Raw genomic sequence first — 144179 nt, forward strand, 5'->3', positions numbered from 1 at the left:
GTTCCTGAATCACGGATGTTTTGTATGTATTTGTGTACGTTATGTATACCGTTGTCTGAGTATCCACAACACAAGCTTTCTTGAGCTTATCATGGGACTCAGTCAATCTATGTAAGAATTTAATGTCCTACTTATAATATTTATATTTATTTTCACCTCACTAGCTTGGAAAGGACTTTTTTATTCTTTAAAAACAGATAGCAAAATTGCATTTTATCCACAAGAGTGCAAAGAATATTTGAAATCCGAACGTGTCATTAGTTAATTTTTTAAATATAATTTCTTGTAAAGGCATGTCCCAGACAGGACAATTTTCTCCCTGTGCTTAAATTGTCTTAACAAATCATGTGATGCGAACGTAAAAATAATTTCATATCGAATTATATCCGACTAAAAATATTGAATTCAAACAATTTTATAACATGATTTTACCATAAAACACTTGAAATTGTACAAGAAATTGTATTTTTGACTCTTCCATTGTACTTATTCAGAACGCACCTTAAGTAACATTGCAATCTCAAAACGCGTGAAACGGAACGCACCCAAATAAAATTTTCTTCTTGATTCTTAATTTGAAACTTTTGTGGTGTCGGTCGGTGCATCGTGGAAATTGTAATAAACGCAAATTGACTTATTTCTGTGCAATTATGTTCCAGTTGTTTTTATTGCGTGTTTCCTCGCTTTAGTGAGGTGAAAAGTTATGTGTTACACACGGGATGCAAAGTTATTTTACCTCGTGTGTATATTGCAACACTCTCTACGCTCAGGATTCTATTTTTGAACTACTCGCTTCGCTCAGGATTCTATTTTCGAACCACTCGCTTCGCTCGTGGTTCAACCATAGCATCCATTCGCTAGCTCGTAGTTCAACCCTAGAATCCATTCGCTAGTTCGTGTTGCAATTCCACACTCGGTTAAAATACAACTTTGCTCCCTTGTATAACAAATAACTATTATTTCATGGGCTATTAAAGATCCGACCATCAAAATATTGAAATAAAAGCCATCTTGCAGAACCTGTAATAAATCAAACGATTTGGACCACTTCCCCCACTGGTTTTATTTCTACATCTTAGAAGTGATATACCTGGGTTTGGTGGAGATATGACAGCCAAGAATTTGTAACTATGGAATACTAGAGCATCTAGAGATGCTTTGCGAGTTCGCAGTTAAATCCATACTAATATTATAAATGGGAATGTGTGTGTATCTGTTTGTTTGTCCGTCTTTCACGGCAAAACGGAGGACGAATCAGCGTGATTTTTTTAGGAGGAGATATTTGAAGGGATGGAGAGTGACATAGGCTACTTTTTGTCTCTTTCTAACGCGAGCGAAGCCGCGGGCAAAAGCTAGTAGTAGCAGGTAGTATAATGAGTAAGTTTTTAATTGAATTCGTTACTTTTCGATATATTTTCACACTTTTCCACCCAACAATGACATTAGAATTGAATACGCCTCAGGCTTAACCGTCTGCATTCAAATACCGGAAGTGAAAGATCGTTGCTGCACTACATCCGGTCGGATGACGTGCTAAAGGCAGTTCCGGGGACCTAGCCAACGTCACAATAGGGATCTTGATTCTTGCCTATCATTAAAATAAAATATTTAATACCATGCACGAAATAACACATCAGATTATTATACGAAAAACATTGACAGTAGTTATTTTTAAACCAAATTTCTGTTTAATAAGTCGGATAGAAAATATATAAATTACCTAAATGAGTTGACTGTGACGTCACTCAACATGATATCATACTAATTCCATGTAGCAAATCATTTGAATTCGTTTTGACAGTTGTTAAAAAGAAGCTGATTTGAATAGAAGGAAAGAAGCCTATCTTATAAGCTTTGTAAGCGTATAGCTAAAATGTTTTTTAGCTCTCCCTATCGCTCTTCTGTAGTGGCGCGACAGGGCCAGACTGCATTTCGGTCGCCGGTCGCCACGTAACGTCAACGATTGTCACTTCGGCTAGGCAGGCAGGAATATTAAAACGCCTCGTTCCACCCTCGTTCACAGACGGCCATCCAAATCTTCGCACAAAAAAACGGCAGCAAACTTGAAAGTGTAGGGTCACCGGCCAATTGTCTTCATAAAACGTGTTCCTTCCTAAATATTAACATCGATGGAATCATATGACTAGCATCGACACTTAATAAGTTTTTTGCTAAAATTTAATTTTTGGCACAAGCTTTTATCGCCGACTGTACCTTTCTTTCAACAGTCACTACTGCTCTCCGAGACGTTTCTAAAAACCCTAAAAACCCTTACTCGATGGGGATACGACGTCTCATGACAGAGTACTTATGACCACCTTTCTGCTTCATCATCAGATCAGCCTCCATGATACCATAATGTTGCATTGTCACGTGATTTACATAATTATGTGTCCAAATTTTCAGCTCAATCAGAAACCGGGAAGTGGGCAAAGTTGAATAAAAGCTTGTAAAACTGATTGAAAATATAGGAGCGAAGGTGTAAGACCCATAGAAAATTTGAATTTCGTGCCATTTTTAGTGCTAAGATTTGGTTGAGCGTCTATTAGCATGACATAACGCGCGTGCGTGCGCACCCACAGCTGATTTCTATTTTGATCCCTCGCAGTTTTCAGTCTACACTATAGTTAGAGTTACCGAGCGGTGTCTGCGATGTGATGAATATTAGATAATTGTGATTGTTTTTCATAGTGTGAACTAAACAATTTCAAATTGTGTATGAGTTACGGGTTTTAGCAGTGATATGATAGATCTAAGAGATTCAAAAGTATGATTGAAAAGTGTGTGCAGGATCCTAAACAATCACTTTGTAGGTGTTTTAGAACAAAATAATTATCTTTAGTTCATGATTAGTGTCTCTTCGCTAATTATTTGTTGTAGTCTTGTCTAAATACAAATTTTGAAGAGTATTTAAATGCACAAATAGTTGTAGGTACAAATGTATCAATATACTTATTCACCGCAAAAATATTTTGAACGAGGGTGTGTTGCTGGCAGTGAATGTGTAAAAAGAGCAAATCAAAAATAAATATTACCTACTTTGCATAATAATCTGCGAAAATATATTTAAAAAACGACTGATGAGAACGTAAATATCGCAACGCCAGATAAACCATGGCGGCAGAAGAAGAATTAACAGACCTATGGCAGTCTCACGCCCGACTAGACGTAGTACTAGAACTAGTGTTCTTATGGCTGGGCGGCGTGGATTTGGCGTGTTGTGGCGTCGTCTGCAGCGCTTGGCGTCAAGCGATCCGGCGTGCAGATGTCTGGAGACGCCTGCTGGTGGAAGCGTCCAGTGTGGATACAGTGCATGCGCTCGCTAATATTTATGGTCAGTAATATTAGGTCATCATTATAACTCGGCATAAATAAGCGTAGTATTAGAACTAGAATTCCTTTGGCTGGGTGTGCGGACGTGTGGAGACGCCTATTGGTGGAAGCGTCCAGTTCAGTGTGGATATGTACAGTGTATGCTCTCGCAAGTGTTTATGGTGGGCGGGTAGATTTGGCGCTGTGACCAGCGCTTGGCGTCAAGCGATCCGGCGTTCGGACGTGTGGAGACGCCTATTGGTGGAAGCGTCCAGTGTATATGACTGTAGCGATATTCGCTGTCCATAATAAAAATATGTAACTCTCATCATTAAATTACTTACACTTACACTGTGTTTACACTTAATCCCTTGCACGAGTATTTAGTTTTAGAACTAGTTGCTACGGATGTGAGGCGGGAAAATCCGTTGACTTGATTTGACGTTATCTACGTTTAAATGATAATGATATCGGCTCAGAAATTAATGCCGGGTAAAGTTGATGTGTCTATTTATTCTTATTTCTTACTTTAATAAACTACTATTACAGGTGGTGCATGTCCGTGGCGTCAGTTGTACGTGGCATCTATAGCGCCTGGCGACGTGTGGCGTGTCTGACGCCAGAGCGGCCGGCGAGATTAGCTGCCGCTGCGCTAAATCGCGCTGGAGACTTACTTGCTCTTGCTGCTGAAGACTGCTCTTTCACTGTGAGTTGCTACTTAATTTGTGAATTACATCTTGCTTTCGTATTAGGCCTGATTTAGACGGCGTGCGAACTCGCATGCGATTTTAGATACATTACGGGCTGTTGAGGGTACATATAATTTTGCACAGCCTTCAAATACCGCAACGTAATAAAACTCGTATGCGGGTTCTCGTACCGTCTAAATGGACCTTTACGGATTACGGACAATAAAATCACATATCGAATGCCCATTTAATCTAAACAATCTGTCATTTTGATGTGTACATGTGTTCGAATTTTAGGCTCTTATCTCTAATTGATGTTTCATGTTTCAATGTTTCATATCTTAATGCGCCCACAATGTCAAATTCTACAAAAATTATTTCGTCATATATGTAAGTACTAGCTTTTTCCCGCGGCTTCGCTCGCGTTAGAAAGAGACAAAAAGTAGCCTATGTCACTCTCCATCCCTTCAACTATCTCCACTTCAAAAATCGCGTCAATTCGTCGCTCCGTTTTGCCGTGAAAGACGGACAAACAAACAGACACACACACCACACTTTCCCATTTATAATATTAGTATGGATAGGACAACACACGTATACCAATTTATAATATTAGTATGGATAGGACAACACGACTATACGACAATTTCTACTTTCAGATTGAAATTAACGTTCGAATGTCCTATTATCCACAGGTATGGGTGCTTGAGAACGGGCTCTGGACGCGTGTAGGCGCTGGTTCAGTGGCACTAGGTTGGACTGGAGTGGCCCGAGCGGAATGGGCGCCTGACGCGCCACTGCTGTTACTTGCTGGATCCGCTCCGCTTTCCGCCCAAAGAGGAGAGCTTGCAGTGCTACGCCCTCGTGACGGTAAGTTACATAGCGGCAGGATGATCAAATCATCATTGGTCCTCCTAGCATCTTTGCAGATGATAATTACAGAGGCAATTATGTCTTGAGGCTGAGGCGTAGGGGAGGCCAGCAGCTTTGCCAAGTCGTTCTATGTTTGAAAAATAAGTGTTTCATTTTCATTCATTTCAACTCTTTGAGATGATAACGAGCAATTTGTCTTACCTTAGGGTGGTCCAGCAGCTCTGCGAAGTCGTTTTAATACATTCTAATTTACCTAACATTATCCATGTTTGTAGTTGTAGTATCATAAGATGACGGGACGGGAGGACTTAAAAACTAGGAACTAACTTGTTCCGTCTATTTGCAATCCTTTAGGATGCTGTTTGGGCTGTTCGTTCCTGTTGAGTCGTCGGCAACCCGAACCCTCCTTTTTAGTAAGATTGTACGACTCCGTCAGTATGCTGCAAACATTTGGAGGCACAGCAGAAAAGGAGTGTAATCAGCATTCTAATGGCGTTGTTGCATTGAATGCATGTTTCACTCCTTGAGTTGCAGTCGTCCATAGAGATTACGGTGACCGCAGGCGGACTACTTATCCATTTTTGTAGTTGTAGTATCATAAGTATGTAGCTCCTAAGAGTGTATCAAGTGTTTCTCTGCAGAAGGCTCACTAGAGTCCTGGGTGGTGGCAGCTCGAGCCAGCGGCGGCGGTGGCTGCTGGGCGGGAGAGGGTTTCCTGTCCTTGGAACTGTCACGACTGTCAGCGCCGGAGCATGCGCCGGTCTTCGGCACTGATATCTGGCTTAACGCTGCTACTCAGGTACAAATTATTTAGATTTAGAGTAAAGACTCATAGAACTTTCCCAGTTTCCTAAATCCGGGTATGCAAAGCGGACCTGTAGCAGGGGCGGCTCCACGTTTCTTTCATACATTCGGGCAGCCGCAGTTCGGAGCCCATAAAATTTGACAGAAGGTCGTCAATAATTCTGCGCAACAGAAATCAATGTCGCATGCGTTCCGTTGGCAGTGAGCCTTCTTTGCTTGTACATGTGTAAAGAATATTCTTGCAAGACTCTCACGCTGAACTAATCAGCAAGAACAGTAGGTATTTTGAACGACAGTTGGTCCAAATATTACGCAGAGGGTTACTCTCTGACGCTAAAGTTGTGCTACAAAAGAAATTCCTTCAATTCCCTTCGTGTATGACTACCGTGTTAGTATTTACTTATATGAAGCTTCCACAACGGATGTCAATAAAGTATGTAAATGTGCAGGAAACTGAAGACGAGTTTGCAGGTACAGCGGCGCGCGTGCTTCGAATATACAATGAAAAGCGGGCGGTCATCACGTGAGTTGAGAGTGAGTTCTAGCTTCCGACTAACTCGTTTTCAAATGTGGAATGGAATTGTCGTAGTAATCTCTTAATACATGACAGTCCCAAGGATCTAATATCCCGTCTTATAACTGTCTTAAGCAAAATTTAACTGAACCAGACTCAAATCCTTTATGGTTTATTACAAATCCACGCTCAAAGTGATTTCCACGTTCCTCGACGATTTACGAGCTGAATTTGCCTGCCAATTATTGCTGCAAGTTTTGAGACACAACTATGGGTAAGAGTGAGTGGCAAAGATCTGCACCTCTTTCTTGCACATACCTTTGTTTCAAAACTTGTAGCAATAACTTGCAGGTGTAAATATTTAGCTTAACGCTTACCCAGGTAGGTAATTATTTAGAAATAATCTCTTAATATCTTGACAGGCAAGCCGTATGCGCAGACGCACCGCTAGACGCCCGGTCGGCACAGGAGTGGGCGGAAGCGGAAGCGACTGTCTGCGCTGAGGACATGCATGCAGATAACCCTACATCTACAGACGTTGCGCATGCACCGGAAATTGTGAAACTAGAGGAAATGGGACCAGGTGAAGATTACTACAGGGTTATATATGATGTAAGCGGATTTATTTAAAACCTTATAATACGTGTCATGTCATGATGTCACTCACCATAGTCATCATTTTAGCCTTTGTTCGCCAATTGATCATAGGAATCATACGCGTTCTTACTGTATGCCACTTATCAAGGTCTTAGGCCAGCCTCATCCAGAAGTGAACCGCGATGTTTCGGGTATATAAATATTCATTCTTGAAGTCCAAAATAAGTCTCATTTACCTCTAAAGATAACTTTGTTGACTTCTTCAAAAAATGATATCTTGTTAGCCGTGGCAAATGCCGGGATAACGCAAGGAGGATGATGATCTTGTTATCCACATTTAAAATGCATTTAAGAATAAATTGAGCGTTTCTTTCCTCAGCGTGGACGCTCGTCAAACACGCCAAACGCGTGGATACACGTAGTGGTTTTGGCGTGTGGCGGCGTCCTTGGCGTGTGGCCGTTGTCGCGCGAGCGCCCGCCGCCGCTCCGCGTGCCTGACGACGCACTACGGACACGCATGCGCGCACGAGCTGAGAGACGACAACGGGTAAACAGACAACATGCATTTACAATTGATTTGGGCGATGACGTAACAGCGTGGCTCCGTTGCGTCGTTTGCCCCGGTGTAGGATTCGGCAGGTTGCCCCGGAACCGCCGAAAAACCACACCTTTCGGCCAGAAGTCTGCGCTCGCGATGGTGTCCTGCAGCGGCCGCGGCACGCGCACAACGAACGAGCTGAAGTGCACGTTTGCACCCTCAGCGTGTAGCCAGTCTTCCGGCGAACGAAATCGAATTAACCGGCTCTGCAGTGCCACACACAGTCTTATGAAGTGATCCCTCGTGTTAAAGTAATCTACTAATTACATAACTACATTAACTAACATGCGCACGTCCGAAACGCCAACACATTTATACACGTAGTGGTTCTAATTGGCATATAATTAACCGGGCAACTAAAATATTAAACGGGAAGTTAAGTCTTGCATACAATAATATAATTTGGCTGTGTTTTAATATTGTGGCGACAAAAAAAATATATGAGCCTCAAATATTAAGCATCATTATTATTGAAAAAACGGCAGCAAATTTCAAGCGACAAAAATATTGCCGAGGAACATTAAACAATACTTTGGCGACTAAAATAATAATTGGCACCTAGTATTGTAAAGCGTAAGATTTTTAATATTTGTAGTCATATAGATGTTAGCACCTAAATAATTATACTTAGCTCATCGTTTAAAGTAGTATTTAAATTGCGGAGGCAACTAAAAAAATTACTGGGAAGTAGGTTTTTTTTTAAAAAACATATAAAATCGTTTCTTTATGGAAACGATGGTCCCATCGGAAAATCAGCGCTGGAAGTCACCAGCAACACGCTGAGATGAGGCCATTTCGTGGCACTTCATTCCTTTCCGTCTTGTTGTTATTATGTGTATTTTGTCTTGCCTGTGTTCACGAATAAATGTTTATTCTATTCTATTCTACTTATTCTATTCAAACATCGTATTTGCGACCCGTAAACCACGAGTAGTATTTAAATATCTCTATAAGGGAACGCGTACCAAATCATTTTATAATAAATACACAGCAAAAAGGAGTGTATAAGCTTCTAATAGGTCGGTAACACGCATATGATACCCCTTGAGTAGCAGGCGTCCATAGGTTACGGTGACCACTTTCCATCAATCGTATGCTTGTTTACCACCGACATGGCATTTAAAAAAAAGTACCGTGTTAATCGTATAGTATAATATTAGAGGTATAGGAGCAGAATTATTTTCTGCTAGCAGAAAAGTGGGTTAGTGTTAGGTTATTTTTTTAGTAGAATATAAGTCCTACCAAATTTGCTATGGCATAATTCTTAGGTACTTTGTATCAACAAAACAACGATAGCAAAAAGGAAATGAAATACAGTCCCAGAGGCACCGTTAGGTACGACGACGAGCGAAGCGAGGAGGAGTGTTAGGTATCTTGCATCCCCAACACACAAGACTCGCTATCAAAACAGAAATAGGAAGAAGATGGACAACTTTTTACTGCCTAAATATTATGCAAACAAAAATCTACGGACGTACTCTTAATTTAGAAGATTATTTTGCTCATTAACATTATGCCAGCATAAGATTGGATATTATAAAATCTGCGGAACGATTTATGCCAAGGCATATTCTGAGTAAGGTTTTCCTGCCAAAAAAATGAATCTTTCAGAGTGACGTTAAGACTACGTAAGACCGGCCTTAGATTCGATAGAGTAAACGTCATGAAAAGTTAAATTCATTGTATAGAGACGAAGTTGCCAGCACTCCCAAACACCTAATTTCATACCCATAAGTACAATATTTTGTCGACCATTATATTTTATAAGAATCCTTTTTTTATTAAAATGACAGCTCAGGTGATGAGTGCCGATGTATAAATTTTAATTGTACTTTTTATGTTAATTTGCTATATAAATATTTTAAAAGAACTGTATATTTTATATTAATAGATAGCCGTTTTCCTATTAAACTGTCTCTCTTAAATTGTTTCCAATATAATAATTCAGTTGCCAAATAAATAGTTGGTACTCGCGTCTGAATAAACCGTAGCCGTAATGACATTAAAATGCTACCTCATATTGAAATAATTTGAGGCCCCATTTTAGTCGCCAAACTATTATATTTGATACCCATTTCTATGGTTATTTAGTCGCCCGGTTAAATACGTGCCGTTCTAATTTGGTGTGTGGTGGCGTGCTTGAACGACGTGCCGTTACCGCGCGAACCCGACTCCGCGTGCCCGACGACGATAGTACTCTTTATTATACTGTGCCGACGACGCACTACGGACACACATGCGCGCACGAGCTGAGAGACGACAACGGGTAAACAATAGAATGCATTTATCTACAAATATGTATGCCTGCATTTACCTAGAGCAAATTACGGTATAATCCTTCAAATGTTTAACCCCTGGAACGCCGTTGTCAAAAATTTGCTACTGAATAACTTTCAATCTGTTAATTACAGTTTAAATTGCCTGAGACGGATATGGAACAAGGCGCTTGAGGGGTTAATAAACATTGTCCTCAGTCTGACACGCCAAACGTACGGATACGCGATACGCTTAGTATTTAGTTGTGGCGTGTGGCCGTTAGTATTTTATTCACATTATCCATCCGGATGCAGGAGGAATGCCACAGGCAAAAATCGAAAATGGCGCCTTTAATGTAGAAAATATCAGTCCTACATCCGATATCAGATCGGATAATGTGAAAATGCACTTTAGGTACCGCGCGAACGGTATCATATGCAGGCACAGGCACGCGCAGAGAGACGACAGCTGGTAAAAATTAATTTCAATTGAGCAAACGCGTATGATCCCTAAAGTTTTTAAGACATACACACGTTTGACAAAAGCGCTGGTGGCCTAGCGAGAATAAGCGCTGGTGGCCTAGCAGTAAGAGCGTGCGACTTACGATCCGGAGGTCGCGGGTTCGAACTCCGGCTCGGAGGTTTTCGAAACTTATGTGCGAAATGTCATTTGATCGTGAGGAAACCAGACTAATTCCAATAAGGCATAGTTACCCTTCGGGTTGGAAGGTCAGATGGCAGTCGCTTTGGTAAAACTAGTGCCTACGCCAAATATTGGGATTAGTTGTCAAAGCGGACCCAGGCTCCCACGAGCCGTGGCAAATTCACACGTTTGACATGCCAAACCCATGATTTTTTTTTGTAAATTTTGTCAAAAAAACATCCTGTTAATGATATTTCAGGAAGCCGAAGCAGCAGCAGCAGGTGAGGTGGAAGAAGAGCCGCCAGAACCGTCAATAGCTGAACTTCGTGCCCGCTGCGATCCTCCCACAGCAAGACTTCGGCTATCTGGCAACGTTCTCGGCCTTACGGCGTTGCAGAAGTAGTATCATGTGTACAACAAATGTTATGCATGCGTCAGTTTTGGCCACGCATACAGGCACACAGGTATCAGGCGGAAGAACTAGCACGTGAAACTCTAAGTTGACAAATCGGGCGATACATATTTTTTGTTGGACTCCCCAGCAGCTGCAAATTAGGCGATATGATGACCAATGAAAGTCTTGTCATAACATTGTCCAAAACACAAAAATGTCCTACAGCCCGCTTGTGGGCCTTAGGGCCCGTTGCATCAACCACATTTGACAGACACATCATCGTCAACCAGACGTCTATGGAACAGACGGTTTGGTGCAATCCACTAATAGAGCTATCCTTTTGGCCCTTGATCACTAAAATCTGCCGTATTCCGATAGACGATGCGGACCCAGGCCGTCCCTATCCATAGTAATGCGATAAGCCAGATTTTTATCATTTATCGCGCATCTATTAAACCTGAACACCACACGATAGTGCTCACTTCGATTAATTGATAGACCTATCTCAATTTGTCTCATTCTGTTCCAGCGGACGCGCGGTGTGGGCGAGCGTGTCAGGAGGAGCAATTTGCGCGTCGTTGCCAGCTCTTCGAGTGCTACGAATAGTGTTAGCCAAGCCGGGTGGTGGGTCACCACATTACCTGACACCGCATGTCGCTGGGAGTATTTTGGCAGGTACATTAATTCATTTCAGAATAACAATGAATGCAATATGAAATAAAACTATGGAAACGGATTAAATAGCGTATAATGAATTGCCTGCCTAATAGAAATCTATATTATTTATGGTCAGGTTAACGAACGTTAATATTTCTTGTATGTGGGTAGCTTTTGCGCATAGTTATTTTTCCAGTCACCCGTTGACCACGAATGCTGTAAAGTGTTCGAAACGTCGGGATGAGTTGTAAATTCATTATACGCGATTTAATCCGAAATAAAATGAGTTTAAAATTCATTATTTCATGAGTAACTATCGCGGTAACCGAAGACAATATAATGAATGCAATACTTAATTGAGCTGAAGGTCTGAATCTTGCACAAAGACATATGGTACCTAGGCTGAAGTCCCAATCGAGTTGGCTGTTAGCTTCTTTATAGATTGTGTCGATTACGAAAGCACATGCGTTGGTTCTTGGTGGTTGTTAATGTTGTCATCAATTAAAACCAGATTTAAAGTGTACGAGATTTCACATGCGTGTTTCATTAAAAAGCGGCACTTCGGTCGACTGAGAGTTGGATGACTTGGACGTTGCTTGGATGTAACATGTAACTTCAGTATTCATCAAAGTAAATCAAGTAAATCGCGAGTTCGAGATTATCGTAAATGGTACGACCAGGCAGTTCACTTTATATATATATATATATATATATATACATATTTTTTTTAAATGGGCTTACCCTCTGCAACAGACTAACCAAAGGCAAAGACGTGGCGTAAGATGGGGTAAGCTCGCCCAGAACACGACTTAGTACTCGTAATTTAAGAAGAAACTCGACTCGAGATTTTCTACCAATTTTTCGCAGTCCGTGCGGTGGCAGCTCACCAACAGCTTACATTTGGGGCCCGGCGGGAAGCGCAGCTAAGCTGAGCAGCGACGCGCCAGCATTAGCGATGCTGCTGCGCTGCCGTGCGCGGCCTGAGGCGTTGCTGTTGACTGAAGATGCATTGCAAGTAAGATACATTTATTTATTTATACGTCACAATATGGATAGTAAATTATCTACTAAGTAAGTAGGTACTACATAATGATCATTTTAACATCCAAAGTCAAACCGACGCACAGTAGTCAAGTTTCGCTCTCCACTGTAGTGAAATGACTTCGATCACGTACCTATAGCAAAGAGGGTGAAACGCCGGAATGGGTTAAGTGGGTAGGCCCTGTTTCCCCCCTCTCGCGAGGGGCTATCATGAGTAACTGCATTTTCACTCCGTCTAAAAAAAGTCTCATCTTCTTGAGAAGTCTAATCATCACTCGCAAAGTATCGACGACATCTTCAAGCAACCTTACACGTTTATCTTTGTCCACCAGGTATGGCAGTGCATGGCGCCGCGAGCGCCTAGGCCTGATGATGTCAACGACGACGCAAGTGATCACAGTGATAACTATAACAGTACCAGCAACAGTGAAAGCGACTGAGGATCTATCGACCGTGAATGCTCCTACAGACTTATTTGCTCGTTTGCTGAATAACTTTCTGCGGTACTTCGAGATGGGTAATAAAATGGAAAATATTAATAATGCCGGTTTGCGCGGGCATTTAGACGCCAAGAACGGCAAAGACTTCTAGAGGCAACGATTAAATACGCCAAAACGCTAGCTACTTAAGTTGCTGAAATTAAATGATACATTTTTGTATGTATACTGTACATTATGATTTTATGATTATGTATGACAAATAGAAAGTTGATTATTGTTTTGCATTTTTATTGTTGAATAATTAAAATAAATTATATTGAAGTAAGTAAAAATTGGTGTGTTTAATTTACGGCAGATCGAGAAAATAAGTAAATAGGTAACATTATTATGATTCAAGTTAAAGTATCAAGAGATTAATAATTAGGTATAGTATTAACTCCAAAAACTTCAGCATTGCTGTAAAAAATATTATTTAATGTAAAATTGATTTGTTCGCGTAGTAGATAGTAGGCGGAAGGCGCGGGTTCTATTCCCGGCTCAGCTATTGATGGACACGATCGCTTTTTTTTTCGTGTGTGATAAATATTTCAGTTTAAGGTAATAAAGGTTATATTTTTCAATCCCTATAAGGACCACTTTCGCCAACGAAAATGAGAGTTAACCCGAGGGTTAACCCACCATTTTATATGGAATTTGACAGTTGACAGCCCACTAACCCTAAGTTAAGTGGTTGGTATAAGTAGGCCTAAATGGAACGAGCGAAACCATCTAAATCTAGCCGCTCAAGTAGGCCACGCCCTCAGTCCGTCGCGCCGTTCACCGCACGCACACGCATTCCAACCGCACACCGTGTGCACCGCACACAACCCGCACAGCACACGGAACCGTGTGCAAACCGCTCAGCACACGCAACCGCGCCGCACACAAACCGCATCATGCCTACCCGCCGAGCTTTGTACTTGCTGCGTCCGCTGATCACACAGGTTGGTAAAAAAAGTTGGTTCTGTCTTCATCAAAGATTAAACAATCTTGATGAAGATTGTTTAATCCCGCATATACATATCCGGGAACCAGAAAACAATATACTCATCTATATAAAGTACCTAGCCGTAAACACCCCAAACGAAAATCAGAATTTGTCATCCAGTCAAACTCCAATTTTGACATTTCCATTGCTTCCTGGCTAGACCAATATTTTGTTGCTCTTGCTCCTGTTCCCAGACCATACCGAGCTGTTATCAGGAAAGGCCAATTATGGAGTACCTAATATATTTTTAACCCCCGACTCAAAAATGACGGGATGTTATAACTTATAAGTTTGACATGTCTGTATGTCTGTCTGTGGCATCATAGCTCCCGAACGGATGAACAGATTAGGTTTAGTTTTTTTTTTGTTTGAAAGTCGAGTTAATCGGGAGTGTTCTTAACCATGTTTCATGAAAATCGGTCCACTATGTCGGGTTTTTTTTTCAAAATTTTAATTTTGTTGTTAGGTTATTCTTTTAGGGTTCCGTAGTCAACTAGGAACCCTTATAGTTTCACCATGTCTGTCTGTCCGTCCGTCCGTCCGTCCGTCCGTCCGTCCGTCCGTCCGTCCGTCCGCGGATAATCTCAGTAACCGTAAGCACTAGAATGCTGAAATTTGGTACCAATATGTATATCAATCACGCCAACAAAGTGCAAAAATAAAAAATGGAAAAAAATGTTTTATTAGGGTACCCCCCCTACATGTAAAGTGGGAGCTGATATTTTTTTTCATTCCAACCCCAACGTGTGATATATTGTTGGATAGGTATTTAAAAATTAATAAGGGTTTACTAAGATCGTTTTTTGATAATATTAATATTTTCGGAAATAATCGCCCCTAAAGGAAAAAAAAGTGCGTCCCCCCTAACTTTTGAACCATATATTTAAAAAATATGAAAAATATCACAAAAGTAGAACTTTATAAAGACTTTATAGGAAAATTGTTTTGAACTTGATAGGTTCAGTAGTTTTTGAGAAAAATACGGAAAACTACGGAACCCTACACTGAGCGTGGCCCGACACGCTCTTGGCCGGTTTTTTGATATCTACTAAAACATGTTATGCCTACTATTAGACACCTCTGCTCTATAATCATATTAATTATCTGAGCAAATTAAAAGAGCATTTTGAGAACCTAATATTTAAACTTGCAACACGTATAATGCTATAACATCAGGGTGGCTAGCCGAATGGCACAATCGCTCACGAAACGCTCACGAAACGAAGCGCTAGTAGATATCTATCTCTATCGCGCTTGCGTATTGGCGCGACAGAGCCACAGCGGCGTATCGCTTTCGTTTGGCGTCGGAGAAATGCCATTCGGCTACGGGGCCTGTGGCTATAACCAACGTTCCTAAGACAAGTATGCAACTTGTTAACTTTTTAAATTGCACTAATAACTCTGTAGGGGGAAGCGGGGTAGTTAGGCACAAGGGGCAGTTTTGAACACCCACACTAACTCCTTACCTACAAGCTTAAATACACCTGCGGCAACACTCAAACGTGCCTTTGTATGTGTGAGTGACGTACCGGCGGCCGCGCCGCTCGCCAGTCAGCCGTTGCCGCTCAGCGCGTCGAAACGTGTTTTCGCGGTCCCTAAGTAAAAATTTTACGTGTTTCTGATCGAGTGGTGCCGCAAATTTAAAGAGTTTAATGGATGAGCATTATTAAAAGCAGTAAGTATATCTATTCAGTTATCAAGTTGGCTTATTATTTAGAACTAAAACTTCATAGTATATTTTTAATAAATATTTTATTTTAATTTGTCGAATGGGGTACTTTGGTTGGGGCAGTTTTGAACGTATCAAAGTGCCCCTTTAGTGTACCTTTCCTAATAACCTTACTGGTAGGTACGTAGGTATCAAGAGCACCACACTTAATTAACCATTAATAAACTTTTTGTAATGTTTAAAAGGCTTATCATTGGTCAGCTAAGTGTGTTGTTCTGAAACGCATGCTGTTAGGGGCAGTTTGATATGTATCAAAGTGCCCTAAATTGATGTATCAAAGTGTCCCATACTAGATATCAAAGTGCCCTGCAGGTGGGGCAGAATTACACAAATACCATTTTTTGTTTAAATCAATATATCTCTGACTCTGGGTATAAATTTAACAAGAAAACGTAAATTTTGTATACCTTAATAAATATGCTGTAAACTAGGTACAAAAAAAATGTATTTGAAAATCATTTTGGGCTCTAAAATCAATTTTGAAAAAAGATGTACGTATCTGCCCCGCTTCCCCCTACAATAGGCCAGACGACTAAAAAAAAAGTAATTAGTCTGTCAGTTGTCAAAGAATTTTGACACGTATTTTTTTCTTTTTTTCTCGTAAACAAAAAATGACGACGGTACAGTGCGTTGAAGTTTCGCGTGACGTCACGCCTAGGTACAATTTTTACTTAGAAGTGATGTCACAAGCCTCCACTCCGGAACTTTGATACTCTATATCTTTGTATTTTTTCATTAATAAGAAAAAGCGAAAAATGTGAGTTCAGTATTTTTGGACGATCTAAGTGACGGACTAAACAGAATGCCATTTTATTATGTAGTCGTCATCCCTATTTTTTTAATAAACAAAAACCTGTGACATTCCCAGTCCCGGGCTTGCTCCTGCAAACCCCCCGGCGGCGCGCCGCCGTGCCCGCCGTGCGAGTCGGCGCCGCCGCCGCCGTGCCGCGCGCCGCCGTCGCCGCCCTCCCCGGCCGCCGCGTCGTCTGCTGCCCGCCGCCGCAGGGGAAACGCCCGCCCTGCGCGGAGAAGGAGCCTAATTGTTCGCTCACTTGCGAACATCAATTACCACAGGTACTAAAAGCTTCGATGGAATTCTTAAAAATTATGGGTCTAGAGTTCTAGATCTAGACCGAGTCCCGCGTGCCGTCAGGGTGCCTGGTCGGCTAGTTGACTACCTGCAGGGAAAACGCTCGCCGTGCGTGGAACCACTGTTATTAATTGATAAGTTCAGAAAAGACGTATCTAGAAGATGTTTGCGGTTAGGTAGATTGTGTATGTATGTAGGGTAGTCATAAAACTGTATTATAATTATGTATAACGTATTTATTTATATGATATAACGTCTATATTGCTGTAGTTTGTAGTTTAGGTATAGGTTTAGCTTAGGAACGTCTACCATCTCCAATTCTCCTTTAACTGCTCTAAAGTTAACTGGAAGAAATCCCTTAATGGGATAAGTTCGCCTTTGTACAAATGATGTGTGTGTTCTTTTTTTCTTTACTGTGTGTGTTCTTATCTTTGTACAATAAAGTGTATTACTACTACTACTACTACTAAAGACAACGCATTTTACTGGACTTGCATTCTGTAACTTATTTTCAGCGCCATTCAATGGTCAGTCAATTAGAAAGATTCAATATTATTTTACATTAAAGAAGGCCTATATGAAACTATTTTCGTTTACAGAAACCGCAAACATATTCAACGGGGCCAAGAAAGCTATGCGGCGCGCAACGTGACGTGGTAGCCGAACGCATCCGCTGCTACGAGGAGCACCATCGAAGCGTATACGAGAGCGCCGTCAAGGAGCGAATGGCGCGCCCGAGAACGCCGCCGCCACCACTAAAATGTCCGCAACCGCCGGAGAAAAGAATAGAGCTAGCCACCGACGGACGAATGTACGCTGTCGCTACTGATGGGCCTGTACCTCGATGTACTCCAAATACAGGAAGTCTTCTCCTCACTGTCCAACCAACCGTCCGCCGCACCCCCCGCCACAACCAGTAACTTTAGAGCCTTTAGGAGATTGTCGCCCAAAAGAACGCTCAGTCGTTGACCCCTGTGCGCATACACCTCGCACGCTCCTCTCCATCGACCGAGGCGATCCGAAACCTCAAACAGAACAGTGTCAAGCTACATCAACACCGCCTAAACCATGCCATGAGAACCCTAAGAATCAAACTGAAAGTACTAAAGGCTCCAAATGCCAAACTGAGAGTAGCTACAAAGGGATCACTTCGCGCATCATGGATACTATTAGATGTGGTCGAGCGACTCCAGCCCAAACGAGCCCAAGTAAGCCGAAACCAGAATGGTGTAGCAAACCACCAGCTTTAGCAGCAGCGCCGAAGCGTTGCCGTCAGCCTACACTCGCTGAACGGATGCGGCGAGGTTCCCCTTCCCGTAACAAACGGCAATTCCATACTTCAGCTACTAATTTGGCTGATAAATGCAATAAGGATAAAGAGGCGCCTAACGCGTCAGGGCGCGAAGCAGTGCTAGCCGCTTCTAAGAAGCTCGCAGCGGCGTTGAGTGAGCGTGATTCTCTTAAAGAAGCTGGGCTCGGTCGCGCCGTTAGGGCTCCATCGTGCGCGCCGCCGGCGCCGCCGCCGCCGCCGCGCCCTACCGGCGGCGCTATGGAGTTCAGCGTCCCCGCCGACGCCGACACAGTCTGCGTCCGCGTGTCTATGGGCAAACGTCCCGTCCCGCAAGGCCCACCAGTAACACGTCCCACTCCTCAAACTCCACCAAAAGCTTGTCCATCCCCTCCTTGCTCGGGCATCCCCTGCCCCCCGCAATCGTCAAGCGACTCCTGGCTGTCTATCAAGAAGCTCCAGCAGAAGATTTCAAACTGCGGCCGCGATACCCCAGCTTCCCCTAAGCCGTCTGCCCCGGCGCGGCCGCCGCCGCCGTGTTCCCCTCAAGGCCGCGCTAAGATGATGGACGTGTTGCCTCATACTATTTTCATGAAATAAATGTGTTAGCGTGTGCGTGTTGGAATAAATTCTAGTGTCTATGTGTCATTAAATTGTTGTTTCACTGTTTCCTGCTCACTATTCACAAAAAAGAGGCCTTATTCCTAAAGACGAGCGTTTTTTGCAAAATAGAACCTTTTTCATTCAAAATTATAAAGAAACTATAAATGATTATTAAAAAAATGATAATGTTCCTAAAAGTACATATCTTAAGCTAGAAAGTCAATTGGTACTACTTTAAAATATGTCTTTTTATACTTCCGAAAAATCTGTTTTTTCGGAAGACGTTTTCAAATTTCGTAGTGGGATAGCTCGTTTAGAATCGTGATTGTGCTGTTAAAAATGTTATTTGGGGTAATAAATGATCACAATCCTATTTGTTATATCCTGTACGAGTTAGCTAATACTTTGACATTTTAAGATTTACTTGAAATGGTGGATAAATAACCTTCCGTATCCTCCCCATTTTTTCGATAAAAAGAGGTTTACATTATGTATTTTTCCTGCGATTCCTGCATTTTTTGTAACTCTTAAATAATATTATCCTAAACTAGAACTTCTTATTGACCTATAAGAAAAAAATCATACATATAAGACATACCTTTCTGTCGATAGATATGTTTTTAAAACACCTAAAATTCGAATAAAAGACACTGTGCTAACGCGAGCCCGCTCAGTCTGCGCCGAGCGCTCGAAGACAACGGACCTGCGTTTGATCGTCCGGCGCATGACCTAGCTTTCGTAAGCAGCTCGATAGTTCCGAGAAGTGCCGTAAACTGCGACTAAACAAATCTTGATCCTTTTTACACCTTATGCAATTTTAGCATTCGACATGCTTTTCATATGATTTTGGATTTTAAGTTATACGTGAAGTTTGTTGAGAGTTTGAATTATTATTATATTTTGGGACCAGGATGAGGTTCTGGTTCTCATGATGATGGAGTCAGGCAGGAGATGTTCAACAGAACTGCTATTCTACTTATCATAACTCCACCATGTTTGGGCTCATTAGATTTGGGCTGATGAGCACCATCGATCTAGATGAGGTCCAAGGTCTCATGATGGAGTCAGGAGGTGGTCAACAGAACTGCTATTCTCCTCATCATAACCCCATCATGTTTGGGCTCGTTAGATTTGGGCTGACGAGCACCATCAAACTAGATGAGGTCCAGGGTCTCATGATGGAGTCAGGAGGTGGCCAACAGAACTGCTATTCTCCTCATCATAACCCCATCATGTTCGGGCTCATTAGATTTGGGCTGACGAGCACCACCGAACTAGATGAGGTCCAAGGTCTTATGACGGGGTCAGGAGGTGGCCAACAGAACTGCTATTCTCCTCATCATAACCCCATCATGTTCGGGCTCATTAGATTTGGGTGGACGAGCACCATCGAACTAGATGAGGTCCAAAGTCTCATGATGGAGTCAGGAGGTGGTCAACAGAACTGCTATTCTCCTCATCATAACCCCATCATGTTTGGGCTCATTAGATTTGGGCTGACGAGCACCATCGAACTAGATGATGTCCAGGGTCTCATGATGGAGTCAGGAGGTGGCCAACAGAACTGCTATTCTCCTCATCATAACCCCATCATGTTCGGGCTCATTAGATTTGGGCTGACGAGCACCATCGAACTAGATGAGGTCCAAGGTCTCATGATGGAGTCAGGAGGTGGTCAACAGAACTGCTATTCTCCTCATCATAACCCCATCATGTTTGGGCTCATTATAAATATGTGGAAGGTCGTTAATAATAATAAATGTTTTATTAGGGTACCCCTACATGTAAAGAGGGGGCAGATATTTTTTTTCATTTCAACCCCAACGTGTGATATATTGTTGGATAGGTATTTAAAAATGAATTAGGTTTTACTAAGATCGATTTTTGATAATTTTCATATTTTCGGAAATAATCGCTATAACTTTTGAACCATATGTTTAAAAATATGAAAAAATCACAAAAGTAGAACTTTACAAAGACTTTCTTTGAAAATTTGTTTTGAACTTTATAGGTTAGTTTTTGAGAAAAATACGGAAAACTACGGAACCCTACACTGAGCGTGGCCCGACACGCTTTTGGCCGGTTTTTATTTTATTTTAATACTTTTCTGTGCTATTCATACATAGCCACCCTAGGGGATTCAGTATTGACAGCTTCTTTTTTTTCTTTCTGCATATATTTGTTTCCGCTTTTAAGTTTATTGTAAATAAGACTGCTTGCACTTACATTGAGATTATAATTACATAATGCTATTAAATTAAATCTAATGAAGCGTTGTTTTATTTCCTAAATCTCAAAACCCTTTAAATCGAATATGTATAGTAATGAGCAAAAATTTTACCGCAGACTTTCCAAACCGACGATGCTTGATCAGCTACTTTTAGAACGAACATGTACACCGTGTCCAATAAGTCCGAATACTCACATTTTACCTCAGTTCTAAAGATATAGGGATCACAGGCCATCAAATTCTTATTTAAACTAAAGAGTATATTCCTTTTAATAAAATACAAGCACAAAGTTCATGAAATTTCCGAAGTGTCTAAGAAAAACAAAGAGGTAAAGTGCCAACAAAATACTTGCTCGGCACGCAGGTGACGAGTTATTTTTTATAAGCAGAATCTGTATGTGATAAAACAGACGCCACGTGTCTAAAATAAACTATTAGTCCGTTGCTTCTGGAAAGTTATGTATGAAAATGTTGGCATAATTAATGGAAGATTTTTTTTGATTGGGATATGTACATTACAGGCCGAAGTTATTTTTCATCAACCCTCCCCATCCCTCCCCCCTCTGCGTCACCCCTCTTCCCCCCCTTAAATAGCCGAAAATGCGGTTTTTCGCGATTTCTGACAAAACCGTTGTAGATACAGAAAAAGCGTGTAGGAAAAAAGTAATCCTTGATAAATTTACTACAAATCGTTCATTGACACTTTGGTTCTAGCACTTATAGGTTTCGCGTGATCCATCACGAAAGTTGGTCCTTTACTGCAATTTTATTTAGTGAATGTTAAGTTTTCTCCCAAATTGCTTACGAAATCTGTTTGATATTACTAAAATATTATAAACTGAAAATGAATTTCAGGGGGAAAAATCACTACCATGGGTGGGACTTGAACTCACGGCGACTGGATTGATACTCCAGGGCTCTACCAACAGCTACCAAAAGCTCATCCCCAGTCATAGATACACTATATAGATCAATGGTACTCCTAGCGACTACTACCGTGAAAATATTACGTCTTAAATAGTTACTGGAATTCCAAGACATATTGGAAATTCCACCCATGGTAGTGATTTTTCCCCCTTAATTTTATTTTAGTCATGAGTTACAATATTTTAGTTATATCAAACAAATTTCGACGATTTCGTATGCATTTTGGGCGAAAACTTAACATTCACTAAAGAAGATTGCAGCAAAGGACCAACTTTCGTGACGGATCACGCGTAAACTATAAGTGCTAGAACCAAAGTGTTAATGAATGATTTGTAGTAAATTTATTAAGGATTACTTCGTTCCTACGTGCTTTTTCTGTATCTTCAACAGTTTTGTCAGAAATCGAGAAAAACCGCATTTTCGGCACTTTAAGGGAGGGTAGAGGGGTGACGCAGAGGAGGGAGGAGTGGGGAGGGTTGATGAAAAATAACTTCGGTCTATAACGTACATATTTCAATTTAAAAAAACCTTCCATTAATTATGCCGTAATTTTAGCTAATTTCCCCCTGCTATATTATGGGTACCGAAGATAGATAACGTTCCGGGCAACTAGAAAAATGTGCCTAGGTTCCAGAGCTCACCATCGGCCCAGGTGTGGGATGCAGTATGTAAGCGAGGTAAACTACCTTCAGTACTTACAGATAAAAGCGTTAAAATCAACGTTTTTTTCTTTAAAACCAAGGTTTTGGAGAAAAAAATGCCTTAAAGTTAAAAAGGATGCTTGGGAATGAGTATCATGTGTCCCAACAAGACGCACCTCCAGAAAACTCAATAATTATGCTTAAAAAACATAACTAAATAAATGTCACTGCTCTGAACTTAAATGCATGCTTTTCTTACAAAAATACCAAAGTCACTATGAGTGTGCCGTTCAGATTTGAGGAGTTCGGTTCTGACCATCATCAGCAGTTCCACTGCACCAAATGTCACTGTTCCGGACGTAAGTGCATGCTGTTCTTATAAAAATACCAAAGTCACTATAAGCGTGCCGTTCAGATTTGAAGAGTTTGGTTCTGAGTGTTCTGACCATCATCAGCAGTTCCACTGCACCAAATATCACTGTTCTGGACTGGACGTAAGTGCATGATGTTCTTATAAGAATACCAAAGTCACTATAAGTGTTCCGTTCAGATTTGAGAAGATCGGTTCTGATCTGACCATCATCAGCAGTTCCACTGCACCAAATGTCACTGTTCTGGACGAAAGTGCATGCTGTTCTTATAAAAATACCAAAGTCACTATAAGCGTGCCGCTCAGATTTGAGAAGTTCCGTTCTGGCCATCATCAGCAGTTCCACTGCACCAAATGTCACTGTTCCGTACCTAAATGCATGCTGTTCCTTTAAAAACACAAAAATCACCATACGTAATTACGTATGCCTTTCAGATTCGAGGAGTTCCCTCGATTACTCCAGGATCCCATCATCAGAACTGGGTTCTGAGAAAAATGTTACCAATCTGTATTCATATACATTCAATAATTTTTTTTAATCGGTCCAGTAACAACGGAGATATCGAGGAACAAACATAAAAAATGAAAAAAATAAATAAACATACAGACGAATTGAGAACCTCGCCTCAAATCTCTCAGATTTGAGGCGACGGTTAAAAAGTGACACATCATGAGCAGTTCCAATGCACCAAATGTCACTGTTCTGGACGTAAGTGCATGCTGTTCTTATAAAAATATGAAAGTCACTATAACTGTGATAATTTCCGAAAATATTAATATTATCAAAAAACGATCTTAGTAAACCCTTATTCATTTTTAAATACCTATCCAAAAATATATCACACGTTGGGGTTGGAATGAAAAAAAAATCAGCCCCCACTTTACACTAATAGAACATTTTTTTCTATTTTTCATTTTTGCACTTTGTTGACGTGATTGATACACATATTGTTACTAAATTTCAGCTTTCTAGTGCTTACGGTTACTGAGATTATCCGCGGACGGACGGACGGACGGACGGACGGACGGACGGACGGATGGACAGACAGACATGGCGAAACTATAAGAGTTCCTAGTTGACTACGGAACCCTAAAAAACAGAAATCACTATTAAACTATTCTCTAATTTCAAGTTCCTAACTAAAATTTTCCTAATAAAAAAAAAACAAATTGATCCCGCTACAAACTTTCACCCCCTTTTTCCCTCTACTAGGGGTGTAAATTTTCATAATCGATTCTTATCTCTTCGAAATTTTGTTGATGCAATCTATACAAATTTCGACTTTCTAGCTTTCGTAGTTTCGGCTCAGCGGTGTTGGTCGTTGAATCAATCAATTAGGAAACCTGAATTTATATATGTACATGTAGACTAATACTATACTTTTACTACATTCATATACCTTATTTACTACTACCATACCATGAATATGAAATTAAATAAAGAGTCCCCATATAAAATTGAAAATTATGTTATTAGCAATTTAATTCAAAACTATCAAGATTATTCGTGTCTGCGTTGAAACGCGCGTTGAGTTGCCGGTGCTCGCGTACCGAGCGCCAACGCCATCTATCGATGGCCGTTTCGTGAAATCGATGAGCGCTCTAAGGAGTAAGGGGTCTTAAGGGATCCTGCTCACGAATTTCGAAATAGGATCGTGTTCTTAGTCCCAAGCATCTATATGTATTTACTTATATTTTACTGACATCATATGATGTCGCTGACGTTTTTTAGAGTTCTGTACCAAAAAGATACAAACGGAACCTTTATGGTGTGACTCTGTCCGCCTGGCTCTCTGTCAGTCACATTAGACTAACGCGTCTTTCTGACAGCAGACTTCAAAATCCACCAACCATATAATTGAAGGCATGTTTACAAAAACAACATAACTAACATTTTTTGCGGATTTGAATTTTTGGTATCATAGCATTCGTCTAAGCAGGATCTATACGTAGAGCAAAAGATAGTCTCCAAAAATGACCCCAATTGTCCACACTCAGTCCCCAAAAATATACCCATTTTGCAAAAACTACATATCTACATTGTTTTTTACAAAAAGAACATAACTGTATATCGTTCACGTAAAAAACTTAATTTTCAATAAAATATATACAAACTCTTTTTAGTTTACGTTACGTTTTAGGTTACCTTGGGTTACTATTGATATAAGAAATAGGAAGAAAATGCCCAAGAACATCAATTTAAAACGTGCTTATGAGTCTTCACTTCCCCTTAATCTTCACAAAGTAGGCGACTTGAGAAAATTGATGCAGTTTTTGGTCAAACCATCGAGCCATCAATTCTACCAATCAATTTTGTATAATACGTGTCAAGAATCGTCGTCTCTGGAGGTAGATAACGATGACAACAGCAGCGGATGTGAAGATTAAAGTAGATCCACTAGTTTAGTAAGATAAATGATAGAATACAAAACATAATTTCTATAGAAATTTGTTTTATTTTCTAACAAAAAGAACATAACTAACAAAATTTTACAAAAACAGCATAACTGACGAACTTATTTTTCATATTTTTTCCAAAAATAATTGTCTTTGAGATGTGTAATCGTGTGTTTCGGAACTAATGGCCACTTACTTAAATAACGTATACAACGTTTATGTCCAATAGCTAATATATAAGAAGACATTTAGTTTTTTTCGTTTCCTGTAAATTCATGTCTAGTGTAGTTATGTCGTTTTTGTAAACATGCCTTCAATTCGACATTTATTTTCGACTTCATATTGGAAAACCATATTCTACATCTTAGAAATGGGTGTTAGGACGTTACATAAAAGAAATGTTGTATATTCTAAAGTATTTCATTTATTTATAAATAGTCAATTAATCATATAGTTTTTATTAACAATAAAATAAAATGAGTAACGAGTGAGGCGGGCGTGGCTCATACCACGGAGTCTTTGCGGTTCCTGCAACAAATTAGCTTGTTACTATACTAATAAAGTTGATTTTTAAGTTACACGTCTCTACAGTTAACATCAAATAAGCAGTAGTAACCAAATAAAGGATGTTCTTTAGATTATTCCCAAAAATTAGATTATTCCCAGGTTAAGGGAAAAAATATATGTCAATACATATATTAAAGCTATTGCTATGTCTTGTATGGGAACCCTGCATTTTATGATTAAGCACTGAGACTTGGCACAGTTGTTCATTGGGTGGCCCTGAGTAGATAAAGATCGGGAGGCATCGAGAGCCCCCCTTAATTTAGGAGGGAGGAGGGGGGGAAGGCTGGCACCTCCGCGCTTCCTTTGAAACCATATTTCTCTAAAACTATACAAAATAGGGCATGCGATATATCATTTTCGGATAAATGAAGGACGAGGAATTCATTTTTGGAACAAAAAAAATGTATTTTAGAACAAAAATACAAAACAAAATGGGAAAATCTGAAAACGAGATTTTTTTTTATACATATTATTGCACATTTTATGAAAACTGTAATGGTTTTTTCTAAATAAAAAATATTATTTAATAGCTACATTTATCTAGTTTTAGAAAATGTATAATTTGTTTTAGAAATATATTATAGGACGAGTGATAAAAAATAATTTACATCGCCCGATAGGGTGATTTGAATGCTCATTTCAATAAGTTTTGTCAATGATTTCAGGTATAATCACTATTTTTAACACACGAAAGCCGTAATCATTGTATTTTATGGCTATTTTAGTGATTAATGTACTTAAAATAAAAAAAATACAAAATTAAAAAAAAAAATGTGATAACTTTTTTATAACATTATCCTATTTTGTTCTTTCTATACAATATATATCTAAAAGCAATAAATATGAATAAAAAGCCACATTTATGTAGTTTATAAAAATATATAGTTTGTTACATAAATATATTACGAAACGCGAGATAAAAAATAATGAAAGTGACGTGGCAGGGCGATCTTGATGTACGGTACGGGTCAGCTTGTATGATTCGATAAGGTGAGGTAAAGGTATTCAAAGCTCTCAAAAAGTGTAGTTATTTAGAGTAATTCAAATTAAACAACATAAGTACTCCTATATAGTCTGAATTTAACTATTTATATTACATGAAATGATCGATTGATATGATAGGTCAGATATACATCTGATCCTAATACATCTTGTGAAATAGTAGTTATCTATATGATTTGCATAATTTATGGATAATTCTTACTTGACATATTTATTATTCCAGATCTGCGTCCTGTACTTTGGTTAACGAGTGCCGAAAATAGTTATTAACCAAAAAAGACCGCCAAATTAACAGCATTTCACCAACAAAAGCTGCCTTGCACCATTTTTGTAAGGGTTATAGGTATATCAAGGTGTCCATTTATGGGGTCAACTAAACCCAATTCAAAATTTGCCATTATTTGCTACTTGTGGCTGGACGAAAGTCTGTAACAATTGTGATTTGGGAGCCTACTTGCCCACAACGTTGCCTGTTGCTGCAGAAACATGCCTCGAAATTGTCGGATGCAGGTGTAATAAAAAACAGTGCCGCGTAAGGTGCAAAAAAAGACTTTTTAAATTAAATGTTCGGAGCTGATGTGCTTATGCAGTGGATGTTGTGATATATTATACATAATTAAATTCAGACTATTCATGTTGTTTTATTTGAATAACTCAAAATAGCTACACTTTTTGAGAGCCTTGAGTACTAGCCCCGATACACAGTATAAAACCAGTAATAACTCTTCTTACAAACTTCACGCCGCGCGGTGTGTCCCCCTCCCTCCCCTCGCATGCGGCGAAAACATGCGAAACTGGTGATTATTGGGCTGGACAGTCGGGGCCGCGTTTGCGCGCTGTGTTGACGTGTTGAGTTCGGGAGAAAATGACGTCAGCACCGAAGACATATTTTCGTTACTGTAGTGTTTATGGGTGTATGGAAAGTTCTCAAAATGCGGAAATGTCATTCTTTAGAATTCCTAGACACCCAGAAAAGTAAGTGGTTGTTATATATTTGCAGTGTTAGGTACATTATTGCTTACGTAAATGGCGTAAAAGTGAGATTTAAAGCTAGAATGACACATTAAAATCAATAAGGATTTATCTGTAACGACATTTAGGTAGATGCTGCGATCTATCTAGCTCGAAAGTTTGGTACCTACTTAAATATTGTGCAAACATCTATTCAAACATTTTATGTAAATATGATTTCGTCAGTATTTAAGAAACAAATACGTACTTGAATCTTTATTAGATAAAAAGGTAGAAAGAGCGTTGGTACTAGCATAGCGCCATACACAGTTACTAATACGAGTAGGACAGTAGGTACCTACGTTTCTAGTTCAAACGAATCTTTTTTTTATTGTGATGGATTGGGTGTATTCTAGAGAAAACATATAAAATGAACACTTAAATTAACGCTTTTGCAATTATTGTTACACAATCTACTATTGCGCGTATGAGAGTAATATATTTATAATGATTTTTTGTGTCTTCAATACTGACTAATGTGGTGTCATGACGTGGTATTGTTATACTAAAACCTACTTACAGTTAATAGTACCTATTAGATTTACAACAACTTACATTGTACGAAGTCGATTATAGTAACGTTGTACAACCCTGCGTGACCTTGCGCAGTAGTAACGACCGCGCCGCCGCTGCCGGAGATTAACTACTGATATATCCTTATACTGTGCCCGATACATATGTTTTCGTCTAGTCAGACCATTTTTTGAGGTTCTCCTTTGTACAAAGCAATGTCTTAGTTCAAAAATCATTAATGTTTAATGCTAATACGAATCTAGTTTATTTTTTATGGCACTGGCACTATTGCGCAATAACTAACTATCATTGATACTGAAAGGAAGAATATGAAGATTTTTATTTTATCTTTTATGGATGGGTAAAACCGATTTAAGGGGGCCCAAAGGAAGAAACTAAATTCTGCTAGTAAACTAAAAAATCTTCAAGCCTATGCATGCAGAACTGCTTTAGGAGAGGAGAACGTGATTAAGAAATTTTTTTTGCAATATAAGTCACATGCAATTTTATTTTACAATCAAAATAAACTATATTATAGGACTTTTACAATTTTCTGTACTGGGTCGTGATATACCTACATGTGTAAACGTTATTAGAATAAGTATATTTCTGTATTACTAGACGAACTCCACTGCATAGCGGGTAGTACCTTTACCTCACCTCATCGAATAATGCAAGCTGACCCGTACATTTAAATTTTCATTTTCATTATTTTTTATCTCGCGTTTCGTAATATATTTATATAACAAACTATATATTTTTATAAACTGTATAAATGTGGCTTTTTATTGATATTTATTGCTTTTAGATATATATTGTGTAGAAAGAACAAAATAGGATAATGTAAAAAAAAATTATCACATTTTTAATATTTTTTTTATAATTTTTGTATTTTTTTTATTTTAAGTGCATTAATCACTAAAATAGCCATAAACTACAATTATTACGGCTTTCGTGTGTTAAAAATAGTGATTATACCTGAAATCATTGACAAAACTTATTGAAATGAGCATTCAAATCACCCTATCGGGCGATGTAAATTATTTTTTATCACTCGTCCTATAATATATTTCTATAACAAATTATACATTTTCTAAAACTAGATAAATGTAGCTATTAAATAATATTTTTTATTTAGAAAAAACCATTACAGTTTTCATAAAATGTGCAATAATATGTTTAAAAAAAATCTCTTTTTCAGTTTTTCCCATTTTATTTTGTATTTTTGTTCTAAAATACATTTTTTTTGTTCCAAAAATGAATTCCTCGTCCTTCATTTATCCGAAAATGATATATCGCATGCCCTATTTTGTATAGTTTTAGAGAAATATGGTTTCAAAGGAAGCGCGGCGGCGCCAGCCTTCCCCCCCTCTTCCCTCCTAAATTAAGGGGGGCTCTCGATGCCTCCCGATCTTTATCTACTCAGGGCCACCCAAGGAACAACCTGTGCCAAGTCTCAGTGCTTAATCATAAAATGCAGGGTGTTGTGCAATAGCGTCCCCAGTATAAGTCAATACGCTTGTCCGAATAACTGACAGGTGCTTTTGCTGGCAGTCCTAATAGATGACATCTAAGTATGATTCAGGAAAAACAGTAAAAAACAAGTGTTTTGGGTTAAAATTTACTACAAAATTAAATAATTTAATTAAAAAAAACGTATTCTGTTGATAACATTTACTTTTTACGTGCTACATTTATGTAATAAAATAGAATAAGTCGGCTCCGCATTTTGAGCAAAATAAATTATGTAATGAACTAAAATAGGGATTCCCCCAAAATAAAAATTGTATTTCACAGGTTCTGCAATACTTTGCCGGCTCCACTTCTTCGTCGTTTAAATCCACCTCTGTATCTGGAAGCATCACGAAGAACAGATCCAGGAAAATGTTTTGTGAAAAATGACATGTCAAGCACTACCCAAAGAAATTATACAGATTTCACTACATTTAACGAGAAAACATATCAATAAAACCGTAAAAGATATACAAAAAACTGTCTATGTGCATGTAATTTGTTTTTTTCAGTAATGTGACTTACAGAAAAATATGCTGATAATATGAAACTGTAAACGATTCGTTTTGGCTACTTTAATCGTGATATCCTGAAAAAACGGCTCGACAAACATTGGGACTTGGAAAATAACGTAACAGTCCCAATAAATGCCAGCCGTGTCGAGTTTTAGACTTGCGACGGTTTTCAGTCCTAATAAATGACACGCTTGTTTATCACAGTAACAATGAACGAAATCGACATTTAATTACTTAAATATCTTCCCGCACATTCTAGCACCAACACAATTATAGAATATGTTCACAACTTACCGTGAAAGTATTTTAAATAAGTCAGCAAATACGAGCAAAGCTTAACCAAATCGCTAACAAAATTGAGAGATTGATTGCTCATGACAATGTCATCACATATATTATTCATTAATTGAAAAAAGTTTCTATATTTTATAATATGGCGTATGAAATGTGAAGGCTACAAACATTTCTCATCTAATAAATCTAATTGCGATGAATGTAACGGTAGTCTTATCTTATTAATCGCTATTTAAACCATGGGTGACGAGTACTAGTACCGCGTCGAGCACTAGTACATCCACCTTATATTTTGAATGAATGACCAAGTCAATACTTGGTCATTCATTTCGGTTTCAGCAAAAAAACTGCCAAAATACTGTTTTTGCGCCCAGAGTTCTGAATGATGCGCGGTTACTGTCTTATATTATTATTTAGTTAGTATTGGTAGTACTTAGGTAGTATTGTTTCGTATTATACATACATACATATAATCACGCCTGTATCCCATAAAGGGGTAGGCAGAGCACATGAACTATTAATTTTCAGTGCCACTCTTGGCAAAAAGGGGTTGAAATAAATCCAAATTATGACATTGCAGTGACAGGTTGAGAGTCTCACGCCTACGTCACAATTGAACCCATATCCCACAGTCGACTTCTACGACACCCAAGGGAAGAAAGGGGGTGGTGAAATTCTTAACCCGTCACCACACGGGGTGGGGTGTTTAGTATTATATTATTGTTATTTGTAGGTTCGCGAGGCCAGGGCTCGGATACCGGCTAAATTTTCAAACCGTTATCATGTACTTGCGGACAAACCTTTAAATTTCGTTTTCGCTCAAAAAACCGCTATTTTTAAACCGGTTTTTAGGAGAACTCTTTCATAAAGGTTTCGTTCGATTAACCGGTTTTCCGCAGCATGATAGGTAATACTGTTCTAACCAAACAAAAAACTCGCTGCGTGAACCGCTCGACGAATAAACCGGTTTATTTCGGTTAAAATAAAGTTCTCATAACGTTCGCGTTCTTTAAAAAGTTCGAAGTAAAATCGAAATAAACCGGTTTTAACCGGTAAAAAATAAACCGGTTCCGAGCCTTGCGCGAGGCACATGACATAAATAATACATTGAAAGGGTTAAAGGTTAAAAGCCTCACCAGATGTAGTGGTTGTCGTGGTGCGGCGCGCGCATGACGCCGACGCCGCCGCCGAGCCGGCGATAGTTCATGGCGCCGCACAGCCGCCACTGGTTCGACTCCGGGTCGAACACCTGCAACAAAATAGTTTTGGCGATTATGGTTACATTTTGGTGCCGTGACCAGGATTTTATAATTTTTACACGATCTATTTTTGGAACTTTGAGAAACAAAAAGTAATAACAAACAAAGACAAGTTACGTAAATGTGTATGCCAAGTTTAATATAGTTAACACTTGATATTTAATAATATGAGCCGGCATTTAGATGGCGATTCAATTCAACGTTGGCGTTTTCAAAAGATTGACGCCATAGTATGTTGTAAATTGACACAGAGCCTCGCTCCTTGGCTTTTCTTTCCAGTCACAATGTATACCTACATTATTGCTATACCGAGCTAACTTGGCAGTATTTTGATAACACAGGCTGATTTTGGTAGCTTAGTATGTGCCAGTGACATGCCGAGTCATGCAAACCGCCGCCTACTTGGCATCGATCCCACCAGTGTGTGTAGTAGTAGTAGTAGTGGTCCAAAGTGGTGGTGGTAAGTCCAACGGTTATTGATCCGAAGCATGGAACGCTCTGGGTGGCTAGCCGAATGGCACAATCGCTCACGAAACGCTCACGAAACGAAGCGCTAGTAGATATCTATCTCTATCGCGCTTGCGTATTGGCGCGACAGAGCCAGCGGCGTATCGCTTTCGTTTGGCGTCGGAGAAATGCCATTCGGCTACGGGGCCTGATGTGGCTCGCGAAGCCAAACTTGGTTTTGAAAGTGCGATCACAGGTTGCGCAATGAAGCTGGCCGGCGGGGTTGTAGGCAGTAGCGGCTTGCCCTAAAGTGCGCTTGTGCGGTGCACTCCCAAAAATAATCACAATTAAACTATAGTAATACATCAATTATCGTACCTCAAATTAATGTATTATACTATATAAAAACTATCGCAAAAAAGTCCAATCAAACAATTACTTATATTTCTTAAAAGTTCATTATACAGTCTATATTAATCCGCCAATTCCCTTCCTATACAATTTCATACGCACCGCGCTCAACGGAGCGCTTTGAATTGCGCTCCTATGGAGAAATATTCAGTACATTCTCTAATACGAAATTCAGTAAGAGCGAAAGAGAAGTTTAGTCATAGCTCCGCGCGTGAGACAGAAGATTATGTATGAAATATTAGGTAAATCTGGAGCGCCGCTCCTAGGGACGTTTGACCACAGAGCTATATCAAGATAGAAAGAAAAAGTATCATATTTAGTACCGCGAACGGCAGTCTGCTCGACGATTGGTGTCAAAATTAGTTTTCCATTGCGGTTTTAATTTGACGAGCTCGATTTGGCGTGCGTTCAAAACAAACGACCTATAAACATGAAATAAATGCTAGAATAATGTGTATGTAATGATTGTAATGAAAATAAATTGATTTGTTCTTATTAGAGTACGAGCGATGTAAAAATAAGCCATGAATTCAAACTGTCGAGTCAATTCACATTTGTGGTATCAAGTATTTATCTATTTATTCAACAGATTAAAAAGTATGCAACACAAATTAAATTACAAATACATTCATGCAAAAATCTTAAACTAACTTATATTATAAATATTCTAAACTACATTAATAATTAACTAGGTAATCCAATCATAATAAGAACACCAATAAATGCGAAATGTTACACGATCGGTCTCCCTGTCAACCGCCACGCTTTTTCCTTCTATCTCGATATAGGTCTGTGGGTTTGTCCTTGATTACCGTCTCGGTTGCATCGCGCAGGCGCGAAATGCGTCGCGGTCATCCGCGAGCCGCGTATTTCGCGCGCTATTTTGTTAATTGTTAGTAAACAATAGATAAACAAGTTTTATTTTAAGGCACGCGCGGGAATACAATTTTGCCTTATTTTGAAACCGTTTAAATTGTTTTTATTGCAAGTGTGTGAGAATGGATGGGTACAATGTGACATTTATAAAAGAGTGTGAAAAAACTTTTGCAACGCGATTAGAATTAAAAGCTAAAGGACCACCGCGGCCCGACCTTAAACTTACGCAAATATGTTTTCTCAAAAACCAAAATTTTACACGTGTTTTTAAAACGGAACAGTATGAAAAAACACCGTGGTTATGTGGATGAGAAAAAAGTGACAAACTGTTTTGCTTTCCATGTCTTTTATTTGGAGCGGGCGCGGACGGCGGAGGTGGTGAGTCTGCATGGACCGATACCGGCGTCAGTGACTTAATTATCACATCTTTCGATGAAAATAAAAAAAAAACATTCACAATCCCGCATTCATTTACTGAATGAACTGCAGTTTTCGTCTATTCATTTTTATGTTTTACTGTTATTAACCCTGAAGCTGGGCAGCTACATATATAAACTAAATAAAGAATATTTTTCACTGAAATTTAAACTTATAGTTCAGGCATTTGTTGGAAAATTGAAGGAAAGAAAAAGAATGCATCTCTGAGCCAATTTAATATGATTTAAATTTAATCACATTGAATAAGTACAAACAGGAACACTAGACTTTATGCCGTTGTAATAGGAATTACAAATACACAGTTAATAGTGTTGATTATGTTATGTAGGCTACATACATGTAGGACCTTGGGCCTTACGATGATTATTTGGGTGAACACCCACAAATTACAGCCGCGAGCCGCCTCTGGTTGTAGGTATAGCTATACGAGGGCTTCGGTCGCGTCTTACGGAGATGGCGTTTAGCATCCAGTTATCGGTCGTCGCCGAGCGATGAAGCTCATAGCTTACTTGCTTTTAGTGCGACCAGTGGCTTAGTCTGGGTGTACAAACCTCGATGGACTTCAGGTAGGCGGTGCCGTCGAAGCCGCCGACGGCGTAGAGCTGGCCGTTGACGACGGCGAGCCCCACGCCGCTGCGCCGCGACGTCATGGCCACCACGGGCGACCACGCGTCCGAGGCCGGGTCGTATCTGTCAGCACATAGCGAATAAACCCAACATTACAAAAACCCTCAACATTAAATAAATCATATCTTCAACTTTAATGTTTAAGATAAATATAGAAGAGAAAAGATCACCTGGACAGAGGCGAAATTGGTACCTAAAAATTTTTGAAGATGAAATAAATTAAACTAAGAATTACTTACTCTTTAAATTGAAAAGGCCAGATGGTGGACGATTTTGTGATTAGTTTGTCAAGAGAGCCTTAAGTTTTTTATGAAGATAACATACCTTTCAGCAGAAGACAGTTCAGTGCAGTCGTCTCTGCCCCGACGGCGTAGATCTGTCCGTCGAACACGGCGCAGCCGAGGTGCTTGCGTCGCGTCGACATGGGCGCTACGGGCGTCCATTTGTTTGCTCTGAACACAAATAAACAGTGTTAATAAAAGCCCTTTTCTTCGGCTATGTGTTCATTAACATTGTTATAAAATAAAATACATAAATAGCAAAGTATTTTCTAGGACAAGACTGAGAAGTCTGATTACAATTGGTGCCATGACCAGGATTACGTCTAAGTAAAATTTGTAGTGACAAACGTTGCAGTGGCTACAAAAATGGCGAAAACAGAACGAAAAACGCAAATTTACTTTTTCCTCGGACGCTTAAGCATTATGCATTAGAGCCAAAACAAGATAAAGTTGGTAAAGATTTTGACAGCACAAACTGCAAATGTTATTTTGAACGGGAAAACTTCTATGAGATTATCATTTTTAATTAAAATTTATCGAATTAAAATTGTTTCACTTAGCTTGATCTGACTCTAGTCGTATATTAAGCACGAAAGCGTTAAACATAAAAAATACAAGTGGGATTATTACCTGGGATCGTACCGCTCCACAGTGTTGAGCGGGCTCTGTCCGTCCGAGCCACCCACAGCGTATAGAGCGCCGCCTAGAACGGCCACGGCAACGCCGAGCCGTCGCGTCGTCATTGCTGCTACCTGCGCCACAGATAACATCTTACCATAACGAACTATGTTGACGAAATAAAAATCAGTATGACTTCTACATTGTGGGCTTTCACCGCGAGCTATGATTTAATAAAGATTTTATTGAATTGCAACTGAGTAAATGTTCGGGTGGCATCCGTTCCTCAGTAAAGCTACAGAGCGGCTGCTGACGTTCACAAGTATTTAAAGTCATCACCGTTAACCACCCGGAATGCAATGACTGACAGATACAACGCCACCACTTACTTTGGTCCACCGGTTCTCCTTAGGTTCATATCTCTCGACGTAGTTGAGGCACTGGACGCCATTTTGTCCTCCTACGGCGTACAATGCCCCGTCTAGCTCTGCCACGCCGACATAAGCACCACAAGAATAGGTAGAACGGAAGCACCTATTTTATTATACGGACGCCGAATAGGTAGGATCCTATATACTGTATATACATCACAGTTACACTCACTTTGGTCCACCGGTTCTCCTTGGGTTCGTATCTCTCGACGTGGTTGAGGCACTGGACGCCATCTTGTCCTCCTACGGCATACAGTGCGCCGTCTAGCACCGCCACACCCACGGATGTTCGGCAAGAGGATGTCGGGGCTACAGCACCACACCACTGCGAATATTTATTAATAATTAAGTTATTTTTGCTGCAGACCAAAAAAGAGATGTTGAAACAGTATAGACGCAATTCGTAGCCATTAGGGAAGAAAGGGAATCATTTACCCTGCAGTGAGACACAAAATAGGCTATTCAAAAAATAATAAAAATCCAACTACCATTCAGGCCATAGGTAATGCAATTGGTGCCATGACCAGGATTTACCCTCCTGAAGCATTATACAGTAAGAAGAAGTGTTTAACAGTAAGTTTTAAGGGGAATGTTTTTACCTGAATGATCTTCAGATCATAATTATTTATTTTTTGAGCTAGCTTTGCTCGTCCATTTTATGAATATTGAAACAGAGTTCAATTGGTGCCCTTACCCGGATTTTTCTTAAAGTATTTCAAATCTTACCTGATTGGTCTGAGGATCATATCTCTCAATACTGTTGAGGTAGCTCTGTCCGTCATGCCCGCCGACTGCGTATAAGAGATCATGTAACACGGCCACGCCGACGCCGCATCGCCGCTTGGACATGGGCGCCACCATTTCCATTCGGCGGTCTGTGGGTCGAAGCGTTCGACCGACGCTATGGCGTCGCCCGAACACCAGCCGCCGACGGCAAATAGGACTTCACCTGAAAAAAAATAGGACTATTTATCTGTATAAAGCTTCGTGTATATATTATTGAAGTGGTCAAACATTACCCTTTAAATGACGCTGACTTATTTAAAGTCACACACAGGTCGAACGCGATTAATTAACATTATTTTTACCTTTTTTCCCAACGTTTCGGTCAGGTTGCACTGGCCGTGGTCGCGGCCTGTGTGTGACTTTAAATATGTGTACAAATGTGTGCGCGAGAACTTAAAGTGTTATATGACGCTGACTTTTTTGGAAATAAGGTCGAGCTACAAGAATTGCGCTTTTAAGGAGATTGCAGAGACTCACTCAACAGCAGTTCGTATTCACCGCTGCATCAAGTTTTTATCTCACTCTCGTCATAAAAATCGTATTGTCATATTAGATTTTCGTGTCACAATTGGTGCAGTGACCAGGATTTGCCCTCCTGAACCATCCTGCATCTTGAGACTTTTGGCTCGCGATAGGGTACAGATACACCAGTCGTCTCGTCTCGTCTCGACTTCGCTTGGTGGGTTTCCTGGGGCACATCCTAGGCCCCTGCATAAACGGGCGCTCCTGGAGTTAACACAACAGGTAGGTAGGTATCAATTCGTGCCGTGACCAGGATTTACTCTCCTGAATCTTTAGACTTGGCTCGCAATAGTCTCCCGCTACTGACCTCGTCTAGTGGGTTTCCTGGGGCGGGTCATGTTAGTTAAAAGTAACAATTGATGCCGTGACCAGGATTTACCCTCCATGAACCATCCTGCATCTTTAGACTTTTGTCTCCCGCTACTGACCTCGCCTGGTGGGTTTCCTGGGGCGAGTCCTGGGCCCCTGCATGAGCGGGCGCTCCTGCGGCAGCAGCAGGTAGTTCTTGGCCTCGTCCAGCAGGTCGCGGCAGGCGTCGTCGGAGCGGATCAGCAGCTCGGACGACACCGTGCCCACGAGGAACTTGGGACTCAGGAGTGGCAGCCGGACGTGTTGGAGGACCTGTAAGAATTTAACAAACGGGTTAAAACAGTTAAGGAAAGGGGGAAGTGTTGACTTATGGAATTAGCTACCCGATTGTCTCGTTATCTATCGATTCTACCGTGTGTGAGAAAGACTAAAACATAATTTAACTAATTCAGGACCGTAAGTTTTTATGAATAAATGGACGGGTTTCGCCTCCAATTAAAGTAGGCTCTTTACAAATGTTAGTTTATGAAATTAGTAAACTGGTCCCACCGCGAGGCTATTTTTAAAAACGAACAAATGATAATCACTTCCGTGTAAAGAAAAGAGACACGGCGATGTTTATGTTACTCGCCCAAATCAATACACTTAATAACTTAGTTGGTCTAGTATAGTACCCAAGTATTGTGATTATCTCGACTCGGAACTGATGTGCCAGTTTCCGATTCCTTCAACCACATAACAACCCGATCAGAGCGTATGGTCAACTCACCAAAAATTTTGAACTGCAGCAGCAATTGATCTCCATACACACACTTCACAGTTCTTCTTCAAATCTTTTTTTTTAAATTATTATTTACTATAAATGGGCTTACTCTTGGCCACAGACTAGCCAAAGACAAAGACGTGGAATGAGCTCGCCCAGAAGATGCCTGTTCAGTCTAGATTTTAAGGTTGCCGGGTTATATGAGCTCGGATTAAATAATTTTAAATTAACTGAAGTTACTTACCTGTGCTAGATGCTGTCTCCTCTCAGCGACGTTATACTTCACCCAGGACATGACAGCCTGGAAGGTCTGCTCCTCGGAGCGAACGTTCAGCTCATCTGACGACACGATGTCTATGAGCTGGGCTGCTGGTAGCAACAGGAATTCTTCGCTTTCCATAACCTGAACACAAACAGATTAGCATTGCAGTGGTAAGATTGTTAGAGAGAAATTTAACACTATTGCATAATTTTAAGGTAGCATTTGTTGAATGTGGTGGGGCACAATTTATTGCGAAAGGGATTTGCCCTAGGAAACACTTTGCGAGTTAATTGGGACATTACAGACCTGCTGGCTGATGACTAACCTGAAAGTTTTGCTGAATTAACAAATCAGCTATACAAAGGAGTTCACGGCAAAAATAGGTGTCAGCTGCCCTGATGCCAAGGTAGTTATCGTCCAGCTCCTAAGAACCTTACAGCTGGAACAGCTCTTGACTAACCTCTGAATTTCTTCTGCGTGAACTTATCACCTTATCAGCTATACGAAGTAGTTCATGACAGAAACAGGTATCTGCAAAAGTCCTCATGCCAAGCAGTTACAGTCCAGCTCCTGAGGACCTACAGCTGGCACAGACTTGACTAACCTCTGGAAAGTTCTGCTGCGTGAACTTATCAGCTATACGCAGCAGTTCGCGACAGGAATGGGTGTCGGCGAAGGCCCTGATGCCGAGGCAGTTGGAGCAGTCTAGTTGCCTCTTGAGGAACTCGCAGCAGACGTCCTGGATCTCTTGCAGCTGGAGGAGGCAGGCGGCTGGCAGCAACGCCTGCAATGGACAATGTTTATTTGATAATGAACAATCTTGTGTTGACAATTTTGTAAAAAAAGAATCACGAAAACGTTAGTGTTGTTGTGTCTTTTCGTTCCGCACAGACACGGAATTATAGTTTCGATTGTTCTCTGTTTCTTTATAATTAAGTCTACGTGGGCCAATAAAGTGAGAGACAAGGGCAAAACTTTAGTTTCGAAATTCTATAGTATCAAGTACGTGCGTTGAGAATGTTGTGATGTTATGGTTTTTGTTATGATTATGAATATTTGAGTTGTATTGCAAACCTCGTTTTCTCGCATATCGTACATAATCACTTTTCTTGCTTTTTAGAATCAATCGAGATTATAGATTGATTTAAGTTCAAATAAAAAAATCATGTTCTCGAGGGAAGAAATTTACCTCTTAAAATAACAATAAAATACCCGATTTAGCTTATCCATGGCTCTGGGGTCAATCAAGCAATAGGAATGCGAACTATAAGGTCTATAAGTGATCACGTCCATTAATTATTTTCCATTAACTTTTGTCATTGTCACTTGGGTAAACGGACATCCAAAGCGCACAAATGTGGCAAAATGTGACACTGGCAAACACAGCTAAAATTCACAACAAACAAAAACATTTTGCCTGCAATACGACTTTGTAAACGAAACCGGGTCACTGAATGCAACCTTACATTAAGTAGATACGTAATCGCGAAAATTATAATTAAGGTCATTTACATAATTTTTAAATTCCATTATTGTTTAAAGAAAGCAACTTTGTAAGTGCAGTAGGTATTTAAATAATCTTCGCCGTCTTTACAAAATTCACATCATAAATAAACTAAAACGTCTTTATAAAATGAATGCTTTAGTAGGGTAAGAGTAACTTAGTTTTTTGGGACAAAAGCAACAATATAACGATTATCTACAATAGGCTACTAGACTCGTATCGAATTTAGCACATCAAGTTATTGTTTTCTGTAGTATTTGACTTAAGAAATCAATATTTATAGCGTGCGGGCATTAAAAGTGCGTGATGACTGCGTATTTTTAATTAAAGATGTGTGTATGTTTTTTTTTAATTATGGACTCCGAAAACGGTGTTGGCCAATGGAGTGACGTCACATAATTCAGATCAACTATGGAAATTAGAGGTAGTAATCTGATCTCCATAGAAGCGACCTCTATTGTATTAAAATTCATAGTCGTTGACGGGTGTGACAATGTGAAATATTTTTTCTAAATATACTGACGTCATGTCATAGATATTCTGTAGATTAATATGGCTGATGTTGTTTTTGCCTGATCAAGTAAAAGTAAACATTATTTTTTTTTTGCGGGTTTTTAAGTCGTAATAAAATATGGTACTATTTTTTTTCGTTTAATTAGACAGTAATTAATAATATAAGACATACTTTGAAAAAGAGTCAAGTAGCCTATTGTTTGTTTTACGCCAGAGTTTGACTTACCCCATCTAACCTTATCTGTCTTATTGAAGATCTACTTACCTTACAGGAATTGTACTGCGAGTGACTCAGTTGTACTGCGCACATGTTGATAACGTCAATTATTGTACCTAATGTCGCACAAAAGGATGACACAAAGACTGTTAGTTTTATTTTAGCCAATCCAAAATTTCAGTTTGACTAATAGCCCTGGTCCAGTCCATGGCCTTTCATCAACAACGAGGACGGTCAGATTGTCACCTTCGCTTGCGACTCGACAAGTTTACCATTATAGTGGCCTAAACCTAGACGTTACACTCATCAACTATGATTGTATGTATGTATGAGCTTTATTGTACGTAAAGGAAAGAAAAGAGACACAGTTACAGAGTGAGTAATATACAATGTAGGCAGATTGCCTGCTCGTTGACGAGGAGTTCCCTTCCACGGCGTCACTACCGTGAACGTGAACCGTTGAACGACACCTACCTGAACGTTGCTCTCTTCCACCACAATATGGGCAGTAGCAGAACTCGACCAGTTGCTCCATGGCCTGTTCGTCCACGTCTCGGATGGTCACCTCCGTCGCTCGCGACTCGGCGAGTACCACCTCCGTTGCGTCACTACCGTACCACATAATTGGACATTGCTTTCTTCCACCACAATATGGGCAGTATAACAGAACTCGACCAGCTGTTCCATGGCCTGTTCGTCCACGTCTCGGATGGTCACCTCCGTCGCTCACGACTCGGCGAGTACCACCTCCGTTGCGTCACTACCGTACCACATAATTGGACATTGCTTTCTTCCACCACAATATGGGCAGTATAACAGAACTCGACCAGCTGTTCCATGGCCTGTTCGTCCACGTCTCGGATGGTCACCTCCGTCGCTCGCGACTCGGCGAGTACCACCTCCGTTGCGTCACTACCGTACCACATAATTGGACATTGCTTTCTTCCACCACAATATGGGCAGTATAACAGAACTCGACCAGCTGTTCCACGGCCTGTTTGTCCACGTCACGTCACCTCAGTTGCGTCACTACCGTACCACATACCTGGACGTTGCTCTCTTCCACCACAATATGGGCAGTATAGCAGAACTCGACCAGCTGTTCCACGGCCTGTTTGTCCACGTCACGTCACCTCAGTTGCGTCATTACCGTACCACATACCTGGACGTTGCTCTCTTCCACCACAATATGGGCAGTATAGCAGAACTCGACCAGCTGTTCCATGGCCTGTTCGTCCACGTCTCGGATGGTCACCTCCGTCGCTCGCGACTCGGCGAGTTCGCCGGTGAACATCGCGCGGAAGTACGGGCTGCATGCTGATAGGATCACTCTGGAAAATAAGACTATGATTTTAATCTTGAAGATTTTGTTTAACAAAAGTCAATGTAGCAAAATAACGATGTAGAATCAATGTTTTAGATTTTTTAACAACAGGTCTAAAGGTGATAGATGTCCGATCTCAGATTTAACAAACGGGCAATTGCTGTGTCTTCTAACCTCTGAGTGAACTTCTGACTGACGAGCCTATAATATAAGAGCCATCACTACAAACACAAGTACTATGTTACGACTATTCTGACATCCGAGACTGCCTCCTGCTAAAGACGTGTTCTCTGACGTGTGAGCGAACAGTCAGCTTTCGATTATCAACGTTAAGCACGACTTCGCACAATTCTCGATGCCGCCGAGGAGCAGACAGCTCGCCAACCACACATCCTGCAAAACTCGCGTCCTTTCACCTGTGAGCGAACAGCTTCCACAATTTCCGATGCCGCTGGAAAGCTGACAGCTCGCCAAGCACAGACACGGATGCTACGGCTATTCTGTAGTAAGAAACTTGGCGATCCTGTCCAAATTTGAGTCCTCTGACACGGCCATCCTGCAACAGTCGCATCCTCTAACCTGTGAGCGAACTGTCAGCTTTCGATTAGCGACGAGCACGACTTCTCACAATTCCCGATGCCGCCAGAGAGCAGACAGCTCGCCAAGCACAGACACGGATGCTACGGCTATTCTGTAGTAAGAAACTTGGCGATCCTGACCAAATTTGAGTCCTCCGACACGGTCATCCTGCAAAAGTCGCGTCCTCTGACCTGTGAGCGAACAGCTTCCGATTCGCGACGTTGAGCACGACGTCGCACAGCTCGCGATGCCGCCGGAGAGCTGACAGCTCGCCGAGCACGGCGCGCGGGTGCTTCTCCGAGGTGTGCGACAGCCGAGCGCCGCCGCCCGGCGACCCGCCCTCGCCCATCCTGGATAAACCACATGTATTACTTTTTCGGTAAAGTTGACATTCGAGCCGCGAACTTGACAAATGATCCAGTAACTTTATACATCTGCAGTATGCGTCAAATCCGGTAGTTCTGATTTTTTGCAGACCTGTTTATGATGTTGGCCTAATGAATAATCCAAGTTTGTGACCTCGAGCGCCGACCGCAACTTTGTCAAAAATCGAAAAAATCGTTAATTTTTCAAATCGTATGGCCTTCTTCAAAACCTCGTGAACACACGGTGAACTGTTTTCAGTTGGCAAGTCCATCGTTCACACTCCTCATCATCTTTTTGAAAAAATTGCGAAGTTCGAAAAAATTACAAACTTTGAAAAGCTTAATCTCAAACTGTTGGGTCTACAGAGACAATTTTAGTATCATATTGTAGCAAATTTAGTCTACTTTAAAAACGTCCTGAGGAATGTTTTTCAAAAATTAGTCCTTTAGGGTTATAATCGGCAAAATTGGAAAAATGGACGATTTTTTCGCGGATTTTTCGATTTTTGACAAAGTTGCGTTCGGCGCTCGAGGTCACAAACTTGGATTATTCATTAGGCCAACATCATAAACAAGTCTGCAAAAAATCAGAACTACGGATTTGACGCATACGGGCCTATACTTTCAGACGACAAAGTTACTGTATTAAAAGTTCAATTTACTATTTGCCAACAATCTATTTAGGCACTGGTCCCACAAAAAGCCTGAATGATTAGCTATGAGCAATCGGCGATAGAAACTAACAAAAGATAGTCACTCCCGTGAAAATAAAAGTGAGAGCGGGCGATGTACATAGTTCATCGCTTACTTGATCCAGGTAGAACCAGTGCCTTACCTAATAGCCACTAGGGGGTACGCGTCACTCACATCGATTGTTTAACTTGGAATAATTGTGTGGAATGTTTATTTTTGTACTGTTTGTATATTTATTCGCCGTTTGTAGGTTTAAAGTTTCATGACGCATTGGATTTATTTTTAGGTAGGTAAGGTCATTACAGATATACATATACAGATATACAGAATTTATTGGTAAATAAGTACATTTACAAGTCATAAATTTCATTAAAACAATAAAGATTATTATTAACAACAATAAGTTAGGTATTAAGTAAGGATTATGGATCAATGATCATTTTTCATAGACAATATAAATTCGCTTTGAGTAATTATGTTAACTAGAGAGGGCACCTCAACTTGATTTTGTGTAACAACACTTAGAGCCGATCGGCACAAACGCGCTTAGTCTGTGCCGAACGGCTGTGGTAGATTGACGTATCGCAATGAAAAATATTTCGTCTAAATAATGCCGTCATGTGTAGTGAGGTACTGTACAAACTGATCAGGAAAATCTAACAAAAGCCAAGGAGTGACTTTTCATACGTAGGTTTACTGCATTTTTGTTTAAACAGGCTTACTTTTTAAAAAATGTATCAATATAAACTCATGCCGAAGCGCCATGTTGCGGCGGCCATGTTTCGTTGAAACCAAAGAGTAAAAAATGCAACAAAAGCAGACGTGACAATATCGCAAGTTAGTTCAAGTTTCCTATCATACATCATACATTAAATTATATATATTTATCGACGCAAAATAGGTTATTTAATTATTATTGTCAGAATTGCACAGTTTTCCGACATGTCAACACAACAAAAACAACACTCATGTTTTAATACCTACCATCCTACCTACCATTTAATATCCAGTTGCGGCTACGTGTACACATGTCCGCTACGCTCAGTCCGTATGCAGCTTTATATGTGGGCATTTAAAAAAATTGGGACTCATAGAGTTGTTAAAAAAAAGTTAAATCGCTGTCAGTTTTGCAACGATAATTTTAAGCATGGAATTTCAATAAAAACATCGTTTTTGTTTTAATTATGTAAATTATACTAAGCTGAATTTAGATTATAAATTCAGAACGTGAAAAAAAGTTTAGTTTTAAATACAGATTTCAAGCTTGATTGTCGTTACAAAACTAACAGCGATTTATGTTTTTTGTTAACAACTCACGCTAATTGAGAGTCATAAATTAAAAAAATGCCCATGTAAACCCATGTCACTTCTATACTACGACTTCTAATCTATGCACTCTATGCAGGGCTCATCATCGCGACCGAAAGGTCGTAAGCGCCGAGTAAAATCGTAGCGCTTGCGATGTTACGGAAGCAGGCCATTGGTTCACACCCCGCCCCCTTGCCCCGCCTTCAGCTTACAGGCTGTGACACGTTCGTTGTTTGCTATAGCTCCTCTATACGAAGTAATAATTACTCAATGTAAATTCGTCAATTGAATAAAAAGCCTTTTCGATAAGCAACGATTTAAGTGATGATGTGTAATGTGTAATTTACAAATAGATGATACATGCAAACCACATTTCATTAAATATAATATTCTAACATTGCCTTGTCTGTATATCTTTGAATCAGCCGTCTATGTCAAAAATAATATTAGCCAATTCTCTGTTTCCAATAGCGCTCGGCGATGTAATCAAGTTTACACACGTTCAATAAAAACGGCTCTTTTTGCGAAAAGTATTTTTGGTATGGCACCTAAGATTTACAATAAATTACCAAACAACATACTAGAATTAGGTGACATCATGGTAGAAAAAAAAAAAAAAGTCTATTTAAATTTTTGGCAAGGAAAGCCTACTATTCTATTAAAGAATTTCTCTCCGATTCTGAATTGTAGAATATCATATTTGCTGCATGCTCTATCGCCACAAAAAATATTTGTATGCCTACAGGCAAAGCATAGCGACACTGACACAACTCCATGTAAGATCTATATGTACCTATGTTTACAAATAAAATATTTATGATTTATGATTAAGTTTTTGTTAAAAATTGTTTCACTTTTTGATTCCTTTATGTTAGTCGGTATTAAGTTATAAAGTGTTGGTCCCATGACTTTGAGTGACTTTCGTGACTTAGCAAGCCGGCACTTTGGAGCGAACAATATAGGCGACCTGCGGGCTGGCCGACTGTGGTTACATGCACTGGATTTGTACAAATGTATATTTGTTCTGCAATACATACACGCGGTTAGTATATACATACATGGCAGAGTTAATATATTAAAACATGTTTATATATAAATAAATAAACAAATATCGCGGTGTTATCAACACTACTGCTTTGTTAAGTTTTAAGTTTGTGTCATTTTCTTATTAATTTAATTAATTATATCCCACTTCACTGTATAAGGGGTTTTTTGGGTGCTTTTTGTGGGCCTAACTACCTATTATTTGCCGTAGTACAAATTTCCACAACAAAAATTACGATAAAGCATGAGACGTAAACATAATGAGATTGTTTATAGTCTAATCACCATTGTGATGACTATGAAAGACTATTAAGCACTCAGTGATAAGTTGCTGCAATCCTAACTCTCAAGGTTAAGAAGTAATATGAGGAGAGAAGAGACCCGCCGCTGAATATTTTCTATGTTAAAAAATTGCCTTTTCAAAAACCTTTTGCGCTCAAATAAAGCGTTTCTGATTTCTATGCATAGGTAAACTTAGCGAAAAGCATGTCAAATTGATTTTGTTCGTGGCAATATTTGTGTGATTACTAAATGATTTACGCGTAAGATTACTGCCAATATTATTGTAGGTACAGATGAGTTCAGAAACGTCTTTACAAACCAACATGCCAAATACATGTATACACGACATTGCTGTCATTGTCTTATAGACGTTTTATATATATTTTTGAAATATTGGCTTGTAAAGATGTTTGTGAACTCGACCGGACATACATTCCATTTACGCTTCAATTAAAAACGTGTATTTACTACAATATTTGGAATAGAATTATAAAGTAATTAACCTTAGAAATGTTCATACTTTTTTATAACCAGTATACAACATTTACAATTTTATGAAAAAGCAATAAGGCTTATTAAATACTAGTGAATTATACGCAAAACCTTGAACAGGCCCTGTCCAACGTGCCAACGTCCAACGTACCATCTACGCTCCCTAGGGAACGAAACACATCTATTATTATTATTAAGAGCCCATATTGTCCCACTGCTGAGCAAAGGCCTCCCTCAAATTCCTCCACGTATCCCTATCCCCGGAAGTCTCCCACTAAACCTCTGTCAAACGAAACTATGCCTGTCTAATTTAGAAAAGTGATAGAGACATATTAAAAATAAGATGAATATTGTACACTGTTGACAATTTAAAAGTGCTTATTGTAAGCCTATTTGAATAAAGAATATTTTGATTGATTGATTGATTGATTGATTAAACCTTTCGGTCGAGCGCGATCGTCACCTTGGCTATACCGTCATCGCATCGACTTATATAAAGTCGTGTCGAAAAGTTTCGCAATCGCAATTATGATTCAAGAAGTGAGTACATACTACGATTTTTCACAATTGGTTACGTCATATGTGTTACTAATGTTACGGGTTGGTACCATTGTCAAGATTGCACTATGATTGTTCTCATTTTGATCAAAACCCAAATAGATTATATTCAAGAAAAAGCCCTAGCAAAAATATTTTTTTTATTTATTATTAACATGAATTTTCACAAAGGTGTTACTGATTCCATCGAGTATTCCAAGCAAAAACGTTTAAAATAGTGATTATTTATTGAAGCAATATTTGGCATTCCATGCCTTTGATGATCAGTCTGGCAGAGCGGGTAGTGATCCTGCCTGCTAATGCTGAGCTACAGTCCTGGGTTTGACCGGTTTGAATCCTGTGTTAAGGGCATTTATTTGTGTGATGAGCACAGCTTCTTTTCTATGTATATAGTCACTGTAAAGGTATGGCTAAACCTAAGTTTGTCCGGGGAATCCTAGGATTTACCGATGCCAATGGTAAAAGCCCAACGAGAGAAATATTTGTTGTTTACTTCGGGCTATTACCAACATTGATTTGGTAAAACCTAGATCTTACCTAGGTAGTAGATAAATGTTGTATCAGGCAAAAGTTTTGGGGGAGTTCTATGAAATTCCTTGATATTTGTTAAGTCCATAGGAGTGTTATCATCATATGTAAGACAGCTTTTGCAAAAATCAAACTCAATTAGAGAGAATTCTATGAAATATTCTATCAATAAATTGTCCTTTTACATTTCTGGCTTACAAACATGATTAGCTATTTGACCATTTGAATTGATTGATAAAAGTAAATTGTATGACATTAATTACAATTACCATTTCTGTCAATAGTCCTTTTGAAACTAATTCAATAATGCACAGAAAAATGATCACATGCTACAAAAAAACAAAACAGTTCAACAAATGGAGTAAGGGAAGCCCTTGAAATCCGATTGTCATCATTTTAAGTCAAAACAGTACTCAACATTGTATGACTGATAATTTAATAATAAACATTGAGGTCTGTAGAATTTAATGTTCCAACTTAGATACAAATTGTTGAATATAGCCTTGGAGAAGATATCCGAGAAAATGTTATCATCATACTGTAAGACTTTGATGTTTGCCTAAAATCTACATTGGAGGGCATTCTAATGAAATATTCTACCATTGTCCCATACAAACATGAATTTTCTGCTTACCTTTATAATTACCTTTTTTTATAGTGATCTAACATTAAACTTGTTACAAAATCTAATGATAAGGGTCTAATGTAAAATCACTATATAAATGATTTTACATTAGACTTGTTACTAAATTAAGTGATTTACTATGTTAGACGGATTTTAAATATAACTTCATTTGTTAACCTGCAGACTAATTATTGTATTGATTTCTTTTGATGAGATGAGCCATTAAGAGTACCTGCTTAGCATAGTTTGTTGTTGTTTACTAGTCTTAATATGAGTAAGTGCAGAGAAATGAACTATTCATATACACCATGTTTTTTTTTGTTTTCCATTAAATTTGATACATTGTTAGGTTCATTATCTAGAACCACTCTGTATATCACTTTTAGGTAAATTTACAATAAAAATTTTGAAAGGGGAATTTTCATATGATAATAAATGATTTTTATTGAGTTTGAAAGTTAGAGTGTCAATGCACCCTAATTACTTGTTACTGGGATTCATAAAACACTTGATAATCTCAAGAGTTAAGATGCTAGTTTCTTAGATAAATTAATTGTATTTGATGTAATGAATCTTCCCTTAAAACTAATGGAAAATGAAACATTTGTACAAAAAATATAAACTCTTTGAATAAAGTATTGTTCTCAGCCTAATCCTCATATTTCAACTCTTTCTAACACTTTTGTAAAAACAGGTCATGTTTTATTCACAAAAACATTAGTTCGAAGTAGGTGACCTATTTAACACCTACACCAAAATTCACTGAATACTTTAGTTAGAATAACATGGAATGTGTAGAAACTATGACAAGCTGATTTTCTGAATACAATTACATGTTGTAAAGACAAGTAAACCAGTTCAGGGCAATATTACTAATCCTGAACTGATAACAGAAAGATTTCAACACATACATGACATCAGTATGTTATTGTTAGAATTCGATTATTATGTACGATTTACCGTCGCATGCACGAGACATACATAAGAAATATGTACAGTAAGCATAATGGATATGTCATTTGTTTTATTTCAACAATCAAGGTTCACTCACCTCTTGTGCCCTCGCGAGTTTCCCAGCTGCAAGCGCAGCGGGGGCGAAGCCCAACCCCACACGGAGTCAATCTGGAACACACAAAACCCGATCCAGAACACCTATTTACAAACCAAACCAGTTGTGCTGTACTATTATGCAAATGTCAGGCGCCCTCGCCCTCGCTATTACCTTTGAGGATTGCCTTCACTGGACACGAAACACCACTCCAGGGAGCGCGAACGACCGCGGAGCGCCCCGAGGATGGAAACTCTTATACAGTTAACGGCACATCGATTTTATAATCACAGATGTTTTTATGTTTACTATGATAAAAAATGATGGCATCGTAATTTTGTCCACTAGTCAATTTTTAATGCACGTTCTGAAGATAGTCTACGCCGTTTAGATTCCACTCATATGTATGAACGTAAAACTGTAAAGTTTCTTCGATAAATACTGTTTTGAAAACAAAATCGTATTTTTCAGCAATTAGCTTAATATTATTATGAAAACGCTTTCTTGCTTTTCTGATTTAAGTCCATTTTAAGTTTACAACATTTTGCTGTAGAATAATATTTGATATTTGAACATTGATTTTTAGTTTTTTTTTAGCCCATGTTTGCCAGCATGAAATATTTCGAATTTTTGCAATAGCACCACAATAGCACGAGTTTAAATTCGATTCACTTCAAAATTGCTATTGATGAGCATTAGTTATTGTATAAAGTTATTCCTGCATACTTGTCAATGAAATACGTTTTATTTAGATTGTGTTTTTGTCGTTATTGTTTTAACAAAATGAACAAAGGCAATAAATCAGTTCAGTTCAGTTCAGTTTTTAAAATTAAATGGCTTCAGTCCATTGGGACTATTTCGCCAGTGTCAAGGTGATATGAGCTAATAAATATTAGTAATTTTTGTACGGTAAGTACGACATTGTACGGTGACTTAGCACTTGTAAATTGATAGCTAGATTTTACAAGAGCACGTGGACTACCGGCCGTTTACGACAAAAAAGAGGCTAAACGCGTTTCGAGAACAATTCTTCATCAGCTTCTCACTACACCATTAGTTTACTGCATAATACGCTATCAATATTACACTTTAAACAACATTAATGAGTAAAAGAAAAATAAATTATTCACGACACGAAACCGCTATGATGGCGTCCCAACCGGAAGTCAAGGCAATAAATCTTGGCAATAACAGCTACCAAATGTCAGCCGCCAACAGCGACAGCTGGCTTGTCAAGAGTGACAAGAGTGTCAATGTCAACATTGGCAGAATTCAGCTTCGTGTCGTCAATAAAACATTTTTGTGTGTTTTTAGTTTATTTCTCTGTAAATCGACATAATGTCGTTAAGTCTCCTCTTAGAGAAATACGACGTGTCTAGTGACGAAGGTTTAAAGAAAGCGCTCCATGAAATTGAACAGGAAGAAGTAAGTTACTTCTTAAAATTATTTGGTATCAGTGGTATAATTATTTAGTGTTTTAGTGAATATTCCATCTAAAGTACATTAATGTTTACGTTTATTTCTAGTATTTGGTTATTAATGTTTACGTTTTCCTACATACATTCAACAAAAATTTGTACTACTGTTAGTTCTGTACTAGTAAGCCAAACTTGTTAGAAACCCTATTGGAACTCAATCAATTCTCTCATTTAAAACTACCTTACCTTATTACTCACTGAGTACAATAAGTACTAACTATTTAAATACTATTACAAAGTTCATAGACATAATGTTTTTTTTCCTCTATTTTCTAGACAGAAGTAGATGAAGCCCTAGCCAATGTCCTCACAAAGGCATGTTCTCTGGAAGGGCGGCTGCGGACGGCGAGCCAAGCATACGCCAAGCTCGGCGAGGTGAAGGCCGACACACAGATAGCCGCAGACATGGTAGACAAGACAGCAATGTTGGCTAGAGATGTCAGTGCTAAAGTGAGGCAGCTGGATTTGGCAAGGGTATGAAGAATAAGTTTATGTTGTTCATTTGCATTTGATTATTATACCTTGTTTATTTATTTTAGTCATACGGTTATAATTTTTTTAGCTAGGTGAAATATACTTTAACCCTTGAATTGGTAGAAATTGGGTAGATTGTGCTTTCAAACCACCCTGGCACTCACTAGAAGTCATAGAATATGTACAATATTTTAGACAAACCAAATTAAGGGTTTAACATATTTTAAAACATTTAGAGACCAAACTGACACAACAGTGCAATAGTTATAAAATTAAATAAAAATCATTCACTGCTTCCACACTCTGTTATTGTAAATGTGCAAGAACTGATAGGACATACTCATCCACCCTTAATTATTTATTTTTTATATGTATAGATTTATAAATACTTACTTCAATTGTTCTAGTCTCGAGTAGCAGAGTGCCAGCGCCGTGTGAACGACCTCATAGACTTGCAAGTATGCAGTGCCGGAGTAGAGGCAGCCATCAAAGCACATGACTATGAAACAGGTGAGCTATTTATTACATGGTACTATTCTCATTTTGTGGAGAAAACATAAAAAACTTTCAATCATGTTTACATTAATATGTAATAAACAAAAGTTTTAAAATAAAAGTCCTTAAACTTAGTTAGTTTATAATTTATATTTTGTTCAAAAAAGTATTATAATTTATATTTTGTATCTAGTTAGTGTTTTATATTTTTACGTTTTCACCTATCTTTCGCTCTGTCCAAGTAGTAGGTACCCATTACTTATTATTTTTGAGATTCTTTACCAGTCTTCTGAATAGTCAGTATCCCATCCATTTAAAGTTTTAGAGAATTTTCTTTTCACTACCATTTTTTTTTTGTTTATAAGGACATTCATACAAACTGACTGAGTCCCACGGTAAGCTCAACAAGGCTTGTGTTTCAGATACTCGGACAACAATATATCGTCACTACTTTGAAAAAATCTCATATCTCATGCTTCTCCTCAAAGTTAAACCGCAGTAAGTCTATATGCATTCCATGCATACTTACTACAATTTTCTGAAGATACAAGTTTTTTTCAAAGTAGTGACGATATGTATAATATACAAATACTTATATACATACATAGAAAACATCCATGACTCAGGAACAAATATCTGTGCTCATCACACAAATAAATGCCCTTACTGGGATTCAAACCCGGGACCGCGGCATAGCAGGCAGGGTCACTACGCGCTAGGCCAGACATTTTATTTTTTGGGACATAATATGTCCCATTTCGTCTACAAAAATCTTATTTTATCAGATTTTTCATAAAACAGGCGCAGCGCACGTGGCCCGATTTTTAAGCATGGACCCTGGATCAGTGGCGGCAGCGAGAGCGCGGGGCGAACACGATCCTCGCGACGCCATGACAGCCGCACAAGCCACGCTGCGCGACCAACTCCTGCGCAAGTATGTAAACTTTAGCTAAACTACCGTAACACAGCTCTGCTAACGATTTTACATGGCGAAGGAAATATACTTTTCACCACACCAACTGGTATAGGCTTACTTTGCTATTCGAAAATAGATAGCAAAATTGCGTTTTATTCACAAGAGTGCAAAGTAATATCATACAAATTTTTACTTGATATCTTGAGCTGGGTGGTCGAATTCTATAAATGAATATTTTGAATCAAAAATATTGAATAAATTTAGAGATTTGATTAAGTTTGATGTTTTATAGTCAGTATTTTGTTCGTGTTGGTGTGGTGAAAAATTTTGTGTTTCACTTGGTGGCAAAGTTTGTTTAACCTTCGTGCCTTGAAACCTTCGCAACGCGCATTACATTTCTCGAACCACTCGCTACGCTCGCGGTTTTATATTGGAATCTTTCGCTCGCTCGGGTATCAATATTGGCACGTGCGGTTAAACAACAACTTTGCCCCCTTGTAAAACAAATAACTATTAATCGCGCCAGCTATCAACGGATGGAATGTAAACAGGACGTCGTTCATTTGCCAAGTACTCTTTTGACAGCCGAATCTTCACCTGTCTATTTGAGGAGACCATGTCAGGAGGGATGATATGCTTGATTATTAATTTGATTTCACCTGTTATATTAAACTCAGCTGTAGGTAGTATAAGCACACCTCGGACACTGGCTATCAAATATATGAAAGAGACGCGTACCTAGCACACATTCTAAGCTCGTGTAGTTAAACGCGTACAATGCTAATGCGAGAGAGATATGACAGATCGACTGTTCGTTTTTGACAGGCGGTAACTGTGAGGTAACCGACAGGGGGTGGGCGGCACTTTCAGCGGGGAGCGGGAGTAGCCATACTGTACGATAGTACTCTTTATTACACTGTGGTATAGGTACACTAGTTCGATTCCAAGACACTTTCAGATCTTTCAACTACCGCTTGCCCAAATATCATTTAACCTCTTGAGTCCTGGAAGTATTTATTTCGAGTTTGGAACTTTTTGTTACTATAAAAGTTCAAAAGGACCATGGGCAAATTTGTATGGGCACTGTCCCCACCCACCAACAGAAATGAAACATGTCTCATTTAATAGATCTTGGCAAACTGATGATTTTTTAGTATGACGAGAATCGCCCTATGTATGGGGTTTTCTTGGAAAACCGTGTTTTGTTTTTACATATTTTTTGCTCATCTCATTGAAAGTTACAAAGAGAAGGTTGAAAAAATATTATGTTACTAACAATAATACCTACTTCACAAATATATATTTAGGACAGAAATCTTGTTAAATGAGTTATTACATCCGTCTATAGGCTGCGGTGACTGTTTACCATCTCGCAGCCCCGCATGCTTGTTTATCAATCAACTAGTATAATAAAAAAACAAAAACTTTCAATGAAATGAGCAAAAAATATGTAAAAACAAAACACGGTTTTCCAAGTAAACCCCATACATATGGCGATCCTCGTCATAGTAAAAAATCATCAGGTTGCTAAGATCTATTAAATGAGACATGTGTCATTTCTGTTGGTGGGTGGGGACATTTCTGCCCATGGTCCTTTTCGGAACAAGTAGAAAAAATTTACGAAGATTGAAGAGGTTAAGACTTTATTGACTTGAGTTCGCCTTTGTACTGTCTATCCTGTGTCATATTTGTGTTTTGTGTTTTGTACAATAAAGAGTTTATACATACCAGTGGCGGAGCGTCGATACAACTCGATTCCCAACGGGTTCCCTAAAATTCTCTAGTACCTGTAGAAGTCCAAACCTGTAGAAGTCCAAACAGATTCCAAAAACCCCTCCGGCTTTACCAACGAAAATTTTCACGCGCCGCCACTGATACATACATACATACATACTTGACTAACATTGGTCTCAGGTTTGAAGAAGCGGCTCGCAAGGATGATGAAGCCGCTGTGGAGCGTCTTTTCAAGCTGTTCCCCCAGATTGGACGGGCTGACGAGGGCGTTGACCTGCTCGGCAAATATCTCGCTAATAAGGTACTTACATGCATATGACAAGCAAATATTCATGAAATAAAAATGTTAATATATACATATATATATATATTTTTTTTCAGTACAGATGGTGTTTTTTTTACAGGTCAATTCACAAGAGCTGGCACGAATGGAACGAATGTTTGAATGAAAATATGCATGTGTGTGACAGATTAACCAATAAAATGGTGGCTCTTGACAGTTACGACTGTATACCAATACAGGTGTCACTCACACAATCAAAGTTTCGTTCGTTCCATTCGTGCCAGCTCTTGTGAATTGACCTGTACGCACTAGTGCGAGAAGTGGTTCATTATATGCCAGGTCGAAACTTCGGAGGCTCATCTGTACTGAAAAACGTCGTACGATACACGTGCGAAAAGTCTTCCTTTTTTACGCACTTGTATCGTAATGTACTATTATTTTACATTATGCTGCTAAGCCGCGGTACTGGGTTCGAATCCCGGTAAGGGCATTTATTTGTGTGATGAGCACAGATATTTGTTCCTGAGTCATGGATGTTTTCTATGTATATAAGTATGTATTTATCTATTTAAGTATGTATATCGTCGCTTAGCACCCATAGTACAAGCTTTGCTTAGTTTGGGGCTAAGTTGATCTGTGTAAGGTGTCCCCAATATTTATTTATTTATTTATTATAAAATCCTAACATACCTGAACTTCAATTGCAAGGAACTAAAATTCAGCATAAATTTTAACACTAAGGGCCAGTTGCATCAACCACATTTGACAGACACATCATCGTTACGCAGCAGATGTCTATGGAACTTCCTATATAATAAAATTTAACGAATGATTTAACGGTGACAGACGGTTTGATGCAAGCGGCCCTAAATCTGGCATAAGTAATTAGGTACACTGTGTACACACACAGTCGTTTTAGCGTAGAGGGTTAATCAGTGTTATTAAATAAATAAATATTGGGGGACACCTTACACAGATCAACTTAGCCCCAAACTAAGCAACGCTTGTACTATGGGTGCTAAGCGACGATATACATACTTAAATAGATAAATACATACTTATATGCATAGAAAACATCCATGACTCAGGAACAAATATCAGTGCTCATCACACAAATAAATGCCCTTACCGGGATTCGAACCCAGGACCGCGGCTTAGCAGGCAGGGTCACTACCGACTGAGCCAGACCGGTCGTCATCGTATTGTTATCTTACAGTCGGAGTCCGCGATCCGTCGCGCCTGCACCGTATCGGATCCGACATCCGAAGCGGCAGTCTTCGCGGACGCATTTACACGGTTACTGGAAGCAGGAGGCAGAAGCGTTGAACGAGCAAGATTACTTGCCGCTTCAAGGGCACCTGGTCGACTGCCGAGAGCATTGGCGCTTATACAACCAGTGGTATGTATCCGTATCAGTATCTGGTCCGTGATAGCTCCGTAGTTCTACTGCATTCGCGAACCTTCACGCGATTATTGAAAGCAGGAGGCAGAAGCCTTGAACGAGTAAGATTACTAGCAGCTTCAAGGGCACCGGGTCGACTGCCGAGAGCATTGGCGCTTATACAGCCAGTGGTACGTATCCGTATCGAATCCGTGTAGGATCCGACATCAGTTCCACGGTGTCACCGGACGCATTCACACGGTTACTGGAAGCAGGAGGTAGAAGCGTTGAACGAGCAATATTACTAGCCGCTTCAAGGGCACCTGATCGACTGCCGAGAGCATTGGCGCTTATACAACCAGTGGTATGTATCCGTATCAGTATCTGGTCCGTGATGGATCCGTAGTTCCACAGCATTCGCGAACCTTCACGCGATTATTGAAAGCAGCAGGCAGAAGCCTTGAACGAGTAAGATTACTAGCAGCTTCAAGGGCACCGGGTCGACTGCCGAGAGCGTTAGCGCTTATACAACTAGTGGTACGTATCCGTATCGAATCCGTATCAGATCCGGTGTCAGTTCAGCAGTATTCTTGAAGCAAGCAAAAGACGCGACGTAAGAGACAGGTTACTTCTGCTCGATTGCTGCGGGCTCTGGTGCTTATAGGTACAACCTGTGGTACGTATCAGTGCCTGATTCGCGTTGGATCCGACATTCGTTGTTCCGCAGTGTTCGCGGACGCTTTTACCCGTCTTCTTGAAGCACGAGAAACGTTTACACATCTGCTTGACTAAAGCAGGAGGGAGGAGCGTAAAACGAGTAAGATCACTTACTTACATCTTCCATGACACTTGGTTGGTTGCTGAGAACCCTTGCCCTTAATCAGCTTGTTGCGCGTACCTAATGCGAGCAGTGGAAGAAATTGGGTGAATCAAATTTTTCTTGCCTGTTATTGCCATGGTTACGGTCCCCTGAATCAGGCTGGTTTTATGCAAAATTATGCAACTTAAACTATTCAAACATGCATTTTTCTGGTGTTAACAAGCCCTTAATTTGCCACCTTCAAACAGTGACTACATGCATGCTTGCATAATTTCAGTAGCATAATTTTGCATAAAACCAGCGTGACTCAGGGGACCGTAACCATGCCAATAACAGGCAAGAAAAAGTTGATTCACCCAATTACTGGCACCTCAAGAGGTTCTAATACTTAGATATACAACCAGTACTGGACTTGACGTCAGATACGCACCAGCTAAATAAAATGCGAGGAAAGAACCTATATTCCTTGCCGGCGGCTATATTTCCGAGCTCAATAACCCGGCAACCTTCAAATCTAGGGTGAACACTTGAACAGGCATCTTTTCATTCCATTTATAATAATAAAAACAGTTGTCATTTTCTTTTCTTATTGGGTAAATATTTTCTTCCAGATTTGCGCAGGCGGTCGCCGCGTCTACCACGAATTAGTAGCAGCGCGACTGACTAACGCCCGACGCTCTGCGCTCCACGCCGAGCCAGTTTTAGCGGAGTTAGCACTTGCTCACTCTACCATACATCTGTACTTCACATTCGTGAGACGAAGGGCTGAGGTAAGCCTGCAAATCATCCAAAACACGTACCAAAAACTATACAACAAACTTTTTTAGTAAAACACATCAAATCAAAATCTTCACTTCGCGTTTGTCAGTAGAAGGTCCGAGGTAAGCCAGTATCCGTATCAGTACGTATCAGTACCGGATCCGGCCACAGACCGTATTCCACGAGCTAGTAGCGGCATCATACAAAATACAAAACAAGTCAGTAATAATAGCAATCAGTATCCGTATTCGATACGGTTACACTTACACCATAAATTAAATATAACAAGATCATACCATCCGCATATCATAGACCGCGCTTACACTCCACCACACTCATAGATGGCGCCACAAAAAAATGTCTTGTAGCTTTCGATTATACTTGTAGATGGCGTTAAGTGTCACTTTTGACATAGATTTACGGCTCGGAATTGACACTTAATGCCAATCTACAAATAATCGGTGGCAACAAGGAATTTTTTGTGGCGCCATCTATGTGTGGTGGAGTGTAAGCGCGTTCGTAGGCGGTCGCATCTTAATGTATGGGATGATATCATCTTGTTATATTTAATTTATGCTTACACTCAAAATTTGAGAACAAATATAAAAGTCATAATTCACTTAAAAGTTATGAGTTAAATTTGTATTAGTTTAAATCAACACCTCTCACATTTTATCATTAAAACTGAAACGTGAAAATATCAAGTGATGTTACACATATGATCCAGGCGGATGCATCAACAGTGGACGAGGAAACGAAGAAGTCGTGCATAGCGGCCACAGAGAAGATCATCGCAGACTGTGACCTCACCAGGACCGCGCAGGACTTGCTGGGACATTACCTCGCCTTGGAAAGGTGGGTACACTTACCAGATTACCTGCAGGGGACCCTACTCATAGTGTTGTGTTCCTGGCGGTGAGTAAGGCTGCCAGAGCTCAACGAAGGTGCGGTGTGCTGACCACGGGAGGACTTACGGAACTAATTTGTTCCGTCTATTGTCCTCTAAGTCGTCGGCAACCCGAACCCTCCTTGGAACTTGTACTCTCCTTTTTGCTGTGTACTTATACTTAACACAGCAAAAGGTAGTGTACAAGTTTCTAATGGGGTGGCAATGCGCATATGACACTCTTTGAGTTGCAGGCGTCCATAGGTTACGGTGACCGCTTTCCATCAGGCGGACCGTATGCTTGTTTGCCACCGATGTAGCATTAAAAAAAGGGGGATTAAAAGAGTCAATATGAGGAGTATTATGTTTAACGAGTCTACGCTGGTGGACGTTACTTAATATTACTTTCGCTACCAAGAACCCGACTGTCGGGCACACCGCTCGTAGAAGCGTAGCCGATTACATGGGGAAACCCGTATGTAGCGAAAATGTCGTAGCGCCGCGTAGAGCCCGGTTTCGAAAGTGTTAATAGTACCTGAGCGACCGAGCTTCGCTCGGAGTTCGAAAACTAGAAAATTCGCGTTTTGCGGAACCTAAGATTAAGCTAGATCGATTTTTCACCCCCGAAAACCCCCACATAACAAATTTCAGCGAAATCGTTAGATCGGTTTTCGAGATCGGCGGTGTCGGGTGTATACAAAATAGATAAATAAACCTGAATGACTCGTTTAAAGGTATAAGATAATTAACATAAAATACAAAACAATATTACCATGGATACCTAGGTATTCATAAATTCCATAATACATGTTTTGTACAAAAATAATGCTTCTAATTTGCGTTGTAGGTAAGACTCAAAATATTTATTTTTTATTGAAATATGCTTACAATAATATTCACTTTTAAGCACTAGGCGCTTTTAGCGTTTTGTCAATTTAGTGAACTTAACATATTTTTTAACTTTACCATTATTTTTTTACGATCAATATAGTTTTAGAATAAGGTAATCATTTTATTTAGCTATAGCGTGACATCACACAAAAACACATGTTTAAAAAAAATCCCAAAATGTTGTATTGTTTTTGTTTGTAGATTCTTCTTAGAGGAGAGTGTGAGCAAAGCGCTCAAAATGGCGGCACCACAAGTCGGGGCAACCAGTTCGAGTCTCGTTGACGACGTTTTCTTCATCGCCAGAAAAGTTATCCGGTAAGTACATAACAGTTTATGGAGGCATTACGTTCGCCTGTTGTACTTTTATTCATAAATTCACACCTGTATTTCCAAAAGGGATAGGCACATGAAAATGATCCAGTTTTAGTGCCACCATTACCAATTAACGAGTAGAAATAAACTGAATTTATAATATTATAAGGTTCACTATTGTCTTGCAGAAACTTTTTTCGCATATATATTTTGATTTGTTTATTTGATTTGTTTGACAGAAGTCACGTTTGGCAGAAACACCTTACGCAGAATATGATTTGGCATAAATACTTTCAGTCTTTCACAGATTCTTATAATACAGAATCGTATGTTGGCTTCACAGACCAACCCCTATAGACATCCATTACAAGACGACTCGCGGTCACCAGCCTTACTTGTATTTGCCATGATATAAGCGCGGGCGCTCGCCGTGCACGATCAGTAGCGACCAAGTAACCGACCCGAAAGCAGCGCGTGTTTTTCGCAATAAAAAAATTGAAAAAGGGTATTTTGATGCCTTAAAGATGTCCATCTTTATTGTGAAATGGTGTGGAAAGGTAACAACAAGCTCAAATTTAAAAACAGACGGCATTACATTCCACAAATAAGTCATATTTATAATTTATTCAGAGCCGGCATAGGTCAACTTACACTGGCTACTTAGGCGACAGTAGAGGGACAGTCATACTTCTATCCCTTTTCATCTGGCGCGACTGCCCGCCGTCCTTGAAACGACCAATCGCAGCGCGCTAAACACATTCCCCTCCCGCTCCTCGCGCCCCAAGCACTGGTGATTTGTACCGCGCACAAAATTTACAATATTCGTACTCTATAGGAGGTTGGCTTATTGTTGATGAGCATAATAGTCTTCTGGTTAGATAGTACATTCGCAGATAATATTTATACACAATATTTAGGCGGCCGGCATAAAGCTGTCCTTCTTCCCAATTTGTTTTTAACCCCCGACGGCGACGCAAAAACGACGGGGTGTTATAAGTTTGACGTGTTAGTCTGTGTGTGCGTCTGTCTGTCTGTCTGTCTGTCTGTCTGTGTGTGTGTCTGTCTGTGTCATCGTAGCTCCCGAACGAATGAACCGATTTCGATTTCGTTTTTATAATATATTAATAATATAGTATTAATAATAAATATTTGTCTGTGTGGTGACGGGTTAAGAATTTCACCACCCCCTTTCTTCCCGTGGGTGTCGTAGAAGGCGACTATGGGATATGGGTTAAATTGTGGTGTAGGCGAGAGGCTGGCAACCTGTCACTGCAATGCCATAGTTTTGTTTTCTTTTAACCCCTTATTTGCCAAGAGTAGCCCTGAAGCTTTAGTAGTTTCATGTGCTCTGCCTACTCCTTTATGGGATACAGGCGTGATTGTATGTTGTTGTTATGTAATAAATATTGGGGGACACCTTACACAGATCAACCCAACTAACTAAGCAAAGCTTGTACTATGGGTGTTAGGCGACGATATACTTGCTTATATAGATAAATACATACATATATACATAGAAAACATCCATGACTCAGGAACAAATATCTGTGCTCATCACACAAATAAATGCCCTTACCGGGATTCGAACCGAAATTATATTAGAACTAGCTTTTGCCCGCGGCTTCGCTCGCATTAGAAAGAGACAAAAGTAGTCTATGTCACTCTCCATCCCTTCAACTATCTCCACCTAAAAAAATCACGTCGCTCCGTTTTGCCGTGAAACACGGACAAAGAAACAGACACACACACTTTCCCATTTATAATATTAGTATGTGACGGGGATAGGTCAGGATTGGCACCATTTTCAGACATCAAGGCGTTGCTGGGTCATCGAGGATTGAGACGACGACGATAGTAATCAACTATTTATTTTACACACTTTCAATTTTACAATAACTGATATTTAAACATATTGGTTTAGAACAATTATAGCGTGGACAGTTCCGAGGTAGCTCTAAGACTTCTTGTGGTCGGTGTAAGACCTGTGGGTCTCAGGTATCCCGGCTCCGTCATAGCGCACGAAGTGGGGACAACTCGTTGGGTGGACAACTGGTCGATTGTGACTGTCCAGCTGCAACTCTTGCGCGCTGCGCTACAATTGACTATCCTTGCCAATATCCGGTCTGTCTCCGACATATGGGTTTATGTGTTTATTTCAGTCGCAGCATATCGACAGGAAGCGTGGATGGCGCGTGCGCTGTGCTGAACGAAGTGTCCGCCTTGCTGGAGCGCGACGCGGCGGCGGCGCTGCGGCGCTGGCTGCGCGCGCCCCCGCCTGAACCACTACCCTTCCCTCCGCCGAGTCCCGCCGCAGGTTAGATATACACTCTGTCAAACAAGTCTGTCAGTAAATAAGAACAAAGAGAACTATAGGTATCCTTTTCTCTAGCACCCTAAAGATGTTACCAGATTTTTCGGTAACAAAAAAGGAAAGTTTCATACGATCAACCTAGGACATTTTGGGAAACCTAGTGGATCTTGCTCAGCATCATGGACTCTATCAGCCTACCAATTTTTATCAAAATCGGAGACGTGATGTACAAACTTAACGGGAATTGCTCATTTATAGAATCAGAATCAGAATCAGAATGCTTTATTTGTAAAACATAGGTACATAATTAGGTCTTAGGTCTATGAATGGTCTGAACAAACTATGTTTTGCCGGTTGGCATACAAATGTCAAAAAGGACGAGAGGCACGAGAGCAAATGAATAATATAAAATTAATAAATTACAATTAGTCAGAATTAAAATTACAATTCAAATAAATAGACACAATTAAAATTAAATAAAGATTTACAATTAAATACAAAAAATAGTCATTATACATTACTTTCTAATTGATATTTTGTATGTCACAGTCATCTAGATATTCTTTTATGGAATAATAAGCCTTATTAACAAGAAAATTAAAAAGATCTTTTTTGAATATATTCACGTCCTGTAGTCTTCGTATGTTATCTGGTAAGTTATTATAAATTCGAGGTTCCATTCCAAATATACTTTTTGATAGAAGTGCTGTCTTATACAATTTGTTTTTTATATTGTCAACTTTACGAGCACTGTTAAATTTTGTGTATTGTCCTATATTCGTTTTGACATATAATGCTGTTTCATATATATATAGGGATGGAAGAGTTAAAATTCTTAATTCAGTAAATAAATCTTTACATGGTTCAAATTTGTTTCTGCCACACATTGAACGTATACATTTCTTTTGACTTATAAATGCTAAATCTCTGTCTGTTGAGTTTCCCCAGAAAATTAAACCATATCTTAAAGTTGACGTGACGTACGCGTGATAGGAGGTTAGGACAGCAGATTGGTTTACTACCTTTCTAAGGTGATAAAGCGCATATGAAAATTTACTAAGTTTCTTACATATATTGTCAATTTGATACTTCCATGTTAATTTATTATCTAAGCTTAATCCTAAGAATTTTGTTACGTCAGTTTCATCAATTATATGTCCCTTGTAGGATACGTTTAAATCCGTCACTTTGTCTGTTCTTTGTTTAAAGTGCATTATTTTTGTTTTGTCCAAATTAATACAAAGATTGTTACTGTTAAGCCAATGAATAAGGGATTTTAAACAATTGTTTATTTTTGTTTCGTATGTCAGTAAGTCTTCTCCAGTGAATATGACGGTACTATCATCGGCAAAGAGAATCATGGGTTCCTCGATAGCTAAAGGGAAATCATTTATATAAATGAGAAATAAGAGTGGTCCTAAAACACTACCTTGTGGGACGCCTGCTTTTATTTCCCTAAGATCGGATAGAGCAGTAATTTGGTTTTTTGACTTGACGCATATATAGTCCAGTTGGGTAAATTGCTTTCTCCCGGATAGGTAAGATTCAATTAAACTATAAACATTTCCTCGGATTCCATATCTGTATAATTTAGTTAATAGTATTTTATGATCAACAAAATCGAACGCTTTGGTCATATCCATGTAGAGAGCAGACTCATGATAATGTTCAGTAAGTCATAGATTGCCATATTTATTGATTTGTGCTTTCGGAATCCTTTTTGTTCTTGTGCGAATAAATTTTTGGTTTCAAAATAATTATTTAGATTATTATATATAAATTTCTCGATCACTTTTGAAAACACAGGTAACAAAGCTATTGGTCTGTAATTATTCATTAATGATTTTTCACCCTTTTTGTGTAGTGGTCGTAAGATTGATAACTTGAGTTTATCTGGAAACCTACCATATTCTATACATAGATTTACTATGTGGCTTATTGGTGATGAAACTATATTCGCGACATTTTTTATTATTACTGTGTTTATGCCGTCATAACCGGTACTTTTAGAGTTTTTTAAGGAATTAATTAGTATTCTTATGTCATCAGGAGTCGATGGTTTCATAAACATAGAATTGGATGAGTTGTATGTCATTGTCATCTTGGGATTAATTACATTATCATTCAAATTATTTTCATCGCTTAGGTGTGTCCTATTCAATTGGTCTAGATCGTAAATGTCGGTAAAGTAGTCATTAAATTTCTGGGCAATTTGAGTAGGTTCTGTAATAGATACGTTGTCAACAATTATTTCAGCAATATTATCTTTAAGGCGTTTATTTTTTGACGATTGTATGATGTTCCAGGTGGCTTTGGATTTATTTGCTGAATAGTAATTATAGTTTTCCTGCCTGTGGCCTATTTCACAATAGTGACAAATGTCGCCCGACAGTGACACTTCGCCGTTCATTTCCTGTTCAACAAGGAAATATTGACGCTGAGAATCAATGTTACTTTTCAACCCAGAAATAGGCACAGAATTGTCAGTGTTAAGTGTCAATGTCACTATTGTGAAATAGCCCACTGGTCATTACTTTCGACTGTCAGCTAAAAGTCCCTTTTGTCGAAGAATTCATCGCGCTTGTTAAAGAAACATCTGCAGCTGTGTGTTGTTTGCGTTCTCTCGGCTCCTTTCCATCACCTAATCCTACCGTAGGTAAATCAAAGTCAAGTGATACCCCTAAACTCTTCTATAGTTTACATAGAAATGGAAACACCCTAAAACAGAATCTTAGTAATATCAAATCAAATTATTTTCAAATATTTTAATTTGTATTTTTTAAGTAGTAAAACTACTATGCACTATTTTTTTTTATACCACGTAGGTGGCAAACAGGTATACGGCCCGCCTGATGGAAAGTGATCACCGTAACCTATGGACGCCTGCAACTCAAGGGGTGTCACATGCGCGTTGCCGACCCATTAGAAACGTGTACACTCCTTTTTTGGAGAGCCCCATACTGTAGTTCAATGTTTACCCTAAAACAGCTTTGACTGCACTTAATCATCTCTGTTTACATACAATAGTTATTTGTTATACAAGTGTAACACAAAACTTTTCCCCTCACAATAGCGAGGAAACTACAACGCAAAAAATGCGTTTATCACTGCTTCCAGTAGTTCCGCAGGTGGTAAATCATCTTTATTACTACGAGTAGATTCACCTACTTTTATCAATTTTAAAGCAATTAATTTGACTTTATTCAAGGTCAAATTACTTTACCCGCTAGTGGATAAAATGCGTTTTTACCCGCTGGTATTAGAGGACAAAACACGTGTTTCCGAGCTAGTGAGGGGAAAATTATGATTCTTATGGCATATGACGTTTATCTTAGGAGGCACGGCAGCAGCGTCATATTCAAAGGTTGACAGCGTTGACACACTGTTGCATCACATTGTGCAATACGTCTCTACGTCATTTTGCGCCATACAGTTCTTACATTCGCCGGGTGATGCATCGACTCGTTAGCTCAGTTGGTAGAGCGCCGAATATCAATTCTGTCTCTAAACCTACTATCGGAGGTCGGAGGTTCGAATCCTTCACGAGTCAAATATTTTGTTTTTTATTTATTTTCTTAAGGAATCTAAGTAACTTTTCTTCTTTCATTTTGGTCAAAGAGTACTTTTGCACAAATTTTCTAATTGTAAGTCAAGAGACCCAGAGGTGTGTCATACTTTATGGTCTTACATAAGGTTAAGTACCCTACCAGACCCTAGACTCTTTTATAGTTCACATCAAAAACCCTAAGCTTCGACTATACTTATATGTACCAAAGAGGATCGAGTATTATAGAGAGATACTGTCAAAGTAAAATGTGTAATCACAGTGCATAGACTGCCGTCTCTCGACACAAGCTTAAAACTTTTGAACCTCAGTTTTGACAATTTGGCCCATATTGTTAGCTTGATATGTGTTAAAATGTCAAATATTAATATTAGCGCCATCTAGACGAGCGTCCCCTAAAGGTGTATCGCCATCTAGGCCACCGCACCTTTCTCTGTATCGTTTTGAGGTACGTTTTTTTTTGTTAGACTTTATATGTCTTTGTATGTACTTAGTCATTTCTGATTACATATTATGAATATTATGATTGTTATGGCTTATGGTGTTTACCTTAGGAAGCACGTCAGTATGACGTATTCAAAAAATGATGCACTTTTGCATTGTGCAATACCTACTTCTCTACGTCATTTTGCGTCATACAGTTCTTATATTCGCCGGGTGATGCATCGACTCGTTAGCTCAGTTGGTAGAGCGCCGAATATCAATTCTGTCTCTAAACCCTATCGGAGGTCGGAGGTTCGAATCCTTCACGAGTCTGACTTTTTGTTTTTTGAAATTTTGTGTAGAAAAGCTACTGTCTACTATTTTCTTTATTTGAGGAATGATCCAAAAGTAATACTCTGTTTTCAAAAGCAAACCTTATAGTTTACTTAAAACGTTTCCTTTCAATATGTGGTGGAATAATGACTCTAGTGAGATGTGAACTCACGGCCTCCGCTTCAAGTCACGGTCTCTACCGCAAGATTAGAAATTATGCGGTATTAAATCTATTTTAAAATTATTTAACATCGTTTGCAGTGTAGGGTTAGGTCCAGATCTGGTCTCGTTTTTAGTGCACTTGGAAAAGCGCTAAGCTTTGAATGAATTTGGTCACTTCTACTTAAGGTACAGCGGGCGGGGCAATTTCGACTGGGGGTAAAATGCAACTGATCCATTTTTTCGCATTATTATAATTAGAGTGTCCACCACTGGTTATACATATCGTCACTACTTTTAAAAAAACTTGTATCTTTGTCTGTCAATGAAAAGAAAATTGTAGTAAGTACGTATGGAATGCATATAGACTTACTGCGTTTTAACTTTGAGGAGCAGCGTGAGATACGAGATTTTTTTAAAGTAGTGACGGTATAAGGCACGCGTGTTCTGTGGTTACATGTGGAACTCATCTTAATAATGTAATAATGGAAAAAAATGGATCAGTTGCAATAGGCTACTAGACTCATATCTAATTTGGCACAATACATGATTGTACATACAATCATACAACATACAATCACGCCTGTATCCCATAAAGGGGTAGGCAGAACACATGAAACTACCAAAGCTTCAGTGCCACTCCTGGCAAATAAGGGGTTGAAAGAAAACGAAACTGTGACATTGCAGTGACAGGTTGCCAGCCTCTCGCCTACGCCACAATTTAACCCATATCCCATAGTCGCCTTCTACGACACCCACGGGAAGAAAGGGGGTGATGAAATTCTTAACCCGTCACCACACAGGCTTCTTAACCCGTCACCACACAGGCTATTATATTACATGATTGTATTCTGTAATATTTGACATAAGAAACCAATATGTATTGTAATGATTTTGGGTATTACATTTGTACGATGATTACGTATTTTTTTTTAGTTAAAAAATGTGAGTTTTTTTTTTGACCACCGAAAACGCTGTCGGCCGTGTAGTGACGTCATAGTATTCATGTCAAATCAATCACTGACATGATGCCCTTTATGCCTCGTACTTAAAGTGTCAGAAAGTGTTGTTTTCGCACTCAATGACTTCATACACAGAAAATCTATAGATGACATGGCTGATGTTGTTTTACCTGATTACGTAAAAGTATCCTTTAAAAATATTTTTGCGGTTTATAAGTCATAATAAAATATAGTGATTTTTTTTTGGTTAATTGGATAGTAAGTAAAATATAAGACAAACTTTTAAAAAACCGGCCAAGAGCGTGTCGGGCCACGCTCAGTGTAGGGTTCCGTAGTTTTCCGTATTTTTCTCAAAAACTACTGAACCTATCAAGTTCAAAACAATTTTCCTAGAAAGTCTTTATAAAGTTCTACTTTTGTGATGTTTTTCATATTTTTTAACCATATGGTTCAAAAGTTAGAGGGGGGGGACGCACTTTTTTTTCCTTTAGGAGCGATTATTTCCGAAAATATTAATATTATCAAAAAACGATCTTAGTAAACCCTTATTCATTTTTAAATACCTATCCAACAATATATCACACGTTGGGGTTGGAATGAAAAAAAATATCAGCCCCCACTTTACATGTACGGGGGGTACCCTAATAAAACATTTTTTTCCTTTTTTTATTTTTGCACTTTGTTGGCGTGATTGATATACATATTGGTACCAAATTTCAGCTTTCTAGTGCTAACGGTTACTGAGATTATCCGTGGACGGACGGACGGACAGACATATGGCGAAACTATAAGGTTTCCTAGTTGACTACGGAACCCTAAAAAGGGTCAAGTAGCCTATTGCATGTCGGCCCCGCTGTACCTTACAATGTTTACATGTTACAATTACCTATTACTAAAGTATTTATGGCTTATATGACGCTTACATCGGAGGCACGGCATATTCAGAGACTGATTCACTATTGCATCATATTGTGCAATACGTCTCTACGTCATTTTGCGTCATACAGTTCTTATATTCGCCGGATGATGCATCGACTCGTTAGCTCAGTTGGTAGAGCGCCGAACACATTCTGAACTAAACTCTACTATCGGAGGTCGGAGGTTCGAATCCTTCACGAGTCAATATTTTTAAGTAGTTTTTTTTTTATACTTACAGTCTTATTTTATTTTTCGAGAGATAATGAGTAACTCTAAAATATATTTTTCAGTACAGATGGTATTTGTTTTACGCACTAGTGCGAGAAGTGGTTCATTATATGCCAGGTCGAAACTTCGGAGGGTCATCTGTACTGAAAAACGTCGTACGATACGCGTGCAAAAAGGAAATTCGTAACTCGTGTCGATTTAAAACACTCCCTTCGGTCGTGTTTTAATTTATCGCCACTCGTTTCGAACTTCCTTTTTTACGCACTTGTATCGTAATGTACTATTTCAGTACAGATGGTCGTTTTTTTACGCACTAGTGCGAGAAGTGGTTCATTATATGCCAGGTCGAAACTTCGTAAGGTCATCTGTACTGAAAAACGTCGTACGATACACGTGCGAAAAGGAAATTCGTAACTCATGTCGATTTAAAACACTCCCAACTTCCTTTTTTACGCACTTGTATCGTAATGTACTATTTTATTTTTTTCAGATGTGACCAAGCATAAGGAGGTGGACGCCCAAGCACAATTATATGTGGTAAGACATTGCTGGCACTATGTTATCAGCAGGGCCCGTAACTTTCATGCCGATGACATCAATTTGACGTCACGCTGCATATAGGTTGATTCAAATAGTTTTATTGTAATAAATAATCATTATTCATTAATCAATTTAATCATGTGTAATAACTTAATAGTAAAGCTATTCATACGTGGAATAATTAATACCTACTTGATACGTGAAACGAAAAGGAAACAATTTGTTTTGTTTTATAAATTATTGAAATGTGGTAACAAAACTATATATTAATGTGTATGTATAAAAAATAAACAAATAATTTAATTTACTTTTGACGTATTAAGTAGGTATTAATTATTTCACGTGTGAATAGCCTAGTTTCGAAGTCGTGATCAAAATGATTGATGAATAATGATTAATTATTAAATAAAACTCTTGAGTCATCCTATATGCAGCGTGACGTGAAATTTAAGTCATCGGCATGAAAGTAACCCGAACCCTCCTTAGAACTTGTACACTCCTTTTTGCTGTGTACTTAACACAGCAAAAGGGAATGTACAAGTTTCTAATGGGGGGGCAACGCGCATATGACACTGTTTGAGTTGCAGGCGTCCATAGGTAACGGTGACCGCTTTACATCAGGCGGGCCGTATGCTTGTTTGCCACCGACGTAGTATTAAAAAAAAATAAAAAAAAAAGTTACAAGCCCTGGTTATCGCTACCCAAAGGTTGTCTGGTAGAGATCGCTCTTTAGCGATAAGACCGCCTGTTGTCTGCCTCTATTTATAATCATTTGTTTTGTCTCCACTGTATCTTTTGCTGAGGTGTGCCAATAAAGAGTATTCTATCTATCTATCTATCTTATCAGACTGCGGGCTCAATCACACTAATTGCCGACGTCATAGATTAAATATAAGAGTATACCATCACATACATTAAAATGCGACCGCCTAAAGACGTCCAAAAACTGGGTGGCGTCACTAAACATGCCTTGTTGCCATCGATTACTTGTAGATTGGCGTTAAGTCTCACTTTCGGGCCATAAATCTATGTCGAAAATAACACTAAACGCCATCTACACAAGTACAAACTATTAAAATATATTGATATAATTATGGGATGGTATAATCTTCTTATATTTAATTTATGCCGGCGTAGAGTGATCGATCCGGTTTATATGTAATATGTCAGTGTTTCCCGATAGTTTCGTTACTACATACATACATATACATACAGACAATCACGCCTGTACTGTATCCCATAAAGGGATATGTAGAGCACATGAAACTACTCAAGTTTCAGTGCCATGACAGTAAAGCTAATGCGTCACGAAACTTAGACTGACATTTAAATTAAAATTAAAGAAATAAAAAAAAACCCTAAAAACAATGTTAAAATTAATAAACAATGGATTTGGGCGATGACGTAACAGCGGGACTCCGTTACGTCACAATGATCGATAAACTATTATGGCTGCTGTACAAATGGGGCCAACGGTTGGGCCAACCCTTTGACCAGCCCCTTGGCCAAGCGTGTAGAGGGCTACTTGGCCGTATGTTGGCAGTTGGCGCCAGCGCTGGCCGGCCAACCGACTGGTGTTGGTTTTTTGTCCACACATCAAAGGATCTTGGCGCACTTGGCCAACTGTGTTCACACGTTGGCGCCTCATTCAGTTTGTCGTCATCCGTCAGAGAGGACAGTAGTAAAAGATTTACGAAAATAATAAGTTTATCTATGCCAATAATAGTGTTGATTTTAGGAAATAAAATACTCCTGTAAATGTTTAATGTATTGCCTAAAAAAGATAAATGTACTTATGTATTCAAAAAATTGTTAATATTTCAGATAATTTAATTTTATTACGAGGTTATTATTTTAACTATAAAACTCCCGTGAGACTCATACATATTTAAAAATATTTTAAGCGGGTTACTCACGTATTAAGTCGATATAGCGTTCGACATGTTTCGGCTCAATTTGAGGTTATTATTTATGAATTAAATTTTGCTGACAACGTAAATTACCTAGAATTACCTAGCTTTTTCCATTCTACGTCCATCTCTTATGAAGAGCCAAGGCCAAGTGATCGGTTCACCAATGTGTAAACAGCGACTCTTGTCTTGGCCAAGGGGCTGCTCCAAGGGTTGGCCCAACCGTTGGCCCCATGTGTACAGCGGCCATGCACTATATGACTATTCCATTATTCCCAGGCACATCTGAACGAGGCGGAATCCGGCGCGGAATGGTCCATGCGCCTCGCCACGGAGGCGTGCGCGCTTGCCGAGCCGCTCCTCGCCGCCGGCGGGCGCGACAAGCTGGTTAGTGCTGCCGGCGTGCACAACACATGTTAAGTGCGGGTGTGATGAAATAGTACATTACATCAGAGGCCGAGAAAATGAGGATTTCCGGCCAAGTGGGGATAGGGATACGCGGCCGGGAATCCGTTTTCACGCCGAGGCATGTATAGTGCTTTTCTCAAACATACAATGAAATAAAATAAAAATGCTCTAAAGGACCATATTTTATAAAAAAAAGTTACTTTGCAGGCCTAGGCCTAAAAAATAATATGAAATCCCTTTACAGTCCTCTCGAGTTGTTGCGCCCAAAAAGCGATACTTCCCAGCCCATTTTAAGGAACGTAAAGACAATAATTCATTGCATGTTTGAGAAAATAATATTATTAATAGGTATTTAAAAACAGGTGTCGTGCGCCGAGAGCCTCGCCGCCGCCGCGGCCGCCTTCAAGGCCGCCCGCGACCTGGGCCTGGAGGGCATCGCGGCCGCGCTCAAGCACAAGCTCACCAAGTGGGCCGACGCGGTCGCCGACCCGGACGGAGGTTAGTTCAACCCTGTCTATAACCTAAGCACAAAATTAAAATTAAAAAAAAAACCCGACATAGTAGACCGATTTTCATGAAACATGAACAGTCTCGACTAACTCAGCTTTCAAACAAAAAAAACTAAATTAATTTTTATTAAGCAGAAACGTCTGCTAACGATTCTAAACATTTTTATATTAAAGGAAAAAACTAAATCCAAATCTAAACTAAACCTAAATCTAAATCGGTTCTTCCGTTCGGGAGCTACGATACCACAGACAGACACACACACATACAGACAGACAGACACGTCAAACTTATAACACCCTTTCGTTTTTGAGTCGGGGGTTCAAAACGAGATCTTTGAGTAATCCAACTAGATTGCCCATGCCCATAGGATCCAGTTTGAAGAGCCAGATATCTACATATTACTTTTAGAACAAAATTAGAGCACACTGCGTCAGAGACCCAACCGCAATGGTTGACGTGGTGGGAACGAAATGTTCTGTATACAGAATGAAATAAAAAAGACCTTCAAACTTAGCATAGTGACTTTTGAGATCATAATGAACAACTTTTCTTATGGGACCAATGCTGAAATCGCGAAAAAAAATTTGGTTGTTCATGACAGTCGAAATGTACATGAAACACCCAATTTTTTTTTGCGATTTCAGCATTGGTCCCATCGAACAAAAAAGTTGTTCATCACTAATCACTATGCAAAGTTTGAACGGTCCTTCATAAAACGTATCCCTTTCCTAAAACTTGACGGCGGAATCATCAACGAGCAATCAACACTTAAAAAAAAATTAAAAATGTAGGGGCGGAGACTTAATTCCCATAGGAAATTTGATTTTCGCGCCTATTTATTAGTGTTAACATTTGATTGATCATTTATCAAGCATCATATTCAAACTATCTTTACTTCTAGATAGTATGGAAGACGACGCTGACGCGCTACCATCAGCGTTAGACACGTTATCAGAAGCCTGCAAGGCGCAACTCTCTGCCGCCGCGGCCAATCAGCTGCTGACTACTATAGTGTCAGACTTGGCTACAAAAGCCGAAGAGAGATTACTCGTTCATCACTATGACCAGGTATCTATTTTAATAAATAAGTAAATATTGGGATCACCTTACACAGATCAACTTAGCCCCAAACCACACCTCGGACACTGGCGATCAAACATATGAAAGAGGCGCGTTCCTAGCACACACTCGAAGCTCGTGTAGGTAAACGCGTACCATGCTTGTATGAGTGGGATATGACAGGTCAACTGTTCACGTTTTTGACAGGCGGTAATTGTGAGGTAACCGAGAGGGGGTGAGAGGCACTTTCAGCGGGGAGCGGAAGTGGCCATACTGTACGATAGTACTCTTTATTATACTGTGCCCAAACTAAGCAAAGCTTGTACTATGGGTGCTAAGCGACGATATACATACTTAGATAAATACATATATATATATATAAAAACATCCGTGACTCAGGAACAAATATCTGTGCTCATCACACAAATAAATGCCCTTACCGGGATTCGAACCCAGTACCGCGGCTTAGCAGGCAGCGTCACTACCGACTGAGCCAGACCGGTCGTCATTTTGTCGCTGACTCATTGATCAATCATCAAAATTATAGCGTATTTCTAGGAGACACAGGTGGCTCTAGTTCTGAATATAAATGGTGTTGAGCCTCTAAAGTATGATTTAATTGTAAGACCATTTCTTTTTTTTGCCATTTTTTTATTTTGATTTTTTTAGGGAATTTTAGGTCAATTGTACTCAGAATCACGAGTACTTTCAATCTCACTGGGAGACAAAAAGTGCCCCAGAATTTCCATACATTTTTGTTACTTCACACAACATGTACGGAAATTGGTAACAAAATAAGAAAAAATGGTATGGGACAATTTTTTTAACTACTAGGATTGAAGAAACAGAAAGCGGAAAGATTCTGAGTAGAAATAGCATATTTTTTTTTTTCAAAAATATCACATTTCATAAAATGGGCAAAAAAAAAGAAATGCTCGTAAAAGGTTGTTTAAAAGCGTTTCCTGGTTGAAGTCTGTAAAGTCTAGCTGAAAGCCATTGTGATAAATTAACTGTTGTTGATAGGCAAATTTTCTTTTTCATTGATTCGTTGATTGATCATTTTTTTTTATACAGACGGGTGGACTAATAGTTGAGCGGCGCGCGCGCCGCCTCGCCGCGTGGGCCGGCAGCGCCGCGCCCAACGCGCGCGAGCGATGTGCTAGGCTCTCTCAAGCCGGGGCCTTGTTAGCTGCCGAGTCACCTGCCACTGCTCCTCATGCGGCCAGACTTACGCCGAGGAGACAGAAGGATCTGCTCGCACGCAGGTATGATATATCCACTATCTAGTTCTATGTAATAACTGTAAAACAAAGAGGATCGAGTATTATAGAGAGTTACTGTCAAAGTAAAATGTGTAATCACAGTGCATAGACTGCCATCTCTCGACACAAGCTAAAACTTTTGAACCTCAGTTTTGACAATTTGGCCCATATTGTTAGCTTGATATGTGTTAAAATATCAATTATTAATGTTACCGCCATCTAGCCGAGCGTTCTCCAAAGGTGTAACGCCATCTAGGCCACCGTACCTTTTTCTCTAGGGCTTTGAGGTACGTTTTTTTCTTAGACTATCCGTCTATACGGAGTTACATATGTCTTTGCTGTAAAAGTAGGGAGTGCTTAGCCGTTAGGGCCGGCGGCGCCGCGACCAACGCGAGCGATGTGCTAGCTATCGCAGGCTGGTGCTTTGTTAGCTGTAGAGTCACCTGCCACTGCTCCTCATGCCGCCAGACTAGGCTTGTGTCGTTCACGAACTATGAACTGTTAGGAATAAAATCCCATCAATGACCGAAATGAACTGAATCTTTCCATGCTCTGAGAATCGGTCTTTGCTCATTTAGTTCAGTATAGGATCAGCGAGCGCGAGCGGTTCGGAAAGAGAACGAGTGTGTGACTGCGCCGAGCGAGAGCTACTTAGCAGAGCAACAAAAAAACGTCAAGTTTTTATATTAAACTTCGGTTACTTACAACCTTTCGGCCCGGAATGTTACTATCTGTGGACTGATCGTATCATTTTGACACTATTCGGTCCCATTCGTTCTGATCTTTCCGACCGCAGTGGTCACTGGTCTGGCTGAACTAAATGAGCAAAAGACCTAAAAGAGCGAACTAGTTCGTGGGAGCGATTGAACGAGATCGGAGCGCTCCGATCAACGAACGAAACGGCACAAGCCTACGCCAGACCCAGGCGGCAGAAGGACTTATTAGCTCGCAGGTAAGACTACCTACGGTCTCACTCTATAGTATAATAACTAAGAAAATACTACGATTGTTAGTAGTTTTGAATGATTCACGGTTCGAAACCGATGAGGAGGACTATATATAATTAGACTAGTAATATATTGATTTAGACTAACACGATTTGCACTCATAATTTTAGAACAAAACGGGACTTACATTATGTTCGTGGTCACGGGTAGACAGTCTACCCGTGACCACGAACATAATGTGATGTTCGAAACGTCGGGCCAAATATAAATGTAAGTGTTTACGCGATTAAGTCCCGTTTTGTTCTAAAATTAGACTAGTAATCCCAAGATTTGGCGTAGGCACTAGTTTTACGAAAGCGACCGCCATCTGACCTTCCAACCCAAAGGGTAACTAGGCCTTATTGGAATTAGTCCGGTTTCCTCACAATGTTTTCCTTCACCGAAAAGCGACATTTCACACATCAATTCCGAAAAACTCATTGGTGCGAGCCGGGGTTCGAACCCGCGACCTTCGGAACGAAAGTCGCACGACAAACCGCTAGGCTACCAGCGCTTCTAACCTTTGCACCTACTAATTACTTAAAATTCCTTTCCAGAACGGATTTCAGAATGGAAGACATCAAGCGCCTGAAGCTATAAAGTAAGCGTTATTTACAAGTGAATATGCATTTATAAATTATTATTCTACAAACACATAATGCAAAAATATATTATTTACACTAATGTTGTATTTTTTTTTTTTAAGCTTTGTCCCCAACTTTTAACCAGAAAGATAGCAAAAATACAGGCGATTATAGAAAAGAGGTGCGCCAGTCGCTAGGGTGAAAAGTGACAAACTTTATCGCGTCGGTTCTGTGCGTCCCTATCGCACTTACGGAAAAGGGCGACCAGCCGGCGGCAGACATCTGTCCCTCTCACACTAACATACTTGCCAAAGCGTGACGGCGCTTCATCCGCATAGATAAGTTGCATTGGAAGCATAATGCGCTGGTTAGGCTTTATTGCGCTTAGGGTTACAAAAAAACGGTTTTTTTTCTGACTTGAAAAAAAATACCGTGAAAAAAAACAGTTTTTAGGGTTCCGTAGCCAAAATGGCAAAAACGGAACCCTTATAGTTTCGTCATGTCCGTCTGTCCGTCTGTCCGTCTGTCCGTCTGTCCGTCTGTCACAGCCGATTTACTCGGAAACTATAAGTACTACAGTGATGAAATTTGATGGGAATATGTGTTGTATGAACCGCTACAAAATTATGACACTAAATAGTAAAAAAAAAGAATTGGGGTGGGGCCCCCATACATGTAACTGAGGGATGAAAATTTTTTTTCGATGTACATACCCGTGTGGGGTATCAATGGAAAGGTCTTTTAAAATGATATAAAGTTTTCTAAAAAACATTTTTCTTAAAGTGAACGGTTTTTGAGATATCAGCTCTCAAAGTCGTAAAAAGTATGTCCCCCCCTCTATTTTTATAACTACGGGGTATAAAATTCTAAAAAAAATAGAGGTGATGCATGCTAATTAACTCTTTCAACGATTTTTGGTTTGATCAAAGTATCTCTTATAGTTTTTGAGATAGGTTGATTTAACTGTAATTTTGGCAGGTGTATAAATTGACATAATAAGTTTATTATATTTGCTGCTACGGAACCCTTTGTGCGCGAGCCCGACTCGCACTTGGCCGGTTTTTTTTTGGAGTATTTTTTCCTATAGTACGAAATCTCAAAATGTGCAAAGCAGTTAAAACTTTTATACGGTTTTTTAGACTAAATGTAAACTATTAAACAAATTTAATCAAATAACTTTATTCTTTGGTCTTGTAGAAGTAAGTAGTTATCACTATTTACTGTTGGCAACACCACCGCCTCTCCACGCTGCACGTCGGGGATTCCCCCATAAACGTTTGTATACTGAATGTTAATCGAATTAAAATGTACGTTATTGTTATTGAAACACGTTACAACTCACGAAAAACCGTTCTTGTCGAATTATTTGTTCATGTTTTTTTCTCATAATTCTGAAAAAAACATTTGTTTTTTTTTATATTTGCAACCCTAATCGCGCTATCATGATTGGCCCCCACATTTTAAAGGTTCAATAAAATAAAACAACTTCATCAACATGATTATTTTACTGCTAGATCGATAATAATAGTGTAAATACTGAATTTGCGAAATGCAACGTGTATAAGTATAAATATCTCCGCTAAAGTGTGCATGTGCTCTTATATAGAAATTTAACTGTTAGTATTAAATATTTACCCTCTGAACGTCATAGACTAAGGGCCAGTTGCATCAACCGTCTATGGAAATTCCTATACAATAAAATTTAACGAACGCTTTAACGGTAACAGACAGTTTTGTGCAACCGGCCCTAAATTCAAAGAGTTAAACAACAGACGCGCCACTTTCGAAACAAAATATAGTTTTACAGTAAAAAGAGTAGAATAATAATAGGGGCGCCACCGTCTATGCAAAACGGTTTGCATGTGGCAACTATTTTGACAGTTTTGCCACTTTTCAATGAAAACAGTCAAGTGTTGCTATGATAAAAAAAAATTTAGTTCCATTTTTACTTTTTGCCATGCTGATTCCGATGTTTCATAATTTCCCTTGTAAATAATAAAGTTCGTTTTCGTAACATAACTGTGTATAAAGATGCTGATGATTCTTTCCGTTTTGGCTCGAAAGTGACGTTTTTTTTTTTTTTCAAATTTCATAAGAATATACAGAGTGGGGCCTGTAACAAAGGCGAAGAATTGAACTGTAGGCTATTCTCCTTATACTGATCAACATTTGTTCAGTGACTTTTAAAAATTATGTAGTCTTTAAATTTTTAATTTTTCATACAAAATAAATATTAGGTTCAATGTACGCCATTATTGTTGTCATTGACGTTGTCTGTCACACTTTAGACTTAACAGAATTCGCAATACATTACCTCTTAGAAAAAACTTTCAAGGGTGATAAAAATCAAAATACAAGTTATTTTTAAAAGTCGCCGAACAAATGTTGATCAGTATAAGGAGAATAGCCTAGAGTTCAATTCTTCGCCTTTGTTACAGGCCCCACTCTGTATTCTTATGAAATGTGTAACCATAGATAATATTTTTACAGCTAATATTTGAAAAGTGATAGAAAATGTATACGAGATTTGTATTTTTAACAAATAAGGCACAGTACTGGGACGATTGCGGTGGTAAGTTTTACTTACATCTAGAATATAATACAAAATGCTTTAAAATACAAATTAATAGATAAACAGTTCAAAGGTCCATAAAAACAATCCATTAGTAAAAGTAATTAAATATAATAACATGTCACAATGTCATGAATAAATGTTAATAATATAATATATATTTGCACCCGTGTGTAACACAAAACTTTTCCGCTCAACTAGCTAGGAAAGTACAACGCAAAAAACGTGTTTATCACTGCTTCCAGTAGTTCCACAGGTGGTAAATCATCTTCATCACTAGATTCACCCACTTTTATCAATTTTAAAGCAGAAAATGTGACTATATTCAAGGTCAAATTACTTTATCCGCTAGTGGATAAAATGCGTTTTTACCCGCTGGAATTAAAGGATAAAACACGTGTTTCCGAGCTAGTGAGGCTACTCTCTGTTTGTTCAAGATTTTAAATATAAGTCGCGAGCGTAGCGACTTCTCAATATTTTGTTCGTAACTCAAAATTAGAGATCGATTTACATATAAATCATATAGCAAAGTATTCCATACAAAATCAAAAGTTTTTAAACAATTTCTAATGTTTAATATTTAACTGTGAAATGCATTGCAAGAAGTAAGGAGCAGTGACGAATAAATAACCAAAAAAAATGTTGACGTAACTAGTAATATGTACAGTCTGACCAAAACAAGTAGAAATTAAAGTGGCAACATCATAGTGTCGTCCCGTTTTCTCACACATATTGATTTGAAAGGGACGACACTACAATGTTCCCACTTTTTAATTTCTACTCTTTTTGGTCAGACTGTATTATCAGTATTAATCTTATTGTTAAAACTGTAATTAGATATAACTATAAAAATAAATACAGTAACGTAGTGTCTTGCGTGGGCGACGGTCGCGCGATCGTCGCCGTCGCGTCTCATACTTCCATATCGATAAGGTTTGATTTGGTATGCGTCGCATCGCCGTCGCGCGACCGTCGCCCACGCAAGCCACGGCGTAAGTAGCAGTAATTACAGTATTACTAATTTTGGCTCGAAAAAGCGTTTATTCAGGCAGGTACAGTTCCATTATTTCGTTGTTAGTTCAGTAATTCCCAAAAAGTGTGTACAGTCAGCTGCAGAGTCTACTACTTTGTATGGCAGGGGGTCTCCTTTTCTCTGCAGCTGACTATACATTTAGATCACGTCTTCGATTTTGATAAAAATTGGTAGACTGATAAGAGTCCGTGGTGCTAAGCAAGATCCACTCGATTTCCTAACATTCCCCAGGTAGTTTGTATGTTTGCTGTTTTGTTACCGAAAAGCCCTTGATATAGCCCTTGGGGCAATAGGGATATTGTCATACTTAATAATTATGTACCTATTTGAATGCTCTGAATACCTATAAGTGGGGGATCAATTATGAATGGGTTTTTATAGTTTGTAATTTATAGTATGTATATTGTATCTTCTGTTAGTGATCCTAATAAACAAGACAACTAAACAAAATGTATAGGATTCTGGTAACAAAAAGGAAGGTTTCATACAAACTACCTAGAATATTTTGGAAAACTTAGTGGATCTTACTCAGCATCATGGACTATCAGCCTACCAATTTTTATCAAAATCTGAGACGTGATTCAAGTATACAAAACTACAAACTTTTCGGGAATTACTCAGTTACTAAAATATTTAGTCAAATTAAATAAAGTGGCCATACAGTTTATTTACAAAATGTCAAAGAAGCTGTCAAAATTCATGCTGCATTTTACCAAAATATTTTTTTACTAGTCTGACGGACTGCAAATTGAATGTATTTTGTACTCCGTACTGCAGTTTACATAATAACTGCAGTCAGTATGCAGTCCGGCCCCGAAAGTGTTAAAATTCATAATATTACATTAAAATTTATTCTTGTATATAGTGCTAGCTGTTTAAGAGTAGATTATGCATAAAAATATTGCTGATTTGATGCATATACGAATAATTCCATATGAAATAGAAGAATAATATAAAATACAAATATACAATCCAAAATGGTTGAGCGATTTTTCTATTGGGTTGGTAAGAAAGTAATGAGCGATCGATTGAATTCCACATAAAATTTTTGAGAGTGTTCTAGAATCTTCTATGGTCGAAAGTATATAAAGGGCGAGTCGCACAGTTTCTCGTCAGTCATTCACTAGCTGTCGCCGAGCTAATATAAGGAAGAAAATGGACGAATTAAAAGTGCATGTAAGGCATTGCTTACTATATGAATTTCAGTCTGGCCATTCAGCCGCCGAAGCAGTGCGTAATATATGTCAGCGTGTTGCTCCTGAAGTTGTGTCTGAGGCCACGGCGAAACGATGGTTCCAGCGGTTTCGTAGTGGCGACTTTTCATTATCAGATCAACCTAAGTCTGGTCGACCGGTGAAGATTGATGTAGCCAAATTAAAAACCTTAATTGAAGGAGATCCGAGGCTAACGAGTCGTACTCTTGCTACCGAGTTAGGCTGCTCTCATGTCACCATAGAAACACATTTACACGAGTTGGGAAAAAACTACAAATACAGTGTTTGGATACCGCACGAACTTGATAGAGATCAACTAAACCGCCGTGCCGATATCTGCATACAACTTCTGTCTTTTCGCCGCACATTCAACTGGTTGGACCATCTTATCACTGGAGATGAAAAATGGGTCTTATATATAAATGACACACGCAAACGTCAGTGGCTAGCTCCAAACGAAAAAGGAATAGAGGCACCAAAAACAGAGCCTCACCCGAAAAAAGTTATGCTGTCCGTTTGGTGGGATATTCATGGTATTATTCACTGGGAACTCCTACCAAGTGGAATGACTGTTACCGCATCAGTATACTGTAATCAGCTTGAAAATTTAAACCAAAAAATCTGTCAGAATCGTCCACAGCATGCTAAAGTTTTTTTCTTACACGACAATGCTCGCCCACACATTGCAAAAGTGACTCGGCTAAAGCTATTGGAGCTAGGTTGGAAAGTGATACCTCATCCACCGTACTCTCCAGACTTGGCACCTACGGATTACGCATTGTTCAGATCGCTAAGCAATGCCTTGAATGAAAAAAAGTTCGATGATCAAGCCCATCTACGACATTACATAGCTGAGTTTTTTGAATCAAAACCTAAGAACTTCTTCGCCGATGCTATTCATTCTTTACCAGAACGATGGAGACAAGTAGTAGATAACGAAGGCCGTTATATTTTTGATAAATGATTAAAATAATAAATTAAATAAAAATTACAATATTGGTTATGATTCGCTCATTACTTTCTTACCAACCCAATATAAGAAATATTGCATACAAAAATAACGTGATTTTATATTTTGAATATTAAGAAATATTGATTGTCATTATTCTTTGGTTATTACATTAATTTCACTTAAATAATACAAAAAATATAAACAAAAAAAAGCACTTAAGTACATTTTTGTTCTTAGTGATAAAAATTAAATCCTATGCGTTATGCAGGGATCGGAACCCGTTCCCAAATAACATTTGTTATTGTTCGTAAATTGTTATAAATTTCGTTCAGCGCGAACAAAATAATTTCGGTTACGGTTCTTATTTCGTTCCCCCTAAAAGAACGGTTCATTACAGTAACGTTCAAATGAACCAACAGAATCATTTCGGTATTAACAGTTATAACGAAATTAATATAAACAGAAATATAACGTTCTTAAAACCGATATTTTCAGTTCTGAGCCGCCCGTCTACGTAGGTAGCGAGCGTTTCCCTTTGTAAATACCGACGCATCGGGCTCGTTCAAATTCTTGAATTGAAAAACCATTTCAATTTCGTTCCCGCGAGCCGTTCTTTAACGAACGATCATTTAATATTCATTATTTTTCGGAACGGTTCTCACTTATAAATGTTTGTTGACTGAACGAAAATGAATACCGGTTAATGAATCAGTAACGTTATAATAATGGTTTAGGCCCGTTTAGGGTCAACGTACGGAACCGTTCCAAAAAAGATACCGGTATCCGATCCCTGGCGTTATGTTAAATTTGTTAGAACGTAATTCGTATTTCAAAATCAAATCCGACTGTAGTATAAATAATTGCATTTTCTTATATATAAGAAATTTAAATATCGTCACTACTTTGAAAAAATCTCGTATCTCACGCTGCTCCTCAAAGTTAAGAGCGCTATGACAAAAAAAGGCGATATATTGTAAAATGCACAATATTTATCGACAAAATTGTACACTTTACTCATACTAAAAGACAGTGAAAGTACTTGTTTCAGTTAGAACATCTTATTAACTGTCGGTTAAATAAAAAACATATGAAAAAAAAAGCTTTTTCAATTAGTAATGATTGTTTTTCTGATGCTCGTTTAGGATAAACCGCGTGAAGCACAGAATTCGGAGCTCTTATTATGTACAATTTGATAAAATCACTCTCATAAATGAGGTTAATTTAAGTTCCAAATATCTTGTACTTAAGGCCCATTAAACAATATTTATCATTTAATCCTTTGAAATTGAGAAATTGAAAGTAAAACGAACTCAATTTTGTCTTGAAAATACATCGAAACAAGTGATCATTTCTCCGAAAATCTACATGTTATCGAAGTTATTTTAGTATATAAATAATCTGCACAATGTGCTTAAACTGCTGTTATCCATTTGTCGTTATAATATTTTATCATGATTTTTTGCCAATTTTTTGAAAACTAGCCTTCCTGTCGCTATTTTACCGGCGACGGACGCCTGCGATTTCAGTGCCGCGCCGGAGCTCGAGCAGGTAAGACGTATGTCGCTTTGGTCTCCGAGTTTTCATCGCAAACGTCGAGAATATTTATTGTTGTGTGGGTCGGACGCCTTGTTTCTACACGGGCTATCCTCGCATTGTGTGTGTGTAAACAGCGACCAACGAATTTGATCCTAGATCCGTAAATATTTGCTTTTGTAATACTTTGTTATGTTTGAATGTTAAAGTATTACAACGTTGTGATGATAAAAATGTGAAAATTACAATACGGTCAAGATGATAAGACACATCAAGATGGTACTCGGGATCTGATGATGGAGCCAGAAGGTGGTCACCAGTACCAGTGAACCATGTAAGTAAACGACTTCGTGTTTAGGCTCGTTGGGTTCGTCTCAACAAGACCTTTGACAAGAGGTGGTACTCAGGGTCTGATGATGGAGCCAGATGGTGGTCACCAGTACCAATGAACCATATAACTAAACCCAGAGATGGGGAAATCGTAATCGATTCCGGATTACACGATTACTTGATTTTACTTTGTAATCTGACACTACTGGGTGTCAGATTACTTGTAATGTAATCAAGTGAAACGGTAAATTACCATTACATGTAAAGGAATCACTAATCATCTATACAATCATTACTATTACCAATAATTCGGAATCATAGTCGATTCAAAATAACTGAAATTATTGACTTGATTACTTTCAGATTACGAATATGTAGTACCTCAGATTGCTGACTGTCACTTTGACACAAAAGTCATCATGGGTGTCGTAAAATAGGTTTTAGGGGGTGCTGATTCCAAAATTAATGACCAATGTGGAATCTGACATTGCTGACTGTCACTTTGACACAAAAGTCGTCATGGGTGTCGTAAAATAGGTTTTAGGGGGTGCTGATTCCAAAATTAATGACCAATGTTCAATCTGACATTGCTGACTGTCACTCTGACACAAAAGTCATCATGGGTGTCGTAAAATAGGTTTTAGGGGGTGCTGATTCCAAAATTAATGACCAATGTGGAATCTGACATTGCTGACTGTCACTTTGACACAAAAGTCGTCATGGGTGTCGTAAAATAGGTTTTAGGGGGTGCTGATTCCAAAATTAATGACCAATGTTCAATCTGACATTGCTGACTGTCACTCTGACACAAAAGTCGTCATGGGTGTCGTAAAATAGGTTTTAGGGGGTGCTGATTACAAAATGAATGACCAATTTGGAATCTGACAGTGCAGACTGTCACTTTGACACAAAAGTCGTCATGGGTGTCGTAAAATAGGTTTTAGGAGGTGCTGATTCCAAAATTAATGACCAATGTTCAATCTGACATTGCTGACTGTCACTCTGATACAAAAGTCGTCATGGGTGTCGTAAAATAGGTTTTAGGGGGTGCTGATTCCAAAATTAATTACCAATTTGGAATCTGACATTGCTGACTGTCACTTTGACACAAAAGTCGTCATGGGTGTCGTAAAATAGGTTTTAGGGGGTGTTGATTCCAAAATTAATGACCAATGTGGAATCTGACATTGCTGACTGTCACTTTGACACAAAAGTCGTCATGGGTGTCGTAAAATAGGTTTTAGGAGGTGCTGATTCCAAAATTAATGACGAATGTTCAATCTGACATTGCTGACTGTCACTCTGACACAAAAGTCGTCATGGGTGTCGTAAAATAGGTTTTAGGGGGTGCTGATTCCAAAATTAATGACCAATTTGGAATCTGACATTGCTGACTGTCACTTTGACACAAAAGTCGTCATGGGTGTCGTCAAATAGGTATCCGGAGGTGTTTGAAAACTAATGACCAATTTGGAATCGGACACTGTTGACTGTCACTTTGACACAAAAGTGATCATGGGTGTCTTCAAATAGGTTTTCATGGGTACTGATCTCAATATTAATGATCAATTTGGAATCTGACATTGCTGACTGTCACTTTGACATAAAAGTCGTTATGGGTGTCGTCAAATAGGTTTCCAGGGGTACTGTGCAATGTCAGGTTCCAAATCGGTCATTACTTTTTAAATCATTTCATTAATTTTGGAATCAGTACCCCCTAAAAACTATTTGACTACACCCATGATTCCTTTTGTGTCAAAATGACAATTAGCACTGTGAGATTCCAAAATAGTCGTTAATTTTGGAATCAGCACCCCCAGAAACCTTTTTGACGACACCCATGACGACTTTTGTGTCAAAGTGACAGTCAGCAATGTCAAGATTCCAAATCGGTCATTAATTTTCAAATCAGCACCTCCGGAAACCTATTTGACGACACCCATGATGACTTTTGTGTCAAAGTGACAGTCAGCAATGTTAGATTCCACATTAGTCATTATTTTTGGAATCAGCACCCCTAAAACCTATTTTACGACACCCATGATGACTTTTGTGTCAAAGTGGCAGTCAGCAATGTTAGATTCCACATTGGTCATTATTTTTGGAATCAGCACCACCTAAAACCAATTTTACGACACCCATGACGACTTTTGTGTCAAAGTGACAGTCAGCAATGTCAGATTCCACATTGTTCATTAATTTTGGAATCAGCACCCCCGCAAACCTATTTGACGACACCCATGACGACTTTTGTGTCAACGTGACAGTCAGCAATGTCAGATTCCACATTGGTCATTAATTTTGGAATCAGCACCCCCTAAAACCAATTTTACGACACCAATGACGACTTTTGTGTCAAAGTGACAGTCAGCAATGTCAGATTCCACATTGTTCATTAATTTTGGAATCAGCACCCCCGCAAACCTATTTGACGACACCCATGACGACTTTTGTGTCAAAGTGACAGTCAGCAATGTCAGATTCCACATTGGTCATTAATTTTGGAATCAGCACCCCCTAAAACCTATTTTACGACGCCCATGACGACTTTTGTGTCAAAGTGACAGTCAGCAATGTCAGATTCCACATTGTTCATTAATTTTGGAATCAGCACCCCCGCAAACCTATTTGACGACACCCATGACGACTTTTATGTCAAAGTGACAGTCAGCAATGTCAGATTCCACATTGGTCATTAATTTTGGAATCAGCACCCCTAAAACCAATTTTACGACACCCATGACGACTTTTGTGTCAAAGTGACAGTCAGCAATGTCAGATTCCACATTGTTCATTAATTTTGGAATCAGCACCCCGCAAACCTATTTGACGACACCCATGACGACTTTTGTGTCAAAGTGACAGTCAGCAATGTCAGATTCCACATTGGTCATTAATTTTGGAATCAGCACCCCTAAAACCTATTTTACGACACCCATGATGACTTTTGTGTCAAAGTGACAGTCAGCAATGTCAGATTCCAAATCGGTCATTAATTTTTAAATCAGCACACCCGAAAACCTATACTCGTGGTATATGCACTTGAAATGTGAAAGTGAAAATGCTAGAATGACATGTAAACCACGAAGTTGTATAGTCATATTGTTCATTGGTATTGGTGACCACCATCTGGCTCCATCATCAGACCCTGAGCACCACCTTGAAGTAATTAGAATTGTATTTGTCTTATTTTATCATCATATTAATATATACTTTACTCTAATACTTATCATATAACAAAAGCAAATATTTGGGATGGGATCTACTTTTATAATTATTACTTTAATTTTTTAAATAAATTTTAACATAATTGATATTATTTCGCGCTATATTCTCGTATTTTCGTACAAAATAATGTTTATTAGAAACCAAAAGTTTATATCGAGATAGTAGATTGTGGTTGTTATCAAAATTCCATAGAAAGGATCAAGATTGTTTTGTCCATTATTGTAGTGCGAGCGAGTGATAAGACGTGCTAGAAAGGGTCGGCATATTGGGCTCGCGCGGCGGGTAAAATACCTAATTTCGCCCGACGCCGAAATGTTATAACGCTCTTAAAACGCAGTAAGTCTATATGCATTCCATACATACTTACCACAATTTTCTTTTCATTGACAGACGAAGATACAAGTTTTTTAAAAAGTAGTGACGATATGTAAACAGTTTTCAAAGTATATAATTCTGATACTGCAGTCGGTTTTTTTTGTTATCCTTATAATTATATAAATTAGCTAACTAATATTAAATATACAAAGTCATGTCGATTGTAGCACATAGGTAAATTATTTTGATTAAGACATAGCTTATATTCAGTAAGAAGAAATCAACTTTAAATAATAAGTGGGTCAAATATATTGAAGCTGTCTTTTCCAACTATCCTATATTGTTCATAAGAATATTATCCACTAATATTTTACTTAACAATTAATGATAGAAGATTTTAACTATAAAACTCCCATGAGACTCATACATATTTAAAAAAATATTTTAAGCGGGTTACTCACGTATTAACCACTTGACAGTCCTACGATAGCATAGTATCCAAAATAAAATTCCGGTAGACAGTCCCACGATACCTTACTATCCAAAAGAGGGGATGGAGACACAGTTGATTAAAGTGAGATCTAGCGAAATATTGCGGCATTATTTACTTATTCTCTTGATACAATAACGTAGCCTAACTACATAGTTTGCTACAAAAAGTATAGATGGCAGTGTACGCTCGTTACTTAGTGAATGAAAAAATAAATTCGGCAGTGCCTTGTCAAACTCCGCGTGTTTGTGTTTGATTTTGAATTTGTTTAATTTTTTTTGGATATCTTCATGAGAACTGTATGTGTTGGCTGTGGTATCATTATAAAGGTAAAATTGTATATTTCTCTAATACGTAATAAAAAAAGGGGGTCATCGCTCAAAATTTCCTATAATTTAAGTAATAGTCAAATAAAAAAATTCTTCATTTTTTTTCGATTACATAAGTTTAACCTTGATTTATAGTATATAATCATACATATTTTACTATCACTATAATTTTATTTCAAGTACTGTACGTTCATTTATACCGAAGTATTTTTTTTTGAACTATACCTTGTGTAGTTTAGAAGATACAGACGTTTTTGTAAAAAGTTGTGAATGCGCAGCGCGCTGCGCGCGTCGCTTAAAAACCCGGACGGTTGACCGGAATATAGTCGCGCGGGCTGGACTGTCAAGTGGTTAAGTCGATATAGCGTTCGACATGTTTCGGTTCAATTTCGAGAACCTTTCTCAAGAGTAGCGACCCCGCCTTTACATGTCGAGAGCGCGACGCATACTGCGGGCGCTTGCTCGGTGCGCGCGGCTGCTGAGGACTGCTGAGGACTGCGGGCGACGTCACAAAATTGGACCGAAACATGTCGAACGCTATATCGACTTAATACGTGAGTAACCCGCTTAAAATATTTTTAAATATATATATAGAAGATTTTAGTTTGTCAATGATTACCCAGTGCGTAGAATGTGTCCTATAGCAATAATACTAAGAAGATATTAGATTGAAGATAATAGCTTAAAAAAACAATCGACCAGTGGCCTATTTTACCACAGTGTCATTGACACAGAAAATAACATCGTCAATATTTCTTTGTTGAACAGGCAACGAACGGCGATCAATGTCGGTCGAAAATTGTCACTGTGGTGAAACAGGCCACTGGAGTCTTAAGTACTAAAAATCCGACCTTTATTGGTGCATTTAACATTGCAATGTCTACTCGACGCGAAAGAGTTAACCATATAATAAAATGTGTATATCCCTAATTGCAAGTGTAGGTGGCCTTTTTTTTTTTTCAAAGTGGTCCACCCCACTTTTTTTTGGATTTGGAAATTTTTATGTGTTTTCCACTCAGAATCGCGAGCTCTTTCAATCCTAATAGGACATCCTATCCTATCAGAATCGAAAGAGCTCTCGATTCTGAGTATGAATCGCGTAAAAAATACCCATGTTACAAAAAAAGTAGGGTGGACAACTTTGAAAAAATGGCCCAGGTTTACGCGTATAGGCGAAGCCATACAGAGCGATTAGCACTGTGTGGACCCGCCTTACGGCCTAACCACGACATTGGTCTAAGCGCGACAGCGGTGAGCGGCAGCCATACGTGCGAATGAAAAGTCCCATCGCTGTGTCTCGCTCCAATGTATGGCCGCCGCTCCCCGCTGTAGCGCTTAGACCAATGTCGTGGCTGAACCGTTAGTGTAAGGTCTGAGTGCACGCTTTTATCGTGCAACTGGGCGGAGCGTGCGGCGTGCACGTCAAACAATGGAAGCTCATACAAGTGTCCTCAGTCGACGCATAGCGTGCCCAAGGGCGAGTCCGCCCCGCTTCAGACCGTTTTCACATTATCCGATCCGATATCGGATGTCGGATGGATCTCAATAGAAAAAATCCAAGATGGCGCCTGTAATGTATGGATTATCGGTCCGATATCGGATCGGATAATGTGAAAACGCACTCACACGTCGCTTACAGAGCGTCCACCCTATGCAGCGTCTACTCGACACTTGTATGAGCTTCAATTGTATGACATCCACGCCGCACGCCCAATATGACCGTGCACTCATGCCTTAGTACCAATTAAATATGCTGTTTATCAAATAAAATACTATAACTAGAACATAGCTTAACATAGACGCAAGGTGCCTAGATGCCGCAATTTCGGAAACTTCCCTACTACTCATTATAGCTTAACACATTCACTACTACCAGAAAAATGGCGCACTACGTTAGAAACCGATCGAAATTTATAACACACCTGGCGGCCATTTTTTTTTTTTTCAAAGTCGTCCACCCCACTTTTTTTAGGGTTCCGTAGCCAAAATGGCAAAAACGGAACCCTTATAGTTTCGTCATGTCCGTCTGTCCGTCTGTCCGTCTGTCCGTCTGTCCGTCTGTCACAGCCGATTTACTCGGAAACTATAAGTACTACAGTGATGAAATTTGATGGGAATATGTGTTGTATGAACCGCTACAAAATTATGACACTAAATAGTAAAAAAAAGAATTGGGGGTGGGGCCCCCCATACATGTAACTGAGGGATGAAAATTTTTTTTTCGATGTACATACCCGTGTGGGGTATCAATGGAAAGGTCTTTTAAAATGATATAAAGTTTTCTAAAAAACATTTTTCTTAAAGTGAACGGTTTTTGAGATATCAGCTCTCAAAGTCGTAAAAAGTATGTCCCCCCCCTCTATTTTTATAACTACGGGGTATAAAATTCTAAAAAAAATAGAGGTGATGCATGCTAATTAACTCTTTCAACGATTTTTGGTTTGATCAAAGTATCTCTTATAGTTTTTGAGATAGGTTGATTTAACTGTAATTTTTATTTGCTGCTACGGAACCCTTTGTGCGCGAGCCCGACTCGCACTTGGCCGGTTTTATTTGGATTTGGAATTTTTATGTGATTTTTCCACTCAGAATCGCGAGCTCTTTCAATCCTAATAGGAGACAAAAAGTGTTCCAAGGTTTTTTTCCATTCCGTTACCATTTTTTTCATACATTTTTTATGGCGGTAACGGAATGGAAGCTTTTAAAAATGTATAGAAATCTAGGTACATTTTTTTCTCCTATCACGATCGAAAGACCTCGCGATTATGTATGAATTGCATAAAAAATACCCATGTTACTAAAAAAGCGAGGTGGACAACTTTGAAAAAAAAATTGACCCAGGTATAGCGAGAACCCGCTCAGTTCCGGCATCTGAGCAGAGTGCCCACCAGGCGGGGTTCTCAGTAGCTTATTTGACTAGTTTAATACCCCTCCCTAGGCGGCGTGACGGTGACGGCGGACGTGGTCTGCTTGGAGACCACTCGCGTGCCCTGCGCCAGTCCGCCCGCCTGCACGGCGCGGAATTTCAGGAACGCGTCGATGGCGTACGCAAACATTGCAGCGTAGCCGAAGAACTGGGGACAATTTTTTTATTTGGGCGTTTTCCAAAATAAATCTTTATTATCCAATTTCACTAGATCTGGACGTGTCTGGGCTCATTCTTCTCAGAATCACGAACTGATTCGATCCTGACGATAAAAAAATGTTTCCTAATTTTTTTTCTCTTACTTTTTTTTTAATACTACGTCGGTGGCAAACAAGTATACGGCCCGCCTGATGTAAAGCGGTCACCGTAACCTATGGACGCATGCAACTCAAACAGTGTCACATGCGCGTTGCCACCCCATTAGAAACTTGTACATTCCCTTTTGCTGTGTTAAGTACACAGCAAAAAGGAGTGTACAAGTTCCAAGGAGGGTTCGGGTTGCCGACGACTCAAAGGACTATAAACGGAACAAGTTAGTTCCGTAAGTCCTCCCGTAAGCACACCGCACCCTCGTTGAGCTCTGGCAACCTTACTCACCGACAGGAACACAACACTATGAGTAGGGTCTAGTGCTATTTGGCTGCGGTCTTCTGTAAGGCGGAGGTACTACCCCAGTTGGGCTCTGCTCTAGATTCGAACGAGACGATATCCGCTGTGCTGTGCCCTACCACACAAAGCGGAATATCATTCGCTATGCCCTACCTCCTACTAAACTACTACGCGCGTGACGTATAGGAAACTCTAATTTTGTATGGAAAATTTGGGACACATTTTTTTATCGTCGGGATCGAATCAGCTCGTGATTCTGAGAAGATTTATTTTAGAAAACGCCCATTTATCAAAGACTATTAAACGCAGCATTTTAGATGTGAAAAGGAGCGAATGTTGATGATATCAGAAACTCGTAACTTATGTAACGTGATTTTCATTTCATTTAATTTATTTCTTTAACAATAAATTATTGTGTTAGAAAAATCTTACAAAATAATACATGACGTAAGTAAGTATGCATTCAAGTTATCATTGTGTGATTATTTTATCCATGTATACGCTTTGTTTTCGAACCATTTGTCTAATATTGTAACTTATTTCGGTTTAGTCTTTTTGTTGCTTTATGTTTGTTTCATTTTGTCTTAGTGATTTTATTAATTAATGGTCATCGCTGGAAGTCGCCATTAATATGCTGAAATGCGGCCATTTCGTGACACTTCATTTTTTTAACACTCTTAATTGTTTGTGTGCAAATTCATTCTCTCAGAAAGCACATTTGATAAAAAACTGAAAATGGTTAAAAAACTGAAAATGGATTTTTCAACCATTGAATCTACCTATCTAGATGTTTTCCTCTATTATAACTTACCGCGGCAGCAGAGTAGCCGGCGTTATTGAATATGGAGACGACCAGACTGGCCGCTATCAGGTAGAAGAAGGCCCACAGCGCACAGAACCCGAGCTCTAGCCTCAGCCACGGAATTTTGTAGAACTTCTCCACCAGGTGGAACAGGTATAGGCCGAGTAGAATCCCGGTGAACCTAGAAGTTTAAGGACTCGTTAATATTCTTCGAAAGCAAGGCTCGGAACAGAACCGGTTGAAACCGGTTTATTTCGATTTAACTCCGAACTTTGTAAAGAACGCGAACGTTATGAAAACTTTATTTTAACTGAAATAAACCGTTTTATTCGACGAGCGGCGTGACGCACCGGCGGCGCGTAAATATTGTACCTACGTTCACGCAGTGCCTTTTTTGGTTTGGTTAGAACAGTATTACCTATCATGCTACGGAATAAACCGGTTTATTTTGTTATAAACCGGTTAATCGAACGAAACCTTTATGAAAGCGTTCCCTAAAAACCGGTTTCAAAATAGCGGTTTTTTGAGCGAAAACGAAATTTAAAGGTTTTGCCGCAAGTACATGATAACGGTTTGAAAATTTTACCGGTATCCGAGCTCTGTTAGAAAAGAAAGAAGAAGAAGAACACAAGGTTTGTGATCAAACCTTCTCCTATGCCGGTGACACAAGGTCTGTGATCAGAACAATCGAACTCCTATGCCAGTGACACGTATGTGTGTTCAAACAAGACCGGCCTATGCCGGCGACATAGCAGTTGTGTTCAATACGTTGATATTTCTGTACCGCAGGCAAGCTAGCTGGTAAGAAGTCAACTTATGCCAGGATTTCAGATCTTTATTGGTAAAAAAATATAGATTTTTACAAGTCATATAAAAACAATAACATGCATTTAAGACTAGGTTTAAATTATGCGATAGATATTATTACAATTACATAAGAATCATAATTTCAGTTAGGTATATGTTTTAAATTTATAAACAATCGGTCAAAATTATACATTAAATTAAATTAATTTCATTTTTATGCCAGGAATTCATTAATATCATAACAAGCAATTTTTATAAGTAAAGCCTTTAACTTATTTTTAATAAAAATTACATCACTGCCTTCATTTCTTATCTCGAGTGGAATTTTATTATATAGTTTGGGCCCGAAGACGCTGAGAGACGCTCGGGCCTTAGCCAATCGTCGGCGCGGGGGCACAAGTAGTTTTTGCGCGCGATACCTTTCGCTTCTTTTTTTATGACAGGTCGAGGACTGTCAGGTAATCGAGAGGGGGTGGACGTCACTTTTAGCGGGGATTGCCTGAGACCTCGCCTTATAGCAAGGCGATGGCGACAGAGGGGTTTTAGTGGGTAAACCAGGTCTCATCAGCCTAGGGAGACCCACATAACCATCCCAGGCCCATCCCCGCGCCTGGGTGGTATGCGTAATGCATTTCCCCTCTTAAAAGAGGTGCATGAGTACATACCAAAAGGCGATCATCGAGATCCATGAGTAGAAGGAGCCGTATCCCGCGTACTGGAAGCGAGCGGCCTGCACGCTGATGAAGCCCAGCAAACTGGACACCTGAGAACAAACGTTACATTTTCATTTTGCTTACTTCGAACAACGCTATATAGGCTTTTTATACTACGGCGGTGGCAAACAAGCATACGGCCCGCCTGATGTAAAGCGGTCACCGTAAACTATGGACGCCTGGAACTCAAACAGTGTCACATGCGCGTTGCCACCCCATTAGAAACTTGTACACTCCTACTACTAGGCTACTTGACCCTTTTTTGAAGTCTATTTTATATTATGTATTACTGTTCAATTAACCGAAAAAAAATACTACCATATTTTATTACGACTTGAAAACCACAAAAAAACATTTATAAAGTTTACTTTAACTTAATTAGGCAAAAACATCAATAGCCATGTTAATCTATAGATTGTCTGCGCATGACGTAAATCGAATTGAGCACAAAATTTTCTGACATTTAAGTTATGAGGCATAAAGTTCATCATGTCAGTGATTGACTCGACATGAAGTTAAGTTAGGTTCTATGACGTCACTACACGTCTGACAGCGTTTTCGGTGGCCAAAGATAAAATAAATATTACACACATTTTTAATCATACACTTAATACCCAAACTGTATAAAAATTGGTTTCTTATGTCAAATACTACAGGAAACAATCATTTCTTGTGCCAAATTCGATAAGAGTCTAGTAGCCTAGCGATAACAACAATAATAAACAATTTAAACGGCTAGACACAGATAACAGCCTAATCTATTTTTTATCACACCCTCACAGTAAATGTGGAACCTTGAAAACCATGAAGACATTTATGGAGGCCCTGCCAATGGCTGATCGACGCATCAGGCGCCCCTAGATCTGGCACTTGAGGAGTGGCAGATTGGCGTGGTACGGTCACGTCATGAAGAGGGATGTCATATAGGCAAAAGAATGGAGATGAATGTTGATGGATGGTGAGGGAGAGATAAACCCAAACAACGGATGGATTGTGTGAAAGAGGATATGAGAATAAAAGATGTGTATCGAGATGACGAAAGATAGAGGAGAATGGAAGAGGAAGACATATTGTACCGACCCCACATAACGTGGGATAAGGGTAGGAGGAAGCATAGATTAAATATGAGAAGATCATACCATCCCATACATTAAAATGCGACCGCCTAAGAACACGCATTCACTACACCACACATAGATGGCGCCACACAAAAATGCCTTGTTGCCATCGATTATTTGTAGATCAGCAGTTCTCGAAATTTTGTACAAAAATTAAGGAAAAAGTTAAATTTGTTTTTATTATTCTTATTTTGTTGCCAAGATTTTTTTGATGAATTGAGATTTTAGTACCTACGTTTTATTTCGTCATTAAGAGGCCTTATTCCTAAAGACGAGCGTTTTTTGCAAAATAGAACCTTTTTCATTCAAAATTATAAAGAAACTATAAATGATTATTAAAAAAATGATAATGTTCCTAAAAGTACATATCTTAAGCTAGAAAGTCAATTGGTACTACTTTAAAATATGTCTTTTTATACTTCCGAAAAATCAGTTTTTTCGGAAGACGTTTTCAAATTTCGTAGTGGAATAGCTCGTTTAGAATCGTGATTGTGCTGTTAAAAATGTTATTTGGGGTAATAAATGATCACAATCCTATTTGTTATATCCTGTACGAGTTAGCTAATACTTTGACATTTTAAGAATTACTTGAAATGGTGGATAAATAACCTTCCGTATCCTCCCCATTTTTTCGATAAAAAGAGGTTTACATTATGTATTTTTCCTGCGATTCCTGCATTTTTTGTAACTCTTAAATAATATTATCCTAAACTAGAACTTCTTATTGACCTATAAAAAAAAATCATACATATAAGACATACCTTTCTGTCGATAGATATGTTTTTAAAACACCTAAAATTCGAATAAAAGACACTGTGCTAACGCGAGCCCGCTCAGTCTGCGCCGAGCGCTCGAAGACAACGGACCTGCGTTTGATCGTCCGGCGCACCTAGCTTTCGTAAGCAGCGCGATAGTTCCGAGAAGTGCCGTAAACTGCGACTAAACCAAGCCCCCCTAATAAAAATTCGTGTAAAATGCATATACTCATCCTTGACTTCCTTATGACTTAGATAATGTATTGAAAAAGGATGGATATATGCTAGTTATTGCTCTTTTTGGTAGGTGGTCCCTGGTTTTGTGTTAGCTAGGGATGTTACTTTGTCTACTACATTGCCTTCATAGACTATCAAAAAGCTTTTGACACTTTATCTCACTTGTCAATATGGGAGGCATTAAAAGAACAACAAGTAGAGCTCCAGTACATAGAAGTCTTAAAACAACTCTATAAACATACCACAAGTAGAGTCCAACTGGAAAGTATCGGTCCGCCAATAAAAATAGAACGAGGCGTGAGGCAGGGCGATCCAATGTCACCGAAGATTTTTATAGCAGTACTAGAGGCGATTATTAGCAAGCTGAATTGGTCTGGCCGAGGGCTGCCAGTTAACGGTAAATACCTAAATCACCTAAGGTTTGCCGACGACATCGTCCTGCTCTCAGAACGTTTTACGGACCTGGAATATATGATACACACTCTACAGGCTGCTAGTAGAGAGACAGGGCTAGAAATAAATCTCAGCAAATCAAAATTAATGACTAATAGTACGGAAAAACCACTGTATATCGATGATACAAAAATGGAGTACGTTAAAGACTACATATATCTCGGAAAACAAATATCCTTTGACATGAAAAATATTGAACACGAAGTCGACAGGAGAATCAAGATCACCTGGAACAAATTCTGGAGCCAAAAAGAAGTTCTCAAGAGCACGTCAATGCCTATTAAATTCAAAAAGAAAATCATGGATTCATGCTTACTACCATCCCTCACATACGCAGCGCAAACTTGGAAATTTACCAAAAATATTAAAACAAAAATAACGACATGCCAAAGAAGTATGGAGAGAAGTATTACTAATATTAGAAAAATCCAAAAAATCAATCACAGCATTATCCGATCTAAAACCAAGGTGATAGACGCGCTACAGTACGCAAAAAAGCAAAAATGGAGATGGGCTGGCCATGTCGCCAGGATGAAGTCGAACAGATGGGCGAAACAAATAACCATATGGCCAGGACCGCAAGGAAAACGTGCTAGCGGAAAACCATACACGCGATGGTCGGACGAGATAGTTAAGGTGGCAGGAAAAAACTGGATACAAAAAGCCCAAGACAGATCCAACTGGCTTACTCTGGAGGAGGCCTTCACCCGAGAAGGGGTTCTTGCAAACAAATGACGTATGGAACTATATTTGACATAATTAATTATATGTAATAAATTAGTAATTATAATTATAATAGACCGAATTTAAATGAAATTAATATAATCAAATCTTTAAGAATTATTGACGTAAGAATGCAAGAAATAAAAGGCTTTTTTATTTTTATTTTTATTTTATTTTATTTTATTTATATATAAAAGTAACGAAAACATACAATATTGATATAAACATTTCATTTGGATTATTATGTGGCTTTTTGGCTATGAAAGTCATATATTCATACATTCTGGCCTTCTTGGCTAACCGTACCTACTGATTGCAAATAAATGGTTTGTTTATGTACTTACCTACATAAACGGTCACTTCTCTTCTCTTACCAAGTCCTAATATTACATTATCATACCTATATCTCTGATCATAGGTCTGTATGCCTCCCTTTTTCTGTAACGTGAATAAAAAGGACGGCATGTTGTCTATGACTATATTTCTATGATAGTGTAATATCGGCCTAAATAGTTTGTAAAAAATAGAAGATGGGAGATACGAGTATAAAACAAATAAATACATTCTTCTCTTCTCCTTACGCAAAGACCTAAGTAATTTAATTCGTGTAGCATCCCTCTATTAATTTCTAGTCCACCACTCAAGAATCTACTTATACTTAACTTACCTCAATAATATTTTCTCTATCAAATAGAAAATAAAACAAAACGGCAGTGTAGGTACCAAAATTTATTATTTCAATAGTTTCACCTATTGTTAGTTTCTTTTTAATAATGTTTGAGAATTTCTGGAAAACTAAAAAATACTATAAGTTTAATTCACTAGAAATGTTACATTACCATTTACCCAGTCTGTGATACCTGATCATCATTAATCATTTTTATGTCCTTTTCAATGCAAGAATGTCAATAGAGTTAATGTCGGGACGTCGATAAAAATGACACATCACTAGTACAAAAACATAACCTAAAAACAGTTTGGAGAAACTTCAGAACAGAATTTAACATGGTAGTAGTTATTATTTAAACTATGAAAAGATCGTATTTTATGCTTTGTTTAGATCCTACAAATAATAGTATCAATAACTGACCGAAATTCACTAATGAAACACAACAGGTTCTTGGGAGTTTTCTTTTCTCCATGTACGTGAATTACAGTCCTTAATCACACAAGCCATAATCACACAAGGAACTTGAACACATCACAAATAAGAATTTAGCAGGATCATCAACTATCTATCAGGAATAAACACAATTAAATTAAAAACCGGCCAGACGACCGCCGAGATATTTGATCTAATATAATATGATTATGTACAATTGTCAAAGGTAGACACCTGGGGAGACATCTGGGGGCCTGCTCCATTTCAGCTTCTTGGCCTTCTTTTTGGTGGAATCTTGGGAGTAAAGGAACCGCGAGCATCGCACCTTGAACTTCGTGTCTCCGGTCTTCTTCTTCGGAAATCTAAGAAATATATAAAGTTGAATTTGTAAAATAGCTAAATAACAAGAGAATCATAACAAAGAACAATAATCATTGATGGCGTTTTTAAGGTATGAATATTGATAGGTTATTATTGCAAGGTCGATAAAACACATCACATCACTATGTTAAAAAACATAACCTTTCCGAGTTTGAGAAAACTTCCAAAAAATATGCAAAAATCTATACAGAATTGAATAAGATTTGAATTGTATAAACTACTAATATGTACATTTATATTTCTGCCAGGTCGTATCAATAAATATTATCAAAAACTCAAGAAACTTACCGATGAAATGATATAACCTCTTGCGTGTTTTCTTTTCTTCCTGAATGTGATTTGCAACACTTGATCACACAAGCCATAGTCAGAAATGAAACTTGGAACTATCACAAATATACACTGAGCTATTTTTTCCACGATCTATCAGAAATCCTCACAAAATAAATAAATATCGTCAAGACGACCATTGAAGTCGCGCTAAAAACTCGAACCAATATAATACGACTATGTACAGTTGTCAAAGATGGAGACCGAGTGTGAAATGACAAACGTATATTTAATTTTGCCGTATAATAAATGGACCCCAGGTCCGTTTTGACATCAGCATTTAGGGACAACCTTCGAGAAAACGAAAGAAGTTGTGGAATATTGTCTCATTCGCTCATATAAAAAAGGTAATAGTGTGGTGTGAGTAAGATACATGTCACCGAGCTCTTATTTTAGCATGGCTTCCATGCTTTAGTTATACTTCCGTGGACTAAACAAATCTTGATCCTTTTTACACCTTATGCAATTTTAGCATTCGACATGCTTTTCATATGATTTTGGATTTTAAGTTATACGTGAAGTTTGTTGAGAGTTTGAATTATTATTATATTTTGGGACCAGGATGAGGTTCTGGTTCTCATGATGATGGAGTCAGGCAGGAGATGTTCAACAGAACTGCTATTCTACTTATCATAACTCCACCATGTTTGGGCTCATTAGATTTGGGCTGATGAGCACCATCGATCTAGATGAGGTCCAAGGTCTCATGATGGAGTTAGGAGGTGGTCAACAGAACTGCTATTCTCCTCATCATAACCCCATCATGTTTGGGCTCATTAGATTTGGGCTGACGAGCACCATCGAACTAGATGAGGTCCAAGGTCTCATGACGGGGTCAGGAGGTGGCCAACAGAACTGCTATTCTCCTCATCATAACCCCATCATGTTTGGGCTCATTAGATTTGGGCTGACGAGCACCATCGAACTAGATGAGGTCCAAGGTCTCATGATGTAGTCAGGAGGTGGTCAACAGAACTGCTATTCTCCTCATCATAACCCCATCATGTTTGGGCTCATTAGATTTGGGCTGACGAGCACCATCGAACTAGATGAGGTCCAAGGTCTCATGACGGGGTCAGGAGGTGGCCAACAGAACTGCTATTCTCCTCATCATAACCCCATCATGTTCGGGCTCATTAGATTTGGGCTGACGAGCACCATCGAACTAGATGAGGTCCAAGGTCTCATGATGGAGTCAGGAGGTGGTCAACAGAACTGCTATTCTCCTCATCATAACCCCATCATGTTTGGGCTCATTAGATTTGGGCTGACGAGCACCATCGAACTAGATGAGGTCCAGGGTCTCATGATGGAGTCAGGAGGTGGCCAACAGAACTGCTATTCTCCTCATCATAACCCCATCATGTTCGGGCTCATTAGATTTGGGCTGACGAGCACCATCGAACTAGACGAGGTCCAAGTTCTCATGATGGAGTCAGGAGGTGGTCAACAGAACTGCTATTCTCCTCATCATAACCCCATCATGTTTGGGCTCATTATAAATATGTGGAAGGTCGTTAATAATAATAAATGTTTTATTAGGGTACCCCTACATGTAAAGAGGGGACAGATATTTTTTTTTTATCTACTACTTTTTTTTTATTTGTATTCATATACATTCAATAATTTTTTTTTTAATCGGTCCAGTAACAACGGAGATATCGAGGAACAAAGATAAAAAAAAAAAAAAAAAAAAAACACAGACGAATTGAGAACCTCGCCTCAAATCTCTCAGATTTGAGGCGACGGTTAAAAAGTGACACATCATGAGCAGTTCTAATGCACCAAATGTCACTGTTCTGGACGTAAGTGCATGCTGTTCTTATAAAAATATGAAAGTCACTATAACTGTGATAATTTCCGAAAATATTAATATTATCAAAAAACGATCTTAGTAAACCTTTAGACTTATATTGACCGTGATTACCTTTTTGATTTTTGTCGAGCTCCCGATATTTCGACGCAGTTGCATGCATCATGATCACGGAAAACTGACGAAGGCGGGTGGATGTTAAAGTTGTATAGACAGCGCGCGATCTACCCTCCTTCGCGCGCGTTTGCTGCGTTCACTTTCAGCGTTACCACTGGTCGCGTTCACACTCGATGGTCTGTCCAAACACACTACACTCACAGTGTCACTACGTTTGTTCAATTCTGACTTCACCGGCCAAAGAAGCCATTCAGAGAAGCCATTGAGATTCACAAATATAAAAATTTCAATCGTGAGGATGGCTTCAAACTATCTAATGTATGGAATCTAGTGATTTGTTTGTGTAAAAAACCGGTGAAGTCAGAATTGAACAAACGTAGTGACACTGTGAGTGTAGTGTGTTTGGACAGACCATCGAGTGTGAACGCGACCAGTGGTAACGCTGAAAGTGAACGTAGCCGACGCGCGCGAAGGAGGGTAGATCGCGCGCTGTCTATACAACTTTAACATCCACCCGCCTTCGTCAGTTTTCCGTGATCATGATGCATGCAACTGCGTCGAAATATCGGGAGCTCGACAAAAATCAAAAAGGTAATCACGGTCTATATCCCGGTCAATATAAGTCTAATGAAAATAACCGTGAATCATTCAAAACTCTTAGTAAACCCTTATTCATTTTTAAATACCTATCCAAAAATATATCACACGTTGGGGTTGGAATGAAAAAAAAAATCAGCCCCCACTTTACATGTGGGGGGGGGGGGGGGGGGGGGTACCCTAATAAAACATTTTTTTCCATTGTTTATTTTTGCACTTTGTTGACGTGATTGATATACATATTGTTACTAAATTTCAGCTTTCTAGTGCTTACGGCTACTGAGATTATCCGCGGACGGACGGACGGACGGACGGACGGACGGACGGATGGACAGACAGACATGGCGAAACTATAAGAGTTCCTAGTTGACTACGGAACCCTAAAAAACAGAAATCACTATTAAACTATTCTCTAATTTCAAGTTCCTAACTAAAATTTTCCTAATAAAAAAAAACAAATTGATCCCGCTACAAACTTTCACCCCCTTTTTCCCTCTACTAGGGGTGTAAATTTTCATAATCGATTCTTATCTCTTCGAAATTTTGTTAATGCAATCTATACAAATTTCGACTTTCTAGCTTTCGTAGTTTCGGCTCAGCGGTGTTGGTTGTTGAATCAATCAATTAGGAAACCTGAATTTATATATGTACATGTAGACTAATACTATACTTTTACTACATTCATATACCTTATTTACTACTACCATAGAATAGAATAGAATAGAATAGAAATGATTTATTGTGACATACCATGAATATGAAATTAAATAAAGAGTCCCCATATAAAATTGAAAATTATGTTATTAGCAATTTAATTCAAAACTATCAAGATTATTCGTGTCTGCGTTGAAACGCGCGTTGAGTTGCCGGTGCTCGCGTACCGAGCGCCAACGCCATCTATCGATGGCCGTTTCGTGAAATTGATGAGCGCTCTAAGGAATAAGGGGTCTTAAGGTTCTCTAGTATCTATATTTTCTTAATTATAACAATTAACCTGTATATATCTTACGAAACTCGACTTATATTACTAAATGTTGGTAACAAAATAGGATCAATTAAAATTTACTGACGTCGCTATGTACAAAGTTGCCGGGAAATGCTCAAATTGGCGTTAAGTTCACTTTCGAGCCATAAATTTACGTCAAAAGTGACACTTAACGCCATCTACAAGTATAATCGAAAGCTACAAGAGATTTTTTGTGGCGCCATCTATGAGTGGTGTAGTGTATGCGCGTTCTTAGGCGGTCGCATTTCAATGTATGGGGATGGTATGATATTCTTATATTTAATCTATGGAGCGCTGGTAGCCTAGCGGTAAGTACGTGCGACTTTCGTTCAGGAGGTCGCGGGTTCGAACCCCAGCTCGCACCAAAGAGTTTTTCGGAATTTATGTGCGAAATGTCATTTGATATTTGCCAGTCGCTTCTCGGTGAAGAAAAACATCGTGAGGAAACCGGACTAATTCCAATAAGGTCTAGTTTACCCTTCGGGTTGGAAGGTCAGATGGCAGTCGCTTTCGTAAAACTAGCGCCTACGCCAAATCTTGGGATTAGTTGTCAAAGCCGGACCCCAGGCTCCCGTGAGTCGTGGCAAATGCCGGGATAACGCAAGGAGGATGATGAATCTATGGAGGATGGAGATTCTTGGAGGTTCACTTACAACTTGCACCACTTTGAGTGCGCCAGTCGCTGTCCGCACATACAGCGGGTCGAACCGGATGTTGGTCTGCACGGTTGTACTGGACGTGACCGTGGTCGTCGTCGTGTGCTGACCGGGGAACCCTACCTCCGCCATTTTGAATTACTGGAATAAACAAAAATTACGTTAAAGTAAGGAGTTAACTGAAGAAGTAAGGAAATTAGCTCCCGTGTGGGACGGGTTAAAAATGTCATCACCACATTTCTTCTAAAAAAAAATCTCGTGCGTTTCGTAAAAGTCGGCTGTGGGATATGGGTTAAGACGCTACGGGAGCGAAAATGCTAAAATGAAAAGGAGTCCCCCTTCCAATTTGGGAATTCCAGTTAAATATACTAGTGTAATTAACTAGATTTATCGGAAAAAAATGTCCATTAAGAACAACCCAGTTAAAAGATATTGCGAAAAAATCTTTACAATCGAAGTTCCGCTCTCGACTGTTTCCTCTTTCAAAACTTATTTAAACGGAACGAAATTTGAGAATCTGAATAACAATAAAATAATTTGTGTTGTGTCGGACCGTTTAGATTTTTTGGCTAATTGTTACCGATCTTGAGTATCACACCTTTTTTTGAGCCATATTGAAAAAGGCCGTTTTTAGAAATTTTTGATTGGCTCTAGCGTCTTTTAAAATAAAAATAGCAAAAAAATCAGAACGGTCCGACACAGATATAAATAATAATAATCTGTGTTGAAAAAATCATTGCTCTATCTTCAAAAACCAGGGAGGAAATAGTCGAGAGCGTTCGTGTGGAGAATTTACCTGTATCGTATCGATCGTCTTAAATTGTGGTTATTCTGGCGTAGGCGACAGGCTGGCAACCTGTCACTGCAATGTCGTGAGCGTCAGGACCCCTGGACCACTACAGATATTTGATGTTTAGTACATACTAAAATTTACATCCTGACGTCAGAATGTCTGGCCACTTTATTCGCTCGATTTTTCGATATCAGTGGAGGTACCAAATATATGTACTCGGGTACCAAATAGTATCAAATAGGTACTAAATTTTAGTATGTACTAAACATCAAATATCTGTAGTGGTCCAGGGGTCCTGACGCTCACGCAATGTCACAATTTTGTCTTCTTTCAACCCCTTAATTGCCAAGAGTGGCACTGAAACTTTAGTATTACCTAGTTTCATGTCTATATTGTCTATCATGTATGTATACGTTAAAGAATAGGTGCATAACACGAGGAAGTTCTTGCAATAAGAGGGTGCGCCTACGGGCGACTTTTCGATGCGACTTTTTTGTCGCGACCATGGGCTAGTATGAAGGTGCGCTCACAAAGCGACGCAACTTTTCATACAAATACGTAAGTCGTCGAGTAACTTTGTCGCCCGCGGGCGCGCACCCTAAATCGCCTGTTTCTGTCACTGTCGCATGCGGTGAATATTATAGCTGTCTCGCTCATGTACCTGGCGCACACCTGGCGTCATGGGCGTGATGGCACCTCCTGACAAATAACTTAAAATCCTAGACAATTCTGACTAATGGTAAGTAATGTAACATATACCTCGACTAAACATCATCTTCTTGATAATTCAGTAAAATTTAATTTAAATACTAGCTTTTGCCCGCGGCTTCGTTCGCACACCGGTTCGACAACCGGTCTGGCGCAGTCGGTAGCGACCCTGCCTGCTGCGCCGCGGTCCCGGGTTCGAATCCCGGTAAGGTCATTTATTTGTGTGATGAACACAGATATTTGTTCCTGAGTCATGGATGTTTTCTATGTATATAAGTATTTATATATTGTATATATCGTTGTCTGAGTACCCACAACACAAGCCTTCTTGAGCTTACCGTGGGCCTCAGTCAAGCTGTGTAAGAATGTCCTATAATATTTATTTATTTATTTATTATTATTAAATTTGAAAATTGCGGAATGCGCCATACAAAACTTCCACCCGCCATTTTAGAGAAGTGGAGGGTTAGAAAGAGACAAAAAGTAGCCTATGTCACTCTCCATCCCTTCAACTATCTCCACTTACAAAATCACGCCAATTCGTCGCTCCGTTTTGCCGTGAAAGACGGACAGACAAACAGACACAAACATTTTCCCAACTATATTAGTATGGATTAATATTAACTAAAAATAAAACGAAATAATCTATTTTCCTACAAACAAAGCAAATGGCGATAAACCATTCGCCGAACGCGAACAATCGTTTTTGAACGATAAGCGCGGAACTCGATACACCTTATATTATTAGTCACTTTAGCTGATTGATAACGTTAGTCTACGTTATGCTGACTCATTTTACTGCAAATAGAAATTACTAATTTTAATGAAATGTGTTTTTTGGAATCCTTGGGGGATTACATTGCTAGTTGTACTTAGTCAGTGACTGTACTTTTGGATCCAGTTGGAACCCTAGGGTCCCTAGGCCACTCTACAACCATGTCAAAATGACAAGAAGTAAGAGATTTCGGATTACATTGCTAGTTGTACTTAGTCAGTGACTGTACTTTTGGATCAGTTGGAACCCTAGGGTCCCTAGGCCACTCTACAACCATGTCAAAATGACAAGAAGTAAGAGATTTCGGATTACATTGCTAGTTGTACTTAGTCAGTGACTGTACTTTTGGATCCAGTTGGAACCCTAGGGTCCCTAGGCCACTCTACAACCATGTCAAAATGACAAGAAGTAAGAGATTTCGGATTACATTGCTAGTTGTACTTAGTCAGTGACTGTACTTTTGGATCCAGTTGGAACCCTAGGGTCCCTAGGCCACTCTACAACCATGTCAAAATGACAAGAAGTAAGAGATTTCGGATTACATTGCTAGTTGTACTTAGTCAGTGACTGTACTTTTGGATCCAGTTGGAACCCTAGGGTCCCTAGGCCACTCTACAACCATGTCAAAATGACAAGAAGTAAGAGATTTCTTACAATCTGATTTATAACGTCACTATGACATAGTTCTACAGTGGCCTAGGGTTCCAATTGGTTGACTGTACCTATAAACTAACAGACTATTTTTTTAATGAAGTAATAGAAGTATGAACTAACCACAAAATTAAAATTTTGAAAAACCCCCGACTGTGACATAGTACCTGGACCGATTTTCATGAAACATGGCTAAGAACACTCCCGACTAACTCAGCTTTCAGACAAAAAAAACTAAATCTAAATCAGTTCAGCCATTTGGGAGCTACGATGCCACAGACAGACACACACACACACAGACAGACACACACGTCAAACTTATGACATCCCTTCGTTTTTGCGTCGGGGGTTAAAAATAGGAAATATTCTATTTGTACATGTATTTGGCCTTTAGGTACATTTGTATTGTAACATTTTACAGTACAAATGTAAGGGCCATTTTGGTGGGTCATCTTATGCTTATTTTTTGGCTTAATGGACTTACAGCACAGTATAATAAAGAGTACTATCGTACAGTATGACAGTGGCCATATGCCCCCCCTCCCCGTGCCCCGTGCCCCCTCCCCGTTGAAAGTGCGTCTCCCCCCCTCTCGGTTACCTCACAGTTACCACCTAATACTAACAGTCGACCTGTCATTTTTCACTCATACAAGCATAGTATGCATTCACTTACACGAGCTAAGATTGTGTGATAGTGTCCGAGATGTGCTTATAGTCTATGTTTGCTTATTGGTATAACAACTCAATAACAAAAGTTTTTTTATTAATAATATATCCAGAATACTTTAGGGCCTCACTGATCCAGACGGGCTAAAAGTTGGGTTTTACCGATAAAAATATTAAAAATACTCCCAAAAATTATAACTAATTTAGTTTTTCTTTATCTGTCTATACGGAGTTACATATGTCTTTGCTGTATGGTTAGCATTGTGCTGAGGCGGGACTGTTTTGTGGTAAACAATAATTTTATATTATGTTATACAATAATTAAATTCCTGTAAACTGTATATAAATCTGTTGTACACAATAAAGTGATTACTACTACTACTACTAATTTTGCAAGAATATATCACAAACAAACAGTGCACAATCTACCACAAGGCCCACAAGCCTCTACTATTATCACCAATACAATAGTAATTTCTAACTCATAAGAAATTACATTGAAACATCCTTATATTACTTCTTTACTTATTATCCACTCATAAAACCAATGAATCAACAAAATGACTTGTAAAAGTATGAATATAATACATAACCCGGTAGGTCAGGCTCTGATTGTGATTACCAGTTCGCCGTATTATGTCACACAAGCGAAAGTGTAAACAAACCTTGGAGTACTAAATGAAAGGACCTTATCTGCTTATTCAATAGTTTACTTTTTTTTTCATAAAAACATAGATTCAACAATACAGAATACTAAAGTATTAGCAGTAGTATTGTTTTTCGAACAGCTAATTTTTATAGCGAGATCGTTATCAAACAAGTAAGCAGAAACAGTATCGCCATGCGCGGTACTGACGCCCCAATTTTTATTGGACACTTGGTCTATTTTAATAACTATTAACTCCCGCGGTTTAAATTAAATCGCCTACGAAACAAGCCTGTCACCACTTAAAATAGCAAATTAAACAAACTTTATAAAGAAGGGCAGTAAACATAGCTTATTTCAAAGGTATTTATCTGACTCACCTTTAGTTTCGACAGCTGAAATTAACCCTTAACGTTTCTTGGTAGTTATATAAACTCACAATTCCACTAATACACTAAACGCTGCACAAATTTGGGTGTAAATTAATATTTGTGACGAAACAAGTACAAATTGTGAAATTCGACTTGACGTTCCTGCCCCCCGCCGCGCCGGTCACCTCCCACGCACTGTCACTACTGTCAAATTGTAATGTTTTTTTTAATTATTTTTTGCTCGGATACGAGTATATTGGGCATCAAAGCAAGATTAAAGCAATATCAAAGTCAGATTCTTTGGTCAGATTTCTGGTGATTATTAGGAGATTAGGAGCATAAAAATTTCCTATACTAATACAATTATTATAATTTCGGCTCTAAAAAATGGCGCGGATTTAAAATATTTTATGGGAATTAATCAATTTCTAAGCGTTATGGCTTGTCGATGATTCCGCCAACGTCGAGGCATTTCGTGAAGACAACGAGTAGTTGAGGAGGAGGCACACTGACATTTTATCCCGCCAGGCGGCGTGTGTAGGCATGTCACTGTCATTCATATGTGTGAGAGAGAAAAAACATATCTTCTCGCTTTCACGTATGGATATGGACTTATAGGGTGGCGCCATCTGTCATAAGCTTTGAGTGTGCCTCCTCATTGGCTGGTGAGCCCTAAACTTTCCAAATATGCTGCACTTTTTTAGTTCCGAAATTTGGTCGACCGTCTATAACTTCTATATGACTCTCAGCAGGCATTTCAAATAAAATAATAAAAATTAAACAAATAATATTGTCTTTTATAATTATTTTATTGAATTTAATCTATAACCGTACCTAACTAACGAACAATTACATTATTTTAAGTCATAAATGTCATAATAAAATATGGTAATATTTTATTTCGGTTAATTGGACAGTGCTTAATCATATAAGACAGACTTTCAAAAACGGTCAAGTAGCCTATTACCGTGGATACGCAATTACATAATATTTCATTATCTCTATACATAGAGGTACATTATCAGGTTCTCTTTGACGATATCTTGGGATTATGAACCTCAATCTCAAGAGATTACGATTATGCCTACACAATGCTATGTTATTCAGTTGTCTGAATCAGTCACAAATGTTTATTAACCCTTCAGTCAGACTACTAAGGACGTCTACTGACGCGCACGAGACATATGTATACTATACTTACAGCTCAATATCAACCTTCATAATTTCTGAGCTTTACGAAGACAATACATGTCGCGCACGGTAGGCGTTTAAAATAATCAATCTTTTTTCTCCTTGTGCTCCTTATCATTATCAGCCTTTTCATCATCAGATTTGTTCTGATCTTCTGTTTTGTGGGGATCACTCTTTTGCCTCTTTGATTCTGATTCATCGCTTTTGTCGCCTTGGTTCTCATTAGGTTCCTTTGAATTTTTGTCTGATGGCTTGCTTTCGGTGGTTGGACCTGTAGCGTCAAGTAGTATCACAGATGGTCTCAATGGAGTAAGGTTAGTTGCCTGATCTTCACGCGCCACTTGTAAAAGAAGCGTTGATGCGATGGATGGGTCACGTTCAATGTTTGTTTGTAAGAATTCTGGTATTTGGGGTTGTACGTCTTTCGCAGGGGTAGGCGATTCAGGTGGAGGTACAGGTGGCAACGCAAGCAGTTTCGGTACAGCGACAGGGGCATCCGCAGGGGCCACATCACTATCATGAGATGTCTTTACTTTTGCTGTGGTAATGAATTCTTCAGGAATTAATGATGACTGTTGCGACACGGTGCCAAAAGCTGCAGGTAACGCAAGAAGTTCAGTGACTGCAGGTGTCCTACTTACACCAGGATCGTCGGATCCTTTGCTTCCGCGATCATCAGATTGTTCAGTGTCCTCTACCTCAGGTTTAACTTCTTCAGATTGTTGCATGGCTTGTTTGGAAGTCATTGCTGCTTCCGAGTCTTTTCGGTGCATATCTGATCCCCGTAAGCTTTCATCGGAACCCACCGTAGTAGATAGTTCAGAGAGCGAAATCTTAGACGGAGTGTTATCGCCCAAAGGCCTTTCAAGATTCACAACGGGTACAGAATGACTTTCTAGTGCATTGCTACGATAATATGTAGACTCTGCTAGCTGGGAATGCTTGAAATGTTCCCTAGAACCATCGTGACTGTGTGCTGAGTGACTGTGTGTCCGTTTGGGGTGTCTCAGACTTCGACGACGACTGTGACTCATTTTTGCCTCTGTGTCAATTTGTTCATCATGTACGATTTTAGGGTCATATTTATACGTATCCCGCATCTTATGTTTGTAAGCCAAGTACTCCTCGACGCTATGGTGTGAGGTAGCGTGTTCCTTCATTAATTCTGGCAATGGCGTATCCTCATTGCCGCTTTGTCTGGCGAGCCTCTCTTCCGCGGCTTTTGCTGCATTGCGAATGCGTTCAAAGAGTTGCTTTGAGCTACTGGTGAGTTGAGGGTCATCGCGGAACTTAACAGATGTTTCAGTTCTCACAGCTCTGTCAGATCTCTCAGAAATCTTAAGAGCTGATTTAATTTTCTCAGTCGACAGATCTCGTGAAAGTAAAAACGCTTTAGCTTCATCCATTAGTTTCACCGTTTTAGACTTAGTCGCAGCTTTTGATGCTAGACTATCAGTTGCGGAAGGTTGTTGCTGGGGCCCTTTAGACTGGGGGTAAATTGTACGTTTTAATTCAATTAGGGAGTTCGCCTCGCTATCAGGTGGTGTGCTCGGGGGTACACCTGGGCCCCTTGGAGGTACACTGGGCCCCCTTGGAGGTACATCTGGGCCTCCTGAAGGTCCATCAGATGGGCCCTCTGAAGGTCCATCGGATGGGCCTGCTGGAGGCCCATCGGAGGGCCCCCAGTGTTCACCTAGATCCGAATCTGAACCGCCCGGGGATCCTAGAATACTCCTGGTATCAGGAGGCGCGGGAGGCGGGGGCCCATCATCCTTGCGATTATAACTGCTCCGATAATCATCTATCAGCATCTTGCTGTCTGGGAAGTGCTGCAAAAGGTACTCCCAGTCATCTAAGAATAGCGACAGAACTTGTGACTTGCTCGTAGTTCGGTAAGAATAGTCGTATGACTTGTCACGAATTAATCCTTGCTCCTGGAATAAAAAATAATAACACATTCAAAATCTAGCAGACCTTTATTAATTTACCCAATGTCATCAATACCTACATTTTCATTTCCAGTTTAACTTTCACTGACTTTTACGTTTTCTAATCGCGTAGAATCGCTCACAGAGCCATTAGTAAACATATTACACTTACAATTCCAAAGTACTTCCCCGCGGTAAAGACCCTCTGGTCTACGCCATCGTCTTCACAGTTTTCCATATTCTCACGAATCTCCACGACCTCTCCAGAGTGCACCAGATACATCGAGTTGGTGATCTCGCCTTGCTTCACCACGTACATGTCTGTGCACAAAATTAATGACAAGGGTAGAAATAGATCCTCATACATTCCATGACTTCTCTTTCTGATCAGATTCTAAGAGACATTTCACGTCGCCCGCCAGATAGTCTGGAGAGAATAATTATGACGGGCAAAGTTGAAGGCACGAGACCTCAGGCACCTCCCCCTACTAGAGGGAGTGCTCAAATTACTGCACCCATGCGATTCAAACTGCACGAGGCCATGCGCTTGGCGAGGAACAGACGCCTATGGAGGGACCTAGTCTTCAACAGAATGACATGAGGTCACGAGCATTGTGGGAACGACTGAAGAAGAAGCCGTAGTATTTATATGATATATAGTTTACGCACTAGATCCGAAGAATGCCGGAAATAATACGAATGACGGAGAACGTAATGTATAGTAGGAGCACACAAAGTTATAGCTATGACGGATCTTATTTTCACGGATTTCGATCGGGTTTGGATCAGACGTGGTGAGAAACTGCTTTTAACACGTAATAATTAAACCTATAAAATTGACGAGGAAATCGCGACACGAAAATGGAGATGGATTGGACTCACTCTTCGGAGAGGGGAAAGAAATAACGCAAGCATTGCTTTCGACTGGAAACCGCAGAATGCAAGCCGTGGCCCCGGGCGCCCTGTCCACTCATGGAAGCGGTCCGTTGAAAATGAGCTATGAGATGCTGGTTTGAGCTGGAGCGAAGGCCACAAGGGTCGCTGAAGATAGGAAGACGTGGCGCGAGCTTGTGAAGGCCCTTTGCACCTCTGGGGTGCCTTAGGACTACAACAACATATGTTTACTCGTGCATGGATATCAACTTTTTCACCAAATGAAAGAATAAGTCGTAATGTTTTTGTTTTGGGCTTTAGAAAACGGGTTTTGGTACCTGTGTCGTAATAGTATTGTCGAAGGTATCCGACCATATGACGGAGTAGAGCGGGCTCGCAGTAGATAAACGCAGGGTGCTACAAAAAAGAAATAATTTAAAAAAAATAGTTTGCTAATATAATAAATCCTTCTCTGACCAGTGTGCGTAGCTGAATGCACAAACGCTCACGATAATATCTCTTTCGTAGCTATCTATCTCTATTTCTCTTGCGTATTAGCGCGACAGAGCTTAGACTACATTTCTGCGGCGTTTCGGTGGCGTTTCGCGTCGTATAAATGCCATTCGGCTACGCCCCCAGTCTGAACCAAAGGTTTTCTGGGTGTATTTAAAAGGTAAAACCACGCAGATGAGTCAGTTTTCTTCTATAAAGTACCTACTTATAATCTGGCTCCGTATTAGCCGAATGGCATTTCTACGACGAGAATCGAAAACGAAACGCCGCGAAAGGTAGTCTGGCTCTGTCGCGCCAATACGCAAGAGCGATAGAGAGATATCTACGAGCGTTTCGTGAGCGTTTGTGCCATTCGGCTACGCAGCCTGAGCTTTCTGAGGTTATTTAGTGGTTAAGTTTACGTTCTAAATCAATCACGCTTGATATCGTTTCCGACTAACCGGACTTCGCTTGATATATCGAAGTGCCAGTCGTCACATATGTCGAGTAAAGTCCAACAATTCGACGTCGATGGCGACATTTGACGACCGGTCTGGCTCAGTCGGTAGTAGTGATGTGCAAGTTGCGGAAACTTTCCAAAAAAATCTTAAATTTCTTAAAAAGTTCACGAAACTTTCACAAAAAATAAAGGGAATTTAAATTTATGAAATGGAAAGTTACCATCCATACAATTGTCCATACAAAGTATGGAAAGTTTCCGAAGTTTTCCTATGTGAAAATTTCAGAATTTTGGAAACTTTCCATCGGCACATCAGTAGTCGGTAGTGACCCTGCCTGGCCCCGTAGCCGAATGGCATTTCTCCGACGCCAAACGAAAGCGATACGCCGCTGGCTCTGTCGCGCCAATACGCAAGCGCGATAGAGATAGATATCTACTAGCGCTTCGTTTCGTGAGCGTTTCGTGAGCGATTGTGCCATTCGGCTAGCCACCCTGGTAAGCCGCGGTCCTGGGTCTGAATCCCGGTAAGGGCATTTATTTGTTTGATGAGCACAGGCCCCGTAGCCGAATGGCATTTCTCCGACGCCAAACGAAAACGAAACGTAGTCCGGCTCTGTCGCGCCAATACGCAAGAGCGATAGGGATAGATATCTACTAGCGTTTCGTTTCGTGAGCGTTTCGTGAGCGTTTGTGCCATTCGGCTACGCACCCTGATATTTGTTCCTGAGTCATTGATGTTTTCTACCTATATAAGTATGCAATTTTATTTATTTAAGTATGTATATCGTCGCTTAGCACCCATAGTACAAGCTTTGCTTAGTTTGGGGCTAAGTTGACCTGTGTAAGGTGCCCCCAATATTTATTTATTGCTGGGTGCATTCCTGGGTCTATCTACAAACTGAATGACTGTCTTTACCTGATCTCCAACGTCATTATAGGTTTGTTCCATGACCTTCAACTTGAGACAGAGAGGAGCATCAGCCAGGAACTGGGGCAGTTGCTCTCCTCGTGCATCTCGCCACAGCAGCACCGCGTACTTGTTTACTAGAGCGATTAACGCTGGAGAGACGCGATTGTTCTTCAGGAAATCCTAAAATGTTGGAAAATATTGTATCACTTTGGAAGTTGCAGGTACCCATGGGCGACGACTGCTTACCATCAGGCGGGTCGTGCTTGCGTTGCCACCGGCGTATTAATGAAAATCAAAAGTTAAAACGGAGAACTCCTGAACAGACGGATGATGTCGTAATGTCACCAAGAGCAGCCAAGGCTACTACAAATATCTCATCATTCCTCTATAGGCTACTTTCCTCCTAGTCAAATCAGCTCCTTTTTAAGAACTGTCAAAACGATTTTGAACGACTTGCTAATATGGAATTAATAAGAAATCGAATTGAGTGACGTCACGGTCAACAGATTTAAGTACTTTATATATTTCTATCTGATTTATAAAATATAAATTTGAGTTAAAAATAACTTCTGTCCCTGTTTTTCTTATTATTATCTGATGTTTTATTTCGTACATGGTATAATAGTACATTTCGATACAAGTGCGAAAAAGAGGAAGTTCGAAACGAGTGGCGATAGATTAAAACACGACCGTAGGGAGTGTTTTAAATCGACACGAGTTACGAATTTCCTTTTCGCACGTGTATCGAACGACGTTTTTCAGTACAGATGGACCTCCGAAGTTTAGACCTGACATATAATGAACCACTTCTCGCACTAGTGCGTCAAAAAAACACCAACTGTACTGAAAAATATTTTAAGTACAGTCAAGTTGCCTATGGTCAAGATGTGTTCGGAAATTTTAACGTGTCGCTAAAAGCATACGGCGGCAGTCTGATGGAGATCGCTCTTAGTGACGGTCTAAGGCATCCGCCTATGTTCAACTGCAGATGCTCTTAGCTGATAGCTTTGGTCCATTTCACCAGAGGACCTGGTGGTCCTGGTGGTCTGGTGACAACCGGCAATTCGGCATCGCTTCACGGTTAGTATTCCAAAAATACGCACTAAGCGTTTCACTTCAACATTTCTTTTGCGAACCGCCAAGGAGGGGAATGCCCTGCCTGAGTCTGTGTTTCCGCATGGGTAAGCGTGCTCCACCGTAGACCGCATCATCCCTTACCATCAGGTGTGATTGTGGTCCAACGTCTATCTATTCATACAAAAAAAAGACTAGTGGTAGTTTCATAAGTTTCACCTGAAGCTCCAGATACTTGGCGTAATAGCTGAAGGCCCGGAACGACGCGTAATGGACAATGTTGGCGAACTCCCCCACATACACAACGTATAGCAGTTGGGAGGCGATCAGGAGCGCTGCCACGTACACCACCTGTTGACAACATGGCGAGGAGGTTGAATATTACAATACAATACAATCCTTTATTGATAAAATAAAATTTTACACGTCAGGTACATTGGCATGCTTACTGCTAGATTAAAAATTTTGCAGTAAGCATACCAATGTTATTATACTAACGAGAGTAACTTAAATAGGTAATTTTTTTTCAAAGTTGTCCCTCACTTCTTTTTTTGGATTTGGAAATTTTTATGTGTTTCCACAGAATCGCGAGCTCCTAATAGGAGAAAAAAAGTGTTCCAAGGTTTTTTCCCCATTCCGTTACGGTAACGGAACACACGTACCTGCGCATGTGTTTAGCGATGACGACGTCTAAGTGCGTTTTCATATTATCCGATCCGGCTAGCTCCCGTATCCATGGCACTCGCTAAAGTCTCCGTGATAGTTAAAAAGCAACTATCATGATAGCAATAAAGTACAAAGTACAATAAAGTACAGTTTGCAGTATGCAGGTAACTTTTTTTGAAGATGACAAAACGTGTTATCTCCGAAAGGGCTTTTTATGGATTTGAACCTTATTACTATCATGATAGTTGCTTTTTAACTACACAGGCTATAGCGCGTGCCGTGGAGACGGGAGCTAGCCGCCGTGAATAATAGAAACCATAGCTGGGCATTCGTTAATCCGTTAATCGTTAATTAACGAAGTTAACATTTCGATTAACGGATTAACTTTTAAGTGCCACATGACGAAGCCTGCGTTGCGGATGAATTTTCGCATGGGAGTAGTGTTAAGTACTGTTTTATTTTAAGGTTGGAAGTGTAATTTTTGTACGTGTATTCTTGTTTGAACCTAATAAATTTTGGGATTTTGTTACTTTTAAGTTAACATTAAAAAATGTTAACGGACTCGTTAACTTCCGATAAATTTCTCCGAGTCCGTTAATCGTTAATCCAGTAGGGCACAGGCGCCATCTGCGATGCGAAAAACACTTTCTGAACGCTACTATAAAAGCCCGAAGTATGGCAAACCCTAGGATTTACCGATGTCGATTTTTAAAATCCCGAAATAGTAACTAAAGAAGTATTCTTTAGTTACTATTGAGATTGGTAAGAGAAGCCATTGAGATTCACAAATATAAAAATTTCAATCGTGAGGATGGCTTCAAACTATCTAATGTATGGAATCCAGTGATTTGTTTGTGTAAAAAACCGGTGAAGTCAGAATTGAACAAACGTAGTGACACTGTGAGTATAGTGTGTTTGGACAGACCATCGAGTGTGAACGCGACCAGTGGTAACGCTGAAAGTGAACGCAGCCGACGCGCGCGAAGGAGGGTAGATCGCGCGCTGTCTATACAACTTTAACATCCACCCGCCTTCGTCAGTTTTCCGTGATCATGATGCATGCAACTGCGTCGAAATATCGGGAGCTCGACAAAAATCAAAAAGGTAATCACGGTCTATATCCCGGTCAATATAAGTCTAAAGAAGTATTCTTCACGTGGGTTCGCTTTTTTTACCAACGTTGATTCGGTGAATCCTAAGTTTTACCATGGCTACTGTTCTAGTGATATGGCAGCTAATTCGAGCCCAATTTACGACTGCATTCACTTCCCTAGCCTCTACCGCCCTAAGTGCCCCAACAGTCCCAACACCGCCAGCATCCCGCTTCCGCCTGCCGTGATCTTGCAGCTCTCCTGACACAGCTCTTGGCAGTAGCTCAGGCGATAACTGCCTTCCACGTGCAGCCTTGAGTTTAATAGGCTTGCTGTTATGTACTTCGGGCTTTTACAGAAATATAATACATTAAAGTGGATACTGATACAACTAAAAAACCTAGAGCAAAATTCATTTTCCCCTCACTAAGTAGCTCGGAAACACTTGTTTTGTCCTTTAATACCAGCGGGTAAAAATGCATTTTATCCACTAGTGGGTAAAGTAATTTGACCTTGAATAAAGTCAAATTAACTGCTATAGAATTGATAAAAGTACGTGAATCTAGTAATAAAGATGATTTACCACCTGTGGAACTACTGGAAGCAGTGATAAACGCATTTTTTGAGTTGTAGTTTCCTCGCTATAGTGAGGGGAAAAGTTTTGTGTTACACTCGGGTGCAAATGTATTTTACTTCTCGTGTGTTAAAAAACTCGCAAGTTCAGGATTCTATTCTCGAACCACTCGCTTCGCTCGTGGTTCAACTATAGAATCCTTTCACTTGCTCGTTTTTCAATTCCACACTCGGCGTTAAAATACAACTTTGCCCCCTTGTATAACAAATAACTATTCTTTTTCACGTGTTAACGGATTATCGATTAACTTTAACTTACGTTAAATTTGTTGAAATGTATCGCTTTAACGATTAACGAAGTTAACTTTTTTAGTAACGGATTAGCGATTATCGAAGTTAACTATTTGATTAACGGTGCCCAGCTATGATAGAAACAAAGGCTTTTGTTTAACAGATTACGGCAAAAGCCAAAAAACCATCTCAGAAAATTCATACTATAGTTGTAATGGTTAATCGTTAATTAACGAAGTTAACATTTCGATTAACGGATTAACTTTTAAGTGCCACATGACGAAGCCTGCGTTGCGGATGAATTTTCGCATGGGAGTAGTGTTAAGTACTGTTTTATTTTAAGGTTGGAAGTGTAATTTTTGTACGTGTATTCTTGTTTGAACCTAATAAATTTTGGGATTTTGTTACTTTTAAGTTAACATTAAAAAATGTTAACGGACTCGTTAACTTCCGATAAATTTCTCCGAGTCCGTTAATCGTAGTTCGTACCTCTATCTCATTCCTGGGCATGACGTCAGCAAACCCGCTGTGACCGAAACTTGTCAGAACGAAAAACACGCTGCAGATGTACTCGTTACCACATAACGGCGCTCCATCGTCTGCAAAATTCATACATTTCATGATATTAGCATGCTTAGATGCTTACTTACATATTTGTTAACCCCTGACCCAAAAACGACAGGATGTTATAAGTTAGACATGTCTGTCTGTTTGTCTGGCTGTCTCTTTGTGTGTGTGTGTCTGTCTGTGGCATCGTAGCTCCCGAACGTATGAACCGATTTAGATTTTTTTTTTGTTTGAAAGTTGAATTAGTCGGGACTCGGGAGTGTTCTTAGCCATGTTTCATGAAAATCGGTCTACTATGTCACGGTTTTTTCAAAATTTGTAGTTAGGTTATTCCATTGAGTAAAGACAACAATATCCATACTGATATTATAAATGGGAAAGTCTGTGTGTCTGTTTGTTTGTCCGTCTTTCACGGCTAAACGGAGCGACGAATTGACGTGATTTTTTAAGAGGAGGTAGTTGAACGGATAGAGAGTGACATAGGCTACTTTTTGTTTCTTTCTAACGCGAGCGAAGCCGCGGGCAAAAGCTAGTACTTTATATTTACTGTTATATCTCCAAGACTGCTTCTGCTTATCGCGGTCTATACTGAGCCCGATATAGAACCATAAACAGGTCCAACAGTGGATGAGAAGAGTAAACCACATGATGAGAGTCATTGTGCTGAATAACAGGTTTTCTGTGGCTCTCTTCTCGTAGCGTTTCAGGTATTTGGTGACTATTGACTGTAACAAATTAAAAAAATCATTAATAACTACAATCAAAGACATATGTAAGTAACTCCGTATAGACGGATAAAATCTAAGAAAAAACATACCTCAAAGTCCTAGAGAAAAAAGTACGGTGCCCTAGATGGCGTTACACCTTTGAGGAACGCTCGGCTATATGGCGCTATTATTAATATTTGTCATTTTAACACATATCAAGCTAACAACATGGGCCAAATTGTCAAAACTGAGGTTCAAAAGTTTTAAGCTTGTGTCGAGAGATGGCATTCTATGTACATATGTTACTTTGACAGTATCTCTCTATAATACTCGATCCTCTTGGCTACAATATGGCCCTTAGTACTTAGCAACTTAAGTAAAACGCCAAAATGAAAGACTTACAAGCCTCATCAATCTGTTGAGACGCAGCCAGGACAGTGACAGCCAAAGATCGCTCGCCAATAAGCTGAACAATTCGATGGGGAAGATTGAAGCCAGGTCCATTTTGAACTCCGTGCTTTTGAAGTACCTGTTAAGTTTAGATTTGATTTTGATATGTACATGACTCTGACAAGCAAATACTGAACATGAACCACCTATAGCTCAGGGTTATCTCAAAAATCTTCCAACCACTGTGCTGCCTCCTGCGTTCCATCAACGCTCCCTAGGCAATTTGGCAGCCCCATTTTTTTGAAAACCCCGTCCAGCTTTGTGGTCAGTAAGATCAAATTCTGGGAATACCGCCTAGAGGCGCAGGAAGAGTCAAAGAGAGTCCTAGATCCGCCCTTGAATTTGAGCATTTGTTAAAGACACCTAATCATTCATATGATAAAGGATCGATACATCTGGATGCTAATAAAACACTGGTTTGATTGCAATCTCAGGCACTTAACGTTCGTCATAAAAGGCTGATATGATGAACATATTGGAACACTAACGTCATCCTAGCATTCTCGCCTCCGTGGGCAGCATGACCAGCCTCGGGAACATGCAGTACAGCACCAACTTGGACAGGAAGCAGGCACTTAATACTAGAAGATAGGCCTAATGATGAGCAGTGAGCGATAAAGGGCTGATCATCATCCTCCTTGCTTTATCCTTTTTAGCATTTTCTACGGCTCATTCCCATGAGCCTCCCGCCTGGGGTCCGTTTTGGTAAAGTGCTGATATGATGAACATATTTGAACACTAACGTCATCCTAGCATTCTCGATCTCCTCCGTGGGCAACATGACCAGCCTCGGGAACATGCAGTACAGCACCAGCTTCATCAGGAAGCAGGCACTGAATACTAGAAGATAGGCCTAATGATGAGCAGTGAGCGATAAAGGGCTGATCATCATCCTCCTTGCTTTATCCTTTTTAGCATTTTCTACGGCTCATTCCCATGAGCCTCCTACCTGGGGTCTGTTTTGGTAAGGGGTTGATATAATGAACATAATTATTTGAACACTAACGTCATCCTAGCATTCTCGATATCCTCCGTGGGCAACATGACCAGCCTCGGGAACATGCAGTACAGCATCAGCTTCATCAGAAAGCAGCCGTCCAGCGCGTATAGCGTCGCCAGCATTGGCACGGAGTTGTCCTGGTAGCCGGCGTTGTACAAGTCCGTGTAGACGCACACCATGGAGGTTGCAATGAGGAATACCTGTGGAGACGTTTTCAGTTACTGCACAGAATATAAGTACAAGCACAGAAGGCTCACTGTCAACGGACCGCAAGCAAGCAGCGACATTGAGTTCCAATGCTCAGCGTGAAGGTCGTTAAACTGTGTGCGGCCGGTTACTGGTAAAGTTTGCTTCGTCTGTCTCACTTTGATAGGATTGGTAAACGGATTTGTAAAGGTCTCTAGGTAGTGGAGGATGCTGAAGAAATACCAACCTGCCTAGCCGAAGCGACAATCGTTGACGCTAGGTGGTGATCAAAACGCAGTATGTCTCCTTCGCGCCACTACAAAAGGGTGATAGGAACAACTAGTTACCCACGATATGTTTTCGAAGCATAAGCGATTGTGCTAGGTATTTTGTTACGTCACGAACAACGTCAGGCAACTATTTCATAGTTATCAATTGTTTGGTCTAATGTGCCCCATGTCCCATATCCTATAGTTGCCCTTACTATGCCCTTACTCTCATGCCTAATGAATATTAAAAAAAAACTCATTGTCAACTCGTACCTGGAATATGCTACTGATGATGGCATGCTGCTTGACGAATCTTGTGTCCTGGACCTTCGAGGGCCGCTGATATCCGGAATTGGCGTTGGCTTGAATACATAACTGAAACAATTTATTATCATTAACATAGGTACAAGTCAATTTAGAAGAGCTAGTGCCGTAGCCGAATGGCATTTCTGCGACGCGAAACGAAAATGAAACGCCGCAAAAGAGCCAGACTCTGTCGCGCTCAAGAGCGATAGAGATATATATCTACGAGCGTTTCGTTTCGTGAGCGTTTGTGCCATTCGGCTACGTACCCTGGAACGAATGAGTGAATGAAAATAAGCATTTGTGTGACAGATTAGGACCACGCCCATAACTTTTTACAATGCAGCTGACTGTATTGACCATTTCTCTTACCTCATTTTTCTGCCGGTGCTTGGCCATCTCCAACACAGCCGGGAAGCAGGCCCGGATGATGTCGTAGAAGGCCTTGGTGCGCATGCGCAGAAGGTACACGTCTGTAGACGCCACCATCTGAGAGCACGCGCTCGACGACACCTCGTGTAACAGGTTACCCGCCATGCTACCATGCAAGAACCTGCTAGCCAAATGGCATTTCTGCGACGCCAGACGCCAAAAGAAATGCTGTCTAGCTCTGTCACGCCAATACTCTAGAGCGATAGAGATAAATAGCTACGAAAGAGATTATCGTGAGCGTTTGTGCCTTCGGCTACGCACACTGTATTGACCGTTTTACCTCATTTTTCTGCCGATGTTTCGCCATAAGCTCCAGCACAGCCGGGAAGCAGGCCCGGACGATGTCGTAGAAGGCCTTGGTGCGCATGCGCAGAAGCTGCACGTCTGTGGAGGCCACTAGCCGAGAGCGCACGCGCGACGACGGCGCGTCTAACAGGTTACCCGCCATGCTGACAACAATGCCGTTTAAATACGTAACAGCTCAGCCACGACATTGGGCTAAGCGCGACAGCGGTGAGCGGCGACCATACATTGGAGCGAGACACAGCGATGGGCCTTTTCATTCGCACATATGGCTGCCGCTCACCGCTGTCGCGCTTAGACCAATGTCGTGGCTGGGCCGTAAAGCAGAACAAAGGCTTGGAAAAACGTCCGTCATTTTAAACCCAAACCAACACTTACGGTTGTACTGACATGCCGACGGAAAGTTTCCAAAATTCTGAAATTTTCACATAAGAAAACTTCGAACCTTTCCATACTTTGTAAATTTCCTGTATTATTCGTGAATTTTTCAAGAAATTTAAGATTATTTTAGAAAGTTTCCGCAACTTGCACATTACTAGTCGGTTTCATCAAACTTCAACAAACAAATGTCACCGTCAAAACGTTCGCTAAATTTTATTCTATGAGAAGTTCCATAGACCTCTGCCGCGTGACGATGATGTGTCTGTTAACTGTTCGATGCAACTGGTCCTTAGTACTCGTAGTAGCTGTGAATACAAAGTGCCAAACACACACTTTCTGTATTTGCGCTCACAAAAATACACGTAATGTTATGAGATGTCAGACAGATGTTAGCGGCAGCCGTCAGAACTTCCACTTCCTCTCCAGTAGCATTTTTTTTTAATTCTATGTAAAAAAGATACTACTATCCTCGAGGTAGTGGGTATAGACTACCCTGGCCAACACTTGAAGGAGCGATATGTCACAGTTAAATATAATTGGGTACTTAAAAGTAGGTTGAGAAGCGCTGGTGGCCCAGAAGCGCTGGTAGCCTAGCGGTAAGAGCGTGCGACTTCCGATCCGGAGGTCGCGAGTTCGAACCCCGGCTAGTGCCAATGAGTTTTACGGAACTTATGACGTTGTCATTTGATATTTGCCTGTCGCCTTTCGGTGAAGGAAAACATCGCGAGGAAACCGGACTAATTCCAATAAGGTCTAGTTACCCTTCGGGTTGAAAGGTCAGATGGCAGTCACTCTCGTAAAACTAGTGCCCACGCCAAATCTTGGGACTACTTGTCAAAAGAACCCCAGGCTCCCATGAGTTGTTGCAAATGCCGGGATAACACAAGGAGGATGATTACTTAAGAGTAGGTTGAAACTTGGTGGTTTTCTTACCTTCCGACACCAAGTCTGGTGACCAGGCACACTCCTTCTGGCGCGTCAGCACTAGTGCGCAGCTGGAGACGGCCGCTGTACACGAAGTACAGGTGGTGGATGACGTCATCTTCTTGGAAGATAGTGGTGCCCTCTAGGAAGTGGATGCTGCGGACTGCCCGGCCCAGGACACGGAGGAGGGATACGTCACAATCGGAGAGGATTGGACACTGTAGGAAATATTGGGAAATAAGTCAATTTGCATGTCAAACCTTGCAGGAGTTGCAGGCCACTAAATTGCTGAATTTAATGAAATTACAGCATGATTACTGGCAAACCCGAAATGATGGGAAAGGAGTCGAGTGGGACAAGGAGCAATGACTTCCAAGGTCACAGTCAGTTTTACATACTGCTGCTTGGTAGTAATAGGCTAGTTTCCTACTAGTCAAATCAGCTTCTTTTTAAGAACTGTCAAAACGATTTGCTAATATGGAATTACTATGAAATACTGAGGAGTGACGTCACGGTCAATTCATTTACTTTTTATCTTTCTCTTTGACTTATTAAATAGAAATTTTGTTGAAATATCTATATAATATAAAGCTACAACCCGACTGACATTTTTCAAAAAATAGCCAGAAGGGGGATTTGAAGGTGGCAGTGTTTGGTGTCGCCGTATAGAGGTTGGTCCTGCGACCCCGGATAGATCAGACCGTCGGTCTACCGGTTCCGGGTAAAAAAATGTTGGACGGCCTGGCCAAACGGCTGGAGTTAGCCGGGGAGTGTTCGACCAAATGTCATAGAGGACCCTGGGCAGTTTTTGACGCCGCCATTTTTTTTTCAAAATGGCCGACTTTTTTTTTTGACAATTTTTCAAATTTATCGTAGAGTGCTCAAATTTTGGTCGTAGAATCTCCAAGTGGCCTTGATTCGAATGAAATAAAAAAAAATTGAAAAGTGCTACAAATGTGGGAAAACTGGCCACTTTTATTTTGTATGGCAACTTTTAAACCGTAAGAGATAGCCGGGGGGTGCTCGACCAAATGTCATACAGGTATCCGAGTAGAAAAAAGTTGCATTAAAAAAAAATCAAAATGGCCGACTTTTTTTTTTTGAAAAATTTCAAAATGGTCCTAGCGCGCTGATATTTGGCACACGGGTGGAAGGTAGCCCTAAGATTTGTATTCTAAAAGAAAATTTTGAAAAATTCAAAATGGCGGCCTTTGAGGGCCAATTGAAATTTGAGTGGAGGTTTTTCTTTTAATTACCATAGCTCCGTAACGGTACAAAGAAGTGAAAAGTGCTCAAACAAATGTTATACAGTCACCCGAGGTCCATCGAATGGCGTTAAAAAAAAATCAAAATGGCCGACTTTTTTTTTGAAAAATTTCAAAATGGTCCGAGCGCGCTGAAATTTTGCACACGGGTAGACAGCCACCCCAAGATTAGTATACAAAAAGAAAATTTTGAAAAATTCAAAATGGCGCCCTTTGAAGGCCAATTGAAATTTGTATGGAGGTCCTTTTTTAAATCCCCATAGCTCCGTAACGGTCGGGAAAAGGTTAATAGTGATTGAACTAATGTTGTACAGTTATCTGAGGTCCATCGAATGGCATTTACAAAATTTCAAAATGGCCGACTATGAAAATTTTTTTTTTTTTATTTTCGGTCCGAGCGCGTTCAAATTTGGCACGTGGTAAGAACGGGGGCCAAAAATAGAAATGAGAAAAAAAAATTTGGAAAAGTCAAAAACGGTGGCGAGAGGGGACAAAGTCAAATTTCCCTACCAGTTTGTATGGAGGTTTTTTTTTTAAATTCCCATAGCTCCGTAACGGTCGGAAAAAGGTTAATAGTGCTTAAACTAATGTTGTACAGTTATCTGAGGTCCATCGAATGGCATTTACAAAATTTCAAAATGGCCGACTTTGAAATTTTTTTTTTTATTTTCGGTCCGAGCGCGTTCAAATTTGGCACGTGGTAAGAGCGGGGGCCAAAAATAGAAATGAGAAAAAAAATTTTTTGGAAAAGTCAAAAACGGCGGCGAGAGGGGACAAAGTCAAATTTCCCTACCAGCCTGAGGGAGCGTTCTACAGCCCAACGGTCATTGCTCCGGTCCAAGTTCCGAGCTGCGTACAGACAGTGCTCCCAAGCAAGAAAATATAAGTAAAAGTGTCTAAAAAGCGACGCGGCGGGCCGGAGGCCGCAGGCCGGAGGTCCAACTTCCCTACAAATCCTACAATCCCCACAGTAACTACGCGGAGGGCCGAAGGCCCGGAGCGTGTCTGACAGGCTCCCAAGTACGTGAAGGCCGCAGGCCGAGCTGCGGGTAGAGTGCTCCCAAGCACGCGAAGGCCGCAGGCCGAGCTGCGTGCAGATTGTGCTCCCAAGAAAACAATAACAAAAAGTATCTAAATAAGCGAAGCGGCGGGCCGGAGGCCCGACGCGGAGCTACGAAACCAAGCGAAGGCCGAAGGCCGAGCTCCGCGTAGGGCCGAAGGCCCGGAGCGTCCCTGATCGGCTCGCCGGCGGACCGGGAAGTTGGAGCTTAAACACGACCCAATAGTAAAAGTGTCTTAGAGAAGCGAAACGACGGGCCGGAGGCCGCAGGCCGCAGGCCCGTCGTGAGCTTCTCAAGACACTTTTAATATTGGGTCGTGTTTAAGCTCCAACTTACCTACAACTCTCACAGTAACTACGCGGAGGGCCGAAGGCCCGGAGCGTGCCTGAGAGGCTTCCAAGCACGCGAAGGCCGCAGGCCGAGCTGCGGGCAGAGTGTTCCCAAGCACGCGAAGGCCGCAGGCCGAGCTGCGTACAGACTGTGCTCCCAAGCAGAACGATAATCAAAGTGTCTAAAAAGCGACGCGGCGGGCCGAAGGCCCGATGCGGAGCTTCGAAACGAAACCCAGCGAAGGCCGAAGGCCGAGCTCCGCGTAGGGCCGAAGGCCCGGAGCGTCCCTGATCGGCTCTCTGGCGGACCGGGAAGTTGGAGCTTAAACACGACCCAATAGTAAAAGTGTCTTAGAGAAGCGAAACGACGGGCCGGAGGCCGCAGGCCGCAGGCCCGTCGTGAGCTTCTCAAGACACTTTTACTATTGGGTCGTGTTTAAGCTCCAACTTCCCTACATCCCCCACAGTAACTACGCGGAGGGCCGAAGGCCCGGAGCGTGTCTGACAGGCTCCCAAGCACGCGAGGCCGCAGGCCGAGCTGCGGGCAGAGAGTGCTCCCAAGCACGCAAAGGCTAAAGCAAAAAAGCAAACAAGCAAAGCAATAAATCAAACAAGCAAAGCAAAAAAACAAAAAAGCATAGCTCAAAAACAAAAAGCAAAAGCAATAAAACAATAAAGCAAAGCACAAAAGAACACCGCGGGGCCCTCGGGCCCCGCGCACCTTTAAAAAACTAGTTAACTACTGTCCATATATTTCTTCAAATTTAGTGGAGCTTTATTTCGTGCAGTGCATAAAATATTTTATTTTAAGTATAGGAAACTAGCCTATTGGAAGTGAATCTTAGCTTCCGACACCAGAGACCGTTGCTTCTTTGTCCAAAGCCGTTTCTGTCCAGCGACGGCGCCGCGAGTTCGCTATATTCATTTTCAGTTGGTCTCTTCAGCGAAGACCTATCAGCCTAGCTCATTAATATACCTTCCTATTTTATACGGTTGAAACTATCTCGGTGGAAGACCTAGGTGAACTTTTCTTGACTAAATCGGGGAAATATTGCAAAAAGGTCAGAAGTACTCGAAACGGACGAGCATGTAAGAGGACCGTTATGAAAGCGCGTGAAGCGAAAGTGGTTTGTCAGGGGAACAAATGGAAATCCGTGATCTCTGCCTACCCTTCTGGGAAACATGCGTTAGTGTGTATATATTTATGAACCTACCTCAGCGAATGCAGTACCATACAGATGCAGTATAGTGTCGCTCCGCAGAGTGATCTGGTCGCACAGCTTGAGCACATTGCGCGCGTCTATACCGTCAGTTTTGACCCAGTTGAATTCGTAGTGATCCATTATTTCTCTGAAAATGCAAAAATCTGTCTGTAGACACCATATCATCACACCAATTCACGAGACTAAGAAAGCAAACGAGTACGTAAGAAAAAAAAAACTCGAAAGCATACTGAAGAGGCTGGTGAAAAATAGAGAGGAGACAACGCTGATGTGCTACTGTACTATTCACAGTATGCGTAAGATTAGAATATATTTATTTTTGACGACGAATAATCAAAAGGGAGTGTTTTCCTGATTACATTTTTTTGTGTAATCAGTCATCATCGCCACCCATCATGAAGGAACCGCTAATGCGTTGCTAATCTTTGACCCTAAATAATTGCTTCTTAAAAAATCCCACGACATAGCGCAAGGGAAACAGAACAAATTCTAGGCAAAAACGAGGGAAACAAACATTACATTTTACAAGGAAATAAAAATGTAGTAGATGTTACTTCGTTCTGTCCAACTGATTTTCGAAGTAGTCAGAACGAAGAACTAATGAAGAGGTGCTGGAAATTGTAAGAGAAAAAACAAGACTAATTAAAAAAATAGAAAACAGAAAAGGCAAAATGATTGGTCACTTGATACGACATGATACCTTCTTTAAAAATATCCTACAAGGAAAGGTGAAAGGAAGAAGAGGGAGAGGAAGACCCAGGAGGAGTTTTGTTGACCAGCTCAAGAAGGCCGGTGTCATGTTGTATCAAGAACTAAAGAGGAAAGCGGAGAATAGGGAAATATGGCGCATACTCCACCGACAAGAGCTACATAGCTCTTAAATAAGAAGAAGAAGATGTTACTTCTGCAATTCCTTATCCAGTTTCTCCCGTCGCATGAACTGCAGCAAATCCCTCATGTGCTCCTGGTACGCGGCCAGGGTGCTGTTCACGTTTGCCCGCATACTGATGATGCGCACTGACATGTATATCGTTGTTAGAGAACCTGTAAAAAAAGATCTTTATAAACAACATTTAGAGAGCGCACACACGGGCAACTGTTGCCGGCGACTTTTTTGTCGCGACCATGGCCTAGTATGAAAGTGCGCACACGAGGCGACGCAACTTTTCATACAAATACGAAAGTCGCCGAGCAACTGTTGCCCCCGTGGGCACGCACCCTTAATCCCAAGAAAATCATAGGATAATTTAGAACCAAAGAATCGTGGGAACTTCTTTGGAAGATTTTTTATACAGTATTGTTTTTGAACACACGAAAGCATGAGACAACATAATGATAATCTTACCAGGCACGATTGTACCATCTATGACAGGCTATGACTCCCATGATGTGATAAAAGGGTTGTGGACGCAATGGGGTTTTAAATCCTATCATTAGAACCTCATACGATCGGTATGGATACGGCACGTATATATTTTATGTTGTTGAAGCTGATCCACCGAGCACTAATGTGTATTAATTATACATATTAAGGTTTTTCGGAACGATGATTCTACACTACTCATGCAGGTATATCTTTATCATCCCTTAATCAAACTTTAAAGCGTGAATGACACCAATATCCCAGTGCGCCTTCACGAACAATGGGAGTGGGAGGGCCAAATTTCGCCCCATCGTTAGGGGGGAGTTCATTCCCACTTCGTCAAAAAAGTGATAGCTGTCAATGCTAAGTCTACTCACCGAGGACCATACTCCAGAACAGCACGCTCATTATATTAAGGTTTGTGGGCGAGATGGTGTTATATCCAGTAGTTGTCGCTTCATAAACAATCCAGAAGTAGCAGCCCAGATGCAGGTTGTAAGGAGTTTCAGTCACGTTGAAGCGATCTATGAATACGACTTTGGTTACTATTCAGAAGGTTCAGAGGAGTTACCATGAAGTACTAATGCCATTCTCGTCCCTTTCTTTTAACCTACAGTAAACGGCTCTAGTACTTCATTGTTCCCAGAAGTCAATTAAGGATTAGAAAAGTTTGTTACCAAATGCCAAAAGTTAGGTTTAATTTTTCAGGATGTGAATTCACTTTCGCCATTTGAGACAGAAAAAATCAGTTTATTTTATTGAGGACGCTAAGTTATGTGTAGTTTCTTATGTCTGGATTTTTTATCAGCCGCTTTTAGTGTCCCGCTGCTGGGCAAAGGCCTCCCCTAGTTTAATTCCACTCGACCATGTCTTCGGAGTTTTCCCACCATTTTGAGTAGAATGCGTCCAGGTCATTTAGCCATCTCTTTTTTGGTCTGCCGGAACACTGCCCTGCACCAGCTATGGTGTTCCTCGGGAAAATGAAACTCCCTTGTGTCTGAAGTTAAAAAGTGCAACAACATGCTCACAAGCGTCTTTATACAGGTCTATCCAAGAGCCCCCAGGGTCGTTAAACGGCACGAAGGCCCACTGCCGCGCGTCCTCCGAGTGGTATATCCGCACCGACGAGAAGATCAGGCAGACGGTCAGCACGTTCAGGATCGTTAGGAAGAGGGGGATGGTTTTGAACCTGGAGGGGATCAAGAGGGGGAAGCTTATTATTACTGGGTGATGAGGGTTTTTGAGTGTCACGTTGACTAAGACCAACAATATATCATGTGACGGCCCTTTAAGGTTAAAGTTCCTTAATGCCCATGAGTTGTAACAAGTTGTACTCATTGGGTTATTGCTGCCGACATTGAAGAGTAACGGGTGGAGTCCACAAGGCTCGTAGAAGATAAAAAGGCGTGGCGCGACCTTGTCCCTTTGCACCTCTTGGCACCCTTTCTATAATGGGGGGTGCCACAGGGCTCATTTAGACGGTACGCATACGAGTTTTATTACATTGCGGTATTTGATGGCTGTGCAAAATTGTATGTAACCTCAACAGCCCGCAATGTAACTAAAATCGCATGCGAGTTCGCACGCCGTCTAAATTAGGCCTTAAGGGGATAAAAGGTCCATCTGGTCCATGTACATACACTAGTATAATGTCCCGACGCTCCACGAAGCTGGTGAGCATGTCCAGGGTCCCGGGCAGGCGGTATATCTGCAGCAACCTGTTCAGCATCAGCGCTTGCTTTATAGAAGTCACCTGGTACAGGTCACCTGAAAGCAGCTCATAATTATTTAATTTTTTACTACCTAATTTTAGAATTTTTTTTTTCCCGTGTGGTGACGGGTTAAGAATTTCACCACCCCCTTTCTTCCCGTGGGTGTCGTAGAGGCGACTGTGGGATATGGGTTAAATTGTGGCGTAGGCGAGAGGCTGGCAACCTGTCACTGCAATGTCACATTTTCGTTTTCTGTCAACCCCTTATTTGCCAAGAGTGGCACTGAAACTTGAGTAGTTTCATGTGCTCTGCCTACCCCTTCATGGGATACAGGCGTGATTGTATGTATGTTGTATATATGTAATTTTAGAAAATACACATCGTTTTCTTTCAGCACCTTAATTGCCAAGAGCTCTAAAATTTGAGCAGCCTCATCATGTGCTCTGCCTATCCCGTTTGGGCATACAGGCGTGTGTTTATGTATGTTTTGTTTTATGTATTTCACCATATAGTTTAACAAACTGAGGTAATTAACTTGAAAGCAAGTTTTTAACGTCGACGCGAAAACGACGTGGTGTTTTAAGTTTGACGTGTCTGTTTGTCTGTGTGTCTGTCTGTCTCTCCGTCTGTCTGTCTGTTTGTCTGTCTGTCTGTGTGTGTCTGTGGCATCGTAGCTCCCGAACGGATGAACCGATTTAGATTTAGTGTTTTTTTTGTTTGAAAGCTGAGTTAGTCGGGAGTGTTCTTAGCCAGGTTTCATGAAAATCGGTCTACTATGTCATGGTCGGGGGTTTTTTTTATTTTAATTTTGTGGTTATCTCTATGACAGTCGAGAGTATCCTTATCCTTGCTTTCTTTTGGACCTAAAACACAATTGTTAAATCCCAACTTTCTGTGTTTGTATTACGGTTTTAAAAGTTCTTTCACCCATTCCATTCAAGCGTAGCAGAAGTAACAATCGTTGATGCTAGATGCCGATTGAAACGCAATCTGGTTCTGTCGTGCCAATCAGAGCGATAGAGAAAAGATAACTAGATATTATCGTAAGCGCTTATGCCACGAAGCCAGCTCTTGTGGATCGATCGAGATCACCGTAAGAATACTTCATGGAAACTTCCAGGTCTTCCAGCGGAAGACAGCCGAGTATGTGCAACACGAAGGCGCATTTGAGATAATGGGCGGCTGTGTTCGCCGGATGGTATACCAGGATGCCGTTACTCACCGTAAGAATACTTCATGGACACTTCCAGGTCTTCCAGCGGAAGACAGCCGAGTATGTCCAACACGAAGGCGCCTGTAAGATAATGGGCGACTGTGTTCGCCGGATGGTACATCAAGATGCCGTTACTCACCGTAGGAATACTTCATGGAAACTTCCAGGTCTTCCAGCGGAAGACAGCCGAGTATGTCCAACACGAAGGAGCCTTTAAGATAATGGGCGGCCGTGTTTGCCGGATGGTACATCAGGATACCATTCTTTTTAAACGAGCCAATAGAGAAACGAGATGTATTGTATTCACCGTAGGAATACTTCATGGAAACTTCCAGGTCTTCCAGCGGAAGACAGCCGAGTATGTCCAACGCAAAGGCGCCTTTAAGATAATGGGCGGCCGTGTTCGCCGGGTGATACACCAGGATACCGTTCTTGTCAAAAAAGCCGACGAACAGCCGGAATATTCTGGAAAAATATGACTGAAGGTTACTGAAGGAATTATGACGTGTAGAAAGGAAAGGAGAAACAACACATACAAAACTACTGGCTTTTGCCTGCGACTTCGCGTTAAGTTGCGAAATGATCCATACAAACTTCCACACCCATTTTAGAGAAGTGGGGAGTTAGAAAGAGACAAAAAGTAGTCTATATCACTCTCCATCCCATCAACTATCTCCACTTAAAAAATCACGCCAATTCGTTGCTCCGTTTTGACGACAAACATTGACCAACCGTTGTAACTACCATTCTATTCAATATACTCTATCGTTGTAACGCTACAGACGGACACTTTCCCATTTATAATATTAGTCTGGATAAAAAAAGTGCTGCAAACAACACGGTGTGGGTTTTCATATCGCAGACAGCGTACTTTACTCCTTCATAAAAGTCTAATTTCATATCCAATTATCCATCCATTGGTGGTCTTCAAGGGCCATTGGATTGGGATAGGTACTGACGGCCCGTCCACGACATTGGTCTAGGCGCGACAGCGGTGAGCGACAGCCATACGTGCGAATGAAAAGTCCCATCGCTGTGTCTCGCTCCAGTGTCTCAGCCACGACATTGGTCTAAGCGCGGCAGCGGTGAGCGGCGGCCATACATTGGAGCGAGACACAGCGATGGGACTTTTCATTCGCACGTATGGCTGCCGCTCACCGCTGTCGCGCTTAGTCCAATGTCGTGGCTGGGCCGTAAGCCTACTTACATATCCCCATAGGCCGACAGATCCAGGATAAGCGACGCCCAGTACAAAGCGGGGAACTGAAGAACCATGTACGTATAGCACGGGAAGATAAATGTGCCTGCGACTGCGCAGAATGAGCGGCAGACCTGTTAGGGCAACAACATTATTCATATTCTTAGAACACATGAAAATTATCTTCACAAAAAAAAATTAGAAGTCACACTACTACTTTAATTATAAACTGAAATAAATGTCATATATAGGTATAAAGAAGGGGGCGCCACATGCATTCGGTAATTGTGTCATATCCTTGAACGACCCTTGCCAGCTTAACCGAATGGCCGAGTGGTTCAGGCATCCGTGGCTAAAACAGAGGACGCTGGTTCGAATCCAGCTTTGGAACATGCCTTGTCCATTTTGACTTTGTATGACATTATTATAAGAAAGAAAAGTAGCCAAATGTAAACAACTCTACGCGAAGTCGGCTCTATAGCCGACCAAAAATCGCTCGTATGAAGACGCTTACGCGTCATCGTTGCTGAACGCAGCCATATGCAAACTATAAAGGTGGGTTTCACCGGCAGGGCGTGAGTGGGCAGAGTGGGGAGGGAATTGAAATCGGACTGACCCTTTTCCACTAAAAGTTAGCATCGCGTGCCTGCGCGAGTTCGCGATGGACATTAACGTCAATCGCAGGGTCGCGCGTGCCCGCCGTAGCATGTAGGTTTCATAAGATACTCTATGTCGAAGGCAATACGGTAAATTTTTTCACTAACAAACATCTCAATTGAAGTCCCGCACATCCTAGTCAATCTTTACTATTTCCACCGAAGATGCGCTGGGCGAGAATTGAAAATTTGCCATACAAATTTCAATTCCCTCCCCGCTCTGCCCATCCACGCCCTGCCGGTAGAAAACCACCTTAACGAGCGGCTTTTTAGAGTTTTTAGTCGGCAAAAACAGAGTCCACGTTGATAGTTTTGCGGGGACCCTAATTCGAAGTCCTAAGTTTCTTTTAGCGGCAAAATTTAAAACTGAGAAGACTAAAAGACTAAAAAGAAAGGTGCCAAATTAAAAACTGCAAAGATATTTCTGGGTCTAAAGCTACGTTTTCACTTAGCAGAAGGAGATATTACCTCGTAGCGAGTAAGCAGAGTGCTGTCCGGTCGAAACGTGAAGCGAGGGAACACGTTTCTGAAACAATAGGTTAATTTATACTTACATCTAGCTGACTGTGACTGAGTATGTGACTGTGTGTGTGTGAGGCGACTGTGGGATATGGGTTAAATTGTGGCGTAGGCGAGAGGCTGGCAACCTGTCACTGCAATGTCACAGTTTCGTTTTATTTCAACCGCTTATTTGCCAAGAGTGGCACTGAAGCTTTGGTGGTTTCATGTGCTCTGCCTACCCCTTTGTGGGATACGGGCGTGATTGTATATATGTATGTTCTAGCTAAAATTAGAAGCTGCGATGTCTATGGCACTCGCAAATGCAACGACATGCAACAACGGCAAAAAATGGACTTCATTGTCTATTCCACTATTAAACATTGTTATTTTTTTTTATTGCAACCGTGCAGTTCATCATTACAAGAGTCGGGTTGTTCAAACCGGCCACCGGGTTCGCCAACAACAACAGCTCAAGACCATTCCCAAGCACTTGTTTCACTGCGCGGCCATCAGCAGTAGGTACTCGGCGCGGATATCATGACCGCTACCGAACGCTATCGCTGCTTGAAAATTACACATACGTAATACAGCACAGCGGATGTCATCTCGCTCGAATCTAGAGCAGAGCCCAACTGGGGTAGTACCTCCGCCTTACAGAAGACCGCAGCCAAATAACACTAGACCCTACTCATAGAGTTGTGTTCCTGCCGGTGAGTAAGGCTGCCAGAGCTCAACAAGGGTGCAGTGTGCTGATGACGGGAGGACTTACGGAACTGATTTATTCCGTCTATTGTCCTTTGAGTCGTCGGCAGCCCGAACCCTCCTTGGAACTTGTGCACTCCTTTTTACTGATGTGTATTTAACACAGCAAAGGGGAGTGCACAAGTTTCTGATGAGGTGGCAACCCGCATGTGACACTCTTTGGGTTGCGGGCGTCCATGGGTTGCGGTAACCGCTTTCCATCGGGCGGGCCGTACGCTTGTTTGCCACCGACGTAGTATTAAGAAAAAAAAACGAGTAAATCTATTTGTGATTGAGAACCCCAGCAAAGCTAAATAAAGGTCCACCTCAAAATAGCGAAGAAGCCGAACTTCTTGAAGGGGTGAAGGAAGGCGGAGTCCTTCTCATGTTTCCTGCGCAGCCGGAAGGTCTCGCGGTTGGGCACGGGCGGCGGCGGCTCGTACACGACAAACGGCTCGCGGGCAGTCTGGAGCTGGTTGTATTCCTACAAACGTTACAAACTTTACAATAGTACCATAAGGAACTGGCCCCGTAGCCGAATGGCATTTCTCCGACGCCAAACGAAAGCGATACGCCGCTGGCTCTGTCGCGCCAATACGCAAGCGCGATAGAGATAGATATCTACTAGCGCTTCGTTTCGTGAGCGTTTCGTGAGCGATTGTGCCATTCGGCTAGCCACCCTGGTCCAGCCAAAAACAAGTACACGATCGGCGGTAGAAAAGAACAAAGGATAAATAAAAGAGACAGCGAGAGATTTATAGTAGTAGCTCGCGCTATCATCGCGTCTCTCATTATAGGAACCGACTGACTAGCCAGACCAAGACCACGATATATCGCTAGACCATATAGGCCAGCCAGAAATAAAAAGTTGTTTTACAGGGGGAAAACCGCACAAGCTTGTCAATACTGATACCCAAGTAAGCGAAAGATTTCAATATTAAACCGCAAGCATGGCGAGTGGTTCGAGAAGTGGAATCTTCGGAAATTTCGGCTGTATAACATCAAACTAAATGAAATCCGCAAATTTACACACTTATGATTCAAAAATTATCATTTAAAGGTCAACTCGACCAGCTTAGGATCTCAAGTTAAAATTTGGATGAAATTACTTTGCGCTGTTTTTCGGCAATATTGCGTCGGTGCCTCCCTATCGCAATAAAGGCGGCCTGACGTACTAGGGCTTGTCACAATCACATGAATCACAATACCGTGCTTGCGGGCCAGGTAGGCTATTTAAGCAATCCACGGCCATCGCCTTCCACAACTTAATCCAATTGAAAAACAAAATGTAGGAAATAAGAAGTTTACTTACGTCTTGTTCCTTAACAAAGTTCATGGCGTCTTTTATCTGAGGCACCTCTAACGCCTCTAACAGAAATTTTCTGGAAATGGCGAACACTAGCACATGGGTCGTCGCTCGTACGGTATAGAACGCCGGGAAACCTGAAACATACATATTTTCTTTATCAATCGGAAAACGTGCAAACTAAACGTGCAAAATAAGCGTGCAACGGGCGTGTGGCGTGCATGTCAAACAATTGAAGTTCATGCAAGTGTCCTGAGACTCCTGAGTCGACGCAGCGTAGGGTGGACGCACGCTCGCCGCCCCGCTGCCCGCCCCGCCGAACGCTCCGCTTCGACACAACTTAGCATATCAAGGAGGGAAGTCGAAAAAATACTTACGAAACAAACATTCAAGTACTCCGAAATGATTTTTCGTTATCAACGTGCCAACCACTTCTTCTGTGTCTGGGTTAAAGACCTGAAGGACAGAAAAAAATATGTGTTTCGTTCCTGTTTTGGACCAATGGATTGGAATTTGGACGTGTTCTGGATTGCGGAAAAGAAAGTGGATGACTCTGCTCAGAAACAGCATTACAATTTTGCTTTATTAACCGCACAGACAGTGTAAGTCTACGTTTTAACTTGATCTGCTTGTATGTCCGGATGTTCTCCCCTACGGGTCGCAATCCTCAACCGATTTCAAAGAATCCCTTTAAAAAAATCTTGATGCAGTTTTTGGACATTTCGCAAAATGCGGAAATTGTCATAAAGAGCTTAAGTGCCGCGAAGGTCTACAGCTTCCAGAGCCACTAGTTAATTACGGGACATATCAAGATTTTCCAAAGTTTAGATCTCATCTACTCCAAGGTACCTCGCAGAACCCCTTCTTGATGATGAACATCTCGGTGCTGATGTCTCCGGTGTTCAGCAGGATCTCGTTCGGCGCGCAGTAGAATATGCGGGCGTTTGATGAGACGTTCTTCAGGTCTTCGGTGTTGAGTAGCTGGAGAGTTGGCAAAGGATCTGATTTAATAAGTCCACGATTATTAGCGGCAACCATTAAAAAAAAAAAGAAAAAGCGATCTCGAGATTTCGTGCGGTGCGCAGTAGAATCATCATTATCAGTGGCCACGACATCTTAGCAGATGATTGTTGCACGACACCTTTTGCTCCAATAGAATATGCGTGTAATAATTGTTCGCAGTAGGCTCTCAAACCTTCACGTTCACAAACATCTTACAAATAAAGATTCCAAATAGGTATACACGGTCGTATTGTAATTACCTATTATATTTTCGGGATGTTAGATTGTAAAGATGTTTGTTAACTTGACCACACAACACAACAGATGGCAACAGACCAGACCTTCATGAACGGTATGCAGAGGATGAACTTGCTCCGCTGACGCGCCAGGATGTCCTGATACACGTGGGGAGGCAGGTCGTAGAACACTGAGCTCTGCTTCGATGTCATCGCGTACGCCTGTGAGAGACATACACATCATCAATTTTGTGAGGTTGGGCACAAAACAACGGATGGCATTCCAGGGGCCCATTTCTCGAAGCTACAAGTTACAATTTAGAAGTGGCTGTCAATGTCTAATAGGACAATTTGAAAAGAGACTTCCGCTTGTAAAGTTACAACTTTCAGTTTTGAGAAATGGGCCACAGACTCTCAAAAAACCTGCTCTAGGAACAGCTGCAAAGCCAGGCCCTCTAAGCAAGACTCTACTAGAGAGCCCCATGAGCAAGCTGTGCAAAGAGAGAGAGAGAGAGAGAGAATGTGACTGTAACGCACCTTTCTGGTGTCCCAGCAGAGCTGAAGGTGCTCGAGGAAGCGCTGCCGCAGCTGCAGCGGCACCTGGTGGCCGATGAGGAAGGTGCGCGCGTCTGCGATGCATGAGTCGAAGCTCTCTCTGAAACGATGCATTTTCAAACATGCATACAACAACTTATGTATGTCTATGTTCTCAGACGAGGTAAGCAGAGTACATGAAGCTGCTGAACTGTAAGGCTTGAGTAGACTTTCATTACATTTTCAAGAATGTTTCAATTTTTTTTTTAATTTTCCGCATCTTGTACATCAGTATTCTAACCTGAAAGCAGTGGTGACCATAATGGTAGCGGAGTACACAGATTCGATGCCGATGCTGAGTACGATGCATATCTCCAGCAGGATCACGGTGTACGTGTTCACCTCGGGGCTCTCTTTCAACATCTCCAGGTGACCTGGACAACAAATATCATAAATCATAAACTACGTAACTCAAAGATGTGATGGAACAGATTAAACACAGAAAGTGGAGATGGGCGGGGCACATTGCCAAGATGAACCGTAGGCGTTGGGCGAGACGAAATCTGGAATGGAAGAACGCTAACACCTGCGGTTATAGCAATCCACCTCTGAGATGGTAACATGACATCTGCCAATAAGCTGGTGAGAACTGGTTGCAGATGGCAATGGACCGACAGACGTGAAGGAATGGAGAGGAGGCCTATGTCCAAAGACGAGCGCTTTAAAAGCTGCTATAGGTAGATATAAGTGGTTCCTAATGTATGGTTATGATTCCAAATTGACGGGCGTTTTTCCGAGCCTTGGACTTACAGGTGAAGGTAAGTATAGACATGGACCAGTAGAGGCTGAAGAAGAGGCGGTCCAAGACATTCTGGCTGTCGTCGTCCAGTGGCGCCTCCGTCCAGAACGGCTCGTGGGTGAAGTTGTCCACCTGGCAGTAGCCGTATCTGCAAAACAAGTTGTGCTAAACCATAAATTAAAGACTAACTGTGAAATATGGGACTACGCTACGGGAATAACGGACATAAATAGAAAAGCGTGCTTCCAAAACAATATCTATTAAAGGAATGAAAAGACAATATAAAATACAGACATATGTCAACTAAGTCTTATTCATAGACACCTACATGCAGTATGCATACAACACACCCTCACACTTAATTGAAGATAGCAGGTATAACAAACCAAGGCATTGAATAATAGGCAACCTTATAAAATTCACAAGAAAATAAATTCAAACAGCTATTAATCAATATCCGGCATCGGAAAGAATCTCACAGGCTTTAAGAGTCGACCAAAACGGCTAGTAGCCGGCTGGGCCCTCGGCAACGGTGCCACTGGTGCCACTGGCTCAGCAGCGGCCGGGGCGGACCCCTGTTCATGCGCGCCCGCGGTCCCTGCACTCGCCGGATCAGCTGTGCCCGACACCTGACCACCAGACGTATCCCAACTAGGCCACACCAACGGCGTACCAATACGATTGCGCTCACTGTGCTTAATTTGATCAACGTGCTTTTTAACTAACGAACCATCCACCCTTTCCACCATGTAATTCCTAGAGCCTACTAATTCTTTTATTGTACCCTTTATCCACCTTTCCGAATTGGCGTGCTCACGCATGTGCACTAGATCCCCTACTTGAAATTGACGCTCGCGACCCCCAGCGGCTCTTACTTGCCTCTCCTGCGCGCGCTGCACAGTACGCTCGCGCTCCTCTACTCCACGAAGCAAATCTAGTCGGCAGCGCAGCCTCCGTTTCTGCAGCAACAATGCAGGAGAATCGCCCGTGGTGCCGTGAATTGCGTTTCTGTAGGACATTAGATATGCTTGCAAGGCTAAGTCGATATCCACCCCCTCTCGCTTTGCCTTCTTGATTGCCTTCTTACAAAGCTTAACGGCGTTCTCAGCGGCACCGTTTGACGCTGGATGATATGTCGGTGTCAGTATTTTTTCAATTCCATTTGATTGTAAAAATTGATCATATTGTGCGCTACAAAATTGAGGACCATTATCAGAAACTATCGACCTTGGCAAACCGAATCTAGAAAAAGTTTCACACAAAACTTTAATGACCGATGACGTCGTCGTTCTTGGCATTCGGAAAATTTCGATCCATTTTGTAGTCGAATCTACGATAACAAAAAACGATTCGTTCTCGATAGGGCCTAAAAAGTCGACATGTAGACGCGTCCATGGTTCTGTAATGTACGGCCACGGCTTGGGAGGCGCCCGGGGCGGCGCGCTGCTCTCGGCCACGCACGCGGCGCACTCACGGCACACGCGCTCCACGGCCGCGTCGATGCCGGGCCACCACACGTAGCTGCGGGCCGTGCTCTTCATCTTCACCATGCCCACATGTCCCACATGCAGCTCTTGTAAAATTTTGCTTTGAAAAACAGACGGCACTATTATCCTATAACCCCATAATATACACCCGGCCTCCATGTACAACTCATTTCTACGAGTGTGATAAGGTTTAAGGTTTTCATCATCACAGTAAGCAGGCCATCCTGAAGCAATATACATCATAACTTTTACTAAAATCGGATCTTTGCTGGTTGCTTTTTTAATATCAGTACTAGTTATAGGTAAAAAGTTTTGTACATAATTAAGATATGTTATCTCCGATCGTACCTTTCTGTCAGACCCGGTAATCAATCGCGACAATGCGTCCGCTCCATTATCTTCACTCCTAACATATTCTATATCAAAATGATACCCAGACATGATCACCGCCCATCTCTGTAACCGACTCGCAGCCATAGTAGGTATACCGGCTTTGTCTCCAAAAATGGTTACCAGTGGTTTGTGATCAGTCTTCAAAAGGAATTTCCTGCCATATAAGTATTGGTGAAATTTTTGAACACCATATATAATCGCCAGCGCCTCTTTCTCGATCTGCGAGTAGTGTCGCTCGGCGGAGCTCAGTACCCGACTCGCGTAAGCGACCGGGCGCTCGCCGGCCGGCGTGCGGTGCGCGATCACGGCCGCCACGCCCGTGCTGCTCGCGTCCGTCGTCAGCACCAGCGGCAGCTCGCTCGAGTAATGCGCCAGTACCTCACTTGACTGCAACTTCCTCTTAATTTCTTCAAATGCGGCCTGACAAGCTTTACTCCATACAAACCTGACATCTTTCTTTAATAATTCATACAGAGGGGACAGTATCGTGCTTAAATTTTTAACAAATTTTGCGTAATACATTATCATTCCAAGAAATGATCGCAGCTCTGAAACATTCTGTGGACTTGACATTTTATTTATGACTTCAACTTTACTTGAGCATGCTGACACTCCTTCCCTTGAAATGACAAAACCTAAATAAGTGACCGAATCCGCAAAAAAAGTGCATTTTTCTTTTTTTATTTTCAGACCGTACTTTAGTAATCTGTCAAAAACCTGACAAAGTATTTTTAAATGATCGTCGTCGTTTTTCGCCGTTATGATCACATCATCAAGGTAGACCCCGACCGTGGGTAAGTCAGCAAACATTTGTTCCAGCTTGCGTTGAAAAATACCAGGGCTTGAAGCGAGGCCATATACCAGGCGATTGTACTGAAACAGGCCTTTATGGGTATTAATTGTCGTAAATTTCTTGGTATCGTCCAACAGAAATTGCGCATAAGCCTGACTTAAATCAATTTTTGAAAATTTGTCCCCACCATTTAATTTCACTAACAAGTCATCTATCCTAGGCAGAGGGTACCTATCTATTTCTAACCATTTGTTGAGCGTTAGTTTATAATCAGCACAGATACGTATGGAGCCGTCCGACTTGACTACTGGTACAATTGGCGTGGCCCAGTCCGAGCACTCGACCGGGGTGATGATGCCGTCACTCACCAGCTGGTCCAGCGCGCGGTCGACCGGCTCGCGCAGCGCGAACGCCAGGGGGCGCGCGCGCATGAACACGGGCGTCGCGCCTTCTCGCAGCCGAAAACCCACCGGCTCGCCCGTGTAGCACCCCAGCCCGTCTTCAAAAACCTGCGCGTATCTGGAACTGAACGTTTTTAAATCAAATTTCCCTCCCATCACTATATTGTTACACGGGAAACTTTTAGGATCTACAATACCCAGCTCCTCTAACCATTCGCGACCTATTAAGGTCGTCCTCCCGCCTTTCACTATATACAAAGGAAATTGACGCATTTTATCCTTATATTTAACGATAGGCATTATTTTACCTACGATCGTTACGGGAGGGCCTGTGAGATAACGCAATGACAGATTGGAATTTCGTAACTCACAGTCACTGAACATTTCACGATAACAATCGAAGCTAATACATGATATCCGACTACCAGTGTCTATCTCCATTTCTAACTCTCTATTATTAACATCTAATGTTATATAATAGGGTCTGTAATTTTTTGAATTACTTATGTTATAAATGGAACTCATTACCTCAACACTGTCGTCGATATCCCAATCATTCAATACTTCGTTCACATGATTGCCCTCTGTGTAACTCGCGCCTCCTGCGGCAAGTTTAGGGCACATTCTTTTGAGGTGGCCTTCCTCATTACATACGCGGCATACATAAACGCGAAATTTGCATCTCGCTGCATTATGGTGCCCGCCGCAAGCCCGACAGCTCGAGTGAGTCGAACCGCTCCCGGCGCCGCGCCCGAACGCCGTTCCGCCAGCCTGCCTCGCGCGTCTCCGGTCCGCGCCTGCAGCTGCGCCAGGCGCACCGCTCCCGCCGGCTGCGCCATCGCTGTAGCGGCCGCGCGCTCGCTCGCCGCTCGCCGCTGCCCCGTGACTCCGTCGACTGCCCTCACTGCGTTGGGTTGCACTCGTGACAGCATGACATGTCACGGCATCGTCACCGTTCGTCGACCGCTTGCCGTTCACAGCCGCCGCGTTCGTCTCCGCCGCTTCTAAACCATGGGCTAGTTTGTACGCATTTGAAAAACTGACGTCCTCTTCCGCGAACAACCTTTGTCTGATCGACTCGCTGAACAATCCACAGACAAACTGATCCCTTAAATTTACGTCTAAGCCCGATTTGAAGTCGCACATCCTTGCCAACTTCTTTAAAACCGCCACGTAATCCGAAATAGGCTCCGTTTGATTTTGTGTTCTTTGGTGGAACTTGTACCTCTCAGCTAATATACTAGGTATTGGTTGCAGATGTTGTGACATAACTTTATCAATCTCACTATATGACAATTCGTGTGGTTTCTTGGGTGAACAAAGGGTCACTAACAGCTCATAGGTAGGACCGCCGATAAAGGTGATTAATGTTGCGACTTTTTTTTCCTCCTTGACATCATTGACAATAAAATATTGTTCAATACGGTCTAAGTACGATGACCATTTATCGTTGTTTGCGTCGAAAGGCTCGATCTTACCCACAGCCATGTTTGCCCACACAACAGCATACGCCACACACTCTTATACACGGTACACAGTTCTTTCCCAAATCTATTAACACATGATAGCGCAAGTCCAGATCGTCGCCAATGTGAAATATGGGACTACGCTACGGGAATAACGGACATAAATAGAAAACTAACTATTTTGGCTCAGTAATCCAAAGTGAATCTTGGCCTCTGAAATGATAAATCACCACAAATCCCGATCGATCTCTTACCAGTAACTGACTGGAAGCTGACGGAGGTTAGCCGCCAAATTGTCCTCCCAGCGACCAAAAATTCCCAAGAACGCTCTCTTGACAGCCTGATCGTTACCCATTCTAAGTATGTGACCACCAGTGAAGTCTGTGAGCTTTCGTTTCGATATGATATTGGGTTCGGCCACTAACTTCTCGATCTTGAATTTTACCAGATCCTCCAGCTACCATCGTTTCTCTGAATTAGGTCCCAGGATCTTTCGAAAATCTTTCTCCCCGCTGCCAGGAGGTGACTTGAAGGATTCAGTCCAGAAGTGGGGAAACAGTAGCATGGGAAGAATAGCAGCAGCGAGCACACGAAGGAACGGATGACGGAGGCACACAAGAAAAGGAAGAGAGAGAGAGAGAGAAAGACAGACATAGCGCAGTGAAAAGTGGGCCACATACCTGTAGCAGAGAGTGCATTGCTGTGCAGCGGCAAGACAGTAGCATGCAAAGAACAGCAGAAGCGAGCACACGAAGAAACGGATGACGTTAGTATGATACACGCATTCTTCTTCCAGTGTCTGAATCATGCGGATTACCTGGACAAAGCACACGTCGAGTTGTAAACGATATTGTGTTTTGGCCAAGAAGAGGTGGACTTATTCCGTGTAGAAAAACATCGTGAGAAAACTTTAGTTTTCTTTAGAGAGAAATAAGTTTCCATAAAAACTATTAGAGCGGAGTCCATGCGAAGAGATTTGTTGTCAAGTGCCCCTTTAATGGAATGTGGGTCTAAACATTTCAGGAAGAGTACTGTACGTGGGTAGGGTAGGGTAGTAAAGGAGCGTGAGCATGAAGAGGCTGGGGTGGAGCCCGGCGCGGACGGGGGGGAGGGGGACTCGGTGGCCAATGAGGCTGCGGGCGCCGCGGGGGCGGCGACGGGGGAGGCCCCGGAGCGGGACGCGCCGCCTGGCGCTCCTGCGGAGGTGGCTCGGGACCGGTCAGAGGCGGGGGAAGTGGTGCTAGTCGGGGAGAGTTTCGCCGGGCTGCGCTGGACCCGAGAGTCGTCACCGATCCTATCGGTGGCGGGCTCGGAGGACCTGCGCGGTCTGGAGGAACTCTACCTGGAGGGCACCACTTCGCCCATGTCCTGCGACAACACGGTCCAGGAGGCGGCCGCTGATCTCAGCACCGCCAAACACTAACCGCCGTAATGGAGGGGCTAAGGTG

General features: G+C 40.5%; 6 protein-coding genes and 1 long non-coding RNA gene across 9 annotated transcripts in view; 4 read left to right on the forward strand and 3 right to left on the reverse strand.

Moving 5' to 3' along the window:
- The first annotated feature begins 3113 nt into the window (after positions 1 to 3113).
- LOC125227280 lies at positions 3114 to 13021 on the forward strand. 2 transcript variants are annotated; one of them, XM_048131542.1, is made up of 11 exons: positions 3114 to 3334; positions 3862 to 4018; positions 4697 to 4871; positions 5516 to 5673; positions 6128 to 6201; positions 6615 to 6804; positions 7169 to 7336; positions 10545 to 10684; positions 11209 to 11354; positions 12204 to 12351; positions 12710 to 13021. In XM_048131542.1, exons 2-10 carry the CDS (start codon positions 3869 to 3871, stop codon positions 12266 to 12268), a joined length of 1266 nt encoding a protein of 421 aa, XP_047987499.1. In that variant the 5' UTR covers positions 3114 to 3334; positions 3862 to 3868; the 3' UTR covers positions 12269 to 12351; positions 12710 to 13021. The 2 variants fall into 2 exon arrangements, with proteins under 2 accessions (XP_047987499.1, XP_047987500.1); XM_048131543.1 differs by having other exon boundaries at positions 5519 to 5673.
- LOC125226926 (ESX-1 secretion-associated protein EspI-like) lies at positions 12292 to 18551 on the forward strand. Its single transcript, XM_048131107.1, has 5 exons — positions 12292 to 12351; positions 12710 to 12767; positions 16442 to 16647; positions 17263 to 17474; positions 17525 to 18551. The coding sequence occupies exons 1-5, from the start codon at positions 12292 to 12294 to the stop codon at positions 18549 to 18551; spliced, it is 1563 nt and encodes a 520-aa protein (XP_047987064.1).
- Positions 18552 to 25523: 6972 nt separating this feature from the next.
- On the reverse strand, positions 25524 to 50004 carry LOC125227422 (kelch-like protein diablo). The gene is given in 16 exon segments (XM_048131735.1): positions 25524 to 25647; positions 31670 to 31782; positions 34516 to 34654; positions 34916 to 34955; positions 34958 to 35043; positions 35503 to 35624; positions 36094 to 36246; positions 36648 to 36784; positions 36787 to 36870; positions 37658 to 37850; positions 38546 to 38704; positions 39168 to 39347; positions 41960 to 42128; positions 42892 to 43050; positions 49647 to 49717; positions 49818 to 50004. Coding segments are annotated over 14 exon segments (1758 nt in total). The 5' UTR covers position 43050; positions 49647 to 49717; positions 49818 to 50004; the 3' UTR covers positions 25524 to 25622.
- Positions 50005 to 50898: 894 nt separating this feature from the next.
- Positions 50899 to 76330, forward strand: LOC125227519 (conserved oligomeric Golgi complex subunit 4). Its single transcript, XM_048131854.1, has 16 exons — positions 50899 to 51068; positions 51398 to 51595; positions 52003 to 52105; positions 52892 to 53024; positions 54921 to 55041; positions 56240 to 56422; positions 57836 to 57994; positions 58711 to 58838; positions 59962 to 60075; positions 62232 to 62386; positions 69462 to 69508; positions 71701 to 71808; positions 72192 to 72327; positions 73241 to 73407; positions 74473 to 74663; positions 76204 to 76330. Exons 1-16 carry the CDS (start codon positions 50982 to 50984, stop codon positions 76244 to 76246), a joined length of 2073 nt encoding a protein of 690 aa, XP_047987811.1. The 5' UTR covers positions 50899 to 50981; the 3' UTR covers positions 76247 to 76330.
- Positions 76331 to 79113: 2783 nt separating this feature from the next.
- On the forward strand, positions 79114 to 80833 carry LOC125227466. The gene is made up of 2 exons (XR_007177183.1): positions 79114 to 79667; positions 79800 to 80833. It is a non-coding gene; the product is annotated as an uncharacterized LOC125227466 (long non-coding RNA).
- Positions 80834 to 90973: 10140 nt separating this feature from the next.
- Positions 90974 to 108167, reverse strand: LOC125227319 (MARVEL domain-containing protein 1). Of its 2 annotated transcripts, none has more exons than XM_048131604.1 (5): positions 107991 to 108167; positions 103369 to 103512; positions 94036 to 94133; positions 92573 to 92744; positions 90974 to 91300 (listed from the first exon to the last, which is right to left on the reverse strand). In XM_048131604.1, exons 2-5 carry the CDS (start codon positions 103501 to 103503, stop codon positions 91148 to 91150), a joined length of 558 nt encoding a protein of 185 aa, XP_047987561.1. In that variant the 5' UTR covers positions 103504 to 103512; positions 107991 to 108167; the 3' UTR covers positions 90974 to 91147. The 2 variants fall into 2 exon arrangements, with proteins under 2 accessions (XP_047987561.1, XP_047987562.1); XM_048131605.1 differs by lacking the exon at positions 107991 to 108167 and adding an exon at positions 104168 to 104240.
- A 728-nt stretch (positions 108168 to 108895) lies between these two features.
- Positions 108896 to 144179, reverse strand: part of LOC125226927 — a 66516-nt gene continuing 31232 nt past the window's right edge. Inside the window, 29 exon segments of the mRNA XM_048131108.1 lie at positions 108896 to 111106; positions 111273 to 111421; positions 112312 to 112390; positions 113842 to 114015; positions 115129 to 115260; positions 118020 to 118129; positions 118645 to 118822; positions 119207 to 119333; positions 120261 to 120454; positions 120983 to 121084; positions 121725 to 121893; positions 123062 to 123270; positions 126922 to 127057; positions 127833 to 127974; positions 128671 to 128817; positions 129352 to 129482; positions 129934 to 130060; positions 131526 to 131683; positions 132426 to 132550; positions 133541 to 133598; positions 134641 to 134798; positions 135627 to 135757; positions 135998 to 136076; positions 136470 to 136601; positions 136964 to 137080; positions 137396 to 137513; positions 137694 to 137826; positions 138203 to 138339; positions 143412 to 143548. Of these exon segments, the coding sequence (XP_047987065.1) occupies positions 109259 to 111106; positions 111273 to 111421; positions 112312 to 112390; positions 113842 to 114015; positions 115129 to 115260; positions 118020 to 118129; positions 118645 to 118822; positions 119207 to 119333; positions 120261 to 120454; positions 120983 to 121084; positions 121725 to 121893; positions 123062 to 123270; positions 126922 to 127057; positions 127833 to 127974; positions 128671 to 128817; positions 129352 to 129482; positions 129934 to 130060; positions 131526 to 131683; positions 132426 to 132550; positions 133541 to 133598; positions 134641 to 134798; positions 135627 to 135757; positions 135998 to 136076; positions 136470 to 136601; positions 136964 to 137080; positions 137396 to 137513; positions 137694 to 137826; positions 138203 to 138339; positions 143412 to 143548 (5637 nt within the window). The 3' untranslated portion in view covers positions 108896 to 109258.

The sequence above is a fragment of the Leguminivora glycinivorella genome, chromosome 6, assembly GCF_023078275.1.
Source record: "Leguminivora glycinivorella isolate SPB_JAAS2020 chromosome 6, LegGlyc_1.1, whole genome shotgun sequence".
Classification (NCBI taxonomy): Eukaryota; Metazoa; Arthropoda; class Insecta; order Lepidoptera; family Tortricidae; genus Leguminivora; species Leguminivora glycinivorella.

Coding starts and splice junctions, on each gene's coding strand:
- LOC125227280 (XM_048131542.1), top strand. CDS start 3,869: ATGTCCGTGGCGTCAGTTGTACGTGGCATCTATAGCGCCTGGCGACGT. Junction 4,019..4,696: donor CTGAAGACTGCTCTTTCACT/GTGAGTTGCTAC, acceptor TATTATCCACAG/GTATGGGTGCTTGAGAACGG. Junction 6,202..6,614: donor GAAAAGCGGGCGGTCATCAC/GTGAGTTGAGAG, acceptor ATATCTTGACAG/GCAAGCCGTATGCGCAGACG.
- LOC125226926 (XM_048131107.1), top strand. CDS start 12,292: ATGCTGCTGCGCTGCCGTGCGCGGCCTGAGGCGTTGCTGTTGACTGAA. Junction 12,768..16,441: donor TGATGTCAACGACGACGCAA/GTGATCACAGTG, acceptor TGACATTCCCAG/TCCCGGGCTTGCTCCTGCAA. Junction 17,475..17,524: donor CTAGCCACCGACGGACGAAT/GTACGCTGTCGC, acceptor CTCCAAATACAG/GAAGTCTTCTCCTCACTGTC.
- LOC125227519 (XM_048131854.1), top strand. CDS start 50,982: ATGTCGTTAAGTCTCCTCTTAGAGAAATACGACGTGTCTAGTGACGAA. Junction 72,328..73,240: donor GGTCGCCGACCCGGACGGAG/GTTAGTTCAACC, acceptor CTTTACTTCTAG/ATAGTATGGAAGACGACGCT. Junction 73,408..74,472: donor TCGTTCATCACTATGACCAG/GTATCTATTTTA, acceptor TTTTTTATACAG/ACGGGTGGACTAATAGTTGA.
- LOC125227319 (XM_048131604.1), bottom strand. CDS start 103,503: ATGGCGGAGGTAGGGTTCCCCGGTCAGCACACGACGACGACCACGGTC. Junction 94,134..103,368: donor CACTCAAAGTGGTGCAAGTT/GTAAGTGAACCT, acceptor GTTTGTTCTCAG/GTGTCCAGTTTGCTGGGCTT. Junction 92,745..94,035: donor ATCTCGATGATCGCCTTTTG/GTATGTACTCAT, acceptor TTAAACTTCTAG/GTTCACCGGGATTCTACTCG.